At 38.8% G+C, this 144,179-nt stretch overlaps 2 protein-coding genes across 4 annotated transcripts in view; one reads left to right on the forward strand and one right to left on the reverse strand.

Annotated features, from left to right (window-relative positions):
- Window positions 1-11,206: 11,206 nt before the first annotated feature.
- On the forward strand, window positions 11,207-99,077 carry phf14 (PHD finger protein 14). 3 transcript variants are annotated; one of them, XM_026347517.1, is made up of 18 exons: window positions 11,207-11,298; window positions 13,004-13,114; window positions 15,513-16,246; window positions 21,881-22,013; window positions 30,760-30,919; window positions 31,680-31,791; window positions 32,758-32,895; window positions 35,096-35,242; window positions 35,593-35,863; window positions 36,775-36,881; window positions 38,207-38,302; window positions 48,196-48,302; window positions 49,755-49,886; window positions 58,532-58,694; window positions 63,737-63,799; window positions 67,135-67,256; window positions 84,085-84,202; window positions 98,301-99,077. In XM_026347517.1, coding segments are annotated over exons 1-18 (2,802 nt in total). In that variant the 5' UTR covers window positions 11,207-11,297; the 3' UTR covers window positions 98,388-99,077. The 3 variants fall into 3 exon arrangements, with proteins under 3 accessions (XP_026203302.1, XP_026203303.1, XP_026203304.1); XM_026347518.1 differs by having other exon boundaries at window positions 58,532-58,682; XM_026347519.1 differs by lacking the exons at window positions 84,085-84,202; window positions 98,301-99,077 and adding an exon at window positions 68,719-70,947.
- Window positions 99,078-135,354: 36,277 nt separating this feature from the next.
- The window catches only part of glcci1a (glucocorticoid induced 1a), a 34,692-nt gene continuing 25,867 nt past the window's right edge, over window positions 135,355-144,179 (reverse strand). Inside the window, exons 5-9 of the mRNA XM_026348116.1 lie at window positions 143,848-143,959; window positions 140,106-140,258; window positions 139,761-139,971; window positions 137,216-137,336; window positions 135,355-137,126 (exon numbers count right to left, since the gene is read on the reverse strand). Of these exons, the coding sequence (XP_026203901.1) occupies window positions 136,814-137,126; window positions 137,216-137,336; window positions 139,761-139,971; window positions 140,106-140,258; window positions 143,848-143,959 (910 nt within the window). The 3' untranslated portion in view covers window positions 135,355-136,813. The remainder of the gene's footprint in view (window positions 137,127-137,215; window positions 137,337-139,760; window positions 139,972-140,105; window positions 140,259-143,847; window positions 143,960-144,179) is intronic.

Consider the following 144,179-nt stretch of genomic DNA (forward strand, 5'->3'; position numbering starts at 1 on the left):
TTCATCTTTAAATACAAATGTTCCCTGTATTTAGAAAACACATGAACTATTCTCATATTTAGTTTCATCAGCTTTAAGCACATTGTCACTCAGATGAAGGAGACACATAGGTCAGTTTCAAAGGGCTGAAAAGCTATTAGCTATAAGTTACGTGTGTGTGTAACCTACTGTTACTGTGGCTCCATTTACTCCTTGTAGAAATAAAATTAATCATCCACTCTACATGTTTGCACCCTAAGATGAAACAAATAGTTATCACTGTGATGTTCTTGATAAAGTAGTGAGTAATTAATGGGTTTTTTTTTTCAACTGTATTTTATAACTGGTATAACTCCAACTTAAGATTTTTTCTTGTCAGTCAGCATAAGTTTTGGGTTTTTCTGTGTTGCTATTTTTAATATTAAATGAAGTTGGATTAAAAACTGGATTTTCTTGCTGCAGTTTATACTTTATCACATGACAATGATTTATTTGCTGTTGTTGGTATTTTCCAGCTCCACTTTTAAGAAGCCTAAAAGACTCACCTGTAACTGCACAGTTTGTCATGTCATGGTTCAATACTAAATTTGATGGACAGTGGACAGTACGGGTGGAGTCTGTGCTGACAGCTTAGGCACAAAGTGTACGCTAAACCAGCCACTAAAGCACAAGTACTGCCTTACTTTTTTAATCGCAAACAACAAGCGAAACAAAATGTTTAATGCCTGTGTACAAAGAGAATTATTTTCTAGATTGCAGGAGAGTGATAAAGGTGACACTGAAGATCTCGACAATGTGCTCCTGGGTCTATAAAGCAAGAGTTGAACCCACAGATGAGGTGCAACAGAAATGAGGACCCATGAAGCACACTTAAAGGCTCTACATCACTCCCCAAGGGATACTGTCTCACAAGGGCACCATTCTATCTGTAGTACAAACAGCGTGAGTCTTTCCTGTGACCATGGTACTGATGAAGACAGATGGGGACTATGGCAAATGACTCATTGTTGATGTATTTGCAGTGGAGCAGGTAAAATTCTTGGTTTTGTGGGCTAATTTAAACTTTATTTTATTTTATTATTTAAACTAAAATTGTATAACTGTTCTTTTTGTGTTAATCAATTCAGTCTTATTGCAAGAACCAGTCTCTTGGTGGACAGCCATTTGCCTCACCTGCTCGCAACTGCAAAAAAACGAGTGACAACACGCAATGGACAAACACTGGGCAGGTTGGTAGGACCAGTACTACAGTACAGAACAGCACACTGGAAATATACAGCTCTGAGGTCAAGGATACCTGCAGAAGGGCACATAGCTATGTGAAAAAGAAAGAAGACACTAAGATTGCAGCACTTTAAAATGCTCTGACACAAAGTGTTGCTCCAAATGACATAAATCAGTCAATCAGTCACTTGGTTCCTAGGCTGCCAATCAGTCTGTGACCACTCTTGATTCAACTATGTTCCTGTTGTTACTCTTTTCACCGACCTTACTGGTCAAATTTTTAGAGATCAGGGAAAAGATTCAGATCTACAGCAAGTGTCCCAGATCCATATATATATGGATTTAGAAAACACATGAACTATTCTCATATTTAGTTTCATCAGCTTTAAGCACATTGTCACTCAGATGAAGGAGACACATAGGTCAGTTTCAAAAGTGTCCCAGATCCATATATATATATATATATATATATATATGTATGTATATATATATATATATATATATATATATATATATATATATATATATATATATATATATATATATATATATATATATATATATATATATATATATATATATATATATATATATATATATATATATATATATATTTCAACAAACTTTGTTTGTTTGTTAAAAAATTGGGTTTGGGTTCATGGGGGCAAAAAGATTGTATTGGGACACTTTAGCAACTAATTTGTTCATCACGAATCAAAAACAAAACAAAAAGATTCTCTACTTCATCATATCACGCCTCCAACCCTTTAAAAGTCATGATTATTCACTTCAGCTTAATATTTGTGTTTGTAGGAAGGCAGAAACCACAGGGATAAGATAAGGGAGAAAAACCACACTTAGCAGCTTAGAATCAGGAGCACAGAGACGTCTATTAAGTGAAAGAAGCACTGCACTGTCGGAATATGACAGCCAATCAATCAGAGAAATAGAGGCTGTGTCTAAAGTGCCAAGGAGAAAGTGCCTGCAAGTTTTATAAATAGATGTACCTTTTAAAGGAAATTGGAAGTTGTCAGACACATGCCATCTGCATTTTTCTGAGAATATCTCCAATAGAGGCACTCTTTGAACATGACTGAAACATCATAACGTACAAAGTGGCAGAGCTGAAAGCTTATCTGGAAATGATCGGATCTCCTGCTGCAGTAAGAGGAGTCTATTCAGTCTATTCAGTAACACAGTGTCAAGGTGCCAGAGCTAATGAATTGTGTTTCCATGTGTAAGCATGCCCTGTATTTAGCCCATGAACATAAGTACAACCAAGGTCTATTAACCTTGCTTATATTTATGGTGAGTAGGTGTTTGTGTGAATATGACTAAGTGTGTGTGTGTTGTGAACATGTAGATTTATGATGACAGCTAAGAGAAGTCCTTTAAAGGAGGAGGGGGCTTGTTTTATGTTGGGACCACAGGATTAAGAGTTGAAGGTAGAAGAATTGTGGGTTCTCAGTAAATTTGCCAGATTCATTTGCCCATATTTCGTATGTATAGAACTGTGTGAAAGTACAGATCCGTTGAGAGGCAAGGCCATTTTTGTAGTCCTGACATTTTCTCCTTCAAAATTCCAATTCAATTACATGTGCTAGTTGAATAGTTGAATAGTGAAACCAGTGTCTAAAGAAATTAGATGTTTTATCAAAGACAATTTATCATTACAGTTGAGTGCTGCCTAATTTTGCAATAAGTGAGCACTCATATGTACATTATAGTTCCATCTTATGTTAACCAAGGTATTCAAACTGACACTGCTAGACTGAACTTGTCATATGGAGCTGAACTGAAATTATCAACCATTGTCATATTCCCAGTTATTAATAAATGATCCAAGTAAATGCTGGAACATACAGTTTGTGCTATTGTTAATAAGCACAATAATACAAACCTTAAGCTCTGAAGTATGACTTTGAGAATTTGTGTTGTTAAATCACACATAATTAGCCATTAACTGATCAACTTCAACAATCAGTTGATTGCTCCTGTTTCCTGATCATGTGGCCCTGCTGCTGTTGATGGTTGTAATGTAGAGCTTTAGAAAACTGCCAATGCTCTATATTTTTCTTGAAGTGCCTTGACTCTTTCTCTTTACTCATGCTTCAATATACATGATCTGTTTGGTTTTATTCAAATAAGATGTGGGGTAGGAAAACTTCTACCATACAGTGCTACATCTGGCTTGTAGCTAGTACGGTGACTTAAACAGTGCAATCTGCTTTTAAACAGGGTAAAGAAATGCTAAGCAGGAATGTTACTTCTTTTCTGAGACAGTAAACACTATTCACTGCCTTTGATATATACTATACTGGCCGACTAAAGTAATTTAACCACACTTAGCATGTATTTCATGTACTATTACCTGATCACACCAATTAAACACAATCTGAACAAAATGAATAGCAAGCAAACAAATCAACATGTTCACTTTGTTTCTGTTATATAGAAAGTACTGGTAAAATAAAAATACAATTATGAAGCCCATTATTTCTACATAAACCTTCCAGTTTTTTTATTCAAAACACATATTGCACTTCAGTGAAACATTATGCAACTTAAGCTATTGCTAACTGGACACTCCACCCAGCCCTCCCTCTCTCTACTCTGCTACACAAAGCAACGTTCTGCTGTGTTCTGTTCAGTGTTTCAGGTAGTCCAAATTATTAGCTCCAACCTCTGCACCCTCAGCAGCCTCACTCCCAACGTGTAAAAAGTCTGCGGAAAACAGAACTCAACTCCAACTTTCTCTGCACCTAAATTAAATAAAATAAATAAATAATGTGAATACACCATTCACATGTAATTACAGTATGTACTGTATATATATATATATATAAATATCTATATATATATATATATATAATTATATATATATATATATATATATAATATATATATATATATATATATATATATACTACATATATGCTTCATATATAAAATACCTAGATCCTTAATAGGTTAACATGGAAGGAAGAAGTGCTGTTTTTTTCTTTCGTTTCACATTTACATTTTTTTATCTTTGAATATTGATCTAGTGGTTATAACATTTCTTGTGTAGTGGAGTTAGCTGTCCCACCTTCTGTATACTTGTGTACAGCCATGTCTGATTTTATTACGTAGACAGGTTTGGCACAAACCAAACAACAATCCATTGAAATAATCTGGCCAATGGCCCTAATAGACCCATTGGGAGTCCTCGAACCCTAGTTTGACAATTACTTTATTAAATAGTAAAAGATTTAATTCTTTTTTCTGTATCAGATTTGCAATTTAATAAGAAAAAAGCCCAAAATGACTTTAAATCTTTAAAAACAATTTGTTCTGTATGTATCAGTAGTAATTGTTTACCAGTGGGCATCTCATTGCATTAAGACATCATCAGGCACTGTTGGCAAGTAGCAATATGATTCTTCAGATGTGGAATGAAATGTAAAGACAGTCTCATGAAAGATAAATGCAGAACAAGGTATCACATGATTTACACTGTGACTGGATAAATATTCCAATTTAAATGCAAAAGCCTAGGGTGGAGTGAGGTTGTAGATCAATACAGACGCTCTGGAACATTTTACCTCAGGATTCATAAATAACATCCAATGCAATTACTCTTACTGTTCAAATGAGGTTTTAGGCCTTACTTGTCTTGGTGCATCCTCATAGTAATGTTTTTATTTCCTGAACCCTCTGTTATTCTTGCTCTTGATGTAATTGCTTCTGTCTTCTGGTTCATCAAGCTGACTGATATCTGTAGTAGGACACTTTCTCAGCATCTCAGTTGTCTGCACTGAGCATGCACAGCTTTTCCTATTGCTCCTCTTTTACAAGTCACTACCATCAACTTTTATGTCTGCTGCATTTCATCCATCCCTCAGACCAAATAGTTAAGCTTAATTTTCAGTTTGTTTACTGTTTGTCTGTGCACCTCATTTGTCTCTTTTAAAGCACTTTCTGTACCTTTGAATCACAATATACTAAACAAACAGTGGAGCCATGTGTGATTATTTAGGATATCATTTTCAAATTCAGTATAGAATCTCCTTATTCCTGATTTAGTCTGTTTTTCTTTTTTTATTTTATTGTAGGAGCATTATGTCCATGCTTTATTATGTCTATGATAAAATATAGTACAAAAATACAGAGTAGATCATTAGTGTAATATAATAATAAACTAATTAGAGATGAGATCCAGTAGATAACAAAATTTATGGTAAGCAAAAATGGCACTAAATTGACAGGTGTCTTTAAGTTGATCAGTCTAGTTTATCCAGGTTACTTGGGTTTGTTAGAAGCGACGTGATCAGAGCGGATGACTCCTTCCAGTAGTTTTTCTCAACACTTCTCCCCTGCTCCACACCTCCATCTCCTCAGCTCCTGGTGGATTTCAGGTCTTCTTCCTCAGATCTGACCTGTGCTAATAGGATAGCCATATCTGCCGTTGATACTAGGAAAACTCCTTGCAGTCAATTGCCATTCCAATTCACAGACATGGACAAATGCTAAGCTACCTCCCTTGAAATGCTTTGCCAGCTCTTTACTACAGCTGCATTCAGCTGCTGCTTGTTTCAAGATTCATGATTCAAAAAAAGTGTTTTTGGTTTCAATCCTCAGTAAGTGAAGAGCTGCTCTGTTAGGTTGAGATCAGGTGACTTACTTGGCCAGTGAACAGTCCTTTTCTTTGTCTTGAGAAACTCTCAAGTAGCCTTGTTTGGGGTCATGCTTCACCTGGAATGTGAGGAAGCGAGCATAGCCCTATAAACTTTAGAATTCATCCTGATACTTTTATCAGTAGTCAGGTGATCAATAAACACCAGTCACCTGGTTCCACTGACAACCATATACAGTATGCCCATGCCACAACACTGCCTCCACCGTGTTACTTTGGACCATGAGCGGTTCCTTTCCTTCTCAATACTTTTCTCTTTCCATCATTCTGGTACAAGTTTATCTTGGTTTCATCAGTCCAGAGAATCTTATTGTGGAACTGCTCAGGTTTTTTAGGTGTTAGTCTAGGCTGGCTTTCTTGTTGTTGAATGTTACCAGTGTTTTGCAACTTGTTGTGAAGCTGCTATATTTACATTCATGAAGCATCTCTGGACTGTAGACTTTGACAAAGACACGTCTCAAGAATGCCTCTGACTTGACTAGATGTGAAAGGGTTTTTTCTTTACCATTGACTGAATTTTGTGGTCACCCACTTCACTTGTCTTTCATGTTCTTCTAGGCCTAATGTTGAGCTGCCAGTTAACTCCTTCGTTCTAAACTGTTGTATCTCAATATATATTTCCATATATATCTCTCTGATGGCTTTATTTTGTTTTTTCAGCCTAATGATTGCCTTCTTCCCTTACATAGTCACCCCTTTTGGATCTCATGTTAAGAATTCCAGTGAACAGCTACCAGATGCAACTATAACTGTAACTCAGAACCACCTCCATGTCTTTAAGCTCCTTGATGAGTCATGGAGTAATGAGGGAAAAGGCCACTCTTGGCCATCCAACAGCTTGTCAGCCATTTGATCCATTATTTATGAGCCCCCCCGTTATAGGGGTGTGTGTATGAAACTGGTTATAATTTTTGAATGGTTAATGTCACACTTTTGTCAAACACCTCCAATTGAAGCTGTTAACTTTGCTCACATCTTGAGTATTTTATTTCAAATTCAATGTTGTGGTGTACAGAGGACAAATTCCAAAAAAAATCAATTATTTATTGTATGCATTTGTATCCTTACTTACGAACAGTGGTGAAAAGTCCTTTTGCTTATGCATTAATAACTTAAGTACTACATTTTACCAAATACTTATGTATTACTTATACTTATACTTCATACTCAATTTTTGCCAAACTTATTTTTTTCTATGTTTTACAGACACTGGTTAGCTGTTTATTTTTATTTGATTTGCTGATAAATAGCATGTGACAGGATCAAAAGTTCCATGAGATACTAAATGAATCTTGATGCTAAGATTGTAGTGTGAACAGTAAATGAGATATTCCTCCAAATGGACTGGCCAAGACATTTAAATCTGTATTCATCTATAATAAATTGAATGTCATGTGTGCAGTCTTTCTATTTATTTATCTGTTCAAACTTCTCTCAGTCTATTATTCAGAACAGAATCATGGACAGGTTTATGTTGTACAACAATTGGTATTGTTAATGAGTACACCAGACTGAAGGATCACTTCAAGGTATTTGATAGACTGAACCTTTACGAAGGGAAAAAAGAAAAACAGACTAAACAGTAGAATCTTGTGTGGGTTTTCATACTGTAAGACTGAACTTGATAGACTCAATTGAAAAGAAAAATCTAACTGCAACAACTTTAACATAAAAGTCAGCATAACATTATGTTGATCAGAGCAAGGGCAGGAGAGAAACTGATGAAAATGCTCATAGTGATGATGACAATAATGGCAACTACAATATTCATGTGTTTAAATGCCACTTGATAAAAAAACTACCTCTTTCCAGCACAGTAGACAATATGAGGCAATTTGTCATCAAGAAAGGACAGTTGTAATCATCCCCTTTGCTTGCCTACCCCATTAGTCTTCCCTATAACATATATCAGGATCAATCTAGGCACATTTGTTTTAATCATCTCTTATTTGCAAAACTGGCAAAGTCAAAAGAGGACAATGGAAACAAACCTTATTTATAAAAATGAACTAATATAGTCATTTATGTAAAGCTTTCCACTTTCTTTCTAATAGTCTGATAATATGTTTCCAAAAACTGTTGATTTATAATAATCAATAATAATAATAATAATAATAATAATAATAATTATTATTATTATTATTATTATTATTATTATTATTATTATTATTATTATTATTATTATTATATCCACAACTTAAGAAACTACAAAATTCAATTTCCAGAAAAGTTGAGACAATGTAAAATGTAAATTCTAACAGAATGCAAGGATTTGAAAATCATTTAAACTGTATTTGGTTGAAAATAGTAAAAAAAAAAACCAAATATGTAATGTTCAATTAAATTAAATTCAATTTTATTTGAATTACTTATATAATATAAATATTTATTTATTTCTCTCTTGCTAATTCCAGTCAGAACTCTGGCTGCAGCATTTTGGATTAACTGGAGGACTTTTAATGAGTTATTGGGGCAAACTATTATTAATGAATTACAATAGTCCAGTCTGGAAGTAACAAATGCATGGACTAGTTTTTCAGCATCACTTTGAGACAGGATGTTTCTAATTTTAACAATGTTTCTCAGGTGAGAAAAGGTTGTTGTATAGATTTATTTTATGTATCAAGTTCAAGGGGATATCCGGCTCAAAGATAAAGATTTCTCACAGTGTTACTTGAGGCCAATACTAAGTCATCTAGGGTAAGAATGGGATTAGTTCATTAGGTTAATAGGATGTGATTGTCACTGAAACTAAAATTGCATTCTTTTAAAAAAATATGTGCTCATTTTCTTGAAAAAACAGGTTTCTACAAAGGAATGTCAATTAAATAAAAACATACAAGGTGAAATCAGTGTTTGCGTTAATATTCACCCCCTTCGGGTCAGTATTCAGTAGATGCACCTTTGGCTGCAATCACAGTATGGAGTCTGTGTGGATAATTTTTTGCCATTCTTCTATGCAGAACTACCCAAGCTCTGTCAGGTTGCATGGGGATCCATTTTTAAACTATTTTTGTGTAGCTTTTGCTGTATGCTTTGGTGATATGCAGTGTTTGGCGTACACCAAACATAGCGTCTCGTCTGATGGTAAAAAAAAACACCATTTTGGTCTCATCAGACCAAAGACCCTTCTTCCACTGGACCATGGAGTCTTTCACATGTCTATTGTTGAACTCAATTAGTGATTTAACATGAGTTTTCTTTAACAGTGGCTTTCTCCTTCCACTCTCACATAAAGCTTTGACTGGTGAAGAACTGGGCAACAGTTGTTGTATGTACAGTCTCTCCTATCTCAGTTTCTGAAGCTTGTAACTCCCTCAGAGTAGTCATCAGTGTGTTAGTGGCCTCTCTTACTAGTCTCCTTCACTCAGTTTGTGTGGACGGCCTGTTCTAGGTAGATTTAGACGTGCCATATTCATATTATTTCCTGATGATGGATTTCACTGAACTCCGATTAACCAATGACTGGACCTTCCAGACACAAGTGTTTTTAAATTGTCACTATAATCACTTTAGACACATTTTCTGCACTCAGGTGATCCCCATTTCACTAATTGTTTGACTACTAGTGCCAAATATCTGGAACTCTGTTGGATTAGGTCAGTCATTTTAAAGGGGGTTAATAGTAATGCAGGCACTGAATTTAACCTTACATATTTTTATTTAATTGACATTACTTTATAGAAACCTGTTTTAAATACAATGAGGTATCTTTCTGAATTATTTTTGTCAAAGTCGCCAACTTTTATTGACCACGATTGATACTGTCAATAAAATAAAAAAACATCCAAGGGGGTGAATACTTTTTATAGGCACTGTATGTGTATGTCATTCAAAAACCTGTACATATCATCCATCATTAATGAAGCCTTCACATGAAGCTACACACACCATATGCACTAACATACACTCTTACCATCATTGGATGGTTTCTCTCCATATCAGTCTGGAGGCGTGGCATCCAAAATAACAAAAATTATTTTTAACTATAACTTTAACTACAGGACAGTTTTCCACTTTGCATTAATTCATCTTAAATCAGCATTAACTCAGAGAAGGCAGCAGTGTTTCAGGATTTTGTTAATACAGTGGCAAGAAAAACCTTTTGGAATTTCATGGTATCTGCATTAATTTGTCATAAAATGTGCTCCGATCTTCATCTTACTCACAACAATACACAACACAGTCTGCTAAAAATAATAGTACACAGACATTATATGTTTTCATGTTTTTATTGAACATAACATGTAAACATTCACAGTGCAGGGTGGAAAAAGTATCAACCAAACGTTTCCTATAGTTGCAGATCAGACCTGCACTGGTTTCCTGAGGTGTTACTGAGCAGTGATCTCCACTACAGAAACATGTCTTTAATTCTGTGCCATCTGAAGGCCCAAAGATCTCAACCTTCAGAAAGCCTCTTTGGGATGCTCTTTTTATACCCAATCATGATATAATCTGTTGCTATTAAAGACATTAGCTGTAAGAGGTTCTACCATGTGTTTTCCTAGCTTTACACAACTTTTCCAATTTTTTGTTGTCCTTGTCACAACTTTTTTCAATGTGTTGTAGGCAATTCAAAACAACCATAGTAAAAACAAGTTTCAACATTTGATATGTGTCTGCATTATATTCAGTCAGGTAGGTTTTTAAGGACTTGCAAATCATTGCATTCTGTTTATATTTATAAAGCATCATAACTGTTCTGGAAATAGGGTTTGTAATTTGAAACTATTTCTGTGTCAATGTTATTGCAAAATGTTAATAAAAAAAGAAAAAGACATAATATTGTATTACCATTTATATAATTCTATTACACAGAGTGGTATTTTATTAGGTCGATTGCAATCCAACATACAGAAGCTCAACCATGTTTTTTCTTTCTTTTCATAATTTACAATGTTCAATTTAATTGTCAGAATATACCTACAGATGTGGGTCACCTGAATATAATTCTACAATGTACTAGGCAGCATTAGATTATACAAGTGTACCTAATGTAGCAGACATCAATTATGGTTTTATGGTGTTGTGTGAGCCAGATGTTCGTCATCAGTTTTCTCATTTTCTTTTACATATTTTTGATTGTTGAAGATGCTGTTCTTATTGCTTCTAGTGACTTTTACTTTTTTTGGAATTACAATGATCCCTGGAGCTCCCACCGAGGTTCCAGGTGTTATTAGTTCCCATTTCTTTCTTTTTCATCATTTATTTGTAAATAGCTGACAGAGTTTTTTTCAGACATCATCTGTGTTTAATGTGAGATTCTCAGTGAAGGGACCCCCCCCCCCCCCCGTATAACAGTCCCCATGGCAACAACACCCGGTCGCCAGTATTACGTCACGGCTGTTTTCTTTTGTCCACATAACATGCTGCTAAAGGAGACTTGACTGGTTTCTTGTAGTAAAACCAACATCAGAGTGAGTGCTGCTTTAAACGCTACCATTTCCTCTGACATTCAGCACGAGTTTGTTAAGTTCGAGTTTTCCAGCGCATTGAATTAAACATTATTTGGTGTCTCGAACTGCTGCTACTTATTAGCTTGTCGGCTAAGCTAGCCCAGGTATGCTTTGTGACTAGCATTTGGTTCTGCTAATAATGCAAATAGTTTTTATTGTAGGTGCATTTTGGTATTTCACGTTTTTGTTATTGTTAGTGTTTTTAGTTACTTATTGTGTGAGTCGTCCTTGAGGATCCACACAATGTCGTAATTTAAAGGGAATTACCAGTCAACACTAGCTACAATTAAGCTAACTACTTTGCTAGGCTAGGTGGACGAGGATGTGAGGAGGCGACACAACTGTAGTGACATTAACGTTGAATGTGTCATTAGTGTAGTTCTGTTGTACTCAAGCTTGTTAGTTCAAAAACTATTTGTGTCGTTAAGGACTTCAAATACTGCCAGCATACTTTGCTAGTAGTATTACAGCACAGTGAAGATTTTGGGTGCTGTAAAGGCGCAGCCGTGCTCATTGTTTGCTAACAGTCCGCTAGTACCAAACTCAGTTTGCTCGTGTGCAGCGTGTTTATTTCAGCGTCAAACACTGTTCCCATCCAAACCTGTGTTCACTCTTTCTGCTGTTCAGGATTAGTTTAGCGTCTGGATAGTGTAGGGGTATAATCGCCACACTCTATGGGGGAGACCGGGATCCGAATCCCGGCTGTGGCCTACCTCTAGTTGGGGTCATTAGGCTTATTGTGCCTTTGCCCTGTACCTTATACGTCGCTTTGGATAAAAGCATCTGCTAAATGTAAATCCATTGTAGTTTAACTTGGTTGTAGTCTGTGTTAAGATTTTGAAAATGTAAACAAATACTAGTCTCGTTTTTCCCACTGCCAGCGATAGTTCCCAAAGCTATAAAAGTCAAAAGAACAAAATGTTTTACTTTAAAAATCTAACATAATGTTTCCTAATCCCAAAACGGAAGTTATGTACATTTAGTGTTGCTCCAGATGTGGTGTACCCTCCTGGCCTCTGGGATAATGAAAGTAAGAATGGTGCTTTGCTAAGTCATTAATAAACTACTGCTGTCCTGCTAATGTAGCATTGGTACAGTATGAATCCATACAGTATGCTGCTCACATTGCACTGGCACATACTACTTCCCAGTGACATGCAAAATACTGTGACATATGACAGTGACTGGGGGAAAGTTTGTTCAGTTTGCTCCCTGACTTTTGTATAGAATGAAAACAAGAGCAGTTCCACTGACAGCAGCTGCCACTTCTAACCAGCAAGTATCCTACTGGGTAAAGCTAGTATCCTGTGCCATAAAGCTTTACATTAGTGAGCCAATATTGCAAATGTAATGAGGGACAGCTGTTACTAATGTAAAAAACCTTATACTTTACACTTAAGCCATCACTATATTATTGGGCCTAGTCCTAGCCACATATCAGCCCAGTATGGCCAGCAGGACAAGCTGCTACACAGTTTGACTACTGATCTCTGCTATGCCTCTAATAATTATCTTGGGTAACATTTTAATCACAGGTGTAATGAGTGTTTAAAAAGCGCTGCACTGCTTATTACTGTATTACAATTTTTATCCTGCAATATGGATGTTTCAGTTTACTCAAACTTTGTTTTCTGTTGTTTTGTTTTCTGCAATTCTCCTTCCTTAGTGGACCGCAGTTTGAAGCGTCGGCAGGTGAAGCCACTTGCTGCCTCCCTCTTAGATGCCTTGGATTATGATAGCTCAGATGACAGTGACTTTGAAGTGGGAGATGCCTCAGGTATGCATGATCCTTGAAATATCTAGTACCTGTAAACCTATAAAATATAAATTAAGTAATAAAAAGAAGAAATTGTGATCGTGGGCCTCTGCCCTGTACGCGTCCATACACTAGATCAGGAGTGATCTAATTTGCAGTGGGACAAAATTAAAAACTGGGACGAAGTCGTGGGCCCAACTCAATCTTTATTGTAAAATTAATTGTTGTTGTACATGTTTTCCCATCTGTGCATATATATAATGTTGAACCTTTTCATATGGAAACAAACTTTAGTTTTGCATAAACATTGAATCTGGAGCAAGCAAAGCTTAATATTATAAACAAATGAGAACTTAAATTTAAAATAAAACACATCAGTGTTTGTATGTGTTCATTTCTTATTTAGTCTCTATCTGTAGTCTTTCAAGTTCCTTATTAATGAAAATCTTTTTTCACAGACCAACAACGACTTGGCCTCTTTTATTTGTCCATTTTTTTTGGGGGGGGGTGGATTAAGTTTGTCCAATGTGACTGGTTGCATGGATGCTAATGATTGTCAACAGAAAAGGAGGGGGTGCTTGACGGTCTCGACTGACGTGCCTACGCACTAACAAACACTGGGATTTGTAGTATTAGAGGTGTGTGAGCTGTATACTGGACGGCCAGCTCTAACATGCATTTGATGTGATCTCGCGGGCCAAATATATTTACACCTGAGTTTGAGACCGCTGCACTAGATGTCTGTTTAATTCACTTTTTATCTCTGTTCTCAATAACTTGATTCAATTCAGAATACTTGGAGGACAATAAATCAATTTACCAATATAAACAATTAGGTAATAGTTTCATTCTCTGGGATCAGGATCTCAAGCCCTTAATTCACAAAGTGAAATAGTTAACATGTACCTGTGAGTACTGAACAGCAGCAGGGTCAATTTACAAACTCTCATCAACTCTGTCATTACGAAAAAAAAAACAGACTTTAAGTTAAGACTTTAACTGCCACTGCACTTTAGATGTTATTGTGTTGAAGAAAATCTAGATGTGCGTTTGTCTAACCATGACTGTGTATGTAGACCACTGCAAAACTGTCTAAAAGCTGAAATGTGACATCTAGACTATAATCAAAACTGAAGAAGCACAAACGCAACTGAAATAATGTCCCCACAAACAGAAGACTTTGGTGAACATGCTGACATGTTTTATATGAACCTTATGTTTACACAACAGGACTAGTTAAAGTTTACCAACTCCTCTTAACTCTGTTGGTGATAAGAATCTGTGAACTCTGTTTATTGTAGAAGCCAATAAGACTGGTGGTATCACTGTCTGTGTTTTCAGGCCAATGAGTCCAGAAACTGTCATGATACAAAGACAGCATCACCAGAGGAGAGCCAACAAAATTGTCTATGATTTTGCGGAGAAATTTCAGTGACCTCAGCTAGAGTGGAGGTGATGTGACCTCAGAGCAAACTGTGAAAGGAGTAGCAAATCAAACTTTTACATTTTCAGGAAGTAGAATCACACAAGACAATTTCAGCAGAAATTGTGCTTTGGAAACATCCAGATCGGGATGTGAGTCCCTGAATCTGTATGGATGACAGTTTTTTTCACTGTTATCTGTGTTCTGGGCACAGCTTACATTTTTAATAATCAGTTGACTATTGTATGCTTTTATTTGAATGGGGTTAATAAAGTCTTTTAATTTAAAAGTTGTAAGGCCATTAGTTTGTTTATATCACTATAACAGTAAAACAGTCTTGTTAACTAATCATAATTAACCATTCGTAAGCAGAATTCCTACTATATGTCGGTGCCCCATGTGTGTCTTATTTTGTTTTGTTTTATGGGTGTGTGTGGTGACAGGGGTTATGTTAATAGGACCCTTTTACCTTAATATTCATATATACTTCTCAATTATTTTCTGTTACACCCCCCCAGGAAGAACTAAACATTCAGGCCCCCCAGGAATAAATACATTTCTAATCTGGCTGATTAGAAAGATGCAAGGACACAGAGAGGATATGCATGTTCAAAATAATTAATGCAAATGTTTGTTTAAAAAAGAAAACAAAGTTTAGTGTTTTGAGATGGAGATGGTGATCCGAATTGCCTACCAAAAAAAGAAACTCTTCGTCTCATCTTTGTCTTGTCATAATTTTTGTTATAACAGTTTCTCAGTTACTGTTGTCATTACAGTTTAGTCATTAAACACAACTTTCATTGACAAAATTAACACTACATGCAGCAAAGGTTCTTAGCCATACTTGACCTGGGACACTTTTATTTACGTGGCATGTGCTGTAAATTGATTTTACTGTACTGTAACACAGCTGCATACACAAAGCACCTTTCAGATGTTGTAGTACCAACAAAGCCACTCTTCTGATTCACTTGTCATTGTATTGTGTTCCAATAGGATCAGATGGCACAGGCAATGGCAGTGATGAAGAACGGTCTAAAGCAAGTGCTGCAGGTTCAGAAAGTGACTCGGACAATGCTGAATCTGGAGACAATGGTATTGATGAGGTGGAGGCCAAAGATCTGGTTGCTGAGGACAACTTAACAGAAGATGAAGAGAAGACAAAACAACAGCCTTCTTCAGACAGTTCCAGTAAAGACAACCCCGCTGTCTCTCCACCCAAAGGTCGACGTAAAAGCAGGAAGGCATCAGGCCCTGAGCCTACTTCAGCTTCTGCTGCTGGGTCTACTGCAACATCTGGCTCTGGTAGTGTGAAAGCTGAAGAGTCTCAAGCCGAACCTAAAAAATGGAATTTCCGTCGGAACCGTCCCCTATTGGACTTCACCACCATGGAGGAGCTTAATGAGATGGATGACTACGACAGCGAAGATGATAATGACTGGAGACCCACAGCAGGGAAGAAGAAAGGCAAAGCACTCAGAAATCAGAAAGGAGGTGATGAGGAAGAGGATGCTGGCAGCGCTACTGACGACGACGATGATGATAATGATGATGACGATGATGATGACGAGGATGAGGACGATGGCAAGGAAGATGGTGATGACAACAACAATAACAGTAGCAGTGATAGTGACAAAGAGATGAAGAAGCTGAAGAAGAAAGCCAAGAGCACCAGTACTTTTGATGAAGAGCTTACCAATGACAGCATGTCCCAGGAAAAGGGTAATGATGTGAGTACAGTTCTCATTTCATAAGGACACACCATTTAGACAGTTTACTCTAAAGTGGATTTAACAAATCACAAATAAAAAAAAAACAATAAATAAATGTAGTGACAGACTGTCACTTGACTCTGTAGTTATCTGCAGCTCTTAAAGAAGCTTTTTAGTGATAAGAAATAGCTTATTTTAGCTTGTTTTTTTTTTGTTTGTTTTTTCATTTTATGGCCTCAACCTTGACTGCCTCATTTTAGCAGCAGAAAGATTTATTTCAACAATTTGTGTTCCAAAAATGTAAAAACCAATTGTACATCCTTACCTTTTTGCAGACAGTATGAGGACCAAACCACATGCAATGGAAGAAATTCCTTTAGACTATTAAATTACTTTTCACTATGCCTGTTCATGGTAGGGATGAATTGTTTACTGTTTTGGCTGTAAACCATGGTAAAATTACCAGTGGTTAGTATTTTAAACTGTTATTAAATTAAAACTGTGGTTGATACCAGACATTGAAAAAAAACTCCTGAAGGTTAAAATAATCTAGCATCAACCAAAGGTTAGCAACAATTCAATTCAATTCAATTTTTATTTGTATATCGCCAAATCACAATAGAAGCAATCTCAAGGCACTTATACAGTGTAAGGTTTAAGACCTTACAGGGTACAATTGGATAAAAAATGATATAGAAAACCCAACAATCCTATTTGAGCAAGCTTCAAGCAACAGAGAGAAAAAAAACCTCCCTTTAGAGGAAGAAACCTCCAGCAGACCCAGGCTCATGGTGGGCGGCCATCTGCCTCCACCGTTTGGGGTGAGTGGATTGTGCCATAAGAGATGGTCCAGAGTCACCTGAGCCATCTCTAAATTTAAGCTTTATAACAAAGCAAAGTTTTAAGCCTAGACTTAAATGTAGAGAAGGTATCTGCCTCTGCACCTGAACTGGGAACTGGTTCCACAGGAAAAAAACTTGATAGCTATAACAACAAGCAGCAAAAACATTGGGCAGGTCAACTGGATTCTGGCGATATACAGCTCCAGGCTGAGGATACCTGCAGAAAAGTAAAGAGAGCGGGAGATGGAGAGGAGGAAACAAAACCACAGGAGAGAGAAGACACAAAGTTAATGACATGAAATGGTGGCATTTTAATGGATAGAGGAGAGAGGAGACAAGCTCAGTGTATCAGCAGAGGTCCTCCAGCAGACTAACCTATAGCAGCAGAACTAAGAGATGGTTCAGAGTCATCTGATCCATCTCTAACTATAAGCTTCATAATCTTAAATGTAGAGAGGGTGTCTGCCTCCCAAACCTGAACTGGGAGCTGGTTCCACAGGAGAGGGGCTTGGTAGCTAAAGGCTCTGCCTCCCATTCTACATTTGGAAACTCTAGGAACCACAAGTAAACCTGCAGTCTGAGAACGTAGAGTTCTGCTTGGAAAATATGGTACTATGAGGTCTTTATTCCTGTCAGAACTCTGGCTGCAGCATTTTGGATTAACTGGAGGCTTTTTAATGAGTTATTGGGACAAACTATTATTAATGAATTACAATAGTCCAGTCTGGAAGTAACAAATGCATGGACTAGTTTTTCAGCATCACTTTGGGACAGGATGCTCCTAATTTTAACAAAGTGGAAAAAGGCAGTTGTATAGATTTATTTTATGTATGAACTTAAGGAGATATCCTGGTCAAAGATAACTCCGAGATTTCTTACAGTGTTACTTGAGGCCCAGGTCATTTACAGTAGGAATGTGATTAGACATCATGTCTCTGAGGTTTTTAGGACCAATCAAAATAACCTTTGTCTTGTCTGAATTTAGGATTAGAAAATTAGAGGACATTCTGTCTTAAGCATGCTTGAAGTTTGACTAATTGATTAGTTTCTGCTGGTTTCATAGATAATTATAGCTGGGTATCATCTGCATAGCAATGGAAATTTAGAGTGTTTAATAATAATATTGGCTAAGGGGGACATATATAGAGTGAAGAGAATCGGTCCAAGCATCATCATTAACATGTACAAAGTGGAATCTATGTGATAGATTCGATTATAACCACCCTAGTGCTGTTCCTTTCATCCTCTACCATGTTCCAGTCTGCGTAATAAAATATTGTGTTCTATAGTGTTGAATGCAGCACCAAGATCTAACAAGACAAGTATAGAGAGTAGTCTATTGTCTGATGCTAAAAGATCGTTGGATCTTAAAATCATTTAATGTCCAGGAAACCAAAAATGTCGTTGCTGCAATGTTTTTTTTCCTGATTAGAGCAAAGTCTAACTAACAAATTTGGATTTCATGACCATTATTCTGTCATCCATTATGCTTAAAAATGTATTGTTGTTCATTTTTGTTGTTTTGTGATGCACACCATTGAAATGGATACAATTAACAGAAGATAGGAAGAATCATGAGTGTTTAGGTGTTTTCAGACTTTTTCCTGCTAGTGTAATTAACAGCTGAGAAGATGGCACCATTTATATCAGTTTGAAAAAATTCTGGATGAGCAAAATGTGAATAACAATTGTTTCTTGTTACTCAGGTGTGTCCCATGAGATTAATTGATCTGTTACTAGCTCTAAATGTCTACTCTTGAGTTGTAGCCCTGGGTTTTGCATGCATTTGTTGTTAAAAATTTAATCAACATAGAAAACCAGAGACCTGTCTAAGGAAAAGAAGCAAGCCATTTTGAATCTCAGAAAAGAGTGAAAACAATCAGAGGCACTGCACAAACATTGGGCTTAGCCAATACAATGAGTAACATACACAGAATCAGTCAGCCAACGACAGCAATACCCAAAAATAGCAGTCAGTGACATCACCAACACACTCTTGGTGTACAGAAGCATTGCTTTGTCTGACAATTTACTAGGTCTGTCAATCTATTAACTGTTTTACCGATTAGTTGATCTAATCTAAACAGTTAATTAAAACAGTGCACAAACGGTACACACAGACTGGCACAGCACCATCAATCAATGTAGAATGCTCCCAACCTAAACACTTTTCTCAAACACTTATCCAGTGGAAATTCTAGGTAGCAGACAAATGACTTTATAGTTTTTGTAATGGGTTCAGCAGTTTTAAAGACAATATATATTAAAAAGCCCTCCCTACTAATACACAAAACTCTGGCTTTGCCATTTGTAACTGTTTATCTACAATAGCACCTGTGTGTTTTCTCTTCAAGAGCTCATTCTCCAGTTCTTTGTAATCTGATTATTTGAAGTACTCCCAAGACAAGTTGCTGTTGCAACCACCATGATTTTCTAAAACTGTAGTGTTGACTAGAGTCAACTAATGACTAGAGCCAAAAAAGACTGACATTAGTACATAGCATTGTGTGGTGATAATGAAGAAAAACATTTGTTCTATAAAAAACATTAAAAAATGTGATTTAAAAAAAACAAAACAATAGAGGAGAAGACTAGAAATACTTCTGATTGGTAGGAGCTTCATCATGCAAGTAAATCACAGACCTTAATCCAATAGAGAGTATGCACACACTTGACTTTCTCGCCGGACCACACCCCTCTTCACTGGGACTGAGGGAAAACTGCAAAGGAAGAAAACATGATTTTGGACAGTAATCCTTACAACTTATCAAAGACCTTGTAGCCCAGGGACAGTGACAACTTTCACAGCTGATTGACAAAGCTGTGAGAGAGACATGCAAACAAACTCCTTTTCACAGCGCAGAGTCTCTGAATTAAAGAACTATGCAGTGAAATGTGACTTATTTAGATGTCTATGGGGACACTTTGTGTTAGTTTCAGCTTTAGTCTGACTTTATTTTTAAAATGAGCGCACATAAATGTAGTCATTGATATGTGCCATGGAATCATGTTTCCTGACATCTGTTATATGTTACCAAATATTCAGTTTTCTAAAAGCTGAAATTCTGTTTGTTTCCATCATTTGATCTTAAACTTGAATGTCTTCAGTGTACATTAAATACATGAGTTGTCCTTGCCATTCCATTACTTTTGTAGGGTACAATGTTTAAAATGCACTTACTTTACAATTACTACTGTTTCTGTAAACAGGAGTTCTGTAGTGACATAGCAGTGCAAAAATGTAAAGCCCAATGGCCTCCTATGGCATTAGAGGATGCTATTGTGCTCTAGATTCTTGTTAGCTAGTAGAAAAGTTTATTTGTGTGTAGGAAAGGATTTTTCCTTTAATATTTTATTTTGCACATTTTATATCTTTATATGTGTGACACTGAGGCCTCAGACATCTTACAGTAACTCTGAGCTGACTTTATGAAACAGCTTAATTCTTTTTCAGGATTTTAGGCTTATTCAGTCTAGGTTTTCCCTGGATAGCTGTGTCACAATGAAACACCACTTTGCTCCACACAGCTTGTTCTGTTATTCACAGGCTGGGAAGCAACATCATTACAGCAAGTATACAGCAGCAAACAAAAATATACTTCTTGGGAATATTGAGAATGATGGATTTGAGAAGTTTTATGAAGTGCACTTCATCCTATAAAGCTTTAGTCTGAAACAGATATTGGAGTGTGGAATGTATCATAAATTGTTAAGTCTCTGAGTTATCTTTGACCAGGATATCTCCTTTACTTTAATAAATTACTTAAATAATTAAATAAATCTATACAACAGCCTTTTTCTCCCTGAAAAACATTGTTTAAGTTAGGAGGATCCTGTCCCAAAGAGATGCTGAAAAACTAGTTCATGCATTTGTTACTTTCAGACTGGACTATTGTAATTTATTATTAATAGGATGTCCTAATGCCTCCTTAAAAGTCCTCCAGTTAATCCAAAATGCTGCACCCAGAGTTCTGACAGGAATTTGCAAGAGAGATCATATTTCTCCTACGTTAGCTTCTCTCCATTGGCTCCCTGTAAAATCCAGAAGAGAGTTTCTAAATGTAGAATGGGAGGCAGAGCCTTTAGCTACCAAGCCCCTCTCCTATGGAACCAACTCCCAGTTCAGGTTCTGGAGGCAGTCACCCTCTCTACATTTAAGACTAGACTTAAAACTTTCCTTTTTTGTAAAGCTTATAGTTAGAGATGGATCAGGTGACTCTGAACCATCTCTTAGTTCTGCTGCTATAGGTTAGTCTGCTGGGGGACCTCTACTGATACACTTAGCTCCTCTCCTCTCTTCTTTCTTCTCTATCCATTCAAATGCCACCATTGCATGTCACTAACTTCTCGCTTCTGTAGTTGTACTTCCTGCTCTCTGTCTCCCTCTCTCACTGTACCTTTCTTCAGGTATCCTTGACCTGGAGCTGTATAGCTCCAGCTTGTTGTTGTTTTTGTTGCCTGCTGTTCTTTTTTCTCCCCTCTTTCTCTTTCACTCACCCCAACCGGTCGAGGCAGATGGCCGTCCACCATGAGCCTGGTTCTGCTGGAAGTTTCTTCCTTTAAAGGGAGTTTTTCCTCTCCACTGTTGCCTAAAGCTTGCTCAAATGGGATTGTTGGGTTTTCTATATGATTTTTTATGTAATTATACTCTGTAGTCTTACACTGTAAAGTGCCTTGAGATGATTTCTATTGTGAATTGGTGCTATACAAATAAAATTGAATTGAATTGAGTTGTTGGATCCTTGTTGAAATCAGAGAGATGGGCTGTTAATAAATGGCTTTACTATGGCTTTGTTTCCTGATTTTCAAGGATGCCTTGCTGGATCGGTCTCAAACCTGGAGCACTCAGCATATCCTCATCTGCTGCGTCTGTCTGGGAGACAACAGTGAGGATGCAGATGAGATCATCCAGTGTGACAACTGCGGGGTGACGGTACATGAAGGTATGCCGCAGAGTTAGTCCCACATATCTGTATATTAACATGCAGAGACGAAAAAGGTTGATGCAGTGGCAACACTACAAAATACCACACAGCCATGTTCATGGCAGACCTTTAAAGAGATTATAACAAATTTGTACGTGTGACTTTGTCAGTAGGCTTTTGACTTGTCTATTGAAGTACCTTACTGAAGGTACTGAATCTGAACTAAAAATTGTTCTTTTATTTATTGACATATGAACATTCAAACTGGAAACTAAAAAGATCTTAAGTGTGAATTTTTGGAACTAGATAACAGAGCCACACAGTCCTTTCTGATTGTTCAGAGGCTTTACAGAGTGATACCTCATACATTAGAATGTAGTCATTGGTAATATACAGCAGTGTTGTATTTAAGTCTGTCTGCATTTTTGGACAGCAAATCTCCAGTTTCAGAGTGCAAGGAAAATGTTAACTTGTTCTTTTGAAATTATAAAAAAAAAACATGGATGGCCAAATACACTTGGTCGGTCCACCCAAGTAAAGACTATTTGTGGGAAACCCTGATGCTTTTGTATCATCAGTCAGAGATAAATGTAATATTTGGGTATTTGGATTAGTCCTATTAAAATATGTTTCATAAATACAAGTCTTATAAATGATTAACCAGTCATTGACCACTCCCATTAATAATCAAAATTATGAAAATTAGTTGAAAATCTTATTGTATATATATATATTTTGGTACTCTCATATTAAAGATATAATACTAAATGGGTTTGTTATTTTATTATTATTGCATATTGAAAGGTGGTGTGCAATGCAGAGTTAAAAAATTGAGAATTCAGAATCAGAATTTTCAGAATTCAGAATTTATTATGCTGAATGGCCATTTTAATATAATTAGTGATGCATTAAAGGAACAATATTTAATGTAACTAAATAATAAAATAAGCATGATGTCAGAGATTAAAGAAACATGGTAATATAAGGTTATATAATGTAATATTGTCTGACAACAAAGCTACATCCTGTATGCTCTCTTTCAAAATCTTTGTTCTGGTGTGGAACATCTGTTTCTGTTTTGGCCTATGTAATCTTGCCAAATGCCCATTTGCCCAGTAACACCTGCACACCATGGGTTGCCAGACATGAAACAGCTTAAAGAATAGAGGATCACCCACTCATGCGTCAAGCTAATAATGTTAGAACATGATTTATAATTTGCAAACAAAAACACTGTAAATGCATACATTAGTTGACCAACTTAACATACTGTGGACGCATCAATGCTTGTCTCACATTTGTTTGTGTACGTTTAAAATGTCTTTTATGACATGCATACACACACACACACACACACGAAAAGGATGGGAACTGTCCTAATCACCAATTCCCCATAAGTAGACAGGAGATATTAGGAGCAGATCTTAAATTTATCTTGTTAATTTTGTTGGTTGATATTTTCTTCCTCTGAAAAGAGACAGAAGGAAGACTAAGTGGTTAGCAGTGCAGGTTTGAGAAAGAGGAGGCAGCACTTGTGGCCAGTTCTTATCTTCCTCTCCAAGGACATGAATTGTGTTCCATTTTGCTGGGCACTAAAATTGAACAGTGAAACTTAATTCTAGCAATATGTTTGGCATTCCTGTGTGCTTGTGCTCACAATAGATACAGCAGATCTGTTGTGTTGTTGAAGGTTCAATTCGATAGCCTAGTTATTGGTTTCTTTTTTGTCCATAGTTGGCTTCAATAATTATTTTAATTTACTTACAGAGAATATTTTCAGTAGTGTTTAGTAATAGCAGTAGTGGTAGTAGAGTACTCATCCATCTGTTAATTCATTCATGCTTTACTCCATTCATCCATTTGTTATACAGTATATACTCCTTATCCTGTAAAGGCTTACAGGGGTACTGGTGCCAATTCCAGATGAGTGTGAGAGGAATTTACCTAAAAAAAACAAAACAAAAACAGCAAGACAAACATACTTGTATTTCCACATCACAGTTTTATGCCACTGCCAATCAGTGAAGTTGCAGTTGTGTCCATGCTTTTTCTAAAATTGCTATTCCAAATTCAGTTTGGACACCGGAATTATCGTCAAGTCTTGACTTGGCCACCCTAAAACCCAAATTTTGTTTTTCTGAAGCCATTCTGGTGTGTGTTTTGGGTCATTGTCCTGTGGCATTACCCAACATCTACAGAGTTTCAGGTGACATACAAACATTCACATTATTAAGTTTTTGATACACTTGGTAATGTATCTGCCCCCCCCCCATCACTGAAAGCTGGCCAGGCCATGATACGACAAAGCAGGTCCTAATCAAGATGTTTCCTCCACTACTATACTTTATGGTTGGGTTGATGTTTTCATGATGAGCTGCTGTGCCCTTTTTATGCCAAAAAATATAACAGTGGAACTAACTGACAAAATAAGTTGTTTTAAAATCACTACAGTACATTACAGTATAGTGACATCAGAAAGGATTCAGACCCCAATACTTCATGCATATGTCACTGTATTGCAAGTTTTGGTTTATTAATTTAAATTAATAAAATAGTTTTGTATACACACAGTAATCCATTATAACAAAGTGAAAAACATTTGAAATCAAACCTGAAAATATTGTCATTTACAAATCAATTAAAAAGGTATTCAGACCTTTAATTCACTTTCAAGAAGACACTTTGGCAGCATTTACTATTTCAAGTCTTTCTGGGTAAGTCTCTTAAAGATTTGCATACCTGGATTTGGGCAGTTAATTCCATTTCTTTCTGTCAGATTCTCTCAAGCTCTGCCAGATTGGATGGGAAACGTCTGTGAACTGCCATCTTCAGTTCTTTCCACAGATGCTCTACTGTCGGCTGTCCTTCTGGCAGGTTCTCCTATCTCTGTAAAGGACATCAGAACCTCTGTTAGTGATTGATGGTTTCTATTGTCTGAATACTTATTCAAAACATTTAAAAGCACGTTTTCACTTGTTATTCTGATGTGTCATTTTATCCACTTAAACTGTAATCTACAGCACAGTGAACTGCACAGAACTTAAGAGAGGTCTTAATATTTTCTTAAGCCACTGTATATTACTTGCCTATTTGATAAAGAGTGTTTGCATGGTGGCTGTGCTGCCCAGTTTTTGTAATTGTGAAGTGCTTAGTCATTCTTTGATACTGCAGTGTGATCTACAAATCTACAGGTTTCAGCGATTTACTTTTATTTTGAAGAGATTTGGATTCACTCTGAGATCTAGATATGCAGATGGATAGCCAGGCTTCTTTGACCAAGCATTGAAAATATCTAAATGGTAAATGTTCTGCACTTATATAGTGCTTTTCTAACTAACTGGTACTTAAAGCTCTTTACACTGCATCTCATTCACCCATATGAACACACCGAAGGCAACTTGGGGTTCAGTATGTTGCCCAAGGACACTTTGGCATGTGACATGGCAGCAGGGAATCGACAACTGCTCTACTTGAGCCACAGCCACACCCATATTTCAGTTATGTGCTACAATAAGCACAAAAGAGGATCTTTTTGTTACTCAGGTTACAGCTGTTCAAATGTGTATGGTAAAACCTGGTTGTCGTAGTTACAGAGGCACTGTTGTTTTTACATATTATTATTACTCAAAGGTTTAGTTGTGATTAAGCAAAAATGCAAAATCATGCTACCCTAACCCTAGCTTCCCAAATGTATGAATTTGCTCATTAGATTATAAATAAAACATTGTGTAGTTCTGATACTGCTCCCTTAATGCAGTTATGACTTGCTGAAGAATGTAAACCATGACGTGTTCAGTTTTTCCTACATGTGTAGTGGAGCATTTGACATATTTCACAAATGCCTTCTTATTAGCCGAATGAGACATTCAAAGTGATTCCAAACATTGCCAAATTGTACCTGAAAAATAACATGTTCTGTGTATGGGTACACAGAATTAATTCTATGTCATGTTAGATAAGGTCTTATTTTCTACATACAGAACTTTTGCATCTGGGCATTTGTGAGGTTTATTTTCACTATCACTATAGTTATTGTGGTGTCTGTACTTTGACAGCTTTTGCGTATTTGCTTATATGGGTACTGGTGAGCTGGGTAATCCTACTATAAAGATAAGTACTTGTAAAATGCTCTTTTTATCAAAGTGCCTTGTTTAATGTTAAGGTTAAACATGAGGAAGAGATAAGAGGTGAATTGTCAGTATCTGTAACTTTTGCTAGGAATCTTGCTGTGCAACTCCACTGCTTCTTTTTATTCTTGCTCTTCCACCGAAAAACCATCTCACTCTCTCAGACGAGAAGAAAAGTGAGTCCAACATGAAAGATACTTGCACAAGACTGTGAGATCAAAGCGAGAATGAGTCCACAAGGCAAGCATAACACAGCACCTTGTTCTTACTGGCCTGCCCTTTGACTGTCAGACTCTTGCCAGTGATATGGGTAGACATGATTTTCATACCACAAGTTTTACCTTTGCTTTTCTTTGCCTTTGTAAGTACCAAATAAGACCCTTTTTGTCACTTACATTTATTTATGCAATCACTTTATTTGTTCAGTTTAATACAAGGAAATATACAGTATACATGTTGTTCATGTTCTCAATAATTTTTTGACTTTTCCCCACTTTCAGTGTCACTGTGCCCTAGTGTAAATTACATTTTTAATACAATAATTTGCTGCAGTTGGATTCTGTAATTTTTATAAATCGTTATTCAAACATACTATATATATACCCTATATGTTACTCCAGTGTTTACCATATATAGATGTCTCCAAACACAGTCGGTGTATACATTCGCTTAAATTGATTGATTTTAAACAATCATTCACTAACAAAAAATAAAGTAATCATGGCATATAAATTAATTTTGGATTTCATTACATACTTCTGGTTGACAGCATTTATACTGTTAACTTCTTCCAAAAGACCTGATGGGTAAGAAAACAGCCTTTTCTTTATTATAGAAAACTGAAAGAACGTAAGCTCAGGGAAAGACTAATGGATTTCTTGCAACTCGGGGTCGAATTTTGCACTGCCTATTAAAAAAAAAATTGGATATGAGAGAGATGGTTTGAACATTTACTGCCTTAACATTCACCAATTTAACATTCACCAATTTAAAACCCTATTAGTTGTCGTTGTTATATAAGTAAGCTATTGTAATATGTAATATATATATATATATATATATATATATATATATATATAAATTCTATACATTCTATGTTCATATTTAAAAAAAAAAAAAAAAAAAACGCTCGGTGAACGACGTCTGGTGGTACCAGCACCACACAGTCGACACCAAGGAAAACTCTTCAGCTCAGTGATCACATGATAGTGGAATGAGCTGCAGAACGCTGCACGCTCAGCCACCTCACTTGCAATATATAACATATAATATAAAACTGCAGAAAACAGAACTCTTCCACATCTTCCTTTGCACTTAAAAAAACAAACAAAAAATATATATACTTTTCTGCTCTTTTGCACTCGCATCTCTCGAAACAGTAAACACTTTTTTGATAGCACTTTGCTTTGATGTTTTTTCTCCTTGACTTAGATTTTGCTTGCTTGCCTTGTTCCTCACTTGTAAGTCGCTTTGGATAAAATCGTTTGCTAAATGACTAAATGTAAATGTAGATACATTTATTTATTTTACACTTCAGAATTTTATACATAAATTTTATTCAGCTAGTTAATTCATATACATAGCTGAAATAATCTAAACATAAAGCCAACAAACTTAAAAAATCGTTAAAAATCTCTATAATTCAGCCAATAATGGTTCTACGTTGATGGGCTTCATATTGATGGGCTTCATATTCTTATATGCATTATATCTATCTATCTATCCAAAATATCCAGTTTGTTGAATTCATTCAGTGTGAGTAGATATGTCCTCTTTTGTAACAGATAGGACATACTTTTATGGTATACTGAACTATTAAACTATTAACGACAGAAAGCATCATGCTGCAGTGTCTCTGTTATGAATGCATCTTGAGCTTTGATAGCGATACCATTGATACTAATTGTAAACCATAGTATTATCTCACTCTTACCCCACTATTACCTGGTTTCCAAAATACCACCCCATTATTACTCTGTTATTACTGGGCTGTAAAGTAAAGTTTCCTCTTTTTTATGTGCCGTCAGATTAATGGCTAACTGGTTCTACTTCTACTTTTTTTTTTTTTTTTTTTTTTTTTTTTTTTTTTTTTTTTTGCCAAGCTCGTCATTTCTGACAAGAATAATCCTTCCTTCAGGGATTATGAAGCTTTCCTGTAGTCATCACTTTTTTGTCAGCTTAGCCCCTATATTAACCAGCAACCTGCAGCTTAACAGTCTGAGCTTTGTATCTCAGTTCAAATGGAACACCGAAGATTTGTTCCATGGTTCAGCCAGAAGTCAGTTATGGCAACATGGTGGACGTTGACAACCTCCAGTTCAACGGTTTAAAGCCCAATCTGTAAAGATGAAGCATCCAACTGTGGCCAAAGATGTTCCATTAATACTTTCCTTTAAGCAAAAAACCTTGTGTAGAACTATATTGTAGCTAACATTCTGTCCTTACCACGTGCTGTGAAGAAAATTTTAGATAATAAAAACAATAATAGAAATTACATACTTTATTGATCCCCTTGAGGAATTTGTTGTTGGTATGACTATGACTGATTTGCCCAGGTTGAGAAACCAGTTTTATTGGTTTATGCTTCCCTTAAGTTGATTTCAAGAAGAAACCAGAAGCCCATAAAACCGTTATACATATCCATAGCTTCTGAAGAGAAAATTAGTGATTCTTCATGACACACAGCAAATTGTCTCTCAATCAGAAAAGAACATGAACCTACCAAAGTGTATGTAGCTGAATAAACAACTCTGCTGTCTGCCCCAGTATTTGTTTTCAATGGGCTGTCCAGCTCTGCAGTGTGGCACACACTGATGGGCATGCAGAATACTGAGCTTTTGATTTGCAAGTCTTTCCCATTGCTCAAAAAGCCTGAAGGGTGGTTGACTGAATTAGGAGTTAGTGTTATCTCCCTGAAGAGTAGAGAGTACTGATTGCTGCCCTCATTGGTAGTGAGGAGCACGTTTGCCTGGTGTAATAGCTGCCATAGAAACCACATCAGCCACATAATTGTTTAGGCAATCTCAGAAAATTAAGAGGACAATATTGTAATGCTTATGCTTGGCTTCTTCTTGCTTCTTCCAGGCTATTTTTTTTTATCAAATGTTAAATTTTGGCTCTGTAGTTTTTTAAAGATCGACAGCTTTGGACTAGAGACCCATTGGGTCTATTTCTAGTAAAAAGAGGGAAAGAGGAAAAGATTTCAGCTGACCACATGGTTTCATATAATAGAGTACAGTAAACAATATTTATTCTTTTTTGTGTTAAGGGTGCACATTATTAAGCAATACCATTATGTAACAATGGGTTCCAACATTATTTTCTAATTTTCCATAAATTTGCCCTGCCTGCTTCCTGTCAAACGTTTTAAAAGAAACATGAGTTATGCTAATGCTTTAGTCCAATCGTTGCAAGCAGCAAGCAAGATATTAGCCCTGACTGCCTGTCGGACAACACAAACTCAACTTATCAGTCCAACCTGACTGAAATGGATTTAACAAACAAATGTAGTCCCTACAAGCAAATGTTAAATACATATAAACCTATGTGGGTTTCATGAATTGCGAAACAGTAAACCTCATTGTGGTGAGCCCACTATCACCACCAGACATCTGTTTATGATATTCCATAAAAGACAAGGAAGGAGCGTGTCCTTCTTCTTCTTCTTCTGTTAATGTCTTGTGGTAGTGAAAAGGAAAGCAGAAAAACTAAGGTCTTGACTCTATGGAATCATCTCTTCATAATAGTTTTAAAAGAGGAGCCTCTCCTATCGCTGACAGAAATTATAATGAAGTAGGTTAAGGGAATATAGTCTTTCTTCTAGTAACACAAAGTTAGCAAGGATATTTTTTATTGCAAACGTTCTTTTGTTTGTATTTATACATTTTTCCTAGAGGTTATTATCATAATAATAGTGGTACACATTTTTATGCAAAAAAAGTGTCATTTTGCGATATGAAATGTGTGATGCATTTAAATTCTTTAGCGTGCAGAAGAACAATACAAGCCGAAAGCCTAGAGCAAGAGCAGCATATGAGGAAAAGATCATTACGAAACCATGCCACCTTGTTTTTAAATCAGAGTCCAGCTAAAGTCTGACTAACTGAAAATGAAACTAACCCAAAAGTAACTTGTAGAAATCTAAATAAGTCAAATAAGAATAATTTTTTTTATTCAGTTTGTGCTGTGTATCAACTGTCTCTCTCTTCACTTTTCTCTCATCTGCCCTGTGCTGTCACTTGGCAGCTACACAAGCAAAAACAAAAGGGTCGGATAGCAGTATGCATGTAAATTCTACTTGTTTTCTTTGAGTAATCTCGTTAGTTGGGTAACTTTAAACGCAGTGGAGGACAGCCATGGGAAAAAAAAAAGATGGAATATGCTCTTCATTTAGTTTGTGCTAATAAATGCGGTTGCCTAAAGGCTGCAGTCATGGACTAAATGACAGATATCAATCAAATATCTAACTTTTTTGTTTACTGTGCCTCTGAAAACAATGAATGAATGTCCTCCTATTGACCTATATTTCTTATTTCTTTATGAGAGTCACTGACATGGAAAACAGGAGGACTGAAATTATCTTGAATGCACAGTTTAAGTGATATTGAAATACCAACAATTCCTTTCTGTGTTCTTAGGGTGTTATGGTGTGGACGGCGAAAGCGACTCAATCATGAGCTCAGCATCTGAAAATTCAACAGAGCCTTGGTTCTGCGATGCCTGTAAGAATGGAGTGACACCCAGCTGTGAGCTCTGCCCCAACCAGGATGGCATCTTCAAAGAGACAGATGCCGGGAGGTGGGATACAGTAGCACACTGACCTGGTGGTCAGTTACCATTTACGAGAGGCAGTGAGTGGAACGTGTTCAGAAACAAATATTACCTAATGATCTTAGCTGGTTGAAATGCTGCACTCAGCCAAAGGCTATCTAAATAGTTCATATATTCAGTGCAGTGAAGAAAAAGGAAGTTGGATTATGGAGGAGAGAGAGAACTGGGAGATGATTGAGAGAAGGGGATGGAGGGAGGAGAAGAGATAGAAGAAGAAGAAAAGGAGTGAGAGAAAAGAGTGTGTTATGTGAAGCGTGGAGACTTCAGCCACGTTATCGCTGATAGTGCTCCTCAGCCAGGCTGCACCCGAATTTACTACTTCACTAGAGCATGAAAAACACAGCAAATTAAACTGTGAAGCGGTTGCTTGCTGGAGATGGATATCTTTATATTGGACTTTGGATTCTCTTCCCTTAAGTCTGCATTTGAAATTGTGTTACACCAAACTGTTGCCAGAGTCTGGGGCTACATAAATCTATGAATCCATTTCTTTTTGAAGTGTTTGAAAAACTCACTGCAGCCAATTTCTTATTGTTGTTGTGGCTTTAATTCTCTACACCTAATGCCAAACTTAACTGCAGCCATAGATTTAATCAATGTTATGTTCTTGAAATCAACATGCACAAATTCATACTGAAATCAGTGAGCTTTTTATGTTTAAATTTTATCTGGTCATGATTTTTATACTAATGTGTTCTAATTTTATGTAATTTTATGATGTTTTTAGATGGGTCCATGTGGTTTGTGCACTTTACGTTCCTGGAGTGGCATTTGGAGACATTGATAAACTACGACCAGTGACTCTCACAGAGATGAATTATTCTAAATATGGGGCCAAGGCAAGTACTCTTGTACATACAGATTTAGATTTTACTGACATATTTAATATGCTGATCAACCTACTGCACAACCAACACTGAGATTTTGTGGTAGATAATATTCCAATCCATTCATCCATCCATCTATCCATCGATAATTTTAACAGCTTTTTCTCAAAAGTGTCGTGTGGGATGCTGAAGCCTATCCCAGCTGTCACTGGGGATGAGGCAAAGTATACCTTGGACATTCACACATTCAGTTGGCAATTTAGAGCCAACTGCCTAAAGAATATAATTTAGCTGTATATAGCCTTTATATTTTAATTTAATCAATTTATGTATCATGTTAGGTGATGTAACTGAAAAAAAACCCCTAAAAATCTTAAGTCAAATAAGAGTACTTTCCCCTGCTGAAACAAGTTAGTCTAAATGGTAAATGGTCTGCACTCACATAGCACTATTCTACCTAACTGGTACTCAAAGCACCTTTACACTGCATCTCATTCACCCATTCACACACACACTCACACACCGATGGCAGAACTGCTATGCAGCTGACCTGACTCACTGGGGGCAACTTACGGTTCACTATCCCATGATTGGTAGACGACTGCTCTACGCTCCAAGCCACAGCTGCCCAGTCTGTTAGTTTGTGACATGTAGGCAGGTCTGGACAACTCACAAAAGAGTGCAAGTTGTAGAGAATTGGTGAAGGCCACAGATTCTTTTAAATCACTTGTATTAAAACCAATCTGTTCTTACATTTATTTCTTGCATGAGTCTGAAAATCTTTCTTTACTTAGTGAAAGAAAAATTCATTGTTTAGAGTGGATACATGTGTTCTGTGACCGGATGATTAAAAAAAAACAAGCACATTTTGCAGAAGTAGCCTATGTAATGATGGACAAGTAAAACTCACCCTTCAGTGTTTCTTAATGTTGCAGCTACAATTTGAACTTGAACAACTTCCTGTTGTATTGCAAGTAGGAATGCAGTTTCTGTGAAGATGCCCGCTTTGCCAGGACTGGTGTGTGCATCAGCTGCGATGCAGGAATGTGTCGGTCTTACTTCCATGTCACTTGTGCACAGAGGGAGGGTCTTCTGTCTGAGGCTGCTGCAGAAGAGGTAACGGGAGCAGCATAGATAGTCAACATACAGCTGCATTTAACTTAATTAGGAATGAAATCCATTAAATAAATAGTGTGAACAGAAGTGAAGCAGTATTCACACAACTGAAATTTTATGGCACAGTTGCAGAACACTAAAGGAAACACTAATCATGTCTTTGTCTCGCACTTTATCTCTGTTCTCCTAACATAGGACTTTCAAGATGAAGTACTTTAAATACTACTTACATTAAGTTGTAAGGATTTCCATTGAAACCTCTGCCATGCTTGAGTGTTGGCATTCTTAGATCTACATATGATTGTCAGGACAACAGATTGAGGAGGTTATTTTCTTTGTGCTAATATCTAAACACTTTACAGACAGGGACATATTTTATCTGAAGTATGGTTATGTTGTTAATTTTTTTGATATTATATACAGATTAGGTAGAGCTACAGTAATAGAAACATTGTTAATGCAGAAAACCCTTAAAAATATCAGAAAATGTGAAACTGTTCGCTGTCCTTCTTTTATGTAACTGCAGATTCTGACTTCAGTCTGACCTGTCCAACAGCAGGCAGGCAGAGACATTAAAAGCATGTTTGAGTTTGCATTAAGTGCTAAGCCGTTTCTCTAGAATTACATGAATTGGTCATAAAATGTGCTCCGATCTTCATCTAACTCACAACAATACAAAAACACAGTCTGCTGAAAATAATAGTACACCAACATTATATGTTTTCATGTTTTTATTGAACATAACATGTAAACATTCACAGTGCAGAGTGGAAAAAGTATGTGAACCCCTAGCCTAATGACTTCTCCAAGAGCTAATTGGAACCAGGAGTGAGCCAACCTTGAGTCCAGTCAGTGTGATGATATTGGATGTGTTGCTAAAAGCTGTCCTGCCCTTTAAAAACACACACCAGTTTTGGGTTAACTGTTGCAGCACTGTTGCTACTCTCCTTAGGCGTGGTCGTACTGTAAAGATGACTGCAAGAGCACAGCGCAGAATGCTGAATGAGGTGAAGAAGAATCCTAGAGTGTCAGCTAAAGACTTACAGAAATCTCTGTCACATGCTAACATTTTTGTTGACACGTCTACAATAAGGAAAACATTAAACAAGAAAGGAGTACATGGGAGGACACCACGGAGGAAGCCATTGCTGTCCAAAAAAAACACCGCAGCACATTTGAAGTTTGCAAAAGAGCACCTGGATGTTCCACAGCACTACTGGCAAAATATTCTGTGGACAGATGAAAACAAAATTGAGTTGTTTGGAAAAAATACACAACACTATGTGTGGAGAAAAAAAGGCACAGCACACCAACATCAAAACCTCATCCCCATTGTAAAACATGGTGGAGGGAGCATCATGGTTTGGGGCTGCTTTGCTGCCTCAGGGCCTGGACGGATTGTTGTCATTGATGGAAAAATGAATTCCAGAGTTTATCAAGACATTTTGCAGGAAAACGTAAGACCATCTGTCACCAACTGAAGCTCCACAGAGGATGGGTGATACAACAGGGCAATGACCCAAAGCATACCAGTAATTCAACAAAAGAATAACTTCAACAGAACAAAATACACCTTCTGGAGTGGCCCAGTCAGAGTCCTGACCTCAACCCGATTGAAATGCTGTGGCATGACCTTAAGAGAGCCGTTCACACCAGACATCCCAAGAATATTGCTACACTGAAACAGTTTTGTGAAGAGGAGTGGTCCAAAATTACTCCAGATCGTTGTGCAGGTCTGATCTGCAACTACAGGAAACGTTTGGTTGAGGTTATTGCTGCGAAAGAAGGGTCAACCAGTTATTAAGTCCAAAGGTTCACATACTTTTTCCACTCATAACTGTGTTTACATGTTATGTTCAATAAAAACATGAAAACATATAATATTTGTGTACTATTATTTTCAGCAGACTGTGTTTTTGTATTGTTGTGAGTTAGGTGAAGATCAGAGCACATTTTATGACTATGTTATGATTAAACAACTAATTTAACCTTTTTGTACAAGGACCTTCAGTATTTTGATCAATTACCTCCTGAAAAATAAGGCGTGTCAGATCAAGTAGGAGACAGCTGTTCTTTCAGTATGTCATGCATATTTAGTAAACATTTGCTGCAAGGTTTAAATAAATTGAGATTGAGATTTTTTGGGGGGAAGGCACTGTCTCAGTTAATACATGCTTGTTTAAATTTTTTCCTTTCTTAGGATATTGCAGATCCATTTTTTGCATACTGCAAACAACATGCAGACCGCTTTGACAGAAAATGGAAAAGGAAGAATTATTTGGCCTTGCAGTCTTACTGTAAAGTCTCTCTACAGGAAAGAGAAAAACAGCTTACACCTGAAGCTCAGGTAATGTCTCTTCATATCAGCTGTACCAGCCAAACCATTACAACAGTTACTAAACATGTACACCAGTGTTGATTTGCAGTACAGTTCGGCAGCATTGCAAATTACAACTTTCAAAAGTCCCTATTTGCCAGAGTGCTAGGTATACCTCATAAACTGCCTGTACATGTCAGTACATATGAATGTACACATGGCAATGTTATGTTGTAACTACTTAAATGTTGGGATCTATAATTGAATGAACAAACAAACAAAGTGTGTTTCAGATGACAGTTTACTTCCAGCTTTGTGGTGGTGGTGGCTCATAAGATTAAAATGTGGGATGATCTCTAACACGTTTGTCCCACTGACAGGCTCGAATCACCACCCGCTTGCAGCAGTACCGGGCAAAAGCCGAGCTGTCCAGGAACACCCGACCTCAGGCATGGGTGCCCCGAGAGAAGCTTCCACGACCTCTGACCTCTAGTGCCTCAGCCATCCGGAAGTTGATGAGGAAGGCTGAGCTGATGGGCATCAGCACTGACATTTTCCCTGTGGATACGTCTGACGCCAACGCCAGCATGGATGGGCGCAGGAAACACAAGCAGCCTGCTCTCACAGCAGACTTTGTCAATTACTATCTAGGTGAGAATGCTCATATTCAGCTGCTGAAATTCATACGGAGACCCTTGGGGTCAATGCTTGTTTTAGTGTGTTTAGTCTCAGCTCTATTCTATTTTAAAGCATGAATTCAATATGATATGAGCTGTTCAGAAGGAATATTAAAGTCAGTTATCCAAATTGTGTGTGTGGGGATTAGAGGTTAAAGGAATATAGTGAGAGGATCCCCATGTTGTGGGGTTTGAATGCACCACCAAATCACGGTTAAATCATGTTAGAAAGGCTTTAAAAATATTATCATCACTATTCATGAACAGTTAGATTATATTAGATTAGATTCAACTTGATTATATGATACTTAGGTATATGTGTAGGTACAAGGCAATGAAAATACAGTTTAGCATCTCACCAGTAGTGCAATAAGCAGTAAAGTGCAGAATAGACAGTGTCTGCAGTATGTGCATGATGAGCACTCTAATGGACATAATGTACATGTCATGAAATGTAGACTGATATCCCAATGTTCCTGCTGGTTGTTTGATGTAAACGTGAAGAATTTTAACAGATTGCTGTTTAAGTTTTAAAAATACATTTAAAAAAATTGAAAATAAACAAAGTTTTGGTAAAAGGGTTAACGTTAGCGTTAAGAATACTGATTATTGAATTATACAGATCATCTTTATCAACTATCTATCTAAAACTGTGCAAATACAATGCTGAATTCCCTTCAGCATCTAAAGGGATCCTGATTAGTCAATCTGCATTAGTCAATTACATTTTTTTTCCAAATACATTATTATGCCAGATATGGGGTGGGGAGTTGCCATGGCCTTGAGTAGTAACCTTGAAAGCATATCAGCACTCTCTCTCTCATGTGTGTTTTCCTTTACCTAGATTGTAATCATGATATTGATTTTTGTCCCATTGATATTCAGAAAGGAACATGCGAATGATCCAGATCCAGGACAACATCTCTGAACAGAAAAACTTAAAAGACAAGCTGGAGAGTGAGCAAGAAAAACTTCACATGGAGTACAACAAGGTAAGCAGCAAAATCCCAACCTACAGTAACCTGCACTCAATATGGTTCATGAAGCAAACTGAGTGCTTTAACAAATGTCAAGAAGGTACTTGTCAACGTGCGAGGAGCTACATTTATTTATTACCTGGCCTATCTTTGTCCTTTGGGTTTTGTAAATAGGCCTCAGCCTCCAGTGTCACCCCACAATCAAGCTAAAGAAAAGGGGTAAATTGGTGGTGGGTCCAGGCTTTCAGGATGATTTAGTTTTTTAGCTATGCAACAACTTACCTGCTACCTACCAAATAAGCATGCTAACACACTAAACTAAATGTAGGACTACTGTCATCGTCACCTGCTGGACATCATTGTAACATTATCATAGTGAGCAAGTTGACGTTATTCTCACCTTAATGAAGGTAGGCTTTATTTCAGGACTGTCCTATTGGACTGCATTATCTGCTATGTGTTCCTAATAAACTGACACTGGCTCTATATTTTACTGAATATACAAGCTTAGCTTGTAAAACAATTTAATCATATTAGGCATTGTTTTACAATGCTAAATGAGAAAAAGTGCCAGTCTCTCATCCCTTCTTAGATGTGGCCTCTGAAAAGACTGCCAATCCCATTTGTCAACATGAGGAATAGAAAAGTAAAAGTTGCGTGTAGTGTTCTGCCATATGTGTTAAGCATTATTAATGGAGTGTGTGTTGCTAATTACGCTACTTGAGCTGCTCTTACGTGACTTTGGCCTTGGAGAAAATCCTAGTAAAGGATTGTCATTACAAGCGTGTCTCTGACTGATATATGTTGTTAGAGCCCAGTGTAAGGTTTCCACACGGCTCACTTCCTGCACATCATATGATATGTTAAAATTAAACTCTTGCACTGGCTGTAAGGTTCAGCTGGTATGTTAAAGGTGTAACTGTGCACATTATGCAACACTTAGAATAGTTGTTTTACAGTGATTTTGATTTTACACTGTGTGCCCACTATTGTTCTGTCACTGTGATAGTGAACTAATTAAATCAAAGGTATGAGTAACTGGTTGTGATTGGTTATCTGCTATGTTTCCTTATACTAAACCTGTATACTTCATATTTATCTTTCTTCTCTCTGGGGTAAATGGCAAGTTAATCTGGTTAGCAACTTAAGTGAGTTATATAAAGCCAAAGAGACACAAGAACCTAACCAACCGGCTAACCAGTTCCAAACTAGCATCTGTAGTTAACACACAGGCAATTTTCTCATCTCACTTGTTCAAATAAAGCAGACAAGAGTAACAGTAGACAAGCTAGTAAAACTGTGTACCCTTGTCTGACATTGTTTCTTCTCTCCCACTCCAGCTCTGTGAGTCTCTGGAGGAGCTGCTAAATGTGAATGGAGAGTTGCGGAGTGAAGGCCAGGAGATGTGGACTCTGCTAGGGGGAATACTGGGCCAGGTACCTTGACCATCACTGGCTATTTCTACACTGTTTCCCTTTCTCTTGTCATCTGCAGCCACTCTGATTTCGATACACAATGTGGAAGCTCCTGTTAATTGATTTCCTTTTTGGCATGGTAGTGATTTTTGATGAGTTATCCACATTGCCAGTAGCAGCTCAAATGGTCAACTATTGCTATTATTCACACATAAAGTCATTTACATTTACTGTGCTACTTGTTTCTAAAAGCCCACCCCAGTTGTTTGACCTTGTTTCTCTTTCTGAGAAGAAAGGTTTGGTAATATATAGTAGAGACTCTATAACAATATTTCATGGTATTTTTGCATGGTATTGGTCTGACTTTTGCCATGATCTCCTCATATTGTGGCTATAGGTGTTTGAACAAACTTATTTCGTTTCCACATTTTCTCAATACAGGTTTCTGACGCAATTTGCCCTTAGACAGTGTTTTGCTGTATAATCTCTCTTGCTAATTCCAGTCAGAACTCTGGCTGCAGCATTTTGGATTAACTGGCGGCTTCTTAAGTAGTTATTGGGACATCCTATTAATAGTGAATTACAATAGTTCAGACTGGTAACAATTGCATGGACTAGTTTTTCAGCATCACTTTGAGATAGGATGTTTCTAATATTAGCAATATTCCTCAGGTGAATGTATGCAGTTCTAGAGATTTCTTTTATTTATGATGTAAAGAAGATATGCTGGGCAAAGGTAACTCAGAGAATCCTCACAATATTGCTTGAGGCCAATGTTATTACATCCAGGTCTTTATGTCTTTTAAGCATGCTTGAAGTTTGATTAACTGATTAGTTTCTTCTGGTTTCATAGATAAATATAGCTTGGTATCATCTGCACAGCAATGGAAATGTACTTGTTATAAAAATATCAATGTTTCCTAATAATATTGCCTGAGGGGGGACTCTAGGTGGGGAAAATCGGTTGGATGTTTGAACCTGGTCGTGGTGAACCTCGGGCAAGTGTCTAGGGTTATTTTTGCTACGAACTGTCACCCAGCCGGCCTGACTTCCCGGCTGCTCGAGAACTGCTGGAAGACAGCTAATGGGAGCTAGGCTAGGTGGCTCCAAATCGGTCAGCCTTGCCTCCAATGTTGCAAATAAGCAAGACTTATTACAGACACCCTTATCACTAAAGGAGGCCAAAGAGAAATGAAACATAAGACACACAGAGCAGGAGAGCAGGAGAAGCAGAGGGAGAAGGAGAAGCAATGGCTAACTGAAGAGCTAGTTAACCCTCTGGGCTCTATGCTGCCACTTGCCTTTTTTTTTACCATTTTAGCTGTGGTAATGCAGTTGGAATTAGGTTCCCCAAGGGTCTGACCTTTTTTAGATGTTTGAATTCAACTTAAGCTCTTTAAATATATCAATAATTGACTGTATACATCCAATTGTACAACTTTACTCCATCATTTTCACTTCCGGACAATTTAAATCTATGAAAACTACATTTTTAAATTAGTTGTTATTTACAGTGCAGAATCATGCAATTTAGGTAAATTGCCTTCATTCTAAACTCAGCACTTGAAAATTGTAGTTTTAATGTTTTCTGCCAGATTATGTATTTTGTCCAATTTTGGCCAAGGGAGCAATTTCATGTAATATTCTTATGGCTTATTGCACTCTAATGAACCCAATGAATTTTGAAATAGGTGTGATTTTAAGGAATAATGATTTGTGTTTGTTTATGAAAAAAATGTCCCCAGTGTATGAAATTGCAGCACAAATAGGTTTGTGCAAGATAGAGTGAAATCAATTGTTTGAACAAATGCCATTGTTGTCAAGATATAGGAGTCTGAATTAGGGCGTGACCCACAGGTCGCCAGCAAAATGAGGAGAAGGTGTGAACTGTGCACCTACAGGAGAAGAACGGCAACCATTTGCTTCAGCTGCCTGCTGCCCTTAAAACAAACAGTAAATTGTCATATTTGGCCACTAACAAGCCAAGTGTGAATTTTCTTCTTGTCACTGCTCAACAGTAATTAAAAATTAATAGGTTGCAGGAATAAAAAGTTAGTGGTAATATCTAATCTAACTAGTTAAAATTCTGGAATTGATTTGCTAAATGGAAGTTGTCACTGTCACTGCACAAATAAGTTATGATGCATAAAAATCATTGATACTGCTAATTATTGACATTATTGAATTTTTGGTTTTCATGACTAGGACTGATAAAAAGAAAAAAAAAATCGTTGTAATTTTATAGCATTTTGTGAGGGGCCATTTTTGGCCAAGAACACGCTGAGTGGAAGTTTTGTGTACTTTCCTTACTCTGCTCACTAGAAAAAATTATTACTTGGGAGAGCTGATCTGTTGTCGAAAAGACGCTGACCACTTAGGAGCTGATGACTGATTACAAGTTATCACAAGTTCTTTTCTAAAAGAACATCACAACAAAAATTTGAAAAAAAAAAAAAAAATTGACAAAAATAAAACTGATGGACAAAGGTGAGGCCAAAAGTATATGGCAGAAAAAGAAGTAGAACTAAAAGATGCATAAACCAGTAAAAAACAAGATGTAGTCCGTAAATGAAGAAGGAGAAACAAAAATCAAATAACTACAAAGGAATTTTAACATTTCATATGTTTTTAGATTAGTGTAATTCATACTGTCATATACTACCATTTTGCTAACTAGTGCTAATACTTTGAATAACTAAACCACTTTAAACTTTTCCTTTCAGATTTTAGGTATGAGGGCTTTTATGGTGAAAACAGGACTCTTACTGTCATTAAAGGAGACTTTTATTTTGAAAGTTGCAAGATCTTAAATGGGTTAGGGTTAGGGTTAGGGTTAGGGAAATACATCATCGTTCAGTGACTGGCAGTAAGCTTGTGTTAGTAAATGTGGACATCTATATTTCCTGTCAAGACTTGACAAAATGGCATACCCTAAATGTCCCGGTCATTAATAGAGGACATTAATTCAATTCAGTTGAGCTACTTCAACAACTCTTATCATTTCATGCTTTTATTTTTAAATGACTTGGCGGAAGTATGAACTATATCCTAAACTTTAATCATAACCGTAAAAATCAATATTAAACTGTCAAAAGCAGAAATCTCAGTATTTAATTTAGCGATTTAAGCAAGTAAATTTGATTGATGGAGGAAGTATGTGTGGATAATTACTCAACAGTCAGACAAGTCTCATTATCTAATTACTACAAAGTAGACACAAGCAAAATTCTCAATATACAGTATATTTAAGAGTTTTCAATTTGTGCTTTTATTTTTGAAAGGATTTGGAGAAAGTATGAATTGAAATGTAAGTAAATGAATGAAAGTATGAACCTGATCTGATTCTGTGTGTTGATAGCAAGGAGATTCTAACAGAAACAGGCTAGCTGAAAAATAATGGGTCACAGCAGTTTAAACAGAATCAGATTTCTCAAAAAGAGGCTGTTTCTGGCAAAACTGTAAAAGCTACTTCCAACAACATATGAATTCCTGAGACAGGAGACTTTAGTGAGTTGCCTGTGTGAATTTTATGTTTGAAGATTGAAAATTGTTGTCACAGGAGGGAGATATCAAAGTGGGCCCTTCAGCATATGTTGACTAAAATCTCAGACGAAATCTAACATTGAACAACAATGGAAGAGCTGAGGGGGACTCCCATCACTTTAAGGTTCACAGAGAAAAATCTAGTTGTCTCTTAGCTTAGACAAATAGCTTATCAGAATCAGTACACAAGTATTCCTACAACTGTGTGAAGAAATTATGTGGAAAAGAGTGAAGATTGTGGCCGTGCTGAGTTTATTAAGAAAGATTTTGGTTTAAAAACATCTGCCTCTCCACTCAAAGCTGTGACATCACCCACTCTAGCTGCGCCACCAACATCCATCATTCAAACCAATGGAGAAGTTAAAAATGGAGAAAAAACTAAAACTGTCAAATCTCAACAAAAGGAAAAAGATAAAAGTGTCTGCACCTGTTAAAAGTTTAAATGAGTATGACGGGAAGCTGAGGAAAAGAGAAAAGTTTAGAGGAAGTTTAATGATGACTCTCATAGGCCATAAAAAGGCAATAGGCCATAAAAGGCCATAAAAAAAATATATATTAAAATTTAAAAGTTAAAAAGTTGAAAATGTGGAAAGTAAGCATGCGTCGCCTAAAGAAGACATGTTTAGAGAGTTTAATGATGTTTCTACGATAAAAACGTATAGGACTAGTTAATGACAAAATATTATAAAGATAAAAATAACTAGATAAAGCATTTCCTGAAGAAAATGCACTGTGAATGCTGTAATGCTGAAAGCTGCTGAAACATCTAAAATACTGCTGAAATTAGCTGAAGAGAAATAGGAATTGTTTTAAAAGAGCTGAAGATATGCAGAAGAAGCCGACATAGTTGAATCAGAATTTCAAAAAAGCTTAAATAGATTAGCTTAAAATAATAAAACATGGCTAAATTTATCTAAACAGTAAAATATTACATTTTTAGAATTGCTGAAAGTTGCTGAAACGTCTAAAACACTGCTGAAAATAGCTGAAGTAGGAATCGTTTTAACAGAGCTAAATGTATGAAGAAGAAGCTGAAACAGAATTTATCTAAACAGCTAAATATGACAGTTAAAGGTAAAGTTAAGCTGCTTTGTTAAAAAGACTGGAAAGGATATATATGAAACTAAAGCAGGTTAGCAAAGAGATGCTAACATAAACAGGCTAACTACACGTGCACGTGCACGAGTCTCTGATGTTGATTTATAAAAACAGTCTTGATCACGTGACCTGACACAGTCGTTGCTGTGGAGATTATTGGGGAGAGGCAGGAAACTCCAGCTATTATCACCCAGGTGATAACTGATTTAGAGCCCTTACAAACAGACTTTGTACAGCAAAACCACAATAGATATCCACATAAAAAGTGCACCACCTGAGAGCCAAGACCACTAGTGTACATTTTATGTTTAGGACTGAAAATTGTGGTCACAGGAGCGAGAGATCCAAGTGGACCCTTCAGCTTGTCGGCCAGAATCTTAGACGAAACTTAGCATTACGGCTTATGGGAGAGCTGAGGGGGACTCCCATCACTCTGAGGCTCACAGAAAAAAACTATTTGTCTCTGAGCTTAGACAAAGCTTATCAGAATCAGGATAGGTTTTCTTACATTTTCGTAAAGAAATGATGTAGAAAGAGTGAAAACTGTGGCCGTGCTGACAGTTTATTTAGAAAGATTTTTGTTTAAAAAAATCTGCCTCTCCACTCTAAGTTGTAACATGCGCCAACATTTTCAAAGTCCAAAATCAGCCAAAAAACATCGTCTCACAAAAACTGTCATTATTAAAAAAACGTAAAAGTTATTTAAAAAATGGATTCGAAGATTAATAGCTTCAAGTCTTGAGACTTCAACTTTGAGCGGTGTAGGTTAAAGTATGCTGTACAGCCGAAAAAGGAAAAACTTGAAGAGGATTTGAAGAGACTCTTCCATACAAATCCATTATAAAGGGTTTTTGAAAAAACCTTAATATCATAAAGTATGATAAAATGATGCTGAAAAAAGCAGAATATTATAAAAAGTATGAATGTTATAAAAATTCTGAAGCATACTAGTAATAATGATAACAAAGGTTAATCTGTTACATATCTCAGAATGTGCTAGTAATGACTATCCTACAGGTCTATTGTGCTGACAAACTGGCTTATAAAGGGTCAAAAAATAAAAAAAAGAAATTTAGATTTTATACTTGCACTATACTTTAATGCAGTAAAAGTTGAATTTGAATGACTAGTTATTTTGATCAAACCTAGAAGGTTGGATAGAAGATTAGCTAAAGCTAGCAGACCTTACAAAACAAGATTATTTTGAAGTTAACAGTATTATAAATAGGTGCTTGAGTAACACAAGCTTATATTACAACTCTTACTTTAGTTGCTGTATAATAAAACTAAGTATTTAGCATTAAAACAAGTGCAACATGCCTACTGTAGAAGGAGCAGCAGGAGCATCAGTCAGCAGACCGACTTGAGGCAGAGTCATATTTGTTACAGGTGAACATTGGCTGCAGGTGTATTTACTTGGAAAGAGTAAGATGATGAATGCTACAAATTTGATTGCTGACCTAGAAGTAATGCAGAATATGAAATATGTAAATATTTTTCAGCTTTCAGATTTTTGTACCCCACTGAATATGTGTTAATCTGTATATAAAAATATATATTATATCCAAGTTCGACAACATTGTATAGTCAAGGATATATTGATGTAAGTACCAGAAATATCCATAAAAAGCCGTATTAAAAGTATGTGCATTCGGTCAAGTGATGTTAATATGAGGGTGAGGCAGCAGAATGGACAGGAATGAGAACAAGACTAGGAGTGAATGTGCAATGACCGCCATAAATCACCTAATTATGAACCTACATGGTTTAAGTAGCAACATCAGTCACAGCATTTCATGCCTTTGTGTCATCTATCTGCCACATTTTCATCTACTATTTATCATCCTGGCAGTGCATTTTTGCAGAAATTATTGATGTTCCCAACTGGAACTAACATCCCTCTTCCATTACATTGTCACTTTTCCCACAGTGCAACTTAAAGGGGAAAAAAAGAAACTTAAAAAGATAGGATCAAACTGCAGAACACAGGAAGTGTTCAGGAATAATACCTTGTTTTGCTGGACAGTTTTGCTATTTCATCTGGTGTATATGTTTTAATTCAGGTGTAATGAGGGCATAGTATACTCCTTTTACTATACCTGTAACCTGTGACCTGTATTTATTTCATTATGGTCCAGTATGCATATAGTTAGTTCTAGTCTCAGGATCAGATAGGTGGAAAGTAAAGGAAAGAGAGAAGGGGGGAGGGGTGGGACAACCAAAAATAACATTAATAATGATACTAATGATATTAATAGTAGCATCAAAGATAATAACAGTGCAAACATACAACGATAACAACAACTTTAAGCATAATCAAATTTAGCACATCCTACTATCAAGTTAGTGGTGCAGCAACATCAGTGATGATTCATGTGCGGTTGCGTAAACATGCCCCCGAGTGCTGCCAGTGACTCCGACCAAAATGACAAAGGGGAACATGGCTGCCTTACTGTACTAGGTCACAGTTTAGGAGATCAGAGGTTGCCCAGAGCTTGCCCGCTGGCAGGCCACAGGAGGCGCGGCCCTAGGGAAGCAGAGGAGCAAACACTTCCCCCAGTGCGAGGACCAAACCCAAGGATCCGAGCCTGTGCGCCCACGGGCCACAAGGAACCCATGACAGGAAGCGCACCACAGCATCCCTGGACCGCCACCCTGACACGAACCGCCACATGGGGGTACGGGGGACCAGCAGGAGGCAGAAGAAGAGAGCACCGACTGGAAGCAAGTCCAAGCAGCAGGCAGAACCCATGAACCCCTCCCCCCCTTTGTTTTAATTGTCTGAGCTGCCGATTCTGACTTTCATGTTTTTGTGAAATTGCAGTGCTGTATTTGTACTTTTCCAGATGTAAACAGGCACAACAGGTAATAGAAACAGAAGAGCATAACAAGGCACTTAATGTTGTCATGGTGGTTTCTCAATGGAAAAAAAGTATTTTGTATCTTCTTTACTCTGAGTGTATAACTTCCACACTGAAAAAAATTTATATCAGTGATACTGCGTGACACAGCATGTGAGCAGGTGGTGTTTGGACAAAAGTGGTTTGTCTTTAAAAAAGGAAGAAGGGTCGCCCTGTGTCCCTGTGTACACCCCAAACCTGAAGTATGGCATGTTATGCGACCTAAAAAGCTCCCTGACACCAAAATTAAAAGGCGGTAGATCAAGAGCATAAATTAGGTAATCCATGAGTACATATTACTTCTTACTTACTTCCCAAGTTCTTAATTTAGTAATCTGTGTGCACTTTTTTTTTTTATCCCAGTGGCACCTTCAAGGCTCCGTATCAAACAGCTACAAGGTGTTTTAGTAGAATCTGGTTCATAATAATTACCAAACATCCTTGCAAGCAGATATACAGTAAACTTTATTTAGATGAAGGCACACTAATGGCCCTGAGAGCAATCAAGAGGCCACTGTAACCAGTAAATGTAATCCATTACTTCAATCTCTGTTGGCTGAAGTAGTATTGACCTTGAACATCTATATTCACAGGTTATTGTAATACTGTAAACACTGTAATTGCTTAGAACATTTTTACAGTATTATTAGTTTTGTGAAAGATGTTCAATTCATTGCTGCAGCAATAAACAGTTGTTTTCAGTGTTGACTCTGTTCAAAATTAGTTGGTCCAAATAAAAATAATACTTGGACTTGTATTAGGGTCTTGAAGACATTTCACCTTCCATCTAGAAGGTTTCATCTGAACAATAATTTTGGGATAACCACTGCCCTGGTGACAGAAAACTGAAAACATATCAACCTCTCAAAAACTATTCATTCAGAGAAAGCTAAAGAACAGTTTAAGAAGCTAAAATTAGCTAGAAGTAGAAATATGCTTTTAATTATTTACTTAATCAATCATTGATTAAAGCAGCACAGTTAATTTTCTGTGCATCGTCTAGCGGCTAGCCCGTCTAGCCTAGTCTTTTTTTTTTTTTTTTTTTTAAACAATTCCCTATGTTAAATATATGGAAAAGTCTAGTAATGTAATGGGTAATGACCACATGTGTTACATGAATTATTTTACTATATGTACAATGAGAATGCTCTCAGTCACAGCACCAAATGCTCCTGCAGCAAACGTTTTCGGGGGTGTTTTGGGGAGCTTTCTGCAAGGACAAAACATAGTAAAAGGAGGCCAGGCAACTTACAGCTTGTTTTTTGTACTTTTACCGCTTCCACTCATTATTTATAATCTTCATCTGTCTTTACCTGTTCTCCATCATCTTTCTGACAAAATATGTTGAGTGTTAAAATTACTCTATATCAGCAGCAGGGACACTTGCTTGTGGTCAGATTTAGGCTCTAGGTTGAAGAGATCAGAAACCCCTAATGGGGACACTCCCTCTGCGCTGCAAGCAAAGTGACGGTGCTTAGATTAGAGCTTCCTCAGGGAAAACGTTGTCTGTTTAGTGTCAGACTCGGTCCTTACACGATAAGTTTTCTAATTAACCTGTGTGGCAGCAATGCTCCTGAGATGCACAGGGAATAAACTGGATATCAGCTTCTGCATTTCACCTGACACATAGAATAGGTTCTCTTCTCACAACTCACATGTTAGGGAACTTTTATAGCTCTGCTTTCGCTAACAAAAAAGCAGAGCTATAAAGCAGATTTTCAATTGTCAGTTGTTCACTTCTTTGCTGCATCTTTATGGTCAGTAACCCTAAATCTGACCAAAGCAATACCAGCCTTCTATTTCACTTTTCTGTCTGGTTTAATGCAGACCCCTAAAAGGAAACACCCCTATGGAAAAGAAGAAGATTTGGTGTAATTATTGTGGTACCACTGAGTGAATTTGTTACAGTTTCTCTGGCCACTCTACCAACTGCACCACTGCCAGCCAAGTATTACAGAACAATATAATATAAATAACAATAGTCAATAGTTTATTGACGTTGCTAGCTAGTCACAGCTGTTGACTAACTGTTGACTAAAAAAAACTGTGTATGCTGTATATTTGTTGTTAACCTGCGTCTTGCAACCACTACTGCAGCTTCTGCATTGAATGAAAATGATCATATACATCACGTCCTATTAAATGTTTAAGAATTTAGTATAGAATAAATGAGCTTCAGTGAACAAACTGTCAGGCTAAATTAATAAAGTGGTATTAGCTTTGTTCTGCATGTTCAGAAAATGCATTGGGGAAAAAAATGACTAATATCTAATATCTAATAAAACTAATATCCTGGTTACTCAACGTGCTACTGTTTCTGCAAAGACATGTTGATCGTGGTTGTTAGATGAATTTCTTTTTCTTTTATGGTAGAAACTAAATACTCCAGCTGTTCTGAAAGCCCCAAAAGAGAGAAAGCCCAGCAAGAAAGATGGAGGAACCCCAGGGAAGTCATCCAGCCTGCCGGCAATCCTCTACAGGTGAAAACACATTGTCTTGGAATGATCTAGAGCAAGAAAGGAATTATTTTAATTGTAGATAAATGCCTGGAACAGAATTGGCAAGCCTGCCATTTGGCAAGCCAAATGGTCTCACTCTTGAGAAAATTTGGGGTTCAGTTGGTAAATTTACACCTGATATACAGTCAGAAAAAAATATTTGAAACCCAGCTGATTTTGTAAGTTTTCCCACTAACAGTGATCAGTCTATAATTTTAATGGTAGGTTTATTTGACAGTGAGAGACACAACAATAACATAAAAATCCAGAAAAATGCATTTCAAAAACAGTTATAAATTAATTTGTATTTTTTTGAATAAAATAAGCATTTGATCCCTTTGCAAAACGTGCTTTAGTACTTGGTGGCAAAATCTTTGTTGGCAATTAAAGAGGTCAGCCGTTTCTTGTAGTTGGCCACAAGGGAAGGAGGTTCTCACCCAACATTTCATGGTACATGGCCCCATCCATCTTCCCTTTGATGCAGTGCAATTGTCCTGAAAAACACCACCAAAGCATAATGTTTCCACCTCCATATTTGACTGTGGGGATGGTGTTTTTGGAGTCATAGGCTGCATTCCTCCTCCTCCAAACTTGGCAAGTTGAGTTGATGCCAAAGAGCTCAATTTTGGTCTCATCTGACCACAACACTTTCACCCAGTCTTCCTCTGAACCAGTCAGATGTTCAGTAGCAAACTTCAAATGGGCCTGTAGATGTGCTTTCTTCAGCAGGGGCACCTTGCGGACACAGCAGGATTTCAGTCCTTCATGGCGTAGTGTGTTTTTTTTTTGGTGACTATGGTCCCAGCTGCCTTGAGATCATTGGCAAGTTCCTCCCAAGTAGTTCTGGCCTGATTCCTCACTGTTGTCATTATCATTAAAACTCCACACGGTGAGATCTTGCATGGAGCTCCAGTCCGAGGGAGATGGCAGGTAATTTATGTTTCTTCCTTTTCTAAATAATGGCACCAACCGCTGTCACCTTCTCACCCAGCTGCTTGGCGATGTCCTTGTAGCCCATTTCAGTAGGTCCACAATCTGGTCCCTGACATCCTTGGAAAGCCCTTTGGCTGTTTGGAATCTGGATTGATTGATTGCTTCTGTGAAAAGGTCTCCTATATACAGGTAACGAGCTGAGAGGGCTCCCAATGTCAGCATGTTACAGGTATAAGATACGCCTGGAAGCCAGAGATCTTGCTGACTGATAAGGGATCAAATACTTATTTCATTCATGAAAATACAAATTAATTAAACCTACCACTGAAATTATAGACTGATAATTTTTGTTAGTGGGCAAACTTACAAAATCAGCTGGGGTTCAAATAATTTTTTCCCTGACTGTAATTTCTTCATAAGAAATACTTTTTTTATTGGGCAACAAAATAATCACTAATAATATCAATAAACAGCATGTTCTCACACTATGCGTTCCTACAGCTGTGGCATTTGTAAGAAGAACCAGGACCAACATTTGCTGGTGCTGTGTGACACCTGCAAACTCTACTACCACCTGGGTTGCCTAGAGCCTCCATTAACACGCATGCCCAAGAAGACCAAAAACAGCTACTGGTAAGAGATGAAAATAAGGGGGTGGATGGCTGAGCTTGTGCATAATGAGATGTTATGACTGATTAAGAAATGCATTGAGCCACAATAGGCTCTCTTAACTGTATGGATGCTGTGATTATTGCAAAATGTCTATATATTTATTACAGACTTGAAAGGGTGAATACAGATACAATCATTGGATTTGTTTTATATTTTTGATTAATTTAGATCTGATTTCATTTTATCATGAAATTGATGACGATTTAGTGTTTTAAGAAAATACACAGTGAGATCAGTGAGACCGTTTTATAAGCATTTTTATGTGACCTGAATAGCCTGAGTGGTTCAGTCGTTGCAGTGTTGCAAGGAGGGAAATGGAATGGAGATTAAAATGACTCTGTTATAGTGTATTATTATTCAGTAGAGTAGGAAACAAAGCTCTTCCTGAGCCTGTTGGAATAGGAACTGAGGCCCAATTAACTCCTGTGCGACACCTCACAGATGGGAGTAGGTTGTGCAATCAATGGGTAGGGTGTGAATCATCTTTGATAATGCCCTTCACACTATACAGGCATCCACGATTGATAAATGTTATCAGTGGTGGGCAGTTACGTGCTGGTGACGTGTTGGGTGAGAGTTGTAGATATGGTCAATGGTTTGTTGTCCATTTCCTTTGGGATGTGCTCATATCAAGATGGTTTATCTTGAAGATCAGCTTGGAGGGGATCACAGTTGAATGGTGACCTGAAATCAGTGAATGTTATTGTAAGGTACTGTATGGGTTGTGGTGGTCCAGTTAGGTCTGGGTGTATTGGAATGACATGGAAATGGCATCACCTATTGACCTGTTCCAGCAGTAGGCAAACTGTTTTGATTCTAGTGTTGAAGGATCTCAAAACACTTGATGTTGGGGATAAATTTGACCAGGGGCAGTCAGGACCTGTTGCAGTACAGTGGAAATGGCATGATGGTGGCAGTCTAAAGAATTCCTTAAGCAATGGTCTACCTTTCACATCAACAAAATATACTGTAGACTGTTTTCTTTTTTTTATTTTACATTTTTCCTTTTTTTTCACCACAGCAGATCATGATACGTGCATTTATTTTGTACCCCTCCCTGATGCACCTCTCCCCATTTTATCCAGGTTTGGGGACCAGCACCCAGACTACACTGGTTTGTGTAACCTCAGTGGGTGAGGTTTTTGTGAACATTAGAGGGTTCAGTGTCATGTCCAGGGACACTTCATCAGTGAGTGACTATCTGCCAGCTGCTCCACTGCAGCCCCCTTCAACCAACTTTACTAGTTATTAAGTATCAGTCCATAGATATTTCTAAGTTTGCCCAAACTGTAAAATGCTTTTATACTTTTTCTTTGCCATCAAGCTAAAACCAAACCGCTTTACTGAATAGCACCAGCCAAGTATTAACTAAAGAGCAGCTGTAAAATTTCAAAATACTATTTATGTCCTGATCAAGTATTTTGGCCCGAATCTCAGTCCATATCCTTTCATGGTTGATATCTGTCGATACCAATTCTGATCAATTTCTATGTACCTACAATAAAACAATATATACTGTGTATGACATGTTGAAATAACAGCTTACTTTTTCAAAAGCCTCTTTATCTGTATACTGGAGGTTAACTTATTCAACTTATTGGTATAACATGAATAAAAGAATAACTCTCTAGAGTGAAGATAAATCACTGTAGATTAGATAAAAACAGTAGAACAGTAAAAGTACAGTATAGTGAACAGTGAGGTCCTTTCCTTTTATTTTGGTTTGACATCAAAAGATGAATACGAGACAAAAGATCAACATTTCAGCTTTTATTTACAGGTCATTACATCTGGATCTGATACCAAACTTAGAAGATAGATTAGATAGATTGAGCCCACCCATTTTTTATGTGAGCAAAAGTATTGGAATATGTGACTATATTGATTATTCAAACAATAAATTACACTGAATGTCTACTCTCAGGTTCAGATTTTTAGGTTTTGCTTGTTCAGACTACATTTATAGTTTAGAGGTGTAACCAACATGAAAAACAGAGAGCTGTCTATAGGTGAAAAACAAGCAATTGTGAAGCTGAGAAAAAATCGATTGGAGCTACTGCACAAACATTGGCTATAGCCAGTACAACCGTCCTGCAATGTCCTGAAGAAGAAAGAAACCACTTTTGTACTAAGAAGGAGATGTTAAATGGGTAGACTAAGAAAGACAACAGCAGTTGATGACAGAAACATTGTGAGAGCTGTAAAGAAAGAATCTAAAACAACTGTTGGTAACTTCCAGAGGACAGGACTGAAGGTATCACAATCTTATGAACAAAAGGTTACACTAGAACATGTAAACAGCTCATTAGCAAGAAGAATAGGAACCTTTACCAAAGTGATGGAAAAGTTTGAAGAAAGAAAGGATCTGCTCACAATCCCAAACATACAAGGTTATCTGTGAAACACAGTGGAGAAAATGTCATGGCTTGGGCTTGCATGGCTTTTTCTGGGACAGACTGGGATTGATCTTTCATGATGATGTAAAACATGATGGCAGCAGCAAAATGAACTCAAACTATTGGGAGATCCTTCATCCTGCAGCAAGATAATGACTAAAAACACACTGTCAAAACATCAAAGAAGTTGATCAATCTCTAGACTTATACCCTATAGCACAAGCATTTTACCTGCTAAAGAGGAGACTGAAGGGAGTAACCTCCCAAAACAAACAAATTTAAGAGGCTCCTGTGAAAACCTAGAAAAGCATAACAAAAGAAGAATGCAAAACATGTGTCAGGCTTGATTCAGTTATTGTCAGCAAGTGATTTTCAACTAAATATTAAGTCTTATTCACTTTAATCCATTTTAAGTCTACATATTTCCAATCTAGCCACAGGGGTTGCAAGCCAGTGACTTCTGTGCCGGTCCCAAGCCCGGATAAATAGAGAGGTTTGCGTCAGGAAGGGCATCCGGCGTAAAAATTGCCAAAATAACCATGCGAATCATCCACAAGACTTTCATACCGGATCGGTCGAGGCCCGGGTTAACAACGACCGCCACCGATGCTGTTAACCTACAGGGTGTCGGTGGAAATTTGACTACTGTTGGTCGAACAAAGAGGGGAGGCAGAAGGGTTCGTGGGCAGAGAGAGAAGGGGAAAGGCAGGGACATAGATCTGAGAATAGGGACTCTTAACGTTGGCACAATGACAGGGAAAGGCAGAGAGCATGCAGACATGATGGAGAGAAGGAAGGTAGATGTTCTGTGTGTGCAGGAGACAAGGTGGAAGGGCAGCAAGGCACGTAGTATCGGAGGAGGATACAAACTGTTCTACCATGGTGTTGATAGGAAGAGAAACGGGGTAGGAGTGATCTTGAAGGGGGAGTTTGTAAACAGTGTTCTAGAGGTGAAAAGAGTCTCAGACAGGGTGATGAGCATAAAGCTAGAAATTGAAGGGGTGATGGTGAATGTAGTCAGTGGGTATGCGCCACAGGTTGGCTGTGAGTTAGAAGAGAAGGAGAGATTCTGGAGTGAGTTTGATGAGGTCATAGAGAGTATCCCCAGAGGAGAGAGAGTTGTTGTTGGAGCAGACTTCAATGGGCATGTTGGTGAGGGCAACAGAGGTGATGAGGAGGTGATTGGCAGGTTTGGTGTGAAGGAAAGGAATCTGGAAGGACAGATGGTGGTGGACTTTGCTAAGAGGATGGAAATGGCTGTAGTCAACACTTACTTCCAGAAGCGAGAGGAACATAGAGTGACATACAGAAGTGGAGGTAGGAGTACACAGGTGGACTACATCCTATGTAGACGAGGTCATTTGAGAGAGGTTAGTGACTGCAAAGTGGTGGTAGGAGAGAGTGTAACCAGACAGCACCACATGGTGGTGTGTAAGATGACTCTGGAGGTCAGGAAGAAGAAGAGAGGGAAGACAGAAAAGAAGACCAAGTGGTGGAAGTTAAAGAATGAAGAAACTTGTGAGGAATTCAGACAGAAGTTGAGACAGGTTCTGGGTGGTCAGGATGAGCTTCCAGATGACTGGGAAACTACAGCAGAGGTTATCAGGGAAACAGGTAGGAAGGTGCTAGGTGTGTCATCTGGAAAGAGGAAAGAAGGTAAAGACACTTGGTGGTGGAATGAGGAAGTACAGGAATGCGTCCAGAGGAAGAAGTTAGCTAGAAGGAAGTGGGATGTAGAAAGGACTGAGGAAAGTAGACAGGAGTACAAGGAAGCACAGCGTAGAGTGAAGAGGGAGGTGGCAAAGGCCAAACAGAAAGCTTATGATGAGCTGTATGACAGGTTAGACACAAAGGAAGGAGAGAAGGACTTGTACAGGCTAGCCAGACAGAGAGATAGAGATGGGAAGGATGTGCAACAGGTAAGGGTGATTAAGGACAGAGATGGAAAGGTACTAACAACCCAGGAGAGTGTGCAGAAAAGATGGAAGGAGTATTTTGAGGAGCTGATGAATGAGGAAAATGACAGGGAAAGAAGGGAGGAAGATGTGGATGTTGTGGAGCAGGAAATAGCAGAGATTGGAAAGGATGAGGTTAGGAAGGCTCTGAAAAGGATGAAGAGTGGAAAGGCTGTTGGTCCTGATGACGTACCTGTGGAGGTATGGAAGTGCTTAGGAGAGGCAGCAGTGGAGTTTTTAACCAGTTTGTTCAATAGGATTCTAGAGAGTGAGAAGATGCCTGAGGAATGGAGGAGAAGTGTTCTGGTTCCAATCTTTAAGAACAAGGGTGACACGCAGAACTGCAGCAACTACAGAGGAATAAAGTTGATGAGCCACACAATGAAGCTGTGGGAAGGAGTAGTGGAAGCCAGGCTTAGGAAGAAGGTGGAGATTTGTGAGCAGCAGTATGGTTTCATGCCCCGTAAGAGCACCACTGATGCCATTTTTGCTTTGAGAATGTTGATGGAAAAGTACAGAGATGGTCAGAAGGAGCTGCATTGTGTCTTTGTAGATTTAGAGAAGGCGTATGACAGGGTGCCGAGGGAGGAGCTGTGGTACTGTATGAGGTCGTCTGGAGTGGCAGAGAAGTACGTCAGAGTGGTCCAGGACATGTATGAGAGAAGTATGACGGTGGTGAGATGTGCTGTAGGTCAGACAGAGGAGTTCAAGGTGGAGGTGGGACTACACCAAGGATCAGCTTTGAGTCCCTTCTTGTTTGCTATGTTGATTGACAGGCTGACAGATGAGGTCAGACAGGAATCTCCCTGGACAATGATGTTTGCGGATGACATTGTGATTTGCAGTGAGAGTAGAGAGCAGGTGGAGGAACAGCTGGAAAGGTGGAGGTTTGCTCTGGAAAGAAGAGGCATGAAGGTCAGTCGTAGTAAGACAGAATACATGTGTCTGAACGAGAAGGATCAAGGTAGAAATGTTAGGTTACAGGGGGCTGAGGTGAAGAAGGTGCAGGAGTTTAAGTACTTGGGGTCAACAGTTCAGTGTGATGGAGAGTGTGGAAAAGAGGTGAAGAGGAGAGTGCAGGCAGGTTGGAGCGGGTGGAGGAAAGTGTCAGGAGTGTTGTGTGACAGAAGAGTGTCAGCAAGACTCAAAGGAAAGGTGTACAAGACAGTGGTGAGACCAGCTCTGCTGGATGTCTTAACAGAGGACATGAGGTTGGCTAGTGTTAGGGTAGAAGATGTTCATGATAGATTTAGGTGGAAAAGGATGATTCGCTGTGGCGACCCCTGATGGGAAAAGCCGAAAGAAGAAGAAGATTTTCCAATACTTTTACTCACATGAAAAATGGGTGGGTTTAAACAAAAGGTGCTATCTTCTGAGTTGTGTATTGAATCCCGATGTAAACACCTGAAAATAAAAGCAGAAATGTTGAGCTTTTGTCTCATATTTGTCTTTTGATGTGAAACCAAAATGTTACAGTCTACAGCAAAGGAATGGGATTCACTGGATTTTTCAGAACTATAGTTTTAGTTTGTTAATGAGACTTAACTTTGCCCACATATATATTGAGTGTTTGACGTTGAGGTTGTGAAGTGGTGTTAACTTCTCTTCTCTCACGAACACAGTTTTGGCTGTGAAATAAAAGCAGTTGAGCTCCCGCTGTCACATTGCACATATGCTGATATTTCATATTATGCACATTTGATTCATGCGGTAGCAACCTGAATAATTACACAGGAAAATATGTAAGTAGAGTATAAATACAGTGGAAAGAAATTTCATGGTTTGCTGCATTATTTTGTCATAAAATGTGATCTGATCTTCATCTAAGTCAGGAGTATTAATAAATATGATGTGCCTAAAATAATAACACAAAAAATGCTGATGTTTCCAAAAGCAAAGCATGCCCAAATCATGATGTTTCCTCCTCTATACTTCACGATTGGGAGGATGTTTTAATGGTGATATGCTGTTCCCTTTTTATGCCAGATGTTTTGTGTTCTTGCCAAATAGTTTAATCTTAGTTTCATCAGTTCACAAAACATTTTGCCAATATTGCTGTCGAATGTCAATGTGCTTTGACTTCAGGTGTGCAGCAATGTAAGCAGTGGCTTCCTACATGGTGTCCTGCCATAGAAACTGAACTTACTGAACACACATGAACACATGTTAGCCAGTTCCAAAGATTCCTCCAAATCTTTGGCTGTCACTCTGGGTTGCGTCTTTATCTCATTAATGAGTATTGGTTGTGTGCTTGGGGTCATTTTGACTGACTGCCCATTTCTTGGCAAAGTAGCCACAGTCCCAAAGTGTCTCCATTTGCAGACTGTTTTGAAATCACTTTGTAACCCTTTCCAGCTTTATGTAAATCAACAATTCTTGATCTTAGATCCCCTGAAAAACTCCTTTTGGTGAGGCATGGCTCACATAAGCGTATCCTTCTTGTGCGGAGCAAACTCAGAAAGTTTAACTGGTCAGTCAAAGTAGCTGTAGTTCACACCTACAAACTAGTTTTCTTTTAGGTATGCTAATACCTGACTCCAATTAGCTTTTTGGGTAATATTCCAAGGGTTCTAATACTTTTATTCACTAGCACAATGAGGTTTTTATGGTTGTCCCAACAAAGACATAGAAGATATATGTATTTTTTTGTGTTGTTATTTTAGGCACATTATGTTTGTTAATGCCCTTTACCTGGATAAAGATCAGATCACATTTCCTGACAAATTAATGCAGAAAACCATAAAAATTGAGACACTACTGCTGCTGTACTGCTGTCATTGTCCTGCAACTAGTCATGTGCATTGTGTGCTTTGGATATTGACTGCTGTAATTCGGCACCTTTAAAAAATCGTGGAAATGAGCAAGATTGTTAAATGAATTTCCAAGTAAATTATGGTGCACGCTGGGACCTATTAAATCACATTAGAAATTATATTACTAACTGTTCACTGATTTCTTGAAGAGATCTGTTATACACTGTGTGAATAGCTTTCTACGAAGTTATCATAAGATGAAAATGAATATCACTATTCATATCACTATGCACTACACCCTCTCTGACAGGAGCAGTAGCATGATAGGTCTCAGAGTTTGTTTATTTGTGTTAGTCCTGACATTTGAGGCCAGTCGGTGGCAGCGGGATTTTTAGATGACAGATGCTGAGATGGTCGAAATGTCACAGCCTCTTCTCTTAACTACTCTAGTTCTTTATGTAGAAAGGGCGTTTGGCGCAGTTGTTTTTCCTATATATAATTCTAAGAAATTCACTTGCTCAGTTGTTGTTACTGTATTTGATAAACCTGAAAAAGGCTTTCCTCTTTCTATTGTAAACAGATATGCATTAAGAAAATTAAAAATGACTTAATTTTGAATAAGCTTTCATGTTTTTCCACAGAAAAGGTGAGTTCAGAGGAATGTTCCATGTAGTGTGAAACTCAAACAAACATAATTCATATTGAATTGAATTGAAATGAATACATTAAAATTATAAATCATTATAAACTGTATCCACAAAAGCCTGTGGATGCAGAAAGTACAGAGTTGTACATTTATGGACAACCACAGAGGATGCTGTGGTAATGTGCTCGTAATATAAAACAAACTATGGAGGCAGAAGCAGCTTGTTTTTGCAAACTGACTTTTGGCCAGGAACTCTGATGAAGTTTGGTTATAAAGTTTGAGTTAAAGAGATGCTGAGAAAATTCCATGAACTGAGGATTTTTATTTCCTGACACCTTGTGGCTGAAATACACAGTGTAATTCATTGATAGTGCAAAATCACAATGATTACCTCTACCTTCACACCAAGTTATTGTACTGTTTCTTAAAAGGTTTCAGGGTTTGACTATAGAACTTAAAGGAATAGCTCAGGTTTTTTAAGCTGGTATAAATAAAATATGAAACACCTATACTGAGCAAATTTACCTCCACACCATAAGAATTATGACAATTCATCCTGTATGCTGTTGACTGGATGCTTCAGTCTGGACCAGTTGGGTTCAGATTAAAGTAAAGATACTTCAGTAGGAGCATGGTTTGCCTACTCAAGTTTTAGGGTCTGTGAAATAAGAGTATAAACTTTTCAGTCAAGAAAGGAAAAAAAGAAGTCAAACCAGATTTTTCACTTAGCCCTGTTGCCTTTGACCAGAACAAGCTGTGAAAGCAGTTTTTATACAGTAAAGACTAGACAAGATTTGGTTCTGTGATAATAAAATCAATACTGTTCAGTGAGATCAACAGTCTTCCTTTTATTCAGGCAATGCTCTGAGTGTGACCAGGCCAGCAGTGATGAAGCTGATATGGCCATGGAGACGTTACCTGATGGCACCAAGAGATCCAGGAGGCAGATCAAAGGACCAATCAAATTCATACCACAGGAGATGTCGCCAGAGCCCAAGAAACATCAAGTGAGAGGCACGGTGTGTATTTACACACTGGTAAAAGTATTATCTTATATAACTTATCCATGTGTTGGCTAATTGATCTGTATTGATTATACACAGTTACCACATTAGTCTCATGTTTTCCTTACAGATACAGTGGCAAGAAAAACTATGTGAACCTTTTGTGGTTTTCTTCATTAATTTGTCATAAAACGTTATCTGATCTTTATCTTAGTCAAGAGTATTAACAAATATGATGTGCCTAAAATTATAACACAAAAAAATTCTGATCTTTCATATCTTTGAGAACAAAAACCTCATAGTACTAGTGGAAAAAGTATGTGAACCCTTGGAATAACGACTTCGATAGGTCGCCCCTTGTGAAAAGCCATACTTTGAGTTTGGCACAGAAGAAACGCCTTGTGAACCTGCTGCAAAGGCGCTTCTGGATATAAAAAAAATTAATTTTTGAAGCTGATTGGGTCCAGTGATGTCAAAGAAGAATACACCTCACAGTTAGACAAACAGTCTACAAAGGGAGACATGCTACTCTACCAAGAAGAGGGCAGCCAGTCAAATTGACCCCAAGAGGACAATGAACACTAATCAATCAACGAGGTAAAGAAACAAACCTGGTTGACAGCTAAAGATTTAAAAGCATCATTGGAACTGGTTAACATCTGTGTTCAGGACTCTACAGTAGGTAAAACATTGAACAAGCAGTGTGTCTATGGTAGGAAACCACAAAGGATGCTTACTAAAACTTACTTACTTACTTGCTTACTAAAAAGAACATTGCTACGTGCCTGAAGTTTGCTAAAAGAGCACATTGACACACCATAGCAGAATTAGCTAAATGTTTTGAGGACTGATAAAACTATATTGAACTATTTGGAAAGACCACACAGCCCTACATGTGGTGTAACATGGGCACTGTATATCACTATGGCCACACATATATTTGGGGGGGGGTAATGCTTGTTCTCAAAAAACACATGAAAGATTTGTTAACACTCTTGACTTAAAAGATCAGATCACATTTTATGACAAATTAATGCAGAAAACCATGAAATGCAAAGGATCACATACTTTTTCTTTCCACTGTATCTGTTTATCAAAGTAGCACAGGTTGATAGTGTTTTCCCCTGTGCTCAACGTTAGACATGTAAAAAGTATGTTTCATCCAGTCAAACAACAAGACGTTAAATTGAACAAAACTTTTTCTTGCTCCAGAAACATTGCAGCAGTTAAATTAATCTAAAGAAAGCAAGAACTTGGCTTGTATTGTCTCTGTAGGGAAGTCGAGTAGCTTTAAAGGCTGATAATAATAATAAGAGAAACCTGTTAAATCTCGAAAGGCCAGGCTGCTAAATCTTAACCTACAGCTTGGTCAGCTAACAAACCATCAGGCCAAGTACTCATATCTTTATTTATTGCACTGCATTACATGGAGCTTTTGAGTTAGTGTGGTTTTATGTAAAACAAAAAAATTTGTTTGTAAAAAAAATCTCTTGATGATTTAAATGTATTTTTTTTTTCTATTTAATGACATGGATATACATTGATATTTCCAAAGTAATTCCACTTAATGACACATTTCTCTGTGCTTTTACAACATAGTGTTAGGGGATTGTGTAGTTAATAGAATTTCCACTATATGTGTTTTCACTGGATGTTTTAGTTTAAACTCAACTTGAATTTTGAATGGATAGATTTGGATTTGTTATTGTATGACTGTGTTAATGTTGCCATAAATCCTTTGGTTGTTTCTCTATAATCGGTAAAAGAGCGACATGTAAACTGTGTCAGAGTGTCGTGGAACATTTGTTTCAGCTGTAAGAGGGAACAGAACACTCTCTCCTCCCATCCCCTCCACTGGATCCTACATATGTATACTAGCTATGGTCTGATTCTGAGATACAGAGCTGCCTTACCACTCCCTTAAGAAACAGTACAGATTGATATCTGACAGCTTGGTGGTGAGGAGAGGAAGTGGGGTTGCCTTTCACCTCTATTTTGTTTTTCCACTGTCGATATGTGACCCAGTGCCACTCACCTGGGACTTGAGGCAACTTTGCTCTCATGACTGTGGATGCAGGACCAGCCCGTGAAGCTGCTCCTGCCTATAGCTATAAATAGAGAAATCAGCAAAGAAAGAAGGGGGGTGTCTGCCACTTCTCTGCACTATCTGTCTGAGCATTGTAGCACAGTGGCAGTCTGACTTAATGTGTTTTTCAGATCAGGTTTGGAAAACATAGGTCCAGACATGTGCAAAGGACCCTGCTGAAGCTCTCGGAGACTAAGAAGCTTTTTGATTTTTATTGGAGCCCCAGCTACTTGGGCACTTCACATGCAGCATTTATCTTCAAATACAAGGCATACAATACCCCTGCTTTGCATTTTTAATGCCTTTACCAGGGCAGCTACGTGCTGGCACTTCTCTAAAGCCATGTTTCAATTTATCAGAACTGGCTAATCGACCTCCTGCAGGCCATTAAGGCTGGGCCGCTTGTGTGTGTCACAAAGGAGTGTGTGTGTGTGGGGGGGGGGGGGTATGTGTGTGTGTCATGAAGCAGTGTGCATGTGTACGCACATACATGCATATTTGTCCAATAGAGTTAACATGGCAAGTGGCTAGTTTGATGAGGCTTATTCATAGCCTGTAGTGGGCCATGACTACTGGAGTAAAACCTTAAGAGCCAACCTTTGCACTGAACTTTAATTAGCATGTATATAATGTTGCAGGTGTAAAATGAGTACACACTCTGTTTGATTTTTACAAAGCCCTACTAGAGACGGAGACCAATCAATTTTGAGGTTTTGACAGAGAACAGAACCGAGTGTCTTTGTGCTTTATATTTAATTATGATGAACAAATTTTAAAGCAAATAGTTCTTCAGTGATTGCCACTTCAGATGGTAATTTGTTTATTGAATTTCCAAATAAATCCATTTTAGCTATTTGGACTGCATTGAACACAGTTGTCCTTAGTGTTCTTAGTGTAGACTTTAACCATTTGAACCTACTTGATCCAAATTGCCTCTTGCTACTGTAGTTGCTAGTTTTATTACCATTCAGATACTGTCCACATATTGCTGTAACCAGCATAACATATCCTTCCTAGTGATAGCAATATTAGTGGCCAGAAGGTCCACACATCCACTTAGTTCATATAACTAAATCTTACTTCAAATCTCCATGGGTTTTACAGCACGCCTTCAACTTCATAATGTGTCTCAAGTGATTGCAGTATAAAGAAACTTGTGTCTGGAAGGTCCAGTCACTGGTTATTCAGTATTCCTGGCTACCATTACACCATGAGGACAGAAGAACACTCCCAACAACTCAGAGAACAGGTCATTGAAAAGCATAACACAGGGGATGGATACAAAAAAATCAAAGGCACTGAACATCCACCGGAGTTCAGTGAATCCTCATCAGAAAAGGACGGAATATGGAACATGTCTAAATCTGCCATAGAACAGGACGTCCACACAAACTGAGTGACTGTGGACAGAAGGAGACTAGTGAGAGAGGCCACTAACACACTGATGACTACTCTGAGGGAGTTACAAGCTTCAGAAACTGAGATAGGAGAGACTGTACATGCAGCAACTGTTGTAAGGAGAAAGCCACTGTTGATGGAAACTCATGTTAAATCACTAATTGAGTTCAACAATAGGCATGTGAAAGACTCCATGGTCAAGTGGAAGAGGGTTCTTTGTCCGTCAGACAAGACGCTATTATTGGCGCACACCAAACACTGCATATCACCACAAACACACCATCCCCACTGTGAAACACGGTGGTGGCAGCATCATGCTGTTGGGATGCTTCTTGGTAGCCGGCCCTGGAAGGATTGTTGAGTTAGAGGGTTAGATGAATGCGGCAAAATATAGGACAATCCTGGAGGACAATCTTATTCGGTCTGTAAAATGACTACGGCTTGGCAGAAGATTTGTTTTCCAGCAAAACAATGATCAGAAACAAACAGCAAAAGCTACTGTACTGGAATGGTTTAATTACAACAAGTGGAATGTTCTGGAGTGGCCGAGTCAAAACCCAGACCTCAATCCAATAGAGAATTAGTTCATGGACTTGAATATATACATATATATATATATATATATATATATTCATACACACACACACACACACACACACACACACACACACACACACACACACACATATAGTATAATTAAGTAAATTCATCTAGTTACTACCATTTCCTATGCTCTGTTAATTTCTCTAATCCTGTGTGAAATAATTCATGCTTGTTAAAGATGCACTGATGTACCTAATTAAAAGATAGATTTTGCCTGGGACTTATAAATTGCCTGTAGTTTTAATTTTCTCACCTGAGCAGAGCCTAAGATTAGATGTGCTGTGTGGCTGCATTCAGCTAAACCAACAACTGAACTACTCTCTGCTCTCCCTGGCCTTATAGATTACTTTAAGCAACACTACTTTAATGTAGAAATTATCAAATAATGTTAGACCTTTTGTTTGGTACTGCAGCCACAGGAGAAATAGTCTGAGGAGCCAATTGGCAGAATTCTTGCCGTTAGCATTCTTAATGATAAGTGCTCCATCTGGCAAGTGGTGGTGGGCCAAGGGGGACAGATGGAATTGTTTTCACAATCTGTTTAAATATGTTGTAGATTTTTCTTCCCCTTTTAAACCCTCCCAGCAGCTCCAATACTCACTTGCTAGAATCAAGAAGGAGATGTTTGATTTTATTTCCTTTCGTGCTCTTTTTTAAGTCTGTTGTTGTTTATCCATGCTAGCATAGAAATAATTTAGTTGGTGTTCTGGGATGTTTAGCAGGCATATTTGGTGCCACCTCATGGATAGCTCTTTAAGTGGATGGTTAGTAGTGCTGCAATTCAGACTGCCTACATGTGTTAAAATGAAGAGATTTGTGATTACAACATAGAGAGGTACACAATCAGTCAATTGTATACAGTGTATAGATGTATATTCTTAAGAAACATCAGTGATGATGGAGAATCGTAAGAGTAGTTGTGCATGATGATTTTGACCTCTGCTTACGAGTGAAGTGTTTCTATTCACAGAGAACCAGGGGACAGAAGAGGAAGAGAGTTCCCATCTGTGAGGACAGAGAAGATAAAATTGAGGTTTGTCACTTCTACTGCTACTGTACGGTAGGTAGGTTATCCAGGTTTATCTGTCCTTGCACATGCTGTAGGGCTACCAAGCACTTAAGCCTGGTTCACAGATTTTAACAGACACAGAAATGTTTTATTTTTTATTTTTTTGATACATGTGTGATGGAAGGTAACTGACAGCTCTGTGAGAGAGACATAAAGATGTCACAGACCTCCATTTTGCAGCACAAACTGTCTGATTTAAATAAATGAATGGTGAAAAGTGACTTATTTAGACGCCTCTGGGACACTTGTTGGTTTCAGTCTTCGATGGATTTTGGGTGCACTTGATTTAAGAATGAGGCAGCATTGCTTCGCTCATGTGGTCTTGTAAAAAGCCGATTAGAAACCCAGTTACACGTATACATGGCAATCAGAGTTCTCTGGGAGAAATCTTCCTGGGAACAGTTCTGTAGTCTTCTACCTTGATTATGGTAACCAGGTTTCCCATTTACTTGACATTTAAGAAATCTGCTTAAGCAAGAAAGTCGACTGTAATACGGTCACTTGAGTGCATGGTAAATGCAGATTGTGACTAAATTGTGACTTGGTAAGTTATGTATTATGATATGTTTAAGCCAATGAAATGAATAGATTGGATATTAGTAAAAAGGTAAAATAAATATTTTCAATGAACTGAAATGAAATAGGTTGCATCATCTGTTCTCTTCACTCCTTCAGTGAGCTATTTCCTGTACACATCCAGAGTTTTTGATTCCAACTGAGTAAACAGTAAAGTGTGGTTTTAGTGATATATCCACCATTAAGTATATAATAGGTAGGGGATCATAGCATTAGATTGATGCAGCACCAGCTAAACTGGCTTACGTTTTGGTAACATTAGCTGCTGTTCAGAATTCACAGTATTGTTTTCCTAATCTTTATTGTTATATATTATTATTATTATTATCCTCCTGTACATTTTTACTGAAGTTTTTACCTGAGGGAAACAGCGGGGGTTTCCTCGGCTGTGTCGGGTCACTTGATCGAGGCTGTTTATAAATCAGCGTTAGACACCTGTGGACACGCCCACTTTACCTTGAACTGTAGTATTTTGCTGTTTAAATAAATTCAGCTATTTTTTATTAATTTGTAAGTTTGTGCTCTTTCAGCTGTATTTGGTTCAGCATACTTTAACCGACAGACACCATTCAAAGTTTAAACAGGTCTCAAGACTTTAAGCTATGAATCTTCCCTTCCGTTTTGTAATATCTTTGACGGTTTTTCCACAATGACATGATGTTGTGACATGATGTTTTAGGCTGATTTTGGAGTTTAGGAATGCCACGAATAATATATGCAGTCCAATGCAGTGAAATGTTTAAACTGAAAAAATACAAATTGCCATTTTATCAGAAAAAAAGGAATATTTTGAAATTGATAGCAACAACACAAGCTGCAAAAGTAACAAGGAAGAGCTGGATGAACATTTTCCAACTGATTAGGGTAATTTGGTCAGTTACATATTTGGCAATAAAATGAGCATTTTAAGCCCTTTTACACGGACTCTTCAAGGCAGCTTTACACCAATACACTGCCTAGCTGTGCTGTATAAAATGTACCAAGCCAGCGTGGAGGGTCTGTGCAGACCCTCATTTGAGCTGCCTCGGGAGTTGGTGTCAGTGGCAAGGCAGGTTTGTCCCACCACATTGTGTTGTTTCACTGGAGGAGAAATTTAAGGAGGAGTTTAAGACATGATTTGAAATTAAACACACTTGTTACACATTGTGTTCAGTATGTTAATGTTTACTGTTACATTCTCTGAACTGATCAGACATAACAATACGCTGGAGAACAAAACCCAACCAGTCATATATTATTATGATTAACCAGGCCATATTTTTACTCCAACTCAAACTTTATCCATTAAGTCCTTCCTGCTGCACAACTGCACATCTTAGCAGTCAGAGTAGTGTTTCTCCTTCAGCTTCTCATCACCCACACGTTATTTAGGAAACTAATACTATGACCATAATTGTTTATGATCATGTTGTACACAATGCGTTTCAACTGTGTTTTGACAGCAAATCATTTCTAAAATGTGCAAAACCAGCAAAAGCACAAGACAGTTCATTCACTAGTAATGTTTTGGAGGCGATGCTTATCCGTGGCGTGATATTAAACGTCACGCCACTAAAGCTGGCGTGCCAGTTCCCTGTGTAAAATGCACACTGGAGCGTCTTTACGGACGCGTTTTCAGTTCAAAGATGAGGACACCTTCTCAGTAATACAGTGGGGTTTCTGTGCAAAAGAGGCTTTAGAGAGTCAGAGAGTCTCAGAAGTAAAGGTTGAGTCTGTGAAAAGCTGTGTCTATAAATTGTTAAATACTGTACTTTTAAAAAATGTTACCTTATTAAAATGATATACAGTATTCGCATTTATTAGTTTAAACGTGTTATATGTTGATTTACAAATCATCATATCAACATGCTGGTTTTGTGCTAGGGACATCTATGAAATCTATGAATTAGTTGTGGATAGGAGGATGCAACTGCTGCACATCATGAAGAACAAATAGCGAGGCAACTTCAGTAAGAAACAAGTGTCAAGAACTGTACAGGATGTCATTCTTGCCAACTGCCATCACTCTGTATAATGACTGACAGAAAATAAAATCTACTCTGACAATATCTTATAACAGGACAGACCTTTGTAAATATGTTATTACATATTCATTCTTAATTTATGCAGTCACATGTGTCCCTACATACCAGGGAACATCTGTGAAGAGACCTAGAGTGGACAGTCCAAAACTTGTAGAGACAGTTTTGTAAATAAGGCATTTCATCATAAATTTGGAAAAATACAATGTCACATTATTATTGCTTATTTAGTGTAGAAAATTACAGTGTTACATTTTTAAAAATAAGTCTACAGCATTAAAAATGTGAAAAAGTAAATGGGTACTTTATGAATCTACTGTGTGTTGTAAGACACATTGAAGCCAAATATATCCATGTATTTACATTTCTGTAGCTAATATGTCACACATTGTACAGTGGTTGCTCTGAAGAAGAGTAAATATTGTATAGTATCAAGCCACTGGTTACATAAATTGATTAATAGGAAATTAAAATCCTTAGCATTTAAAAATCACAGAGAAAATTGTCCACACAGTTTAGATAGTCTAGAAATATCTGTATTGATTTTGGCTGTGAAGAATTCACATAAGTCTATTTCTAATAGTCATGTTCATTAATTGCATTTGGAAATACTGCTCCCGTGTACTCTTCATTTTTCCCATTTAAATTTATTCTTTTTTACACTGTAACCACTACTGATTCTAATCAGTTGTGTCTCCATAGGAACCACTGCTACGGGAACGCCGTCAAAGACAATCTGCAATGCAGAAAAAACCCAAAGCTGATGACACAAGGACTGAGTGTACAACCTGCAAAGGGCCAGGCGACAACGAAAACCTAGTGAGGTGAGAGGACGCGTGTGTGAGTCTGTCTAAGGAAAGGAGCGGGGGGGTTATTAGATATGCCCTGTGTGTGTGTGAGAGAGTGTGTCTTGTGAGGCAGCCATATCCTCCTGATGATTAAAGTTCAGTCTTCATTAGGTTGTGGCCGCCTGGGCTCTGCAGAATGAGGTGGCTGAGGGTATCTTCTCCATAGGCCCCCTATATTGACCTGCCACATACATTTGCACAGTTCATTAAGACGTAATGAATAGCACAATTTAAACTGCTCCTTTTTGGGGGTTTCAGGTGTCAGGCATCTAATAAACAGGATTTTCTTTGACATTGGAATTCTGTGGAGAAAAAAAATAGATTACAGCAGGCACCTTTTCAGCACATTGTCATATGATGAATCTCTTACATCTCCTCCATTTTCTTCTAAACCCTCAAATTGCTCCTAGGCTTAAATTTTTAAATAAAACTAGTGTAATAAAGATTTCCTTGTTTCCCTGTCCTGTATGTTAATGTATTTAGTAATTTCAGTACATTTTATCCTAAGATGTAATTTTGATACGTTTAGAGAAAGCCTCAATCCTCAGAACTAATTCCATTATAGCACCGTCTAAGTCATGCCATACAGGGCTCTGCTAATGGTTTTATTTTACACAGAAATACTTTCACTCAGTCACCTTAATTCCTTAATTCCCTGCTTCGACTTTTCAGTTTTTTCAGTTGTTATTAAGCCGTGGTGTATTTCTTGCTTAATATATACAGAAAGCGTTGTGTTCAGTGACTCTTTAAAAATGGCTTATCAATCATAAAAAAACCAACAAAACCACCAGAGTAGAAGCACTTTCAATTTGTGTGTGTGAGTGAGTGCATGCTAGCGTGCGTGCGTGCATGAGCGGAGAAAAAGTCAGAATATGTTTTTTAATACAACATGACTCTGTTGTTTTACTGGTAAAATGAATGCTGCCGATGCAGGATTCAATGTAGGGTGGTTGTAGGGAATGTAGGAAATCTCACCTGGCCATCAAATGTCTCTTATTTGTCTGTGGGGGCTCAGTTGATTTTAAATATGGTATTTACTTACGAATTTACCTTTCTATTGCTTTTTTACTCTGGTGTTGAGTGCTGTATAAAATAAATAGAACAGTTACTTTTGAGTTGGGTTGAATTAGTTTGCAATACTTTACAAAGCTGTGTGTGTAGACAGGGAGCAGTAAGGACCATGCCATACTTTACTTTTGCTTCACTTGTATCTTGCACTGTTGTATTATATAATGTGTATATATATATGTGTATATATATGTGTATATATATATACACACACACAATGTCCAGAATTTCCAGAATTATTTAGAATTCCCAGAATTGTCAAGATCAGTATCATGAAAATACATGGAAAAAGGTAGACACTTGAATTGCTGGTTGCTCGTTGGGGTGTGAGGTGTGCTGCCCTGACTCTTTCTATCTTTGCATTGCACAGGTTGTGAGAACCGGGGCAGCCACCTCACCTTCCATAAAAACTCGGGACAGATGACCGTTGGCTTAGAGACAGAGAGAGGCAAATTGAGGCGTTTGAAGAAAGGCACTCGAGTCAGACTGAAGAACAAGACTTTCGCATCGCCCCACAACCACCTTTGATCCAAACTGGACCAACAACTATCCAACAAAAATTAAGTGGATAAGCAAGTTATGTTTAATATTGGAACCAGCTTGTTTACAGGACAAGTAACCTGGTAATCTTTTTTTAATTATAGCATTGTCACTCTATGTATGCAAAGGTCAGCATATATAGAATTCTGGCCAGGGCATTTTGGTCAGTAAACATACTTCTACTTAAAATACTAATTCATTAATATTTTGATATTTTAATATTTTGCTTGCCCAGTGTAGTAAGAGCATACCATTAAACCACCTGATAGATGCAACTGTTATTTAATATATGTTTTATTAGACACATTATTAGAGATTAGGGTTCTCTTCTCTTTAAAGGTTTGTGAAATTGCCCAATGGGGTGTATTTTCTTTTGATGGATGTTGGCTATCATAACAGAGATTAATCTTAAGCATAAACTTATGGTCTTCCAACTATGGAATGGAGCCAGTTTCCTATAAAGTCCATTTAATCCAATAAGACAGGCACAAATACACCAAGCAACATGACTTCACTGCAGAAGATAGACTGATGTTCCAGGAACCCCTGTGGCCATTTCATTTCTTTGAATGCCCATCTGGCTGTTATATGTAATAAGATGGTCAAACGTTGACACGCATTCCTACTGCTCTGGTATTTCTGGTGCATTTTGCTGCAGTCACTAGGAAATGAGTGAGAGACTATTGGCTTGTTGATCATGTTGCTTGCAGTGTGGAAGCACAGCAAAAAGCTCAAAGAGCAATAAAAGTCATAAACTGCTGCACTCTCCACAACAATTGATTTAGGATCTTCTGAGTTTGGATGCCCAAATTAATTCTCTCTGTGCCTCTAGGTGCTTGCCTGTACCCAACATCCAGCATATTTGAAATATAGATTTTTATTATGAATATTTTTGATTGGTACTATCTAGGCTGGTGCTGTGTACTTTTGACCTCCTTGTATGACCTCTAATCAGTACCAATCAGTCGTACTGACTGAAGAACAATTTTGGTGTAAATTCAGTTAATTGGAGACATAGTTGAACCTAGACTTTCTCATAGTGTTGTGTTGTGTTTTTTTTAAATTAGGGAAGGACCAGAATTATTAAGTCAGTGTTGTGTATACAAAAGCCAGTTCTTTTTGTGTAGCAGTAATGTAATGCTACAAAAAGCATCTGTAGTAGAAACAAACTAGTGTAATTAGTGGTAATGCCACATAATTATTAGTCCAAATGTATTTGATGTTGTAGGCATTTAGAAATCTTGCTCTGTCTCAATATATTGAAGTGACAGTGAAACTGACACATCTTCAGAAATAACCCATCTTTGTTTCCATTTCCCCGGTGGCCCAAAGTCAGCGCTGTCAAAGCAGTAGTTGCTTGCTGCTCTGCCAAGTGCCATATTCTGCCCTCATATGTCACTCCATTGCCCACCCAGTGCCCAATATGCATGCTTTTGGGAACAGTCAAATCCATGCAGTTACTGCTTTCTGCCTCTGGTGTGTACACCAGCACCACCATGGTTTCTTTAGAAATGAGGTTTCTGTGCAGAATGACTTGCTGACTCCTGAGCAGTTATTTCCCATGACTCATACTCATTCAGTCTCAAACACTGTGTGTCAGGTCTACAATGCATGGCTGTATCTATTTACTCGGATCTGTACAAAAATTTTAAACTGAAAGTAAGTGATGTGGTCTTGTAGAATTTGAATGCCAGGTAGCTATATAGTGTGACAATGTGTACAGTATTCACTGAAGAGGCCAAACATACAACTGTTTTTTTTTGTGTATCTACATACTTGAGGATATATCATAAGCTTGTTTTGTGAATAGAGTTAAACTCTGATTTGTGATGTAGTCTTGAAGCGATCATTTTTCTTTTAATTGCCAAACAGAGTTTTTTTAAGAAAATATTCCTGATTAATTGTGTACTGTGTTACTGTGATGCTGTTTGAAGTAAGAATGTGAATGTTGCTGCTGTTGTGTGTGTGAAGTGTCTCAACCTCTGGCCTAAGGCTCTTCAAAATTAAGCAGGGCTTTAATAAACTCTTGACTTTTTCACCTTATTGCAGCAGTGATAAATGAGTGTCAGTCAGCTAATTAATTGTTCTAAAGGTGCAGCAGCGGTGGTCCATTTGTGCGTGTAATGCCCTCTGTCATCTGTGATTTATCACCAGCGAAGGGGGGTGCGTGAGAGATTCTCTCACAGGATCTGCTGGATTCTCTTACTGCAGTCACTGATGTGCATATATTAGTATTTTATTTTTTAGTATATTAGTATTACCATACTTATATCTTTAAAATTACCTTCTAAAACTTTACAATAGAACTTACCCCCAATTAGATGTAGAGTATAGGCTAGTAAAGCTGCTAAACAACAAGGCATATTTCTACAATAATTACATAATTATGGAAACCTTTTATATATACACAGTTATTTGAGTTCACTTCTCTGTAAAAACTGAAAAACACTATGCGCCGATCAAGGTCAAAAGATGACATGGTGACATTTTTGACAGATGTATAGTAGGTCCTAAAATATTTGTCTAAGGGTCAGAGTTTTTGACATGTGAAGAGTCAGTACTGCCATGTCCTGTCGAGTAAAGTGCCAATTTTGACTGTTTGACATCAAATTTGGAAAGAGTATAAATATTTTCTAGCCTTTGATCATTAAACTATTGTAGGAGACACAAAAAGAGATGCATTTTGGTTTTCAGCATGGTTGCACCTTTCCAAGATGGATCCAACTCCAACTGGTCAACTGTAGTTGCCCTAATCCCTCATCCTCAACCACAAGGTCTTTGGGGACTGAAAACCAAAGATCAGCTTGGCTACAGCTGGTTTCTGGTTGGGGGATGAGACAGAGGCCAAGATGAGCAGAAAGAGGAGGGGCTGATGGATAAAAAGAGAGAAAAGCTAGCAAGGAGGGTCTGGAAAGCAGTAACCTTTTCGATGATGAGTGCATTTCCCATTACTGCTCTGACACAGGATCTGTGGAGATGATTTAATGGCGATATTTTGTTTTTGCTGAATTCACCTTTTTCCTCCCTATTAAAACAGAAAACATAAGAGCTGGGACAAGGGCTGTGTGGGAAGTGTGGTCAAGCAGCTAAAATCTATTACTCCCCAGCGCTTTTCCCCTTCTCTTTATCGTTCTGATTTCGCCACGGTGTGAGTTACAATACTTCCTGAGGTATACACACTCCTGGTTCCTCCTCTTTAAATGCTTTTGTCATATCCTCTTTTAACTGCACTGTGCCTCCCAGTCAATTTTTAAATCATACATACAGGACAAGATAATTTCCCATTCCTACTTGCTATGGGTATTTTAGGTGTTGCTGTTATTTTGTTTGGCCTGTTTATATCAGACAGGCTAACAGGCACATCTCTGTTTAATGCAGTGCAGTTCAGCAGCAGCAGAAACAGCATCCTATAAAGGATCATACAGCTGAATCACCACCTCTCTAAAACAGTTTGAACAAAAAGTGCAGTGTGGTACAACCTTTTTGTACCTCTGCTGGAATTTTATTTTGCAATTTGACTGAGATTCTGGCCAGGTCAGAGCTTGTGTTTGCCCTACAGAAGTGAGGGCATGGACCTGCTTCTGAAATCACATCTTCAGCATTGTACCTAGTTCACTGGAGCCCCCTGCTGGGAAACATGAAAACTTCAGTCAAATCACCAGGTGAGAACTGTACAGCTCACTCGCTATTGCTTCCTTTCAATCACAAATGTGAAAGAGTTGTCTAAATGAGTTAATAAAAGCAGCCACTGTGACTTGCCTTTCTCCATAGGTGCAACTTCAGCAGTCCATTCATTACTTCCTCCTCTTGTAAAACAATGGCTCTTTTATAATGTTGCAGTGAACCAATAGTAAATCAAAAACTAAGGGGCTCACGGAGTCCAATAATCCACTTCTTCCCATGGTAAGACACAGCACACTTTGTCATAGATGAGAGTCAATGGCTGAGTGCTTTGTGTCATATTGATTTCTGTCAGGTGGCCACTCCCAAGGTAATTGCATTAGCCACTTGTGATAAATTCTCTGCCTTGTTTCATCCACTTGGGCTCAGACACCAGGGCTGCTGGAAAGAAAAGAAGCTTTTAAAGGCAGTAACCCTACTATCAATACATGAATTGTGAGTACGAAGCAGTGGGGAAGTAGCAAGCATCAATATTTACAGTTTTTTTTGTCTCATTATACAGTGATTTAATTTGGGTCTGGTTTGATTTTGAAATGGAGGGCATGGAAATGGAAGCCTGTCTAAACATTTCTTAGAGTATGTGAGCAAAATGATTATGCTACAAATAACCAAATAAACAGCATATATACAGTTGTGGTTGGAAGTTTACTTATAGACATAATGGGCATAACTGTCATGGTAGTGTTTGACTTTGATTTCTTTGAATTGTTTTTAAATTTACAATTTTAATTTCTTCTGGGTTTTCTAAAACTAACACACATTTGGTTCAATGTCCCTAAAGTTTCAACTTTAGCAGACAGTTCTGGTTGCCAACAAGAAGCTTCTCATCAAATTGCTTGGGTTCAATTAAATTTGTTGGTATTCTGGCAAAAACACAACTTTACATTCACAATTACATTTAGTGACACTTTTATCCAAAGCACTGTGAGGTACAAGGCAAGGAAAATATCTAACCCAAGGAGAACTTGGAACTAGAACTCTTCCTAGAGAACTTAGCTTTAAAGTACCCCAGGAAGAACTTTTTCTATTTCATAAGGTCTAAGTGCAATTTTTTTTTTTTTTTTTTTTGTGGAAGAGTTCTGTTTTCAGCAGATTTTTGAAAATTGGGAGTGAGGTTGGTGAGTGTGCAGATGTGGGTAGGATGTTTCACCATCGTGGAACCACTTAGCAGATAAGTTTACCCTGGCGTCTTTTGAGGTAAGGTGATGGGACCACTAGACGTCATTCATCGGCAGAGCACATTGGACAGGAGGAATTGTAGACCACGGATGAGGGAATTCAGGTAGGCAGGTGCTGTTGAGTTGAACCTGATGCGGGCAGCTACAGGAAGCCAGTGTAAAATATTCAGTGTTGTAACATGTCCTTTTTGGCTGATCAGAAATAAGCTGCTGCAGTTTGGATCATCTGGAGAGGTTTGATTGTGTATGCTGGTAGTCCAGACAAGATATGACCGGAGCCTGCACAATGAATTGTGTTGCATAGTCTGAAAGGCTGGGTCTCATCTTTCTGTTGTTGAAAAGGTTTTTGGTAGACTTAGTGGGAACAACCACTGAAGACCCTATGTTGATCCTGATGTTTTGTTGTATTGGTCTGGCTTGAAAGACCAGAACTTCTGTCTTGGAAAGGTTGAGTTGGAGATGCCTTTCTCTCGTCCAATCAGCGATGTCAGAGAGACATATAGAGATGCGTAATGAGATAGTGGAAATAGCAATGATAAGAAAAGCCAGTAGTAGTTGAGGACCAAGAACTGAGCCCCAAGAGGCAGTGAGAATTATAAAGTTGTCTCTGCCAAGATATTTTGTAGGTTCATCCAGATAAGTAAGGGTTGAGCCAGGCTGGAGCTGTACCAGTAATGCCCAAATCAGAGATTGCAGACAGGAGGATCTGGTGGTTCACAGTGTCAAAGGCTGCAGATAGATCAAGTAAAGAATAAGACAGACAACTGAGCTGCAACTTTTACAGTCCGTAGGAATTCCACGACCTTCAGGAGTACTGTTTCTGTGGAGTGACTGCTCTTATAGCCAGATTGGTTGGTTGGAGGTCTTTACTAGAAAGGAAGTCAGTCAGTTATTTGAAGACTGCTCTTTCAAGGCTATTGGCAAGGAACGGAAAAAGCGAGACACGTCTGTAATTCTCCACAAGGGAGGGGTCAAGAGTTGGTTTCTGAAGGAGTGTTGAAATCTGGACCTACTTACATTGAGGTGGGAAAGGTGCCTGTTGTGAGAGATGAGAGATGATTTGTGTAATGGCTGGGATTAGTGTGGGTGCAGTTGTTTAAAGGAGAGGGGATTGGATAAAGAGAACAGGTGGTAGGATGGTTTAAGAAGAGATGGTCCTCGGTCAGAATTGCAAACAGGGCCAGCGATGTGCAGTTAGAAGAGTTTAGTGGAGTGGCTTTATTCAAAGGAGAGAACTGGGAGCTGATGGCTGCCACCTTATTGGTAAAGAAGGTGACAAAGTCATCAGTGTTAAGAGAGGTAGATAGGGAAGGTGGATCTCCTGTTCTAGTTAGATGATTGTCGTAACTTAACAAGTGGTGAACTGGGTTTTAAAAAAATCACTCCACAATACCGCCCTCCTCATACCGACCGCCCAAACATATTTGGGTGCCTTTTTTCGATCAAAGGTGTAAATGCTCTGTGATTACTGAGCTGAAACTAGCAACAACAACAACAGACCAAGTTACAAGTCACCATAAGAGCAAAACTTTCTAGTTACAGTTTTATAACAAACATACTAACAAAAAAATAAATCAGCAGTTGTTATATGAGCTGCTCATTTTGTACATACTGTATGTTCAATTGTAAGTCATTTTGAAAGTGTACGCCAAATGACTAAATATACATGAGAATTAAATGCATTTATTGTTTTGGGATAAAGCTTATTCTGTTGGGTACTGCAACACTATATCTCAAATATTACGTTCAAGCTATTTGATTGGAGTTGCAGCTTACAGAACTTACATTTAGCCTATGATTTTCAATTCTACCTGATTCAATATAAGAGTGACAGCTTTGTCCTTATCAATGTGATTTCTTTAGTTTGTGTGATACATCATTGAATATTTCATTATTTTGTGTGATTGAATAGAAGTTCTTTGTGGTTTGTCAAGCAATGACTCTGTCTTTATGAGACCTGGACATAAACACTGTAGCCACTATGAAGAGGTGGATGATATCAAACAAAACTAGCTTAAATTTGTGGGCCATCAGCCCCATTCAGTGAGAGCACGGCCCAGGGCGACAACAGAGGGGAGGAGTGGATCTGAGAACTACACACAGAGATTAAACGGCAAATGAAAGTGGACACGAATCGCCAACTGAGAAGAACACATGTAGCAGACAGAAGCAATCAATCATGTACCCTCCACCACCTCACCTCCAATAAGATTACATCAATCAATAACCTCTCTTATGAGTGATTGGATTTTGTCTGCTTCTAAAGTACAAGGAAGGGGGAGGGGGCACTGCTCAATTGATTAAAGCAGGGCCAAATTCTTTTGATAACATCAAGGACCTTGCTGTGGCTAGGTGTGTAAGGGCAGTGTTGGGAGCAGATAGAGGTAGCTGGTGGTATTAGGTGACTCAGACAGTGAAGAGATGAGGAATAATGCTGGGTATATTAAACACTAGCCAACAAAGGTACAAATTCACTATCCTTCAAGGTCCTAATGGTGGAATCAATCACTAGCCAGGTCTTAGCCTTATTAACAGAGATGTTAATCATTTTTTTAAGTTTATTTCTTGGAATTCTACAGTGGTCTTTATAGAGGCAGACAGAAAACACCAGGAGAGAGAGGGTATGACACACAAAAGCCAGCCAAACTCAAACTGAGGATGTTGTAGTTACATAGCATGCGCCACAACCATTAGGCAAGCAGTGTACTCCTGGACAACTTCTCTTTGATGTCACCCAAAAGTTTCTGATTGAATAATTTATTTTATTTTATACAATATATTTTATAGTGCACATCAATGCATAAAGTGCCTAAAACTAAAATTACAGTGGTGTGAAAAAGAGTTTGCCCCCTTACTGATGTCTTATTTTTTTCATGTTTGTCACACTTTTGTCACTGTCACAAACTAATTTAATTATTAGTCAAAGATAATACAAGTAAACACATCATGCAGTTTTTAAATGAAGGTTTTTATTATAAAGGGTAAAAATACATCAAAAACTACAGTGCCCTGTGTGAAAAAGTGTTTGCCCCCTAAACCTAATAACTGGTTGGGCCATCCTCAGCAGCAACAACTGCAATCTAGCATTTTCGATAACTTGCAATGAGTCTGATACAGCGCTGTGGAGGAAGTTTGGCCCACTCATCTTTGCAGCATTGTTGTAATTCAGCCACATTGGAGGGTTTTCGAGCATGAACCGCCTTTTTAAGGTCATGTCACAGCATCTCAATTAGATTCGGACGTTCTCCTTCAGGATATTTTGGTACACAGCAGAATACATGGTTCCATTTATCACAGCAAGTCTTCCAGGTTGTGACGCAGCAAAACAGCCCCAGACCATCACACTACCACCGTCATATTTTACTCTTGGCATGGTGTTCTTTTTCTGCGTTGTTACTTTTACCCCACACATAATGGGACACACACCTTTCAAAAAGTTCAACTTTTGTCTCGTCAGTCCACAGAGAATTGTCCCAAACGTCTTTAGGATCATCAAGATGTTTTCTGGCAAAACTGAGACGAGCCTCTATGTTCTTTTTGCTCAGCAGGGGTTTTCGTCTTGGAACTCTGCCATGCAAACCATTTTTGCCCAGTCTCTGTCTTATGGTGGAGTCATGAACACTCACCTTAATTGAGGCAAGTGAGGCCTGCAGTTCTTTGGATGTTGTTGTGGGGTCTTTTGTGACCTCTTGCATGAGTCGTCGCTGTGCTCTTGGGGTAATTTTGGTCGGCCAGCCACTCCTGGGAAGGTTCTCCACTGTTCCATGTTTTTGCCATTTGTAGATAATGGCTCACTGTGGTTCACTGCAGTCCCAAAGCTTTAGAAATGACTTTATAACCTTTTCCAGACTGGAAAATCTCAATTATTCTCTTTCTCATTTGTTTTTGAATGTCTTTGGATCTCAGCATGATGTCCAGCTTTTGAGGATCTTTTGGTCTACTTCACTTTGTCAGGCAGGTCCTGTTTAAGTGATTTCTTGATTGCAAGCAGGTATGGCAGCAATCAGGCCTGGGTGCAGCTAGAGAAATTGAGCTCAGGTGTGATGAACCTGAGTTTTTTCACGTTTTCACTTTTTCACACAGGGCAATGTAGTTTTTGATTTATTTTTACCCTTAATAATAAAAACCTTCATTGTAAAACTGCATGATGTGTTTACTTTTGTTATCTTTGACTCATATTTAATATATTTAATATATTTAATACTTTCTCAATCAATCACAGAATCACAGAAAGCTGTCACTTTAACATATTGATGGAGCCAACAATGTTACATCTCAAAGCTCTGAAAAGGTTTGTCTTGGCTTCACCTATAACCAGACAATTGAAATTTGGGCCACAATACTAGCCAAATCGAATGTGGGACAAGCAAGCAACAATCATCACACCTGCATGTGGTAAGTAAAGACTTAATTGAATCAAAGAAACATGCCCCCTCTTTAGGCCTTAATTTTTAACTACATTAACACTGTCACTCAAAGAAGGGTAATGTCAGTCAGTTCACGACTTTGGTATATTTGATATGTCTATTAGACCATTTGGAATGAAACTATGCACAGGTTCAGTTGCCAGAGAAGCAACCCAAATAACAAAGAATGGTAGTAATGCTAATGCTAAAATTGTCAGTGTCATTTTTTTTTGGACTCTGCTCAGCTACTGACAGCTTGTTGGGAGCACAGGATATTTTCTGGTGGCCTGCGGATCATTTGCTCTTCCATGAACAGTCAAATTGACCAGCAATAACTTCACTCAGGAGGGACCTCTGATAAACCTGTGTCAAAAGCAATTCTCACTACAATGAGACTGCACCAACATTTTTAAGGCGAGGTGAGGTCACCAAGGTCGAGTTTGGCAGCTCATTCCACCATCGTGGGGTCACTGAGCTTAAAAAGTTTTCCTTTGGTGTCGACTGTGTGGTGCTGGTACCACCAGACGTCGTTCACTGGCCGAGCGCAGTGGACAGGAGGGGATGTAGACCTGAGTGATTGAACTGACATAAGATGGAGCTGTAGAGTCGACCACTCTGTAGGCAAGAGACAGAGCTATGAACTCGATCCTTGCAGCCACAGGAAGCCAATGCAAAGATCTGAAGAGCGGTGTGACATGAGACCTTTTTGGCTGATTGAGAATGAGGCGTGCTGCCGCATTTTAGATCATCTGGAGGGGTTTGGTCGTGGATGCCGGTAAACCCATCAGTAGTACATTGCAGTAGTCGAGACGAGATATGATCAATGTCTGTACAATGAGTTGGGTCGTGTACTCCGTCAGGTAGGGTCTGATCTTTCTGATGTTGTGGAGGGCATATCTACATGACCTAGAGACTGAGGCGATGTGATCCGTGAAGGTCAGCTGGTCATTAACAATGACCTCCAGTCTTCTGACCGTCTTAGCGGGGACGATCACTGCAGATCCAATGTTGATGCTCATGTTGTGTTGTGTCGAAGGTCTGGCAGGGAAGACTAGAACTTCAGTCTTGGAGATGTTAAGTTGAAGGTGTCTTTTTCTCATCCAGGCAGAGATGCGAGATGAGTGGAAAGGACAAGAAGAGCTGTGTGTCATCTGCATAGCAGTGATAGGAAAAACCATGTCAATGGATGCTAGAACCTAGAGAAGAAATATAGAAGGAAAAAAGAAGAGGACCGAGCCCTGCAGTACACTGGTGATTAGGTTATGAGAGTCAGAATCATGCACCTGCCAGGATGCCTTGAAGGTTCGTCCGGACAAGTATGACCAAAGCCAGGCTAGAGCTGATCCAGAGTCAGAGAGTGGAGTCATAAGGATCTGATGGTTCACAGTGTCAAAGACTGCAGATAGGTCTAATAGAATAATACAGAGGAGTTACCTGCAGCTTTTGCCACCCGTAGGGATTCCACAACAGTCAGAAGTGCTGTTTTTGCAGAGTGACCACTCCCCAGACTGACATCGAAGTGGTTGTTCCAGGAAAGAAAGTCAGAGAGTTGGTTGAAGGCTGCACTTTCCAGGGTCTCGGCCAGAAATGGAAGAAGGGAGACTGGTCTGTAGTTCTCCACAAGAGGGGGATTAAGGGAAGGCTTTTTCAGTGGACTAATCTGGGCCTGCTTGAACGAGGTGGGAAAGGTGCCTGTTGTCATAAAACGTGATCTGATCTTCATGTAAGTCAGGAGTATTACAAAATATGATGTGCCTAGATTTTAGACTTGACTCTGAATTGTTATTGGAGTCATGAATGCTACGGTAGTCTCTTCAATATAATAGATATATTCTACTAAATATATATTTAAGAATCTCTTAGGTTTGCTGATTGTTTCATATGTGTATAGATATAGTGCATAGATCATTACAGTGAATGGCAGAGAGAGCATGTGAGCTAGAGAAAGCTGAAAGAACAACTATTTATGTGCCAAGTGCCACCTGGTTCTCAGGTGAGAGGAACAAGAAGGTGTGAGATTGGTACAGGCAAAGCAGCGCAAAGCCAGTTGAAAGTATTGCTGCGCTACAGTCAGTTCAGAATTACAAATTCAAATAAACAACATAATGCTTAGCTTAAAATGCAGCTGGTTAGTGCAGTGGTAACATCACGGCCTCCCATGTGGGAGACTGGGTTTCAAATCCCAGCCGTGGTCTACCACCAGTAGGGGTCCTTAGGCAAGACCTCATCACGCTGCCCTGCCTACCATCGTAACTTGTAATGACTTGTAAGTTGCTTTGGATAAAAGCGTCTAAATGACTGAAATGTAAATGTAAAAAAAATAACAATGTGAATGACACAGGAGTCTGTAAAATTTAACTGCTCATGATAAATGAATATGAATGTGACAGATTCTGATCAGTTATTTTAGTGGAAGAATGAGCTAGAGAGAAGAGACGTGCCCCAGTTAGGCTTCATCATTTACTTAATGTACTAATTATTTACTACTAAAATTTCCTTCACATTTCTGTGTACTTTGGTTACAAGCACAGAACAAACAGTCCACAGGTAGAAGCCAGACAGGTGAAGTTTGTTCCAATAAAGCTGTATTTAAAAAGCAGTTTCCAGCTTTCTTAATGTCAGCAGTGCCTGATGATGATTTTTTTTTTTTTTTTTGATTGAATTTTATTTTTGCCTAGCACAATTACTGCTGTAGGCATTTGGCAATGTCATTCTACAACATTAGTTTAGGCTAGAGCAGAATTAAAATGACATAAAAGTAGTTTGAGTTACTGAGAAATAACAATGCACAGTTCCATGCAGTCTGGAATCTATGCAGCAAACAATAGAACACTTATCCCAACGATATGAGACTTGAGCTTGTTCACATTTCGTTTGCTTGAACAGGGTGGTCTAGGATGGATTCTTGGGCTGAATAATTGTTTCAGTTTGCACCTGACTCTCAGATGTGAGCATGGTCACAGTGGTCTAAGCCAAAAATAGTTTGTCTGACTGTCCAAAGCCCTGTTTTGCTAGAAAAGGATGAGGTTTATCTTTATCCTCAGCAAAAAAGAGGATGGAGTTTAGCCCACCTTCTATGAATAAATACAGGTTAAAAACCACATTATTACACACACACACACACACAGAAAACCCTATGCCTGCATCAGTGGGTAATGCTTTAATTCAAAGATCTTCCCACGATGCACATTACAAAGGGTTCATTAGGGAAGCATGTGTGCAGTTGTCACAGTCTTGCTAAATGAAAAGAGCCCTCTGGCGTGTTTGCAAGGTCTTCAAGAGTCTCCAGCAGCGAAACTGAAGGGTTTTTTCCTTCCTTTTTGCCTTAGTTGGAAATTCATGTGAAATCAATTGGCAGTTTGTGTTCAACAATAGAAGTGTGCTCATTAGTGGAGCACACACACTTTGGTCGTTTGTCTTCTATTCACTAGGTGGCCAGAGGGCCCTTTAAATTCTCATTGTTTCCAGGCAGATATGCATGCTCAGCTTATCCAGGAGTGTGTGTGTGTGTGTGTGTGTGTGTGTGTGTGTGTGTGTGTGTGTGTGTGTGTGTGTGTGTGTGTGTGAGCGCACGCGCACATGAATGAGAGAGACCCACCTGCCTCTGCATAATTGTGCTAATATGCAGCAGCTGTTAGCTTATGCCCCTACAACTCATAAGAGCTGTCTATGCCAATTAAACTTCTACTATGGTTTTAGTAAACCTACCATGCTTAATGTGTAAACACTACAGGTATATTATTATACCTATTTCACAGTTTTTAGTCTAGTGCCAGAGGACTGCATTTCATAAATTCATTTTATAAGTTTGTCTAGATACCAGGTTAATTGATTGAATCAAAATGTCTAGCTTGGCAAGACACGTGAACAGTCACGGGTAAAAAACAAGCTCAAGAAAGTGAAGTCACTTTGTAAAATGAGCACTTGTAGCATTTGTTCGAACATTCGTCACAGTCTGCATACTTAACCATAGTTGAGTGAAGGATTATTACCAACATTTTAGGTGTGAAGTGGTTTAAACTAGGGATAAACCAGAAGAGTAGTGAAATCTACTGGACTGGAACACTGAACAGATGAAACATGCACTATTGCAAAATGCTTCAACAAGTTGTTGACTCGTCCATGTTTATGGAGAAGGTGTTTTCAATCTGTCCTCTGGAACATCAGCTCAAGCTTATTTCAAATTTCGCTTCAGTCGAAATCTGAGAGACCATTCTGCAATTGATACTATCAAACTGTCTGAGCCAAAGTTGGCTTCACTGTTGAGGACTAGTAACTGGTACCCAAACACAGACTACCATAAATCATGCACAGGCAGCTTCTTGGACAGAGTGTATAATGTGATTTCATGATATTCATCGAGAAAACCACAGCATGAAAATCTGAATCAGTGTCAAGAAGCAGCAATTACCTTTAGAGTTCTCACTAAATCTTTTTCATTTTATTGACTCTGGAGAGGTAGGGGATCAACAGGTTCCCAAATGCTTCATGTAATGATAGTAGTGAATGTGTTAACAAGAAAACGCACGTTCCCTCTTAAAATCATTTCTTTTCTATTGGGATATCACATGTGACTGCCATTTTACAGTCCATCCAAACTCCACGCTATTTTAAACCTTAGATCCACATACTTACAGCAGGTAACCATAGCAACAACCTTAATGCTTCCCACGCCAGTTAAGTGTTACAGCTGAAACTAACTTAACCCTCAGTAAGTGTCCTCATTTTAACACTGTGGTTTTCTTTGCCTCCTTTTAGTTATGTCTGTATGTCAGGCAGCAGCACACAGCACAACCTGTCTATCACCAACAGAGTTAGTTCACCACAGTTCTTATGACTTTTATGATTCATGATTTGAATAGTATGAGAATTTACTTTAAATGCGTCAGTAAAAACCTATGCATGACTAAAACGTCTTCTTCAGAAATCATGCTATATTCTGTGGAATAATTTTTGGCTTTAGTACTCATGCTTGACTAAAACTGAGTTCTAACAGGATGTTTTATTACAAACCTGAGGCAATAGTAAAATCTAGGATCTAAGATCAAATTTATAAGAGCAACATTTGGATCAAAGCGATCTTCATTTCAGAGAGCAGAAGTGTATTTAAAGACAAATTGTCTGCTTTACTCAGTAGTCATTATCAAATTACAGTAAATGTGATTGCTATAAAGTTTAGTAGTCATGTAGGAATCATTTCTAATTAAAATATCATATAAGATATCTTGAAATACCCAACAACAGGAAGTGAATCTGCATTGACATAGTATATTATGTTCAAAGCATGAGTCCATGTAAAAAAGACTAACCTGTGACCTGTGTAGCAAACTTTCCTTTTAATCATTTATGAGGCTGGCTGCCCTTCAACAGTCTCCCTTTGCCTGGTAGACACGCACACACACACACGCACACACACACACACACACACAGCACAATTACAGCCAATTATATCCAAATCAATGGAGGAGATTCACATTCTTCAGTGAAAATCTGATAACACCAGTAACAGGCAGGGAGGTCAACCTGAACCCTCTCTATTCATCTCTATTACTGGGGAAAGTCACACAAGGGACCTGAAAACCAGGAGAAAACAGAGTGGATGTACAGGGTGCATGGTTTACCAGTTTCCATATTAAAAGGGAAAAAAATCATATTTTTAATTTGTCAGGTCAATGTATAATTAAGATTTTGGACTCCTTTATACAATTTATGCTTAAAATTAAAGCATGGAAAATAGAAAATTAGAACAGTAGTACTACTGTCCAAGCTTAGTGGGATTTGGAATGCATGAGCAAATCAATGACAGACACCTATCTGCAATGTTGTCATCCGTCATCTGTCATGAGCTGGAGTCATGACAGAACATGGTGGCTTTATTTTATATATTTACACTATGTGACACGTGACGTGGCCTTCTTGTCTGCGCTTCAGATGTGACGAGTGCCAGCTCTGCTATCACTTTGGATGTCTGGACCCCCCACTGAAGAAATCCCCTAAGCAGACGGGTTATGGCTGGATCTGCCAGGAGTGTGACACGTCCTCCTCCAAGGTGAGTGTGTCTGCAGTATGTGTGTGTATGACAGAGAAAACGAATTCATCGTGGGGCTTGGTCTGTTTTGCAGATTCTGCCAAGAAACGTACTGTATACCATTCTTTGTTTGTTATGGCTTGTGTGCTAAATCGAAAAAACAAAATCAGCACTGATCTGATTGTGTTTGATTGTGCTGCATTCAGGCAAACAGGCAAACCTGTTATATCAAGATGGGAGCGTTCATGCATTATTCCGAGGTGGCCATCCCCACTGCCAGCCATACACTAATCAGCCACAACATAAGAACCAGCTGGTAGTTTTAGTAAAAATGGAATGTTGGCCACGATTCAAGGTTTTCTATCAGATCTAGATAAAAACACCTGGAGTTAAAAGCTGAAATGTTTTATCTTATATTCATCTTCTCATAATTTTGAGGGGAAGTGTATGTGTTGTTTTGAAAGAACATACACACACACACACACACACAATACACAAGGCTGCACATGACACGCACACAACATATCAATCTGCCAGAAAAATGCATCTCTGCATTTTGTTACTGTAGAAAAATAAAACTCAACTGAATATTTATGTTTTTGGTGGAAATCACTGAAAAAACACTTTTATAGGTAGTTGTAAGAATACAAAGTTATTATTTCCTGTGAGGGCCAAAACTACCTATGCATATTCTGTTGCTGCAAGTGTAACATGAAACAGGAAACCTTTCCATCCTAAAAATAGCTTCTTAAAAACTACAAAAACTATTTTTAAAAAATCAACAAAATGTCCTGCCAGCAGAACTCGGTCATTTATTTGTGTTTTTGTTTACTTGTTTTTATTGAATTATATTGTAATAAGTGGTAACATTTGTGGGCCTCTCCGCCTAATAATAAATGTATACCCATTTCCATTTCTCTAATAACTACTAGTTTGTCCTGCTACTGTAGGCTCCATCTATGTGGAGAAAAAGGCTGATTGATGGCACAGAGGAAGTGAATTATAAAAGCCATGGTGGAACTGCTGAATCACAGGAACGAAATATTCATTATGAAGAAAGCCACAAGGTTAAACCTCTTTAATGTTAAGTGGCCCCAATATAAAATTGTAGAAGAATCAAATTCCTTTTCAAATGGACTTTGAGTGTACCTGTGTGTATTTGTCTTTGACATTCAGTTGATAAATTTACACTGACTTTAGCTAAGCTAATTGTCTGATCGGCAGTCTTTGGCTTAGTTGCCTTTTGGTTTTTATTGCACTAAAGAACACAAAAAGGAAAGCTGAATATTAGCAGTATTAGAGTCCACACTGCATGTTCTAGTTTCAGATGTGAATAGCTTTCTATCAGAGACAGTGTAGTCAGTTTCTGTAATTACAATTCTATTCTAATCTGGTAAACCTCACCACAGTTCCCTTGAGACAAAAAATAAATAAATAAAACAAACAAAAAAACCCCTTGATCGAATCGAATAGAATTTTTTAATACAATATCCAATTCAGGGTTCCAGGGGTCCAGGGTTCGTTCCTTGCAACAGTATTTTGTCCAATTATCTCATTCTTAACTACTAACTAATGCACCGTGACAATGCTCCTGGCACTGCATGTATGATCAGCATAAACAAAAATGAAGTTTCTGTGGTGGTCATTCAGGTGATTAAATAACGCTTTAATAAATAGAAATAAGAATAAAAAGCATTGCACTTCAACATTGTCAAACTCACAATGGGGGTTTTTGCAAAGTTAAAGAAAGTTTAGCAAAATTAAAAGAAACCAAGCTCTAGCACAGTGTCGGTTATTTATGAGCTCCCAGCAGACTACACAGGTCTGGTAATTGAAGTTGACACAAGAGGCCTTTTTGTACAGCTCTTTGGACGTATTCAGTAATATATACTACCCTCTGGAGTATCGCGTCTCTATGAAGTTGTTGCCCAACCTCCTCCCACTTGTTTTCATCAAAAGGGAGAAACTCCTGGTTTTGGCTTTCTCTGCCCCAGAGAAGCGTTTCACTGGTGACAACAGAATAGCTTTTGCAGTGTTGGCATGACAAATTAGTATGAATGATTTGTTTGTCAATTCCTTTAAAGCAAGATCACTTATATTCAGTAATTCTCAACTCTTTCAAAGCGTTGGTTATACCAATATGTTTATGTTCAGCTTTGGAACGTAGCCCAGATACATGTATTGGGTGAATGGTTTGTGGTTCTAAAGGATATTTATTATTCAATTTGTGTTCATCCGGCACGTTGAAGAGGCATGTTTAAGCAATAAATGGATGAAAGAAGTCAACACGTGTGCGCCATTTCTTAGTCTGCAGTGTCTACACTTTGAGAGGCTGTTAAGATTGTGACATTTTTGAGAAAGCATGATGTACACACCTTTTAAGCACAGGGTGCTCAGAGTGTCTCAGTAATAGCAAATGTGGGGAGATAATTGACTTCACTAAGGGCATGTAAAAGCACTCGGAGATGTGAGCTGTATTTAAAGAAAGTTTTATTATCTGCTTTTAAATGCCAAGTCATGCACCGTTTTTACCTGTGGGGGGAGTATGTTTCTTAAATGCCAACATTAAGTGCAGAATATTACCTGATGGTTGCAACTGAGATTCAGCTGCTGACAGAGATAGTGGGCGGTCAACCCTTCTGCCTGACAGTCTGCTACAAAGAATGAGTACAGGAAGTGATTTGGCAGAGTTCCCTGCAGCCACTGCTCTTATCTGAGAGGAAGATGTATGACATCTGAAGAGGCGGTGAGCAGGGAACAGTGCAGAATATCTTGCAATATGTGATGCTCACCACAGTTTTGGTTAAATCTCTTGTTTGAAAGCAGCCTTTTTTCTGTTATGCACTAAATATTGGAAGGGGTAGTTTAAACCAAGTATAAACACCATGAGTAAAACCTTTTTATTTGTTCTGTTAGTTTCAGACATTAAAGGCTCAGACATACAAAGTGTTGTTCATCCACGTCTGAAAGCAAGAGCAAGAGAGAGCAAACGTACAAATAGAGGACGGTTTACTACATGCTAACTTGCTCATTATGGTAATAATGAGCAATGCAGCAATGCTTTATGTGATGTATGTAATCATGTGATTTCTTGTTTGTGATCCACAGTTCATTTGTATTTTTCTTGCGTGACTACACCAAATGCAAATGAACAACAAAGCTAATGTTTTTACTATAGTTCCCACCAAGCACAACAAAGCCTAGGACACGTCTTTTTGTTACAGTGGTATTTCTCTTATTGTCTCTTGCTAAAGGTCACAGTAAATCGTATTCTGTCTGTGAGGTCCTGATTAATAACACAATATCTGTTTGATGACGGATTAGTCCGTCTGATTCGCTTGTATTGTTGAGGTGTTTGTAGAGCCGTAGAAATTACAGATGAGCTGCTGGTTGACAATGTTGCAGGAGAATGCAAGAGCTGAGCACTGGTACTGGTGCATGTTTCTGTTGTGCAAATGGGCAATAAAAGGCTTTATTAGACAGGCTTGAGTTCATTATAGATGCTGTGTTTCTCTCAGTCTGCTCAGCTTAGATAAACCTCACTCTGACCAGGGCCACGTCCCTCCCGCTGTCGCCCCCGGCCCTCACAGAATTGATTTTCGTAATAAAGTGACATTCCTGCTGTAATATATGGATGGCCTTTAATTCGAGTCTGTTACCGTGCCTGGGGGGACTTGTTTAAGGCTTTATTTACACCCTTGCAGCGCTGCCTGGCACGCTGGGCTTCACGGTGAATCAGACCAGAAGATTTGGATAAAAGGTTTAAAATGCCAAAAGCTCTTAAAGTTGCTCAGGCAGTGTTTAAAGTACTCAGCTGTGAACTTGTGTGGGATGCACTACTTTAACTGCACTCAGACTTGTTTTCATCAAAAGGATTGCAACTGTTGAAATTACAGTCTGTAAAAGTTTCATTTTCTTCACTTCCATAGGCTGTGGATCAAGCAGTTTGTATTTGAAAACTTTGTTAAGGCATTTGGTTCTGTTTAGTATATATGCCAGTTATATGTTTAAGGATAGAATTTCTCTTTTGACGCTGCAGAGCATTTTTCAGAGGAATTGTTTGTAATGTTTGTTTGTTTGTTTGTAGCACCTAATGTACTTTCTGGTGTCATTCCCAATTCAGAAAGATTGCCATTACAAGCTGTGCCATCAATCAGAAGCTTCATCGCTTGACCTGTGAAAGAATGTAATTAAGTTAGCCTAATTAAGTTAATGAAGTGTCACACTTGGCTGACTTTACTATATAGAGCAAATTGAATAAAAAATAGGCCCCATTACTCATCAGATGGTCTGGTATTTAGAATGAGGAACATAATGCATGTTTACTCCTCACCCAGCGGGGGTCTAGCTTTGTGGAAAAATCAAACCTTTCACCTGTTTTTATTTTCTCAATGAGGCATTTTCCACATTGTGGCATTTTAATCCGTATTATTTTTGCATTTAAGGAATGAAAATAAATCTGAATGTGTGATTTGAATGTGTTGCTCTTAACTTTGTCTTATCTGTATAGTATTTAAGTGTAATTTTATTGCAGTGAGGAGTGTGTGATCAATAAGCCCAACAGTCCAGGCTTTTGCTCAAGCGTATAACGTGCTTAAAGCATAATCAAGCCATCAATGATGGCTGTCTTTTAGACATGACCAAAGTTTAACTGCAGTTTAATGTGATTTAAAGGCAAGCAGAGGCAGCTAAACTAGCCTGCAGGGAGCACAGGACGTGGTCAAGGGTGGTCAGGCGGGACACCAAAGACGTAGGAAAAATCAATGGCTAGGAGTCACCTCAATCACTTTAACTAGGGCACTACAGACGCCTATGCCCCTCTCAGGGGCCAATTTGTGGAGTAAACAGAAATGCGTGATTGCTGTGGGGATTCCCAGTGGCCCATCACTGCATTTCTCTGGATCTTGCTCCATTCTAATAACCATCTTAGCAGAGTAGAGTGTACAATAAGCCAGTTTTTGAACCCCCTCAGTATTTTATGCCCTTAAACAGTTGTTTACACTGAGCAGCCACATTTCCAACATTTGATAAATAACATGCTCAAAGGTTCATAGCTCTTGCTGTGTCAGCAGAAAGTATGCTAACATAAAACATCCCCTTTCATAGATTTACATACTAAACTTCAGTTAAGCATGTGTTTTTTAATCCAATACAGTTGAGTATAGTGTAATTTTTTATTACTTACTATATTTATCCTCAACTTACGTTAAACAACCTCTGATATTCACATACAGTCTATTTGGCTTTATGCATGAACATTCTTGTATTCTTGTCAACATTATTTCTGTCCACTCCCTTGCTTCTCCAAACGAATATCACAGGGTTATAAGGAGTTGTGATTCATGAAATGTGATCATTACCAAATGAACACTCCTAAAATTGCCATATAAAGCTGCTTGACTATAGGAAAGTTTTCTTCATTGAATTAAATTCAAATCAATTTTATTTGTGTAGCGCCAATTCTTAACAGAAGTCCTCTCAAGGCACTTTACAGTGTAAGGTTTAAGACCTTAAGACCAGAGCAAGCACTAGGAGAAAAAAACTCACTTTAAAGGAAGAAACTTCCAGCAGAACCAGGCTCAGGGTGGGCGGCCATCTGCCTCGACCAGTTGGGGTGAGTGGAAAGAGGAGAGAGAAAAGAACAGCAGGCAATAAAAACAACAACAAGCAGCAAAAACATTAGGCAGGGTCAGATATACATATCCAGGGCCACGGATACCTGCAGAAAAATACAGAGAAGGAAACACAACTACAGAATAGAGAAAAGACAGTTTATGACATGCAATGGTAGCATTTGAATGGATATAGGAGAGAGGAGAGAGCTCAGTGTATCAGTTGATCTGGTTCCACAGGAGAGGAGCTTGATAGCTAAAGGCTCCGCCTCCCATTCTACATTTGGAAACCTGCAGTCTAATAACTATGAGGTCTTTAAGATATGAGATAAGAAATGTTAAGTTTCAAAATATTTTTATTTATATTCATATTTTAGACAAAGCTAGTTAGCCACCAGAGACAGGCTAAAGACCTGGAAGTTGCTGAGCCTGAAATGATTTCTTGCATTGCAATCAGATGTATTATCTGCTCATGCTTTTCACATGCCAAGAAAATGGATGTCATGTTTCACATATTTCACAAGTATGGAACAGCCCAGTGAAGTGAGTGAGCAGTGTAGAAACAGTACAGGGTTTTGCCTTATCACCTTATACGGTGATGGAAAGATCCCAGACATGCAAGGTCTTGTCATTTGTATTAGGGTGCTCGTATAGATTAAGTTCTGGGGGAGCCTGCATTAAATATTCTATGTACAACAAATATATCCATTTACATTTTGACCTTTTCCCTGATATGTTGTGTGTTCTCACACCTGCTTATGATTCTCTTTGTTCTAAATGCTTTAAATGGTTTGGAAAGAAAGAGGAAGAATATTCTATACTTGGAGGCACCTGTAGTTATCTGACAAGGTGATAAAAGAAAAACCTGCTTGTGCATTACACCTCTGATTAAATTAGGCGTCATCTGGTAAGTTCACCTCTGTATCAGTCATGCCTCACTAAAATGGAAAAAAATTGCACATCAAAGAATGCCCTTTGTAATAAATGAAATGGGAATTGCAAATATGTGCAGTCATGAAATTTAATTGTGCTCTCTGGCTACTGGTTTGTGGGTGCTGAGGAGCAGATATATAGAAGAAGCACCGAGGGCAGAGGTGGTTAAATGTAGCGAGTAACGCACTGCCTGAACAGGCTAATGAAGCCGCTGTTTATGACCCACTGCAATTGTGTCATCTCTTGAATGGCAACAAGATGTGCACAAATAGAGGCAGTGAAACACACACAGTCACACACACATGCACACGCACGCATCACAATGTGCTTCTATCTGCCAAATGTCTTGTCTTTTGCACATTTGATTAAAGTCCTAATTATTTTAGAGGAAAAATGTTTAAATTATTTTAATTGAATCTGTTCTGATGGGGCCACATGCGATTTAATTTGAATGATAGAATAGAAGATAGAAAATGTTTGCTCTACAGTCCCCATAGTGACACATAGTACAGGCTTTTATAGTAAATAAACTAGTTTGCAGACTTGTATATACACCAACAAATAAGAAAATGACTAAGTATAATGATTCTTTGTTAATAAGCATAATCTTTCGAGGAATTGACTGCTAATTCTTTTGAGGACTATATCGACTTGATAAAGAAAGACAATGCTTATTAATTAATTAACTTTGCAGTAGAATTTTTAGGTTTGAGTAAACAGAATGTGTAGCTGGCAGCCATTTTTCTGTGTGTGTGTGTGTGTGTGTGTGTGTGTGTGTGTGTGTGTGTGTGTGTGTGTGTGTGTGTGTGTGTGTGTGCGTGTGTGTGTGTGTGTGTGTGTGTGCGTGTGTGTGTGTGTGTGTGTGTGTGTGTGTGTGTGTGTGTGTGTGTGTGTGCCGTACGTATGTGATCACATTCAGAGGTAACTATTACTGGTGTAAGCAGCAGGGATGAGAGGCTGAGGCAGCTTTAAAGCTGGATTGGTCTTTGTTGCCACCTAGGGCTCAGCCTACGCTCTCCTCTTTCTCTACATCACATGGCAGACAAGACGCTCTGCTCCTGCCCTTTAAAATGCAGACCTCCACTCGAATGAAAAATGTGGCATTTCATTATCATATATGTATATGTTAGTGCCAGAGGGCCTGCCAGCCATTGAAAAGTAAGTGGGGGAAACAAACCCACTCTCCTCCTCTCTCCTCTCCCTTGTCTCCCCAGAGGGAATTGATGGAGATATCCCACAATGCCAGAGCCCATCAGCTCCTGCTGGTCAGTCAGAGGGGGAGCGTCTGCCTTTCCGCTTTCCACAAAGCAAATGTCTCTTGCGGGGGCCACTGATGCAAAACACAGCATACCTCAGCCTCTGTAGTCCACAGTAAGAGAACAGAAGAATACTACCCCCCCCCCCCCCCAAACGGCCACAACACACACACACACACACACACACACACACACACAGCCTTACGTCTTTCTCTGGATCAGAGGCTTTAGCTGCACTTCAAACATCTTACAAATTGTACAACTAGAATACAAATCATTTACTTAAATGGGATTGTTGGATTTTCTGTATCATTTTTTATACAATTATACTTTAAACCATAAACACTGTAAAGTGCCTTAAGATGACTACTGTTGTTATTTGGCACTATACAAATAACATTGAACTGAATTGAATTGAATTGAATTAAATTTATCTACTGGGCATCTAAATAGGTGATTGCTTGCAAACACATTTGCCATATTAACTCTCTAATGCCTTAATTTGTAGCAATGTGATGCATTTAAATGCCGTTTTGATGTCCCCAAGTAGCCAAGAAGCCAGTGGATCAGTGTTAATTTCTTTGTCAAAAGCACAATGAATAATATATATAATATATGAATATTCTGTCATAATAAAGACCATATGTATGGAGTATATTTAAAGGACCACTATGTAACATATGTATTTACTATACTAAATAGTAAATAGTTGTACTAATTATACTATAATATATATATATATATATACCCAACAATCCCATTTAAGTAAATTGTTTGTTTTCTAGTTTTAAAATTTGTAAGATGTTTGAAGTGCAGCTATAAAGCCTCTGATCCAGAGAAAGACGTAAGGCTGTGTGTGTGTGTGTGTGTGTGTGTGTGTGTGTGTGTTGTGACGGTTTGGGGGGGGTATTCTTCTGTTCTCTTCTCATCACACAGCTGATAACTAGTGCTAGTTAGCAGTGCAATGTTAAATGCTATCGGTTACATAGGCTTAGCTTTAGCTGTGGCTCTTACAGACAGCCATGCCTTAAGATAACACTGACAGGTAATAAAAGATCCACAAACAACAAACACTGCAAATGTCTAAATTACAGTGGCAAGAAAAAGTATGTGCACCCATTGGGATTACGTGGAGTTTTGAATGAATTTGTCAAAAAATGTTCTCCGATCTCCATCTAAGTCACAACAATACAAAAACTGTTGCAGCACTGTTGCTAGTCTCCCTAGGTGTGGTTGTCCTGTAAAGATGACTGTAAGAGCACAGTGCAGAATGATGACTGAGGTAAAGAAGAATCCTAGAGTGTCAGCTAAAGACTTACAGAAATCTCTGGCACACGTTAACATTTTTGTTGACACGTCTACAATAAGGAAAACATCAAACAAGAATGGAGTACATGGGAGGACACCACGGAGGAAGCCATTGCTGTCCAAAAAAAAAATATTGCAGCATGTTTGAAGTTTCAAAAGAGCACCTGGATGTTCCACAGCACTACTGGCAAAATATTCTGTGGACAGATGAAACCAAAATTGAGTTGTTTGGAAAAAACACACAACACTATGTGTGGAGAAAAAAAGGCACAGCACACCAACATCAAAACCTCATCCCCACTGTAAAACATGGTGGAGGGAGCATCATGGTTTGGGGCTGCTTTGCTGCCTCAGGGCCTGGACGGATTGTTGTCATTGATGGAAAAGTTAATTCCAGAGTTTATCAAGACATTTTGCAGGAAAGCGTAAGACCATCTGTCACCAACTGAAGCTCCACAGAGGATGGTTGATGCAACAGGACAATGATCCAAAGCATACAAGTAATTCAACAAAAGAATAGCTTCAACAGAACAAAATACACCTTCTGGAGTGGCCCAGTCACAGTCCTGACCTCAACCTGATTGAAATGCTGTGACATGACCTTAGGAGAGTCATTCACACCAGACATCCCAAGAATATTGCTACACTGAAACAGTTTTGTGAAGAGGAGTGGTCCAAAATGACTCCAGATCATTGTGCAGGTCTGATCTGCAACTACAGGAAACGTTTGGTTGAGGTTATTGCTGCCAAAGAAGGGTTTGGACCAGTTATTAAGTCCAAAGGTTCACATACTTTTTTTACTATTTTTACATGTTACGTTCAATAAAAACATGAAAACATATAATGTTTGTGTACTATTATTTTCAGCAGACTGTGTTTTTCTATTGTTGTGAGTTAGATGAAGATCGGAGCATATTTTATGACCAATTCATGCAAAACTCCGCGTAACCTCAAAGGGTTCACATACTTTTTCTTGCCACTGTAGCTCAGCGAGTTAACATACTGTGTTCAACTAGTCATTCATACGTATAACCAGCCATGCATCAATGAACAGAATAACAGAATAATATAACAAAGACATGAGGTGGTTCATAACTGTGACACAACAAAAACTTTTTAGCAGCAACTCTGTGCACGTGCAGCGTTCTCTACCTGGTAACTTGCATAAACGTCTGTCTTTGGAGGAGGGGTGTGGGGAAACAACACTCTCCAGTACTTGGACTTGTAATTTGGACTGTAGTACCACTTTCAAATACTTGTCTTCCTGTTTCGCTTTAAGGGGATGAGAATTAACTATCACTAACAATAACTAGACTAAATATAATTTGTTTTTGTGGTAAAGCTAATAAAAATCTAATTGCTAAAACATGACTTAAGATAATTAATCATTATCATTAATAATTTTTGTCAAAATTAATTCAATTCATTTGGACAGGCCTGAAGACCAAGACAACCTCAACAAGACCCTTTACTGGATGTAGTCTTAGTGAAATGCTAAATTAACAGACTGAATGGAATGTATTTTGTTAGTTAGTTTGTTTTTTGAGAATGTGATCCAGCTTTTAAAAGCCAACTGTGCAGTTATTGAGTGTTGCACATCAATTTCTCACACACAGTAATATCCCCCAGCACATAACAGGATATTCTTCCTGTGTTTACGTTCATATTCTTGTCCTAGATCCATTCACCCAATACGTACAAAAACTATTCTTGTGTAAAAGGAAACGGGGGAAATGGGGGAACAGGTGCTCCACTGATTTGGATCAGTTTAAATGAACTAAACATTTGAAGCTTTAAAGTTAATTTTGCTTTTGTGTTGGTCTGTGAGTGTTGTTTTCTGAGCAGCCCAGATAAACTTACTGCACTAAGGTGGAAAAAACAGAGTTGTACTCAGCCAGACCAAACAAGCTTTTTGACAAACAAGTTAACCACTTCACTTCACTTAAATCTTGTCTTGTACCTTTGGATATCCAGTGTTTACACAGAATAACAACAGCAAAATGTATGGCTTGCTGTTATTTGGTGTAAACTGCTTTACTTCCTAGGATTGCCCCTAGGGGACAACTAACAATGACTAACGATTTTGAACTGTATTAAATTAAATTGAGTGAATAACCTAAAACTATAACTAAATTCATGTTTCAAAATTAACCCAGTACTGAATGGACTGGATACATAAATATTGCAGCTATTCTCTAAAAGGTTGAGATCATCTATCAATTGCAGTGTAGAATGTTTCAGTACAGCTCAATAATGCTATAACACATGAAGGAGGTAGTTTAAAGAATGACTATGTGACAGTATGACGTGCTCTCCAGCAAATACACCCCTGACTAAAAACTCACTATAAGCTCCCTAGGTGATATGTGCATTTCAGATATGATTAACAGTACATCTCCTCTATCTTTCAGACAGAAATTGCACGCTTCACAGGTAATTTATGTAATTTAAGTGTAAGAGCAGATAAATGAGCGGTGAGCTTAAGGAAAGTCATTCTTCAGATGTAGTATCACTTTGAGCAAGGCATTTTACTGATATTCTAAGAAACGCAAAAACAGATGGGGACTGGGCTGTGTCTTTCTCTGCTGCTGCCCTTCTACACAGGCTGGAGAAGAAGCTCTGCAGGCACACAGACAGCAGGATAATACCAGGAATGGGGAAGCTGTGGAGCGCTCAAATCTTTACCTCAGGCATTGACAGGACAGGGAGAATAAAATGAGAAGTCCTGTGAAGGCCCTGAGAGGCTAGGAGGACTGATGTCACCCCTCTTCCCAGGGACACATGCTGAATTGTGGCAGAAGGAGGCACATGTCTGGCTTTACGAGATAGTTAGCATGGGATGGTCCCTCCTCCCTTCTTGTTTCCCATTTAAGAGCTGACTGGTCTGCCAGTAACTGATAGCCTCACAGGTAATTGGAAAATTGGCAGGCTTGTCAGGGAGATTTGGTGGATGGCAAGTGAGTATATGGTGGCGGAGTTCATGAGATGTCACCCCGCAGCCAGATTTATATCAGTTCTATGGACCAGCACTAGAACAAATCCAGAGTTCAGGAAAAAGTAGCTCATATTTCTTCAGGAGAGACAGCATATGGAGACTGCTCTAGAAGCTCTGACAAGGTTTCTATGAGCAAACAGATGATGTATGAGCTGTTCCTCACATTAACCCTAACCTTAATGCACTGTTTCTACTCATGCCTTAACAACTGCTGCAAATACTGTAGCTCTACACACTCTCCACTCTCATTTATTTGCACTGGAATGTGGAAAATACAACAGTTCATCTTCATCCTGGCCCATCTGGCACTTGCATTATCAAATGGTGGTTTACAATATAGATTATATTTCAAGTGAAAATGTATGTACGTTAGGTCCGTAACACCCGCTACTAAGCTCAGTGTATCTGTCTTTACCTTCACGATGTATCATAAAATATATGTAATGCATCAGAAAAGAGTGCTGTGTTGCAGATGTCATGGCGCTTCATTAAGAATTTAGTTATGACTTGTCATGATGAAAACCAATGTACTGTAACTTGAGAAGTCATTTGACTAAAATGTGTCTGTCTGTCATCATAACATCACTTAACATTAAGAATCACTAATAGGAATGGGCAACTTTTATTTGTTTTTTATAAAATACATTAAAAGTTTAATGGGCATATAAATAAATAAGAGCAAGACCCTTTTAGTTTATCCAAAACCATGTTTATTAGGTTTCACCTGCTAACCTAATAAATCCAACTCCAGATGTACTTTGTTAGTTGCTTTGTTACTACTTGTTCAGTTTTAGCTTGTTAGCAGTGAAACAAGCTAAAACTAAGACAACAGGGGATGGTAGGCGTAATACTTACGAACAACCAGGACAAAACTAAAGATGCAATGTGTTGTGCTGCCTAAGAGTGTTAAATTAGTAAGATGTCTTCTAAGCCTGTGTTAGCACCATCTAATTCTTCTATTTAGTCAGCACACAGCAAGTGTAAAAGTGTGTGTGTGTGTGTGTGTGTGTGTGTGTGTGTGTGGCTGATTGACCATTAAGGTTGAAAAACATTTCTTTTTACTATATTAATATTTGTAAGTTGTTTTCAGTCTTTTGAAGTCCTAACTTTTCCTACAAGAGATTGTGCTAAGCTCAGGAAGTGTTTACACTATTTAAGAAATACCATCTGTTTATTTCACTGAATAAACAAAGACTACAGATGAAGCCTGTCTTCACTAATTACCCTCAGCCAGCTGCAGGAATGTGGACTGAGGAGATGTTCCAAGCACCAGGTTGAGGTGTAGATCCTAACCTGGTAATCACACATCCTGGTGTGAAGACTTATTTATTAACCTCTGCGGGGATGATGATTGTATCTGTCACAGATGTTTAATCACCACTGTCACTTTCACTTTGTCTGTTTTACTAATCTTGTCCCTTGTGATTTTGCTGTGATACATTTTACTGTAGTAGAATATGTATATGTTGTTTTTTAAAACCAACACATTTAGAAGTGAGTTTATTCCTTATAACGTCAATGCAAAGTTGTTTTTCCATGAAAAAAGGCCCAGTTTGATGTAGACATTTAGCATGACCCATGATCATCAGCCTGACTGTAATGAAACACAATGTGAAGTGGTCTCTTTTTAAAGTAATGAAATCTACAGGCATACAGATGTATACTAAAGTGTTTTTATTAAATTGCTGTATCATATTTAACCTCTAAGTTCATAGTGTTTCCCCATGTGCAGAAAGTCAGTCTTACTGTTTATGGCACCACTCGTGAACTTCGTTCGTACTTTAGAGAGTACGAATGAGAAATTTCGAGGTACAAGAAAACTGGAAATTAGTTGAGAACAAAATGGCACATGATTAATACAACTACCAAACGTGACTTAGTGGAGACAAGCCATGAATTCTACTAAGTCGCTGTTCATTGGTGATGCCAACTGATGCATCATTAGTAAGTGAGAGCCGTGTGTTTCAGACTGCTTTGTGTGATAAAAGACAGTGTGACGTGTTCTGTGTTTGCAGGAGGAAGAGGAGGAGCAGCAGGAGGAGCAGCAGGAGGAAGATAATAATGTTAAGGAGGAAACAGCAGAGCAGGAGATCCCCAACTGAACCTGTCTGAGGACATAAGCACTACTGCTCTCTTCAGCACATGTAACTTTCTACTAGCCTCCCAAAGTTTGTAGGCCGCCAGCAGATAGCTTCCATTCTAGTTTAGCCACTAGATGTCTTTTAGAAAACACAATTTAAATGATACCTTTAGATCCAAGGGTAGACTTTGTACTTTTTATGGACAGGGCTTGACAGACTGACAGATTTCAGACATCTTCATGACACCGAACATTAACTATCCACAGTGCTTCTTTGACAGTAGAGCTATGTGTCTGACTGTTAGCTCCCAGCCATCTGATGTATTAATGACACTTTCCATGTAATCTATTTTTATGGTGATCAGCAGACAGTGTGTACACACAGAGTATTCTCAGTGTCCTGTTTACAAGACAAAGCTAGCAGAGTGGGCCTGAGCTTTTCTCCATGAGCCACAGTGAGCCACACGCTCACACCACTCTGACAGCAGCAACAATGTGCTCTCCCCTCCTTTTATTGCATTTCACTTTTATATTTTCTGCAAATCTTCTTACTTCTCCCATATTAAATATCTACTTATTTTCTCATTTACCTGTTTACACTTATGTAAAGTATTGAGTTTTGTTTTGATGTTCAGGAAAATTAATCTCTGATTTTCAGCTTATATAAGTGCTACATACCAATATATTTTGTCTTTGGATTTATAATAAAATCTTCCACGTTTAGGAAATGTGTCTTTTCTGAAATTGCATGTACACACTTTGTAAAGTAGAATTTGTTTTGGGCTCTTTTTTCAGTTTCTCAGCCAGATGGAAACTTGACCTGTTGTATTCAGTGGTGCAGACTGGGTCTTTAAGCTCAGTGGGAATCATCACTCACTTGTTTAGCAACGGATAATTAATTGAAGCCATAGAGAAGTAACTGAAGTCTTCACAGTCTAACTAGCTAAAAATGAACTCCTACATGTACTACATTCTAAATAATTCACTCAAAATAACATTTGAGTACATTTTTAATAAGGTAATTTAAAGTTGATTTGATGGTTAGATTCATTTTCTTTGAAACGTTTATTGTAGCCGTTATGGTTGTGTAATGTCAAAGAGACATTTATGTCAACCCATACCCATAATTGTCTTACTAAACCTAACCAAGTCGTCTGTAACTAAGTTACATTTTATGCAGCTTTCTGCTTCTACTGTGCAACATTTCAGAGGGAAATGTTTAACTTTTTCCTCCATAATTAATCCATAATAATACACGGTAATTAGTCATTATATATCTATCTATCAAATGTTAATAATGTAAATCTCAGTCAGTCAGTTTGCTGTTGGTCTTGTGTGTCAAAGCTCAAAGAGCAAAACTCTTTGCTGTTTGCCTCTTTGAGTTATACTACTGATGTACATTGGTGGTTGCTTGGTATTAAATATTAAATTTACACTGGTTTGACCATCTCTTAAAAAGGAAATATATTCTGGGTAAATGCTTTTGGCTCATCAATCACTGGCTTCCTGCCACTCCTGTGCCCTAGCTAATCATGTACCTTCTGAAATAAGTTAGCAACTACCAGGAAATTTCAATTCACAGTGTAACAGTAGTCAAAAGGTTCTTAAGGATTATGAACTTCTTATGAACGGAATAGTATAGTACTACAGTTGACAGGCATCTCAAGATGTCTACATAGAGTATCAAAAACAGGTCATAGCCTGCAAAGGAAGACTATTCAAAACAGTGATCTGGAGTGACTACTGGATATGGTGTCATGAAATTACTCAGGCTCCCAGGCTGAAGGGTTTCCCTCTTAATTCTGAAAATTAAACACTTCCAGCCTTCTATTCACATAGACTGCACATTACTGTACAGATCCATGCTGAGCAGAGCGGCAGAAATATGTGTGTTTGCAGGAGGTTTTGGGATATCTTTACACCCCCTTGCACTGTCCTCCCCTCCAGTGTGTTTCTCAGAACTTCATATTCCATCAGCAGTCAGACCTGGGACGTCAACGCTTTTGCATTCTGACATTAAGGCATCGAGGGGTGTAATTCCAATTTGTTTCAAAGGAACTATTAATTTGCCCATTTCGAGGCCAGGCAGGAGGGAAGCCCTGTTAGACTGCTGAACCGTGAAAGACATTATGTGGAGGCCTCAGATTTTGGTGAACAGACATGTAGAATTGATGATGGGGGGCACTGGTGCCTGCAGACGTTTGAGCCGGGCTCCCCGCGGTCGAGCTCCCAGCATGCCATCTGAGAGCGATGTCATTAGGCGTATGATAACAGCGATGGGCACATTAATGATAGAGTGGCCCGCTCTGCCACCCAGTGCCCCGCCAATCTTCCATTTACACTCGCAGCATACTAAACAGCTCCTGATGATGAGAATAATACGTGGGAGCAGTGCTTAACAACCAGCTCTCACAGCAACAAAGGAAACGCTTGTGTTGTCATGTCTTCACATCTGTGTTATATACTCATGATCACAGAACACACATAGTCCATGTTGCTGATGCTGCAACTGTACTGCAGACACATCTGGCTCTAACAGTCACAACTGTTTCAGTCACTTTCTGTGTCTATGTTGCAAATTCCCATCTAGTATTAGCTGTAAGACTTTAATACACATTCAATTGTGATTTAGTATCTATCTGAAACCTTTTAATTCCTTTTCATGTCTCATCTCTGTTGTGCAGTATTAGTATCCTTTTTGCACACACTGTTACATCAGTAACTCTGTCACAACAGGATCTCCACTGGACTAATGGTAGTCATATGATCCATACAATTTATATGGTTTGTTAAGACACATCAGTGTCATTTAATTTCTATTAGTAGAGAGAAATCTTTTACTTGCCTCTGTGCATAGTAAAACGTTTGACAATCACCATTGTTAATCATATACAGTGTTTCTGGCTGCTGTGTACTAATCTAAAGTTCAATTTCAGTTTGTATTTTTGTTTTTTGATTTTTGTCTAAAACAATTTTGGAATAGCAATTTAAAATATTACAGTACTGTTTTCCCTAGTACCTGTAATGCCTTTAGGGTAAAAAAAAATAATATTTTGATGAAATAATTCATAAGTGATAAATAAATAAGAGTAAGTCTGTGACATAGGCAGTTAAAAAAGTATTGGTTCTAAAAAATAGTCAGAGTGAGAGTTCTGTACTTCAAGTGATCATAGGGAAGATAGTTAGTTGCAGAGTGAGCACACTTCCATGTCCATTCTTTGACATATTTTCTCCGTCGGTAAAGTAGGCTAGTTTTCACTGTGAAAAGAAAGGAACATAGTTCATGTATATGCTGAATGTGCCCTTTATGTTTGTGCCTTGGGAAATATTTGTCCTTGTGGGTATGAACATGTTTGTGGGCATTAGAAGACGTGATAAAATACTGTGTGCATGTTATCGAGATTAGCTTTATTCAAGACAAGGTATTGAGCTTAACACACGAAATGTGTAATGTTATTTGTGTTTTGTTAATTTAGTTTTTTCCTGTTTCTTTCAGTTACAAAAAAGAAAAGGAAAATGTAACATAAATGTAGAGATGATACGAATGAGATAAGGAACTCCAGCAAAGACAAGAAAAGCCAGTCTTGTATGGAGCCTTCTATTATTTGTTAGCTGGCTGTCTAGCTACACATAGTACATTTGTTGTGAGGACAGCACAGTACCTGTGGTTGGGAATGCATAGAGTGCCTATAAAATGTATGAGTCACCAATGTAACATTCACCTTGTTGTCTGTAAACCATTTCTGTGTAGCTTTCTCTGTTTGCTTCGGGTCATTGTCTTGCTGGAAAACAAATCTTCTGCCAAGCTGTAGATGTCTTGCAGACTGAATAAGATTGTCCTCCAGGATTTTCCTATATTTTGCCTCATTCATCTAACCCTCTACATTAACAAGCCTTCCAGGGCCGGCTGCCAAGAAGCATCCCCACAGGATGATGCTTCCACCACCGTGTTTCATAGTGGGGATGGTGTGTCTGTGGTGATATGCAGTGTTTGGTTTGCGCCAAACATAGCGTCTTGTCTGATGGACAAAAAGCACCATTTTGGTCTCATCAGACCAAAGAATCCTCTTCCACTGGAACATGGAGTCTTTCACATGCCTATTGGTGAACTCAAATTGTGATTTAACATGAGTTATAATTCCAGACAAAAGTGTCTTGATACTGCAATGACTTAAGACACATTCACTTCACTGTGATCCCCATTTCACTAATTATTTGACTAATAGCACCAAATATCTGGACCTCTGTTGGATTAGGTAATTCATTCATTCATAAAGGCGGTGAATATTAATGCAAACATTTCATCTTACATATTTTGTAATTTGTAGAAACCTGTTTTCGCTTTGACATTAATGAGGTATTTTTCTGAAAATCAGTCACCAACTTATATTGACCATGACTTTCTTATAGGAACTGTATAAAACATGTTGCCATAATTGCCAAATTTCAACCAAAATTGACCTAGGGTCTTAAAATAGCCTCTGCTTCTATTCTCCTTATTGTAGAGTGGTCTTTCATTTGTCTATCGAGTTATTCAAGACCAAAGTATTTTAATTATTTGACATTTACGCCTTGTCCAGGAAAACTTCAATTTGTGGTGAAGAATCAGAGGAACCGTGAGTCAACCCACTTACTGTGGGGTTTGTAGACAACTGCCCTACCAACTAAGACACAGTTGCACCATAGGTAGCAGACAGTACATGGGGTCTTGCCTAACCCCTTGATATGTGGTTAGGCTTAGAAGGAGCTGAACCACTGAACTTGAGGTTTGTAGATGATTGCTCTACCAACTGATCAGCTGCTGCCCATCACAATTCTCTGACTTCAGATCCTCTAACTCAAGAGTAGCTAACCCTGGTCCACAAGGGCAACTGTCATTTTCCAGCTATCCTTGTCCTACCTGCTGCTGATTAGCTGGATCAGGTGTGTTTAGCCAATTAGAAACTGGAAGTGCAGGGCTGCTTGGAAAACAAGCAGAACGGTGGCCCTTGAGGATCAGGATTGGCTATTCCTGCTCTTACTCCTGTCGACAGATGAAACATCACAGTTCATGCCTTAACTTTACATTAAGATTTTGAGTATAGTAAAAGTTTGCAGTAGCACTAACATCAACAGCTATTTGATGGTCTCAAAATAAACTTTAATACATGTTTTGAGTAAAGACTTGAATCCAATGGTTTCATAAGTATATTAGTTTGTCTGATATTTATATTTTTCACTGATTATTTTACCTGTAAAAAAGATACTCCAGCAACCTCAGTGCCTAGGGAGCACCAATCTATGAGCTACATCAGCAAAGTAAGATTTTCTTTCATGGTGACATTTACCAGAAGATTTGAGTATGTTCTTATTCCTTGTTTCTTAGTTTTAATTGCTAAGGATAATGCCTAAGATAACATCTCCACTGTGTGGTGAAGATGTCTGGATGACCTTTTCCAGATTTATTTTTATGACACACCGCTGTTTTATTGCTTTGTCTCCTTTGTGTGTGTACTAGTGTGCATGCATATCAGTGTGTTCTGTAGTGTGTAACACAACAGAACTACAGTCATGTATATGTCCTGTATTTATAACATACATGGATACTGTCTCCCCAGACATTGTTTGAAAGCGCTTCTCACAGCAGTCATCATACAGAGGCATTGATGATCAGATCAGTAAGAGTCTTTATTTGATACGGTTAGTGACACACACTGAAGAACAGTTAACCCTCACATTGATGAGAAAATAACTGTGTTAGAACAGAGCAAGAACAGAAATGAACTAAATGTTGCAATTGTCACCAGAAGTCCAAGTAATCACAGAGGCATTTGTATTGATTTGTGATCAATACCAACCCACAAAGACACAGTAAATTATATTCCATTTGAGAGTGAGCATGCCTTACACCTAAAGGTGGCACAGCCAAGTTTACCAGTGTCAGATATGGACAAAAGTGTTGGTATTCTTCCAATAAATAAAGAAAAATTCACATTGGTCACTGAAATAATACAAAACTGGCAAAAGTAATAATAAATAAAAATTTACAAAAAATTAACTCATGAAGAGAGACTCAAGACACCTTGTCCCAGATGCAGCAAAGCAACATAACCAACCCTCCACAATGTCCCACAGTAGTTCCAGTGTACTTTTCCTTGTAGGCTTCATTTTTGCATCTGTGAACAAAGAGCTGATGTGACTTGCCAAAAGGTTCCAATTTTCTGTCCACAGGACATTCTCCCAGAAGCTTTTGGCTTGTCAATATGCATATTCCTCTTTTTTTATGATTTGCTTTCAACAGTGGAGCCGTCCTCTGTTGTCTTCCATTAACTCCACTTTGGTTCTAACATTAGTATCAGATTGCACCTTGGATTTCCTCTAATATCTTTGGAAGATCTGGTCTCTTTGGTTACCATTCTTTTTAGCTGTCTATTAATATATATTATCTGAATATTATGTGCAACTGTAACTACAGGAACATCAAACTGCTTGGAGTTTCTTTCTAATCTCCTGAGTAAACTCTCTCCTTAGCTTTCTGTCCATGTTCAGTGTGGTACACATCTTGACACTACATAGCACAGTGACTACATTTCACACTTTAAATAGGCAAACTGACTGACTACAAGTTTGACGACAACTGTAATGCTAATTACATGAATCATTATAGTTTAACGGTCATGGTCATTTTCATTTCTAGCGGTACCATAATTTTTGTCCAGGCCACAGTTACCCTCCCTGGCCTGGTGGGTGTCAAAGTGGTGTGTTTCTAAATTCTGTAGTTTGTAACAAAGAGGCATAAAAATCTGGTCATTCCTTACATGGCTGGGGTTTCAGAAGGCTGAAATTTTTTTTCAGAAAACACAGTATACTTATCTATTTCAAACCCACCAACATAGTTAGACACAAACTCATCCACTCCAAAGGCTGGACTCTAAAATGAGCAATATAGTCTATGCGGTCCAGTGAAGTGGGGAATGCTCTGAGCTGTACATTGGAGAAACCAAACAGCTGCTACACAGGAGGAGTAACACCTCAAGACCTGAATCAGCTGTGTACCTTCATCTAAAGGGCAAAGGACACTCGTTCGAGGACTGTGACGTTCAAATATTGGACAGAGAAGACAAGTGGTTTGAGAGAGGGGTGAGGGAAGCCTTGCATGTGCAAATTAACAACCCCTCTCTCAACAGAGGTGGAGGACTTAGACACAACCTGTCTTCTATTTATCATGCTGCCCTTTCATCCATCCTCAGAAAGATCAGTCCCAATTCACACCTGCACCAGGTTGAACACACTTAACAACACACTTTAGGTGTTAAGAGGGGTTGGGCAGAGGTGTGACTATAACATCCTTCACATCCTCCCCATCCTTTGTCGGTGAAGATTCTCAGTCGTCCAGGTGAAGTTATCTGGGAGTTGAGTCATGGCAACTGGACTTCCTTTTTGATAAGTCAAAAAGGAACTACTCATCGCTACTCATCCAAGTAGCTACTCATCCAAGTAGCTTCTTCAGTCGGATGAATAGCGAAACGTTTCAACTAACTAAAGGAAGTCCAGTTGCCATGACTCAACTCCCAGTTCCCCATCCTTTGTTTCACCTAGCAAGCCCATTCAGGCCAAGGGTGGAGTGAAACCAAACCTGGAGCATAAATTTGTGTCTCTAACCAACTATCTTCAGACTGAAGAAGCTACTTGGATGAGTAGCGAAATATTTCGACTTATCAAAAAGGAAGTCCAGTTGCCTTGACTCAACTTCCAGATAACTTCACCCGGACGACTGAGAATCTTCAATGACAGATCATCAAAATATGGAGTAAGACACCCTTTAAGATTGGTTCAAATAACATTGTCCTTCCCTCTGGCCAGGATCTGGAATAGCACTGAACTTTACATATCTTTCATATTTATGCACTTAGAACGGTGAGACCCCTCTTTCCTACTCTGATGTTATAATTTACCTGATTTTCTTGGGCTGGACTCTGACTGATTACAGAGACTATGGTCTCAGCTTTGTCTCTCAATACACGCTGTTTTAATCCCATTAAGCCAGAGAACCCCCCAATTTGAGGATCTGGAGAAGCAAACACAGTGTGAAACAATGTACTAATTACAAAATAATCTAAATTATTTTATTATAATAAACAGCAGAACCTGGGCTAAACGACTATATAAACATTTTATGCGTGCAACAAACACGGCTCGAATGACAACTTAATAAATAAATAGGAAACAGCACAGCTACAACAACCCACTCACTACATTTTGTCCTTGACCGCCATGACAATTTGTGCAGAACACACAAAGCACAGCTCAAACAAAAGCAGAGACTCCACAGTTTGAATAGATTTATGTAAAAAAATGCTACACCATAGCATCAGGAAGATAGAAACCCTTTTGGCCACTGGCTGCACCTAGAAATTCTGTCCATGTCCTGCTACAGTCGTACAGGGACTGTACAGCCCCTAACAGAGGGCCCCAGACCCCATACTCCCGAAGCACCCCCTACAGGATACCTTGAGGGACAAGGTTGAATACTTTCTCCAGGTCCACAAAGTGCATGTGTACCAGTTGGGCAAACTCCCATGAACCCTCAAGCACCCTAGTGAGGTGGTGCAATGTTCAGTGGCCAGGACGGAAGTTGCATTGTTCCTACTGAATCCCACAAGCCAACCTGGCCCGGTAAGTCTCCTCCTTTAGCTTGATGGCATCCCTTACTTACGGCGTCCACCATCAAGTTTGGGGGTTGCTGCCACGACAGGCACCAGAGACCTTAGGTCCACAGCTTCAAACTGCCACATCAACATTGGAGGCGGACAACATGGTCCATTCAGATTCATTGTCCCCAACCTCCCTCGGGACCTGGTTAAAGCTCTCCCAGAGGTGGGAGCATAAGACCCTTCTAGTACAGGGTTCCGCCAGACGTTCCCAACAGACCCTCACAATACATTTGGTTCTGCTGAGTCTGTCTAGCTTTCCCCTCCACCACCGGCTCCGGCTCACCACCAAGTGGGGATCAGTTGACAGCTCAGCTCCTCTCTTCACCTGAGTGTCCAAGACAGATGGACAGAGGTCAGAGGACATGATCACAAAGTTGATCATCAATGTCCAATCTAAGGTTGGTGCCATGGGCACTGATGGACACCCTTAATCTTGAACATGGTGTTAATTATGGACAAACTGTGACTAGCACAGAAGTCCAATAACAAAAACCCCACCCTCAGCTTGGGGAGGTTGTTTCTCCCAATCACGCCCATACAAAAGTAACAAAAGTACAGAATAGCACAATAATAGTAATAAATATAATCTACCATAATCTGGTGGATTACAATACAATAGATAGCAAAGTGTGTTACTCCATTATGGATGAGGGTGACACTAAATCTTCAGGTGCCTTCAACATGTAAATCAGTCTGCACTTATTCGAGTCCACTGATCACAGCAGAAACAAAGGACCTGCAGCAGAGTTCTTCCACACACCACAGGTGTAGCAGCCTTTTCTGTCTGCCATCCGCAGCTGGAAACCATCCAGGTGAGCTAGGACTGAGCTCAGTCAGCCATTCCCCGTTCTGGTCCATGATTGACCTCAATGACTCATACATTTTACTGTAGAGAGATAGTGTCTGTTTTTCTCACTCTGCATTCACCTCCTCAGTTTGTCATGTGTTCTGTTGAATTAGCAGCTTTGTCTCTGAACTATTCTCTGTGTCTTGCCTTCTACTAAGACTGACACATACTGGCTCACAGCCAGCATTAGGCCACCACAATTTCACTGATACCTCACCAGCTTCCCACCCGGGAAGATAGCTAGTAATATTGATTAAAGTATGTCTCAGTTGCTGGAAATTTAAGAATGATTCTCTGCATTGTTCCCTCATCATCACCCATCCAGCGCTCTCAAACACTGATGAACTGAGCATGTTGGAAACTTTGAATAACACATAAACAGCTGCAGGATCAGATTGCTATTGTGAGAAAGGTAGCACCGAGACTGTTCTCCTACGAAATGCAACCTACCCAGTCTCCTAAAAATTACATTCCTATACAACTAAACTGTAATCTTGCATTTCACTGTCTAGAAGTTCAGGTCACACAGTACTGGGTTAAGGCTGGGGAAAGACTGTGGGCTGGGAAAATAGACAGCAACAGTCACTTCAAACACGTCTGTATTAAAATTTAAACCACGATCTTGCTACAGCACTAACCTCAGTGCTTTTCTTGCCAAAACCTCATGCATAAGGTTTAGGAGAGACGAGGTCAGGGTTTGGTTAGGTCAACAAAGCAGAGAACTTTCCGACTGGACAAATCTTCTGACAAACTGGAGTTTTACTCTAGTGCATAAAAATTCATATATCTTTGTGTGTACACCAAATCAAACTGCTATGTTTACACCAGCCCAGCCCAAAAAGAGAGAAAACAGCTCATAAAAAAATAAATAAATAATAAATAATTAAAAAAAACTCCTTGTCCACACGTGTATGTCCACCATGTCCACCACCACACCTATAAATGCTCACACATCTTTGTTCTTTTTGTCATCAGACAACAACCCATAATTCTGTCTGTTCCTGTACCTACATCTGTTATGACAGATCCAACAAGCAGCAATCAGAGCTCCAGACACGTTATGCTTTTATACTATTTATTCTGTTGATTTTTTTCTTACATACTGTATAGAGACGCATGTTAGTTTAATTATATAAGCATTACGTGTGTAAAAATACTCTTTCAATTGCATGTTTAATATTCGTAATTCCCTTTACCTGTGTGCATTTATTTGATGCAATAAAATATCTCTGTATGTGGGGTTGTGCGTTAACTCTTTCAGTTTGAACATTAAATTTAGTGTTTGCATATGCTTTAATAAAAAGAATGGCCAAATTATTCACCTGGCATTTTTGTAAGTTATGGCATTTATGTATCCTGCACTCCAAAGAATGACAAAAGCTTTGACCTTCTCAGTCCATGTCACTTTTACAGTTAGGCAAAATCATTTTTTTAATCTTTGCAAAACATATCAGCTTCATATAGCCAACAACTTAATAGTCTGAGAAATAATGATACGTATGGTTTAATTTTCATTCACCCATGGTATCGTGTTACCATCGTGTTTTGTAGCATTCTTAAATTCAACAGGACTGTAGCATCCCTCACTGGACGTGGCCACAAAAAGGGAAATTGATGACAAATTGAAGAGACAGATAATATGAATGTTAACCAAAGAGCCCAGAACAACTTTAGATTACAGGTGAAATCCAAGACACATCTGATTGCACCATCAGTCACTGTTTCAGCCAAAGTGGACTTTATGGAAGACAACCATAGAGGGCTCCATTGTTGAAAGTAAATTATAATAAAAGTGAGAAAATGTATACTGACAAGCCACAACACTTCAGGGAGAATGTCCTTTGGATAAACCTTTTTGAGCAAAATGTGCTGCCCAATGTCAGAAATCTTGGTCTCTGTTGCAGGTCGTGGTTCCTCCAGCAGGACATTAACCCAGAATACACAGAAAAACACCCCAAAATAGCTAAGAACAAATCATTAGACTATTCTAAAGTAGCGTTATATGAGTCCTAATCTCAATCATATTGAACATCTGTGGGCAGAGCCAAAACATGCAGTCTGGAGAAGGCATCCTTCACACCTGAGACAGCTGGAGCAGGAGTGGGCCGAAATACCTGTTTACAGGTGCAGAAGTCTCATTACAAGTAATAGAAATTTCTTTTTGCAGAGATTGCCCCAAAGGGTTGTACAATAAAGGTGCCATAATTTTTTTCCAGGCCAGCTTAAAAAAAAAACAAAAAAAAACACTAAAACCCCATATAGACAGTGTCTGCTCTGGAACCATTATTTATATCAAATCCAACACAAGAGAAGTCATTAATAAGAACTTAATAAAAAATAAAGACAACTCGAACAGAACAAAAAAAAAAAAAAAACATAAAATGAGGACTGTTAAATATCAGATTTCTCTCGTCTAAATCAATCAAACAGATTTTTTTTTGTCTTAATGAAGACAATCTGGCTGCTGCAGGAAGAATAGGCCATGTTCCCTGAAGCATGGGTCCGTCAGAGTGGAAGAGGAGCAGCAATCTTCCACTCAAGTTTGTTAATCAACCCCAGACCTAAACATAGTTTTAATTCATTTGAGAGCCTCACTCTTAGCCTCTCTGATCCTAACTGGAAAAATCAAAAACCAGTCCTGTTTGTTATTGTGTACCGTCCTCCTGTCCCTTACTCTGAGTTTTTAACTGAATTCTCAGAGTTTCTATCTGATTTAGTTCTTAGTGCAGATAAAGTCATTATAGTGGGTGACTTTAATATCCATGTAGATGTTGCTGATAACTGCCTCAACACTGCATTTAATTCACTATTAGAATCCATTGGTTTTACCCAAAATGTAAATAAACCCACTCACTGTTTTAACCACTTGATCTTATTCTAACATACGGTGTGGAAGTTGATCAGTTAATAGTTTTTCCCCAAAACCCTCTTTTATCTGACCATTTCTTAATTACATTTGAATTTACAGTACCAGACTTTACTAAACCTACAGATAAGATTCACTACAGTAGATGGAACTGATTCCATCTTTTATTTCAGAGCCATGTACCAACACAGAGGAGGACAGTCATCCTAACAGTACTCCAGCACAAGTCTATCTATCTTGTTGATTATACTGCTGATTCACTTGGAACAATACTTGATACTGTTGCTCCTCTGAAAAAGAAGCTAATGAGTCAGAGGAAGTTAGCTCCATGGTACAATTCACAAATCCGGAGTTAAATAATATATAAAAAAGCCCTCCGTAAAGCTAAAACCACACATTACTCCTCATTAATAGAGACAAGACTGACAAAGAGTCATAGCTCTGTCGAGCCTAGTATCCCCTTAACTCTTAGCAGCAATGATTTCATAAATTTCTCTACAAATAAAATCATAACTATTAGAGAAAAAATTGATCAGATCCTCCCTGCATACAGCATGGATGGTCTTGTATTTACAACAGCTCTAGATTCATTTATAAAACCACACCTAAACCTTCAACATGTCTCTTAGACCCTATCCAGACTGCTCAAGGATGTCTTACCTTTGATCTGCACGTCAATATTAGTCCAGATCAATCTATCTTTACAAATAGGCTACGTACCACAGGCTTTTAAGGTTGCTGTAGTCAAGCCCCTACTCAAAAAGCCTACTCTGGACTCAGGGGTCTTAGCGAATTATAGACCAATATCCAATCTGCCCTTTATCTCTAAAATCCTTGAAAAGGTAGTTTCTAAAAAATTATGTAACCATCTTTACAATAACCTGTATGCAGATTTCTAGTCAGGATTTAGAGTACATCATAGTACAGAAAAACTGGTAGAGGTGTCAAACAATCTTCTATTAGCATCAGACAATGGTCTTCTCTCTATACTCGTCATGTTAGATCTTAGTGCTGCATTCGACACTATAGATCACAACATTTTATTACACAGACTGGAACATGTCATTGGGATTAAAGGAACAGCACTAGAGTGGTTTAAATCTTTTCTATCAGATAGATTTCAGTTTGTACACGTTAATGATGAATCTTCCAGGCAGACAAAAGTTAGCTACCGAGTTCCAAAATGTTCTGTGCTTAAACCGATTCTTTTCACTCTATATATTTCCCAGTTAGTCAATATTATTAGGAAACACTCTGTACATTTCCATTGCTATGCACATGATACACAGCTATATCTATCTATGAAACCAGAAGAAACGAATCAACTCATCAAACTTTAAGCATGCTTAAAAGACAAAAGTGTTTGGATGTTCTCTAATTTTCTACTCCTAAATTTAGACAAGACAGAGGTTATTTTGTTTAGTCCTTAAAACCTCAGAGACATGATGTTTAATCATATAGTTACTTTAGAAGACAGAGCATTGGATTGGAATATTACCTTTACGTCACACATAAAAGACATCTCTAGAACTGCCTTTACTTCCAATTAATCCAAAATGCCAGAGATCCGGTAACAAGAGAGATCATATTTCTCACTTCATATTTTCTTTACTTAACAATCAGGCTCCATCTTATCTTAAAGACCTCATAGTTCCACATCTTCCAAGCAGCTTTAGCTACCAAGCTTCTCTCCTGTTGAACCAGCTCCCAGTTCAGGTTCTGGAGGCAGACACCCTCTCTACATTTAAGACTAGACTTAAAACTTTCCTTTTTTATAAAGCTTATAGTTAGAGATGGATCAGGTGACTCTGAACCATCTCTGAGTTATGCTGCTATAGATAGACTATAATTGTCTGGACTGGACTTGGGCACCTCCATTAATACACTGAGCTCCTCTCCTCTATCCATTGAAATACCACCACTGCAATTCATTATCTTTGTGTCTTCTCTCTCCTGTAGTTGCGTTTCCTCCTCTCTGTCTCCCTCTCTCTCTGTACTTTTCTGCAGGTTTCCTCTGCCTTGGAGCTGTATATCTCCAGATTCACGTTGACCTTCCCAATGTTCTTGTTCCTTGTTGTTATTTTTGTTGCCTGCTGTTCTTTTTTCTCTCCTCTTTCCGCTCACTCCAACCGGTTTAGGCAGATGACCATCCACACTAATTCTGGTTCTGCTGGTGGTTTCTTCTGTTAAAGGAAGTTTTTTCTCACCAGTGACCAAGGTCTTAAACCATAAATACTGTAAAGTGCCTTGAGATGACATTTGTTGTAATTAGGCGCAATGAATTATTATTATTATTACTTTAGTTGTTGTTTCAAATTATTTTAATGAGCAATGTGGGTTTTTCTTTTTACGAAAGGACACCAACAATTTTGTTCATGTCTATATGCATACCCTTTAGAATCATCTGGTGGTCTGCCACATTTTGGTCATAAAATGTAATCTGATCTTTATACAAGGATCAAAGCTGGAGTCTAATCAATAAACCAGATTGGAGGTGCTTCATTTTCAGCTTTTCAAGAAGAATCTGTTGATTTGCACCATGCTTTCCAAAAGAGAGATTTTAGAAGACCTACGATCAAGAGTTATCAATTAGCAAACATTTAGAAAAAGCTTACAGAGTGAAATTGTTTGTGTGGTATTTGATATTTGTCTTTACTTTACATTCATATACATTTTATTACTACTGTATATTGGTCCTCTGTACTAAGTGTTGGGATAAGAAAGGAGATGAATAAGTGGCCCAGTCTATTTTTTCTTGAGTTTGTTTCTGTTGTATGTAACTCTGTGAGCCTATACAAAAAGGAATGAAATCTGGTAAGGGGGTTGTCCTTGTCACATGTCATATTTACACCCACATAAAAAGTAAATACCCTGCAAGGCTGCACAGATACAAGCTGCTGATTGTTCTTCCTATTACAGTTTTATGGAAGGTGTAATTCATACAGACATCACCCACCAGTGAGCCTTAACCAAGAATTGTCTCTCGTGCTGAAAATGATCAACCCTTATACAGAACCTAGAAAGTACATCAGCCAGTAAAAGACCTTATAGAGGAGTGGATAAGATAATGGAAAATTAGATGCTGCTCATGTTATATGTTGCTCTCTGTTGGACACACAAGAGAGAGTAATAATATGGTTTCTAAGTTGTTGTCCTGTTTTTTTTTCTACAAATAATTTTAAGTATTAACTTAACAAACAAATCTACTAACTACGGTGGTAGCCTGGGATGTTTACTGATTACAGTGTTGACAGCTTGATCCCCAGCTTCTTCTGTCCAGACAATGTTAAGTGTTGATACTGAGCTCTCAGTAGGCCAGCCAGCAACCCCACAGTGACTTACTTCATATTAAAGCCCATAAGATAAAGGAAGGTTTTTCTCTGGCTTCTCTTGACTTAATGGAGATTTGTTTCTAATTCTTTCATCTTTACTGTTTCTTCCATGGATGCCACATAATTTAACTTTAAAAATTAATTCCAGAAACCCAAAATGGTAGTCAGTACTTTGTATGCCACTGTCCACCTCTTCAAGAGTACCTAGCTGTCTCCTGGAATCTTCTCTGTGTGCTTGAGACTGGGATGGGAGACACAGCGAACCTTCTGACAATGGTACACATTGATGTGCCATCCTGGAAGAGTTGGACTGCCTGTTCAACCCTGTAGGGTCCAGGTATCACCGCTACCAGTAGTGACACTGATCCTAGCCAAATGCAAAACTAATTAAAACTGCCAAAAAAGATGAGGGGAGAAAAAATGTTAGTGGTCTCCACCTGTAAAACCATTCCTGTTTTGGGGGTTGTCTTATTGTTACCTCTCTAGTTCACCACCAAATCAGCTGAAACTGAATAACAACCCCTCTGCTACTTAACTAACCAGATTCATATCCCAGAAGTTCAACTTACTTGATGCTAAACTCTGATTGAAAAGTGTATTTAAAGAAATTACAATATGTTAAAATGAATGTATGAAAAAAGGTCAGTGGATGGATGGAGTGAGAGAGCCAGAATGGCCTTGACTGAGTCAAAATTCATTCTAGATGGACTTTTCAAGTACACCGAGTTGTATTAATGCAATTTTCACCTACCAGAACCCGAAGGGAGACAGAAAACTCAAGCAGGGGCCTGGAGCAGGACGCAAACCTAGATGCCACAGCAGACCCACAGAGCCATGAAAAACTTAAGATACACAATTTGCCAGAGTAAACAAGCTGGTGGCTTCAGGGCTTTTTTTAGAGTCATGCTGAGGTTGCTCTGTCTCACTTAAGTCTTGTCCTGCCAGAGTTTGTTGGAGCACTCTCATTAAATCGGCATACTGTTGTAGCTCACTCCATGACCTGCCAAGGATAAAAAATCTGTTTACTGTAAATTGCACCCCACTCCCTCTCAAATACCATCTGCTGCCCAAACTGTGCTGTGCTCACAACCTCTAAAAATAGACCTCCTGATTGGCTACTGAGAAGATGGGGGGTCTACATCAGTCTGAAACCTCTCAACACTTTTTGAGTCCGTTTTTGAGTTATGGCTCTTTTTAATACAGCTAGTCCAACATTACACACAAGGCAGTTAACCAAACTGCTTAATGCCTACATGGTGCTGGTGTGTTCATATTGAGGTTGTCAATCAATCAATCAATCAATCAATCATCAGATTGTATTTACATAGCACCTTTCATTCAGGTAAATGCAATTCAAAGTGTTTTACAGTTAACTGAGACATTGAGAACAAGAGGCACCAAATACGGGCAATGAAAGAAGTAAACAATGGGACTAATGCACAGAGGAATAATTCAGATTAGATCAATTCAGTTTTTTATGTAGCTGAAGGCACTTTACATTGTTAAGAAAATATATAAAACTACTTTATATAGAATAAAACTGAACAAATCTCACCTGAGCTGCACTAGGTGAACAGGAGAAACTTCCAGAAGAACCAGACTCCACTGTGGGGTGGGGAGGGTAGAAAGAGAAAAGAAGAGCAACAATAAGCAACAGACAAAACACTGGACACATATTTAGTAGTAGTATTATGGTTGTTGTTGTTGTCATTAATAAGAATAACAATAACAATGATAGATAGATAGTAATAGAAGCGGTGGCTCAGGAGGTAGCGTGCTACCAATAAAGGGACAGGTGGTTTCCGGCTTCATGTTGAACTTGGGCAACATGCTGAACATGCTAACCATTGTTTGTACCGACAGCTGCTTCGTCATTAATGATCCCGGAGCTTGTATTGGAAGATTAGACGTTCTATTCTGAATCTAAAAGCAACTTCAAATTTGATTTAACTACAGAATTTGAGTAAATGTATATCCTAACTTACTTAACTAAACTAAAAAGGTTTCTGTGTGTACATTTATATTTGCAGAGCTTATTTGCAGCCCCTACACACTTTTTTGTTTATTAGCAACTGTAATAAATAAGAACGTTTTGTTCTTGGTTACTGTAACGCACCATGCAGTGTATTTCAAAGAACAAGACGAGGCTAACAATGTGACAGCACTAATTGTTTTGAGGCTGTCAAGAGATTAAAAAAATGAAATAATTACATGCTCTCTGATTAATCAATCTAAATTATGCACATACATTAAATATTGCTGCTCAAGTCAAATGAATTTTGGCAGATAAACGATTCAGTGAGTAATTGAAATAGTTCAATGTGTCTTTTATTTCAGAATCAGAACATTTTCTTACTGTCCATATGCAGATAACAGTCAATGAAACATGCTGTGGAAATGCAGAATCTGAATGTAACTATAAATATTGCATTCATGGAGCCAAACACTGTCTTCACATCTGCTTCCATAATGTTACAAAGGTAATTGTGACATGAATTTAATTTTATAATTTCCTGAAGCTGTTACTCCTGAGTATGTCATGTTACTGCAGTGCCCCAGGTTTAAGTCCAGTTAGGGGCTTTTGCTGCTGCTTTGTTGTACTCCTCTGTCTTCTCTCAACATCCATCTTGCATGCACTAATTAGAAAGGTAAGAACAACAAGTTAATTGCCATAGTTTTCAAATTTATGAGAGCTTATAAACAGATGTCAATATTAATTCATTTCAGTGTCAAAATCCATTTAATTTCTGAGAGGGTTAAAAGAATATCAGAAATACATGTCATTTATATGAATATAGAAATTGTAACTTGGTTGCCCTTAACCAAGTTTCTACAGAGTACAGTGTTAAAAATGACAGATTTTCGAAAACACCCACTGAAGTGCTGAATTGTTCTATGACTGCAGATAAAGCAGCTCATAGAAAAAAGCTGAGGAATCTATAATAATCTTCCAGAGGCAGAGCCTGTATCTCCAGCTCCGCACATATTTAAAGGTCACTGGTGGTTTTAAAGGGGAGATAATGGCATTCCTACATTTCCATGAATTGGCTGATCTGTCACTGAAGGCTTGTTTATGAGCAGTTTGTTCCTCTCTATGCTCCTCTCCAACCACAGTGCTCATTTCAGCCACCATAAAATACACAATTGCTCTGATTCATCACTGAATTAGTGCGATACTGACAGTTCCCACCAAGCTACTGCTTGATAACTGATTCAGGTGCAGCCACAAACTGTTATTGTATTAACTGATTAGCAGAGACTGTCATCTTTGGCTGTGGCGTATTCCACTGTACAGCTCGGCCAACATTTCTGATAATGAAGTGTTAACATGTTAAAGACCTACAGCTGATAGCATTTGATATCACTGTTAATTTTTGACACATTTCAAGATGTTCTCTAGCATTTGAACATATTTCAGTGATTCTCTACATGAATGTATTTAGCATTTAAACTAAAGCATCTGAAAAACACTGAAGTGAATGATAACCTGTCATAACCTGGACTTTTTCTATATGTTATATTTTCAATAAGATAATAAACACCTTTACTAGAGATCTGCTTCTTCTCAACAGTTAATGCCGCTAACTATACTTACTATTTATTGGTGCAGAAAACCACCTTGTAAAATGTCGGTGAAGATTCTCCGTCCTACAGGTGAAGTCATCTAGAAGTTCAGTCATGGCAACTGGACTTCCTTCTTGTTAGAACGAAGTGCAGTTGTTAACAAGCTCCTTAGTTGTTCACCTAACGAGGCCAAGGGGTGGAGTGAAACTTACAACATACATACATACAACTTACAACATATATCTTCAGACTGAAGAAGCTACTTGGATGAGTAGCGAAACGTTTCAACCAAAAAAAAAGGAAGTCCAGAACAGCAGTTTTGTCAAAGATTGTAGTTTTGTAATGTTAAGTTTAGTTGTACAGAAACATATTTCTAGGGGACACGTTTGGGTGGATGCACACGGGACCACAGCTGGTCTTTTCTGTTTGGTGCCCAGCTGGTTCCCAATATGAAACTTTGCGTTTTCTTTTTTTATCCATGGCTGTTGCACGTTGTTAACTCCCTGTATTATTGTAAAGTATCATTTTATCTTTTCATTCAATTTAATCATGCTGTTTTCACTTAATGCAATCACACTGCAATAATCATAAGTGGGTGGTTCTGATTGATTTCACGATTGATTCCGTCTTTACAAACAATATGTATTGGTTTTCAGGTTGGCGGACTTGTTGCATGTTCAGTAGGCTTAGAGCATCTTCACTAAAACTAACTAACATTCTTATATGCAGTTTACAGCGTGCTGTCAAAAACAATACTACATTGTAAGAGAGACTTAAAAGCTTTGTGGCTCTGCAGAGTCTCATTTGTCACTAAAAGCAATTTTTTTATAATACAGTCAGTATCAATAATCAAAATAGTAATTAAAGCAGTTTTAAGGTTTTTTGGGAAGTGGTGAAACAGAATGCATTATTGTACATTCAATTGCATTTTTGCAATTAAATGTAAATGAATTCGATACTTAAAAAATCTGTGTTATGTGTTATTCATGCTCATTTTCAAAATCCTGCATCTTCTAAATGTGATTGCTTTATTAATATGTCTTTACTGCAAAACTCACTGAGCTGACAATAAGAGAAAACAGCCACTTAAGCAGAGAGTGGTGCCGACGACAGATACTGATGCTCAGCTTGCTGCCGGTGTATGATACTGAGAAAGGTCGTTCTTCTTTTCCCAGCATTTTTAGTGCAGTTCTATCTCTCACCTCCAGCTCTGCAGAGAGGTGATAGCACCAAGGTGTGCTGTAATTTTCCTGTGTTTTCTCATCTTTATCTTCCCAGCTGGTTTGGTATATGAGCGGAGCATGTCCTACACACACCCCGGAGTGTAATCTCACATTGTGTAGCAGCTCAATTTAAATGAGGCCTTTCTCTGGGTCATCACCTCACTCTCTTACTCAAACACACCTCTCCAAAGAGTGGCACAGGCCTGCACCCTACACTGGCCTTTACACACAGCACACACAGCCAGTGTAGAGAATAGACCGTCTGCATTCACGTGATGCAGCAGAGGAATTGGATTCAGTCCTCATCCTGCATCTTTATTACCTCCACTTCACAGGTTTACGTGATCTGGCGTTTGACTTGAATACTTCTGTAAAACAATAGAGCTGTGTGGCTCAGTGGAACATGATACACAAAGGTTTCATTGAGGGTCTGAAGACAAAGCATATACAAGAAGAAACATAACAAATGTTAACAGACAAATACAAGAAGACGGAGGACTGACGAGCTCCAGTACGATCAGAGTTTAGGTATCTAATAGAATAATAATATAATGTTAAGAGAGAAGAAAAGTCTACTTCACAAATGCACAGGTATTTTTCAAAACCCGGCTTTTCCTTCTATCCTACGTTTTCCAAATTGCCTTCTGAACAATGAAGATCACATGCTGACATTAAAAGCCAAAATAGGTTTCCCCAATATCTTAAAAAAAAATACACGTGTACATGTCAACTAGGCCTTAAACTTTGTTGTTGTCATTGTTCTGATGTCTTCCACTGAGTCGAATAAGGTGAGGCACCAAAATGTAACTTAAATCTTAAGAACAACATATTTTATATTGCTAGTTCAGGAAGATAACTGTCAGTCAGCTCTGCCTGTCACTGCACTAAGGCTACACTTAGTATTATCCAATCACTTCGCTATCTGAAGAACATTTAAACCTGCCTACCCATATTCTCTCTTTCTACTATCAATACAGTCTATGAGGCATGGCAGCTTCACCCCTCCACCAGTGTCAAGGTCCCGTTAAGGCTCTGTGACCCTCTAGTTCTTAATCAATTGGGTCAATGTCAGAGTCTCTACTCAACAAGAACAAATGCATTAATGTTAATTAGCATCTTTTCTAATGAAACTTTAGTAAGCCTCGTTCTAAACTCTTTATCTTTGTACTGTTCAATCAGTCTGAGTCTGACTTGCAGCACCTCTTCCCATCAACATATGTTTTAGGAGATTTATGAGAAAGGATTTGTTGATTTGAGAACACAGAAGATAAGGGAGTGTGGCCCACGAAGGACTGAGTTCCAAACTGCAAACACAACAATGTTCTAATCCTAAGAAAGAAATTGATGGCTGTAATACGGCTTATTCTCTCCACATCCATACCACACGTATTATTAGTCAGCAGGTGCCAGTAGGAGCCGTGAAGGGGTTGAAAATAGTGGAAGAAGCAGCAGCAGCACTTGAATGTTGTGGAGCTGCAGCTGGCTGCAGGCCTCAAGCTCACAGTGGGAAACCTTGGCTGGACGGCTGCACACTACTGGAAGGCAAATCACATCACACACACCGTCTGAACCACACACGATAAGGCTTCATTACCATAAGTTTATTTTCTCCTGTTGAAATGGCTGCTAAAACAAAAGGGCAGTTGATTATTTTCCCTTGATCAGTGTAGCATTCAAGGTTTCTGATTTGACTGAGGGGGAGGACAATGAAATCTCTCCATGGGAGGAGGGGAAGGCTGACACGCATACAAGGCAGAGAGGATGGCTGGATGCATGGGGTGGGATCAGCCTGTCCAGCCTCCACAATGGACCCACGAGATGAGATGGACACACAAAAGAGCTGAATCTGACAGTCCGTCCACTCGGCTGGCTCCCGTCTCCAGAGATGACGAGCTGGCCACTGGCTCCTCCACTGTCACAAAAGCCTCCTTCAGCATTGTACTGAATATTTTACACATTTGACACATTAGACTTAGTTCACAGAGCACACAGGGAATACATCTATTCAAATAGGAGGAAATCAAACTTACAGTGTGTTCACGGCGTCTGGTTTAGTTTGAAAATGCAGCCAGGCTAAAGTTGCTTTTTAATGGTTGGTTGGACAAACATGAGCTGGAAGCAGACAGACCTGCAGATGTGAGGCATCGGTGAACACTAAAGCTCTATCTCATCCCTCTTCTCTGGTCTTAGGAACAAGCTTTCCTATTGCCATAAACAGTCAATCTGGAATTCAGATGCTTCATTCATAACCTTGTGGTAAAAATATCATCAGGGCTTTAAATGTTCCAGAAAGAGCAGCAGAAAATGAATGTGTTGTGTTCCCAACACAAGAATAAGCAGTGTGCATGTCAGGATGGTAATGTGCCATTAAAGTGTACTTGAGTAAACTCTATCCAGTTACAGTCCATGTTGTGCCAGAGCAGCCACAGCAGCTTACATTCGTTAAATGCTCATTAAATTAGCTGCAGGCAGCCTGTTTTCCAGGCTAGGTTTTGTGAATGCAACGTTTCGTAGCCAATGCAAAGGCCTCTTTTAGAAGATCTGATGAGCATTGGAACACACACTGAGACTTTCTGTTTGACAAACATGAGACAGCAACATTATGTGCAAAATCAGTGGTGTGTGGGAGATTAAGGAAACTTTAAAGATCAAAGTTCATTATAGTCTCATCCTTCTTTCCTGCTTTAACCACCGTACACTGTGTGATGTACAACTTTGTTTTTGCCTGTTCACATATGCCTTCAAGAAATCACGTACATCACGGCCGGTCTATTCAATCTGTGTTTTCATTAGCGTGTGAATAAATCCAGCAAGCAACAACAACAAAAATCTTCTTTTCACATCCAGTTAAAGGAGCAGTGTGGAAGTGTGTGTTTGATCTCTGCGCGCTGCCTTGATGTCAGCAGGACTGATTGCCTGGATGAGAGGGCTCTGATTGCGGACAACTTTCACTAACTACCTGCTAATTTAAAGGCCTGATTGGTGAGAATGTGATATCAGAGTGAAGGGCACAGCGACCTGTCTGTCAGCACAGTGAACTTTCAATGTCTTTATATGTGTGTGGTTTAGCGGTTGGATGCTGATTCGATGTATTCCATTATCTTTTTCTCTGATAAACAGGGATTAGCATTTTGCATGGAGCTGTGTCTGAATAGAGAAACAGCAGCATGACTAAGAATGCTAGAAACAGAGGATTACAAGAGGCTTTATGTTCTGTAATTTGATTTTAAAAGAGTCTTACCTTTGTTCTATTTGCCTAGTTTGGATGTGCTGGGAGGTTGAGATTAGCACAGAAAATCGAGTTTGTGACAAAGCCGATTAGTAGTTGAAACAGGGCCAACAATGGTTTTCTTGTTAGAGAATCTGCATTTTAGACTAATATTCTTTTGTTGAGCAGGGAAATGTTTCCATTTATTGTAAATTCTATTGTGTCTCATTCATGATGCACTGACTGTAACATATTTACTATAGCAGGTAGTTGTTCAGCCAGGTCTTAATAAGAACCAGTAATTTAATCAGTTTACACATTTCAATACATCCTGAGAACATCTTTTGTTTCATCAGAAGGAGCCGTGCTTCAGCTGTAGCTACACCATGGTGATACACTGCCATCTGCTGGATGTTGTATTGATTACGTACTGATTGTTATATGTCACTGGACGTCAGTTTGTAGTTCGACCTACCTCAATGAATCATTAGCATGTAGCCCTCATACAGAATAAATACAACAAAATAAAATGATACGACCGGCATAAAAACTGGTATTTTCTAAATATAAAGTTATGTATTCATTCTGTGCGGCCGGGTATCAATTGACCCACGGAAGACAAAGCATCCCCAACGCGTCTGACCACTGATATACATGTAAGGTTCTCTCACTAGACCAAAAAATTGACAAGCAATCATTAACGTGGATAAAAAATCTGACGTCTGGTGTTTTTACAGTATTATTTAATTACATTAGCTAAAGTCTAAATACTGAATGCACTGATACTAAGAAAACAGATGATAAGACGATGCATGAATAATCATCTAAACCCAAATGGCTTTGGTGAACAGCAAGATCAACAAATCAGCCTGGTGTTTCCAGCAGTTTCAGAGGGGATTGTTACAATCTGTACATCCTCATCATACCTGCAATTCTCCAGTTTCTTGCCACAGTCTAAAGACAGATTAATGTAGTACCCACGTTAAATATGTGTGATTGTGTCTTTATGCCTTATCTCTGTGATAGAGTGACAACCTGTCCAGGATGTACCAATCACTGCAATCACCTCTAACTCAGCAGGATACAAGTGGAAAGTCAACCAGTTATTAATTCCAAGACATAACAGATCACATTTGATTACAACTGAATTCCAAAAGGTTCCCATACTTTTTCTTGCCACTGTAAGCAGGTGAACTGATCTAAGTACTAAAACCAAATACTCAGTGATTCACATATCTATATCCAATGAAACATCTGTATTAGTTCTGACATCATATTCAGTATTTTTGGATACATTTGCCTTTCTTCAGAGAGCAGGAGCTCTAGGGGAGAATTGTTTATGGCAAATGAAGCAGATGTACTATACTATACCAGTTCTCTACGTCATGATCCACATATGATCACACAAAAGATTGTGATTATTCTGTGATGTGGCAGCAGGTACCAGTAGTAAAGCAGCTGCAGACTGTGTCCAGTGGAGGGCGCCATACACCATATGTTTATATTGAAAGAACATTGGTAAATGTCATGCTGCTCTGTACAGTTTTGGAGATGAGATTTTTTTTATCTACAAAACCCCTTAATAATCAGGCTCCTTCTTATCTTAAAGACCTCATAGTTCCATATCTTCCAAGCAGAACTCTCCGTTCTCAGGCTGCAGGTTTACTTGTGGTTCCTAGAGTTTCCACATGTAGAATGGGAGGCAGAGCCTTTAGCTACCAAGCTCCTCTCCTGTGGAACCAGCTCCCAGTTCAGGTTCAGGAGGCAGACACCCTCTCTACATTTAAGACTAGACTTTTTTATTACAGTTTTTCTCAATAGCTAAAACACTACACCCTGTTGTCTGAACCAAATGCTCAGTTGCCTGAACCCACTGATTGAATCAATCACTCTTTTGGCAAAACCATAAGCACTTTTCACCTGTTTAGACACAACTTACCAACACATTTTCATTGTGATGCACCTGTGCTGCATAATGGTGAGCACAGGTGACAAAAGTCAAACACCATTAAAGCACAGGGTGTCACCACTTGAACACAACAACTCAAAACTGATCACACTTGTGGCTAATGATGTGAGGGAACATATCCAGTAAGCCAGTTCAGAGAGCACTGGTTTGTCAGACCTTACAATGGATAGAAATCAGAGAGGAAGTGTTTGTGTGAGAGGAGGTCGAGGTGGTCAAGGTGGTCAGCAAAGATAAAGAACAGTAATATCTGATGAAATCAGAGCTACTGTGATTGACCATGCTCTTGTCCATGGTATGAGCATGAGGGAGGCTGGACAAAGGGTACAAGCAAACATCAGTAGATTCACTGTGTCCACCATAATCAGAAGATTTGGAGAAGGGCACAGGGAAATGCCTTTATTTGACATTATAGAACAGTATGTAAATGTTGACCGCAATTACTGCATGACATACTATACAGCTGGTAAGTCCCGCCAAACCCGTGAAACCCCACTGGACCTTTAGATTGAACAACCGTCAAAAAAACCATCGGGCCATTGTTGGTGTTCCTGGGCAGCGTGGTGGCAATGTCACATTATGTGCTGCCATCAGCAATCATGGCGTTGTCCACCATCATGCCAACCTGGGGCCCTACAACACTCACCAGCTCCTCATCTTCCTCAATCACATGCGAGATGCTCTGATAGGGCAGCAGGAAGAGCATCCCTTCTATGTTGTTGTTTGGGACAATGTGAGTTTTCACAGAGCCCTTCAGGTTAGAGAGTGGTTCAGTATGAACCAAGGTTTTATCAATCTTTGCCTTCCACCATACTCCCCTTTTCTAAACCCCATTGAGGAATTCTTCTCCTCATGGCGGTGGAGGGTATATGAACACCAACCTTACACCAGGGTAAATCTCCTGCACGCCATGGAACTTGCCTGTGGTGACATAGGTTTGGAGGCATGCCAAGCCTGGATACGGTATGCCAGGGGTTTCTTCCCCTGTTGCCTGGCCAGACAAAATGTGGCCCGTGATGTGGATGAAGTCCTGTGTCCTGACCCAGTACAGAGACATGATCCTGTGGCTGAGTGATGCACTTATTTGCATATTTTTGTATTTTATTTTTACATAGGCTTACTGTACACAAGTGGCAAATGCATAAGATTTCTGTTTGTTTTTACAAGTGCTATGTGTAAATGCACAAGATTTCTTTAGTTTTGCAACATGCATTTAGCCTACAGTTAACAATAAACTTGTATTTCTCCAGCTTCATGTCCTGAGCATTGTGTTTTATATTTTTCTACATAGTGTTTAGTGACTGTTCAGTAGTGTTTTTAATTTTGATTGACTCGGGGCACGAGTTGACAACATAGTTCAGTTTTCAGTACAGATTGAACTGTTTTGAGGTGAAAGTTTGGTTTTGCAAGAAGAGTCTGAGGTTTTGTGAATGTAGCTTGAAACTTTGGTTTTGTGTTCACAGTTAGAGAAAAGGAGAGCAGCTTTCAAGAAATGTGTCTTAGCAATCGAGAAAAACTGTAATCTTATAGTTAGAGATGGATCAGGTGACTCTGAACCATCTCTTAGTTCTGATGCTATAGGTTAGTCTGCTGGGGGACCTCTACTGATAAACTGAGCTCCTCTCCTCTCTCCTTTCTCATCTGTCCATTCAAATTCTACCATTTATGATCCACCACGTCTACTTCGATCAAAGGATGCTGGCTGCCTGTCAGTACCTTGTATCATAAAAACTACAGCTGGGGGCAGAGCTTTTTCTTACAAAGCCCCAAAGTTATGGAATAGCCTTCCAAACAGCGTTCAGGACTCAGACACAGTCTCAGTATTTAAGTCTAGGCTGAAAACCTACCTATTTAGTCAAGCATTTTGTAAATAGATTTTTGAAGGACTCATGGACGTAGAGCATTATGGTGAACTGGTATGTTTAGATGCTGTATGCCCAACTCTCACTGATCACTCAGGTTTGTTGATGGTGAAGTGTTCGGTTGCTCTACATCCCATGGAGCCCTCATCTCTGTGTTTCCTTCTGGCCCACCCTTTTAGTTAGGCTGTCATAATTAGTCCTGCCGGAGTCCCTGCTGCACTATTCTACATAAACATTCACCTCAAACTTTATCCGACTGTGAATACAACTAACTGCCATCTCTCTCTTTCTCTCCCTCTCTATTTCCCTCTTCCTGTCTCTCTGTCGAGCTACACGTCATTCCACCCTCTGCCCTCTGGACCTGTCTGACTGGGATGCGTCACAGACTTGAAGTCGGTCTTGGCCTCGGCGGACGCTGGCAGCTGTTTGTAGAATAGTGCAGCAGGTCTCGACTCAACGCTCGATAGTCCAGGAATGGAACAAGTCTGCCTGCAATTAACTAACTGGACTCCACATTAACTTAAAGACATTAACTGTTATACTGGACTGCTGCCTACACAGCATGTAATCACCCATATGAGGATGGGTTCCCTGTTGAGTCTGGTTCCTCTCAAGGTTTCTTCCTGTTGCCTTCTCAGGGAGTTTTTCCTTGCCACCGTCGCCCTCGGCTTGCTCATCAGGGACAATCACATTATTATGACTCATGTCACTGCTTTGTGACAATGTCAATTGTAAAAAGCACTATACAAATAAAATTGAATTGAATTTCATGTCATTAACTTTGTGTCTTCTCTCTCCTATAGTTGTGTTTCCTCCTCTCTGTCTCCCTCTCTCTGTACTTTTCTGCAGGTATCCTCGGCCTGGAGCTGTACATCTCCAGAATCCAGTTGACCTGCCCAATGTTTTTGCTGCTTATCATTGTTTTTGTTGCCTGCTGTTCTTTTATCTCTTCTCTTTCCACTCACCCCAACCGGTCAAGGAAGATGGCCACTAATGCAGAGCCTGGTTCTGCTGGAGGTTTCATCCTCTAAAGGGAGTTTTTCCTATTACGTTCATATGAATTACTGCTCTTGTGTTAGTTTTTGATATATATAATATTTAGGTGGTTGGGGGTGATGACTGTAAGGAAACTGCACATAGGTGTGTTAAACTGCGTCCACTCTGAGATGTCAGGGAGCCAGATGGAGCCAACATGCTGGTTTTAACTTATTTATAAAAAGCAAGTGGCAAATGGGAAATTAAATTGTTATATGATGTTAAAAAGAACTGTGTGATGATAATAAGGCTATGTATATATGTGGATTGTGTGTGTGGACAATGGTTACATATATTTTTCCTTTGCTTTTCCAAACTGGCTTTTCACCTATCTTGTTGACCTACAATGAAACATTAATGGACTCAAAGGCCGTAATGTCGAAATAAGAGACTATCATAAAAAAAAATATATATATACATATAAAAAAATAGAAAGAATAAGTTGTTGGTCATTGAGTTAGTACTTAGTTCAAATCTAAATAGATGCATCCTTTGAAGTGGGGAAACTGCACATTTAAGAAAAATAACTTGACATTTACATGCATTCAAGCAACCAGGTTATAAGAGAAACCAGGTTACTCGGGTAATCTGGAAACAAGCTTACATGCAGCAAAAGAGTAATCTCATTTCTCCTCTACCCTGGGAAAGTTTTTGGAAGTGCGGTCCACAGATTTTAACTGTATGGACACAGAAAAGATAGAGCAAACTGTCTGAATTAAAGAAATAGGCTGTGAAAAAGGGACTTATTTAGATGTCTATGGGGAACTTTGTGTTGGTTACAGTTTTAGTTGCATTTTGGGCACTCTTGATTTAAAAAACGAGGCAGCATCACTCTGTATAATGATTACTCCTTTTATCCAGCTGCACCTCTAAGCTTATATTAGTGAGGTGGTGAGTGTCTGCATATGCACTCTTGTAAAAAGCAGATTAGAAACCCAGTTACGGGTTAGAGTTTTCTAGGAGAAGTCTACTTCTGGAAATCAGGTTTATCTGAGTGTATGTTTACGCACTGAATGTGGGTAAAAAGTATGTGAACCCTTTGGGAGCATGCTCCGATCTTCATCTAACTCACAACAGTACAAAAACACAGTCTGTAATACAACACAAACATTATATGTTTTCATATTTAAACATAATTTAAATATAACATGTAAACATTCAAAGTGCAAGGTGGAAAAAGTATGTGAACCCCTAGCCTAATGACTTCTCCAAGAGCTAATTGGAGCCAGGAGTGAGCCAACCTTGAGTCCAATCAGTGTGATGATATTGGATGTGTTGATGAAAGCTGTCCTGCCCTTTAAAAACACACAACAGTTTTGGGTTTACTGTTGCAGCACTGTTGCTAGTCTCCTTAGGCGTGGTCGTCCTGTAAAGATGACTGCAAGAGCACAGTGCAGAATGCTGAATGAAGGTAAAGAAGCATCCTAGAGTGTCAGCTAAAGACTTACAGAAATCTCTGGCACATGCTAACATGTTGTTGACACATCTACAATAAGGAAAACATTAAACAAGAATAGAGTACTTGGGAGGACACCATGGAGGAAGCCATTGCTGTCCAAAAAAAATATTGCAGCACGTTTGAAGTTTGCAAAAGAGCACCTGGATGTTCCACAGCACTACTGGCAAAATATTCTGTGGACAGATGAAAACAAAATTGAGTTGTTTGGAAAAAACACACAACACTATGTGTGGAGAAAAAAAGGCACAGTACACCAACATCAAAACCTCATCCCCACTGTAAAACATGGCAGAGGGAGCATCATGGTTTGGGGCTGCTTTGCTGCCTCAGGGCCTGGACGGATTGTTGTCATTGATGGAAAAATGAATTCCAGAGTTTATCAAGACATTTTGCAGGAAAACATAAGACCATCTGTCCCCAACTGAAGCTTCCACAGAGGATGGGTGATGCAACAGGACAATGACCCAAAGCATACAAGTAATTCAACAAAAGAATACCTTCAACAGAACAAAATACACCTTCTGGAGTGGCCCAGTCAGAGTCCTGACCTCAACCTGATTGAAATGCTGTGACATGACCTTAAGAGAGCCATTCATATCAGACATCCCAAGAATATTACTACACTGAAACAGTTTTGTGAAGAGGAGTGGTCCAAAATTACTCCAGATCGTTGTGCAGGTCTGATCTGCAACTACAGGAAACGCTTAGGTTGAGGTTATTGCTGCCAAAGAAGGGTCAACCAGTTATTAAGTCCAAAGGTTCACATACTTTTTCCACTCTGCACTGTGAATGTTTACATGTTATGTTCAATAAAAACATGAAAACATATAATGTTTGTGTACTATTTTATTTAGTAGACCGTGTTTTTGTATTGTTGTGACGAAGATCGGAGCACATTTTATGACAAATTAATGCAAAACTCCTCGTAATCCCAAGGGGTTCACATACTTTTTCTTGCAACTGTACTACAACTTTTTTGCTAGTGCCATTGATAGTTTAACAGTTTTTGGCTTGCTTTAAACATGTTAGCATACCGACGTTGGCATTTGACTTGAAGCATCTCACAGTGTAACCTGCAAGATTTAGACTCTTGTTATTATGTACTCCTTTCATTAAAGATGATATAATTTATTGATTTAAACCATCCACTTAGGTTTCTGAGACTGAAAATGTGTCATTCATCTTACCTGTGAAGGATGTATGTTTTTTATAATTCGAGTAAAGCATCCCTTTAATGTTTTAGCTGAGTGTGTGGATGGTAGCTGTCAACAACACGGTGACCTTGTCAGTGGTGTAACAGATTCTCCCATCACTCCCACCCTCACACACTAGAAAGTGGACAAAAGAACCAATAGTTTTTTTATTGCCATTGTGCATGAACTTTGACACTGCAGGTTACACAAGGAGTATCATGTAGTGAGTTGATGAACACTCTGACCTGCCAGTGATGTGCTCTGGTCACTCTCAATGCTGGTTTTGTATTGATTGATGGCTTTAGCAAGAAACCACTTGCTGATCCAGCCCCCGTGCTCAAAACCAAAGGAATGCAAGATGAGATGCTTGAGTCAAAGAACAGAAAGCATCTGGAAGGACAACAACTTATGTTCCTATTATTGCGCACATCTACTATACCAATGGTGAGTATATGTGGGACACTGGGAAAGCTATAGCTCTTGGTAGGTTGCTGAAATGTCTTAAGAAACCACAACATTGCATTTAGCTTCTTTAAAAGCCACATATATACCACATATAAATGGAGCGTCAGTGCAGGGAATCCACAAGCATACCAGATAACAAAATAAAGGTGGATTATGTTTTACTCTTGCAAATAAAAAGAGGTGTACCATTTACACTTGGGAATGCTCATTTAACCGATAAGTAGGTGTTGTGTACAGAATACATGAGATATTCAGAAGGTTTTGTTGCTTGGTGGTAGCATCAGGGTGTGTACAACACTCAGTAATAATAGCCAAACTGTGAGAGGGAGGCAGGCCAGTGTGGTCCTTTCATCTGTGCATCAAACAAATGAAGGTGCAACTGTATCTGCAACCAAACATCTCAGTGTTGTCGCTAGTCTCTTACTGTGATCAAATCAAAAAGCTGGAATGATTCAAGATGAGTTTATTAATGTCTTGGATGCTAAAATCTCACTGAATGCATTTAATCGAAAAGTAATTATCTGGATTATCAGAACAGTCTAAATTTAGATATTAACTGCAGATTGGAGATGAAAGTTGTACAAATATTTATCTTGCTTGGCTAGACTTGTGACACACAGATGTGTCTGTACGAGCGATTATGAAAAACAGTACCAAAAGCATGCATCTTGTGTCTGGTCAAATTTAAAGCTGCATTTACAATTTTTTTTCTGCCACTTGGGGTAGCACAAACAAGCTTAAAACACACCTGCTAACACTGCTATTTACACACCAACATACACAGAGCAACATTTTCATGTATTTCCAAAACAATAAATAATAACGTCAGCTCCGCTTTGGTTTTCACCAACCCTGGAAAAAAATGTAGATTCTGGCTAAATGGTTCACCAACACTGTCATCTGGTTTGTACTGAGCGATAAAAACATGGAGAACATTACCTAAGTACTTAATAGTTCCCGTTTGTTCAAACGAGCTTTTCAAGTAACAGCCCTGATACATCTGGGAGTTTATGTCTTTCATCCGTTTCTCATTAACATGGTTATTTACCAATGTGTATTTATGTTTTTAAAACCCATAAATACTGATTGGGCCTGAGAAATCAGTATTAAGTGGGCTCTAGGGTTGTTCAGGTTACACAATAAAATAGTTTTGGCTTTGGCTTAAAAAACTGAGGTTTGGTCTAAGAGAAACAATTTTTACCACAGAAAAATGTTTGTACAACTAGACTTCCAATCTCCACATCTAAAGAACCAAATGCTTTGGATTGACTTTATCTTTATGTGATGGTACTGCAGACATGTTCACTTCTAGTGCAATGTCAACAGTCTTAGGAGAGACAGTCAGATAAAGTTAACAGATTTAAATAACAGACCACTGTCCATCCAAGTCTCTGTCCAGCATGCTTCCACCAGTACATGCATACCACACACAGTATGCCATCAGTCAATGTGTGGGATCTGTACAGTACCCAACCACCAGTCCAAAAGGCAACCATGATTTGATGCCTCTGCTCTACCTTTTGCAACTCTAATCAGAGATCTGGTTTCAGACTGGACTCTGAAACCCCAAATAATGATTTGTCTGCGAATGAGAAAAAAAAACAGGACTAATGACAGTGAATCTGCCTGCTTTGTCAAGCTGCAGATATTTGTATGGACATATATTCCAAATTACCTGAGTATAGACTCTGATTGTGAAATACCTGAAGCGAGGCCAGATATGCAGATACTATGCAACCAATTTGTGGCCTTTTTGTTTTGCAAATTATTTTCTCTTTGCATTTTTAGACTGGGTTTAATAATGTAACCTGGATAGTGTAAACATAATTCTCAGTCATCTGGAAGTTGAGTCATGGCAACTGGACTTCTTTCTTATTAGGTCAAAACGTTTCACTACTCATCCAAGTAGCTTCTTCATTCTAAAGATAGTTAGTTAGTTAAAGACCACAATTTGTATGTAATAGTCACACCTCTGACAACCCCTCTTACCAGGTGTGTTATATAAAGGTACACACCTGAATTACTGTGTACCTTTATCTAAAGGATGTTGTTACGGTTGCTCCCAACTCAGACAGAAAGAAAAGGAACCACAACCAGAAAGGATCCACAGCAACACAAATACAGAATAACATCAATACAGAGAACTCAGTAGATGGATGAAAATAAGTCAATTGTTATAGTCCAGGGAGGAATGACAACAGATACATGACAAGAAATTGTCAGTTCCTCCACCCCTTATAGAGGGGGGAGGAATTTTAAAGATTGATGGTCACAGGTCACAGGATCAGACTTTGGCTGAACCCCTCTGTCCAGCCAGCACATCATTTAGTGGGTGAGAGGGACTGTTCAGGATTGAGAGGAGTTTGGTCAGCATCCTCCTCTCAGCTACAACATGTAGAGGGTCCATCTCCACCCCCAGAACAGAGCCAGCCCGCCTGATACTTTGTTCAGCCTGTTAGGCCACCTTCATGTTGCTGCCCCAGCAGACCACAGAATTGAAGATGACACTGGAACCACAGACTCATAAAACATCCTCAGCATGGTGCTGCAGACGTTGAAGGACCTGAGTCTCCTCAGGAAGTACATCCGGCTCTGAGCCTTTCTGTACAGTGCTGATGAGTTTTTGGTCCAGTCCAGTTTGTTGTCCAAGTACACTCCCAGGTATTTGTACTCGGACACAACCTCCACCTCCTCCCCCTGTATAGAGAGAGGGATGACAGGACTCCCCGATTTTCCTGAAGTCCATCACCAGCTCCTTTGTTTTGTTCATGTTCAGTTGCAGATGGTTGAGTCCACACCAGTCAACAAAACTGTCCACCACTCCACGGTACTCTGTGACATCTCCACCCTTAATACATCCTACAACTGCAGAGTCATCAGAGAACTTCTGAAGATGACAGGACTCTGAGTTGTACCTGAAGTCTGAGGTGTACAGGGTGAAGAGGAACGGAGACAGAACTGTCCCCTGTGGAGCACCTGTGCTACAGACCACAGGCGAACGTACTGTGGCCGGTTAGTGAGGTAGTCCATGATCTGAAATCAGGGGAGTGTTGCCCTGCATGTTTTTTAATTTCTCTCCCAGCAGTGCAGGACGGATGGTGTTGAATGCACTGGAGAAATCAAAAAACATGATCCTCACTAAGCCCCCAGGCTTGTCCAGGTGGGTGTAGGTGCGATGGAGCAGATGTATAATGCCATCATCCACTCCAATATGGGGTTGATAAGCAAACTGGAGGGGATCAAGCGAGGGTTTGACCAGAGGTCGGAGGGACTCCAGGATCAGCCTCTCAAAAGCCTTCATGATGTGTGATGTGAGAGCCACTGGGGTGAAGTCATTGAGGACTCTGGAACGTGGCGTCTTATTTACAGGAACCAGGCACGACTTTTTCCACCCAAGGGGAACTCTCTCCAGATGCAGGCTGAAGGTTGAAGATGTGCTGGAGAACAACACAAAGCTGTGGACCACAGGCTTTCAGCACCCTTGGGCTGACTCCATCAGGAGCTGAAGCTTTTGTGGGGTGAAGACTGTTCATGTGGATGGTGGCTGAGTCGTATGGGGGAGGGGCTGAAGACCCTGTAGTACTGGGGGCTCTGTAGCTCAGCCTGGAATCTTTAAAAAAAATATTACATTTGTTGGTCCGGTCCAAGTTCTCCTCAGTCTCCTGGCTGCTGGACTTGTAGCCAGTGATGGTCCTCATGCCCCCCCAAACCTTCCGGGTGTTGTTATGTTGAAGGTTTTGTTCCAGTTTTCTCCTGTACGTCTCCTTCCCCTCCCTGATCTTGACCGACAGCAGTCTCTGGACCCTTTTTGCTGCCTCCCTGTGTCCTGCACTGAATGCTTTCTTTATGTCATTCAGGATGGCTTTGATGTCTTGAGTGACCCAGGGCTTGTTTTTACGAAAGCAGCAAATAGTTTTAGTTGGTACGTGGGGGTCCATCAGTGTCCACACCATAAGCCACCATAACAATCCCTGCAGGGCAAGGTGTGCCCCCTCAGGCTGCCTCTGAACCAAATGTGTGTATTGCGGGAGGAGATGTACCAGGTTGTGATCCGACTTTCCCAGAGCGGGGAGGGCAGTGGAGCTGTAGGCATCTTTAACATTAGCATACAACAGGTCCAATATCCTCTCCCCCCTAGTGGGACAGCTCACAAACTGGATAAATGTAGGAAGTGTCTTGGTGAGGTTGGCGAGATTAAAGTCTCCAGAGATCATCAAGAAGGAGGCAGGGTGTGCACAAGTGAATGCACAGTCAGGGCAATGAGGGCCCCCTCTGTCCGTCTTTTTACAGTTTTAACGGCTGTAGGCTGCCTCTGAACCAACGGTGAGTACTGGAGTTCCAGGAGGAGATGTACCAGATTTTCATCTGCAGACTGACAATGACCAACTGAATGACGTCACACGCAGTAGTGGTATAAGCAGATGGAGGAACATAAAACAGCAAGTAATACGGCATGTGAAAACTCTCTGTGCAAATAATATAGACAGAATCCCACAGTCAGTAGTTCAATGTCAGGGCTGCAGACATGCTCTATCCTGACCAGGATGGCACCACCTGTTGTTAATGAGAACGACAAGTGCCCCTCCTCTCCTTTTACCGCTCGCCTCCTGTCCCAGCGCACGGTGCTAAAACCGTCTATGTTAACGCTGGAGTCGGGAATACCATCATGAAGTGAGAGAGGTGTGAGGGAAGCCTTGCATCTGCAAATCAACACTCACTCACTCAACAGAGCTTAAGACGTTCTATTTATCATGCTGCCCTTTCATCCATCCAAAGATGAGGCCCAATTCACACCTGCACCAAGATGGACACATCTAAAAATCCACTTTAGGGGATAAGAGGGGTTGGCAGAGGCGTGACTATTACATCCTTCCATTGTTTAATCTAACAAGCCCATTCACACCAAAGGTGAAATGAAACCAACCTGGAGCTCTGACCAACTATCTTCAGGCTGAAGAAGCTTCTTGGATGAGTAGTCAAACGTTTTGACCCAACAAGAAGGAGGTCCAGTTGTCATGACTAAGAAGAATCTCTACCAACATAATTCTCAGTTGTACAGCTGTTTTTCTTGTTTGGTACATAACACAGCAAGTTATGATGCTGATGTTTGTTTTAAATTGTTTATGTATATTTACATATACTTATGTAAGTATGTATGTATATACAGTGGCAAGAAAGGTATGTGAACCTTTTGTGGTTTTCTGCATCAATTTATAAAAAATGATCTGATCTTCATCTAAGTCAAGAGTATTAAAAAAAAATATGATGTGCCTAAAATAATGACACAAAATAATTAGAATCGTTCATGTCTTTATTGAGAACAACCATAACAACCTCATAGTGCTGGTGGAAAAAGGGGAACCCTTGAAATTAATAACATTTAATGTGTATGTCTCTTTTCAAGTCGTTTTATAGCATCTCTTTTGGGTTGAGGTCTGGGCTCTGACTTGGCCACTCCAAAAGGCAGATTTTGTTTTTCTGAAGCCATTCTGTTGTGGACCCGCTTTAGTGTTTTGGGTGTTTTTCCTTCAGCATCACTCAGTTTCAGCCAAAGAAAAGACACAAGTAAAGATATGCGGTGACCTTTTTATGGCAGATGTAGTGTAGTGTTCTTTCCAAATAGTTCAATCTTAGTTTTATCAGTCCACAAAACATTTTGCCAACGTCAATGTGCTCCTTCACTTCAGGCGTGCAGTAATGTTCTTTTTAGTAAGCAGCAACTTCCGTCATAGTTTCCTACCATACTTGGTCAATGTTTTACGTACTGTAGACTCATGAACACAGATGTTAGCCAGTTCCAGTGACGCCTTCAAATCTTTGGCTGTCACTCAGGGTTGTTTCTTTGCCTCATAAATGAGTGTTTGTTGTGCTCTTGGGGTCATTTTGACTGGGCACCCACTTCCTGGTAGAGTAGCCACAGTCCCAAAGTGTCTCCATTTGTAGATTGTTAGTATAACTGTAGACTGGTGTATTCTGGTGTATACGTCTTTGTAAGTTTTATGTAAATCATCAGTTCTTGTTTGTAAATCCTCTGAAAGCTCCTTTTAGCCAGACATGGCTCACATAAGCACATTCATTAAGTGTTTTTTTCTCTGTCAAAGTAGTTCTGGCCACATCTACAAACTTAATTTTCTTAACAAGACTCCAGGTATGCTAGCACCTGACTCCAGTTAGCTGGTTCACATATTTTTTTCACTCGCACTATGAGTTCTTTATGGTTGTTCTTAATAAAGACATGAAAGATCAGATTCTTTTTTTTTATTTTAGGCACATCATATTTGTTAATCCTCTTGACTTAGATGATGATCAGATAACGATTTCTGACAAATTAATGCAGAAAACCTTGATATTTTCTTGCCACCATATGCACATATACTAGTATATATGTTTAGAGAGCTTATTCATACTGTGATTGTTAAAACAGAACACAACACATAAATTATTCAATAATATACTACCAGTTTTTCCCTCCAATGCCTGCACATGACACCCTTTAGCCATCAGGTCAGACATTATGCAGGACAGAATATTAAGGTGGCAAGTCTTTGTGGTGGCGGTTTTTAATTGGGACACTGTTGCTATGTCATGCAGAGAAAGAAAGGGAGTGGAGGGGTCAGCACAGAGAAACGGAAACTCCCCTGGAAGAGCAGAGGGACGTATTGGTGGGACAGTTAGTAGTGATAGTTGGTGGTCGCTAACGGGGATCTTGAAGCCAGAGGCCAGCTCTGCTCAGATCTAACTATTAGCCAGGGTATCTGTCTCGTCTGCAGTCTCTAAGATCGATCCAGGCTCTTCTGGAGGGTCATCTGTGCTGGTGCTCGTGGAGACCTGAGTGGGGGCACCATAAAACGATGTGGCCCCCTGGGGCTCTGAGTTAGGGCCCGCCTCTGCGTTGTCCTCATCCTCTTCGGGTTCTGAAGCTGGGGTGAGGTGCAGGGAGCCAGGGAGTTTGACGGGACAGAACGCTGAACCTGTCGGGATGAAATTAACCTTGTTTTTGTCAGGGCAGGAGAAGAGGGGGACTGTTGCCGATGTGGACTGCCTGGAACTGAAAATAAACATATGCAGTGCCAGTGAGGATCACACATTGCTGAGGTAGCAGAAAGAAAAGTTCAACAGATCAGTACCAGTCTATACCTCATCTCCTCAAAAGCTTTAATCTTCTCACAACCCTCTGGTGGCTCTCGCTTGAACATGTAGCTGTTGTTCGGTTTGGGCGATGAGGCAAACTTGGGCAGTGGTGAGCTGCTTCCACTGTCTTTGAACACAGATATAGACTTAGGCTTAAGAACATCCATGCACAATAATAACACTACAGCACTGTGAAAAAATATTTGCCCCCTTCCCCATTTATGTTTTTGCATAGTGGAGCCTCTTAAATGATTCAGATCATCAATCAATTCAAACCGCCTAACTAAAATTACTCCAGGAGCACAACATCATAAAAGAACCCAGAACAGCATCCAAACAACTGCAGGTCTCACTTGCCTCAGTTAAGATAAGTGTTCATGATTCACTAATAGGAAATAGACCAGGCAAAAGTGGCATCCATGGGAGAGTTCCAGGGCAGGAAGAACAAAAAAAAAAACACAAAGGCTCATCTCATATTTGCAAAACACATCTCAATTATCCTACAGACCTAAAGACTGTAGGATAATTGAAACCATATTCTGTGGTTGTAGTGTGATGGTCTGGGGCTCCTTTGCAGCTTTAGGACCTTAGGATATAATTGCTATAATTGATGGAACCATGAATTCTGAGCTCTACCAGAAAAAGTTTGGAATTTCATAGTTTTCTGCATTAATTGATTAATTAACTGATTAAAATGTGATCTGATCTTCATGTAAGTCAAGAGTATTAACAAAAATAATAACACAAATAAATTCAGATTCTTATTTACAACAACCATAAAATCCTCATTTTAAGTTGTTCCATAGCATCTCTTTTGGTTTGAAAAGCAGATTTTGTTTTTCTGAACCCATTCTGTTGTTTGTATTGGGTCATTGTCCTGTTGCATCACCCAACTTCTACAGAGTTTCAGCTCGAGGTTGCCTCTTTACCTCATTAAAGAGTGTTTGTTGTGCTCTTGGAGTCATTTTGACTGGCCGCCCACTTCTTGGTAGAGTAGCCACAGTCCCAAAGTGTCTCCATTTGTAGATTGTTTGCCTAACAAATTAATGAAGAAAACCATGAAATTCCAAAAGGTTCACATACTTCGTCTTATCATTGTATACAAATAAATAAATAAAAAGGTTTTGGAGTGATCTATTCAAAGTGTGGACTTAAATTCAATTGAGATGAAGTGGCATGACCTTACTTCATGCTCACAAACCCTCCAATGTGGCTGATTTAAAAGAATTCTGCAAAGAAGAGGGGCGCAAAATTCCTCCACAGCACTGTGAAAGACATATTGCTGCAAAGGGTGGCACAACCAGGTATAAGTTTTAGGGCTCAATTACTTTTACACATACTTTTACCCTTAGTTTGGACAGCTTTTTTCCCTTAATAGATGAAATCATCATTTACAAACTGCATTTTGTATTTACTCAGGTTATCTCTGTGTAATATTAATATGTATGTCATTGTAATGTAATATTGTTTGATGATCTGAATCGTGTGACAAAAAAAAAAAAAAAAACCCAAAGAAACAGAAACACAGCACGGTACTACAAATACTGTGGACTTAACTGAACCAACAAAAATAGAAACTCCCTGTAAATAAAAAAATGTTTCAAGTTAAACTTTCACTGAAAGTAAAATAGAAATGTCTCCACAGCTGTGATGGAGCCCAGGACTTTTAGAAATGTAGGTAATTTTTCAAAACTTTTAATTTGTGATCTGGTAATTTGCTTGAATCTTTCTGTATAACAAGTGGACAGAACAGATTTTCAGTTTTCACTGATTAACGGTACTTGTATTTTGTAAATATAAGCAAGTTCTGAGTTCCATCCCCCTACAAAAGTTAGGACATAGTCATGTTTAGTACTGTGTTATATCACATTTCCTTTTATTAAACATATTATTGTTTGAGAACTCAGGACACTAATTGGTGTTCAGTAACACTTTTTGGGACACTTCAACATGTGGCCAGGAATCAGGGTGAACCCGAAGTCAAACTGCTTTCGATGGAGTTCTTAGGTGACATAAGGCTGTTTGCAGACTACAACAAGTCTGATTAAGTCTTTCAATTAACTCAACTGTAGCAGGGGAGGCTGCATCAGGCTGAGTGGGATGTTGTCAAATCTAACTGTTAGAATAAGGACCCAGACTGTCATGGAAGAATGCATTAAGGTGTATCCATACCTTTTGCCACATTACTTCTTATTAGTCCACATTTTAGTATGTTAGCAAATGTTCAAGTACATATGCCTTAGTGGAAAGCTCCTGTTCTTCTTTAATGCTGAAATGTAATTAAAAATATGTAACCCGCCAAACAGAATGTGGGCTGCAAACAAAAAAATAACTCAGTGGAAATCACACATGGTTCATAAAATGGGTAACAGTAGACAATACATATGCCAATTCAGTCGGCTCTATATTGAAGTGAATGCATTTCTTTCTAAATTTACAGTTTGCAAGGATCCATGAGAAACTGGTGCAAGAACATTAAACCCAGTGACTTCAGAGACCAGTTTACATGCCCTTCCTCGCTATATTTTGGCATCGGTTTGATGTCCTGTACCTTTATCCCGGTCATACAGTAGATCCTCTGTGGAGTAGGGACTGCCATCATGTGATCCTGGTGGGCAGGCTGGCGAAGGGCAGGGCGACAGGCTAGAGCAGCTGCTGGACCGTCCAGGGGCTGAGGGAGTCTGGGTGTCCACACTGCGGGTGCTGCTGCTGCGCTGTTGGGGAGGAAAAGGTGCCCGCCTGCCATCAGGGACCTCCAGGGACTGCAGAGTCCAACAGGAGATACACAGTGAGTGGGAATAATAGAATACTAATCAAAACGGATATAAAGCCAGTAAATCTAAGAGCTAAATCAATACCAAGATTTATCATAGTGAGTGATAAAACAGAGCCTTACCTTAAGCTCCTCCTTCTCTCCATTGTCTTTAATGAAGACTTTTTCCAGTTCATGGTTAATGCCCTCCATGCTGCTGGGCACCCTGGATATGGAGGGCTTTGGCACTGTGATGTTGGACAACGGCATCTGGGCCGACTTCGACATGGACAACTGCTGCAGTACATGAATATACACACATGCATAGAAGAAGGGCTTCTTTTTCTCTTCACTAAGACTTGTTGTACATGGTTTTTGTTTGAAATTTAATGTAGTGTAAGAAGCTGTATTACAGTAATACAATGGCAAGAAAAAGAATGTGAACCTTTTGGAATTTCATGGTTTTCTGCATTAATTTGTCAATCATGTCTTTATTGCGAACAACCATAAAAATGTCATAGTGCTAGTGGAAACCATTAAATTACAAAAGGTTCACATACATTTCCTTGCTAATGTATTAACACATTGCCCCACTACTCAAACGTAGTCTTAGCCCCAAATTGCTTAAGTGTATTTCTCACTTTAATGTTGCCTTGCATAAAGGTGTCAAATGAATAAATATAAATGTCTATAAAGAGCAGAAAGAGTTCAGTGACAACTAACTCCAGATGCTGAGGGCACTGACATAGAAAACACATTCAAGGGATAAAAGCTTAGGGTAGCTTATTTTATGTTGTAGTGTTCTAGTTTTAAATATTACATTTACATTTAGCCATTTGGCAGATGTTTATATCCAAAGCAAATTACAATTGAGGTACAAAGCAAGTAATATTTTAGTTTTATGAGACGTTAAGATACGTGAGAAACAAAGAGTTCAACTGTTTTTTAAAGCTTGTGAAGATGCTGAGCGAGTAAGTAGCTCATTCCACTACTGTCGGACCACGAAGCTATGTTGGGAGTGGTCTTTCTTGTGTGGTGCAGTGACCCCAAGACACAATTTGTTGAATGAATACCCTGGGTGACATGAATTATGGTGTTCACATAGGAAGGTGCTATTAAGCTGACCACTCTATAGGCCAGTCATGATATTACTAGTTAAGGTTACACAGACTGATTGAGGGAAAATTATCTTTGAAGGATCAGGGGCATCAGCAATTAAGATAGAGATTAAATTGTTTTCTCAAGGATTTACTTTATTTCTTCAGTATCCATCATGTTCCCGGAACTGTCCAACCACCAACTACAACTTCTTTAATAAATAAGATGACAATTTAGTATAGCCATAATGTCTATACTACTCATTTCTGTGGAGGTCTGCTTTAAAACACGTTAATTAGAGATGGGCAATATGGCCTTAAAATTCTCACAATACTAGAAAATACGCAGTAATGATATTTATGATGCTATAGTAAAGAAAATGGCTAAACAATGTTTTATGAGTGTTATATGCAGGCAGCAGCATTTATTAGAGCAAACCAAACAAAAGTGTATTCCTTCCTAACTTTCTGACCTAATAATATTTTTTTTACCTCTGTCAATGCTGATGACTATGCCATCTACTTTAACAATAAGGTGGCAGCAGCAGACTCTTACCACCTGTTCTCTAAATCCCATCCTCTCCACTCTACTTCAAAGTGCACATACACTATGGGCTGCAAAAACTGCAGCTCAGTCTTCCATCGTCTGCACTCTCTGCTTTGGGCCTCACTGGTACAGGTCTGGCCTGGCTTAAGTCTTACTTGTCTGGGCGAACCTTCAAGGTATTTTGGCAGGGGCAAGTCTCCTCTCTACTGGCGTCCCGCACGGCTCAATGCTTGGTCCTCTACTTGGTCTTTTCCATTAACACTGCATCCCTACATCCATTATCCAGTTGCATGGCTTTTCTTATCATTGCTATGGTGACAACACAAAGTTCTTCCTGTCCCTTCCACCAGATGACTCCACTGTCTCATTACAAGTCTCTCTCTCTCTGATATCTTTGCATCTTCAACTCAAGCTCTCCAAGACAGAAGTTCTCGTCTTTTGAGCCAGACCTTCCATTCAACAAAACATCAGCATCAACATGGGGTCTTCAGTGATTGTCCCCAATAAGTCTGCCAGAAACCTGGGGGTGATCATTATTAATCGACTGAGTTTTACTGACCACATCTCCTCTGTTTCAAGGCCATGCAGATTTGCCCTTTTTATCATGACAGAGATCAGACCCTACCTTTTGGACCATGCAACACAACTCATTGTGCAGGCTCTGGTTCTGTCGTCTGGACTATTGCAATGTCTTACTGACAGGGTTATCAGCATGCACTATCAAATCCCTCCAGATAATATAAAATGCAGTAGCACGTCTCATTTTTGATCAGTCACAAAGGACACACATTACACCACTCTTCCGATCTCTACATTAGTTTCCTGTAGCTGTCTCTTGCCTATAAGGTGGTCATCTCAACGGTAGTGGCCTGCCTGGACTCCCTCATCTGGGTGAACATTTCCTCCTGTACACTGCGCTCTGACAGTGAACGACTTCTTGTGGTCTTCTTACCTCATCTCAAAAGATCCCAGGCTAAACTTCTTTCTGCACAGTGGTTCCACAATGGTGAAACCACCTACCCACCTCTGCACGCTCAGCAGCCTCAGTCCCAATTTTCAAAAACTCTGCTAAAAACAGAACCCTACTTTCTCTGCACAAAAGAAAAATCTTGCACTGACACCTAATGAAATGTACATAGCTTTCCTTGAGCACTTTACTGTAGGGTTCTTCTTCTTGGCTTGGACATTTTGCTTTGGTTTCTTGCTTGTACCTCACTTATAAAGCGTATGTCAAATGACAAAATGAGTGACAGCAGAAAAAGACACAGCTGAAACACACAACTGTCTAGATGAAAATAAGCTCCCGTGGAAAGCGAGTCATTTTGATTTCTATGAGGCACTTTCGTGTTAGTTTCATTTTCAGTTGGACTTTAGGCAGACTTTGATTCAAAATCGAGGCAGCATCACTCAGTAATGAGCTCTTCCTCATTCAGCCATCTGCACATGTGCTGAATAAAGAAAACCCTGAATACTACATGTTACCTGGGAAAAACTTTTAAAGCTGATCCCTTTTTAGGTGCTAAATCCTTAACAGAGCCTGACACTCTGCTCTTAATCTTAGGGCTTTGGTCAATTTTCAACAACATTTTGCTATATGATTTATATCATGAAATTACACATTTTTCTGATGTAAAAATTTACACTGGTACTATTGTGGAAAGTATAATATGGCAAAACCCTGGTGCTAATCTGTGGCTAATAAGTCAAGAGGAACTTGACCTGACTATCTGAATCCATTTTGCTTCTGATTCACATTGACTATTCAATTACTGACTATACAAACTAAACTATACAATTTCTACAAAAAATAGCAAATAGTAAACATAGCACTGAAATTAGCTTCCTTATCACACCTTTCACAGTTAAGAAGAAATGTCAGTGAAACTTAAATATCTGGTTCCTAACATTAATATCTTACAGCTGGGCTTAAAAATAATGCAGTTATGCTAAGAAAATTACAGATTTGAATGATTTAACATTTTAGTGGCATTGCACATTGCTGTACTTAATTTGGTTGGATACACTATAGACACTTCAATGGCATGTCATTTTTTTACTCTTTCCAAATCATATGGTTATTTTCTAAAATGACTATGCCTAGACAGTCAGGCAGGCAAATCCTGCTACAAGTATGTGTGAATGAATCATTGTTTTCAACTTAGTCAATTTGAGTAACAGTGATATCACTTTCAGTCCAGCTCTAAGATCTCCAGGACATTGACAGAATAAGGTAGTGAACTACCTGAAAGTGGCAGGCTGTGGAGGTGTGGTGGGGGGACCAGTCAATCCTTGTTTTTACTGTGACGTCCTCCTTATTTACGCCGCTGGAGCTGTTGTCAAAGCTTTGCAATCTGCTGGAATCAGGAGAAGAGGATCAGAGGGTGTACCAGATCAAATAGACAGATATAAACATTGGAAATAGACATACTGCAGCACATAATTCTATTTAACACAGTTTAACACACCCTGTCACACAACACCATAGTGTTCCCAGATTTGTGCAATTACTTAATATGATATCAAAACATCACCCAGAAAAATGTCTATGAATGTTCCCAAACTCTGTGGTTCATT

The sequence above is a fragment of the Anabas testudineus genome, chromosome 11, assembly GCF_900324465.2.
Source record: "Anabas testudineus chromosome 11, fAnaTes1.2, whole genome shotgun sequence".
Lineage (NCBI taxonomy): Eukaryota > Metazoa > Chordata > Actinopteri > Anabantiformes > Anabantidae > Anabas > Anabas testudineus.

Bases quoted from the DNA above. Each gene is read 5' to 3' on its own strand.
- phf14 (XM_026347517.1), top strand. The intron at 58,695-63,736 runs GTGTGTATTTAC...TTCTATTCACAG, and splicing joins AACATCAAGTGAGAGGCACG to AGAACCAGGGGACAGAAGAG. The intron at 63,800-67,134 runs GTTTGTCACTTC...GTGTCTCCATAG, and splicing joins ACAGAGAAGATAAAATTGAG to GAACCACTGCTACGGGAACG.